At 42.6% G+C, this 110,548-nt stretch overlaps 4 protein-coding genes across 9 annotated transcripts; 2 read left to right on the top strand and 2 right to left on the bottom strand.

The window, feature by feature from the left end:
• The first annotated feature begins 7,654 nt into the window (after positions 1–7,654).
• LOC105830200 lies at positions 7,655–18,943 on the top strand. 4 transcript variants are annotated; one of them, XM_028189082.2, is made up of 8 exons: positions 9,277–9,362; positions 11,065–11,267; positions 11,745–11,931; positions 14,515–14,831; positions 14,966–16,500; positions 16,567–16,965; positions 17,552–17,937; positions 18,028–18,943. In XM_028189082.2, the coding sequence occupies exons 2-8, from the start codon at positions 11,155–11,157 to the stop codon at positions 18,382–18,384; spliced, it is 3,294 nt and encodes a 1,097-aa protein (XP_028044883.1). In that variant the 5' UTR covers positions 9,277–9,362; positions 11,065–11,154; the 3' UTR covers positions 18,385–18,943. The 4 variants fall into 4 exon arrangements, with proteins under 4 accessions (XP_036141309.1, XP_036141310.1, XP_028044883.1 ...); XM_036285416.1 differs by lacking the exon at positions 9,277–9,362 and adding an exon at positions 7,655–7,743 and having other exon boundaries at positions 14,966–16,965; XM_036285417.1 differs by lacking the exon at positions 9,277–9,362 and adding an exon at positions 7,655–7,739 and having other exon boundaries at positions 14,966–16,965.
• LOC105830201 (protein HGH1 homolog) lies at positions 18,780–21,459 on the bottom strand. Of its 2 annotated transcripts, XM_028189084.2 has the most exons (7): positions 20,800–21,459; positions 20,333–20,539; positions 19,996–20,047; positions 19,690–19,923; positions 19,333–19,617; positions 19,098–19,259; positions 18,780–19,014 (listed from the first exon to the last, which is right to left on the bottom strand). In XM_028189084.2, the coding sequence occupies exons 1-7, from the start codon at positions 21,020–21,022 to the stop codon at positions 18,909–18,911; spliced, it is 1,269 nt and encodes a 422-aa protein (XP_028044885.2). In that variant the 5' UTR covers positions 21,023–21,459; the 3' UTR covers positions 18,780–18,908. The 2 variants fall into 2 exon arrangements, with proteins under 2 accessions (XP_028044885.2, XP_028044886.2); XM_028189085.2 differs by lacking the exon at positions 19,098–19,259.
• Positions 21,460–21,573: 114 nt separating this feature from the next.
• Positions 21,574–22,936, top strand: LOC105830199 (coiled-coil domain-containing protein 86). The gene is made up of 3 exons (XM_012669384.3): positions 21,574–21,844; positions 22,334–22,538; positions 22,756–22,936. Exons 1-3 carry the CDS (start codon positions 21,678–21,680, stop codon positions 22,834–22,836), a joined length of 453 nt encoding a protein of 150 aa, XP_012524838.1. The 5' UTR covers positions 21,574–21,677; the 3' UTR covers positions 22,837–22,936.
• LOC105830198 (Fanconi anemia group J protein) lies at positions 22,533–69,328 on the bottom strand. Of its 2 annotated transcripts, none has more exons than XM_012669380.3 (15): positions 68,952–69,328; positions 68,219–68,771; positions 68,021–68,132; positions 32,255–32,293; positions 25,897–25,993; positions 25,727–25,825; positions 25,568–25,661; positions 25,289–25,489; positions 24,863–25,096; positions 24,388–24,687; positions 23,995–24,303; positions 23,578–23,910; positions 23,279–23,475; positions 23,154–23,205; positions 22,533–23,069 (listed from the first exon to the last, which is right to left on the bottom strand). In XM_012669380.3, exons 1-15 carry the CDS (start codon positions 69,044–69,046, stop codon positions 22,959–22,961), a joined length of 2,826 nt encoding a protein of 941 aa, XP_012524834.1. In that variant the 5' UTR covers positions 69,047–69,328; the 3' UTR covers positions 22,533–22,958. The 2 variants fall into 2 exon arrangements, with proteins under 2 accessions (XP_012524834.1, XP_012524836.1); XM_012669382.3 differs by lacking the exon at positions 68,952–69,328 and adding an exon at positions 68,862–68,940.
• Positions 69,329–110,548: the final 41,220 nt, after the last annotated feature.

Here is a 110,548-nt window from a genome sequence, read left to right on the forward strand (position 1 = left end):
CTAATGGCATCCGGATGCCGGTGCACTTACTCCGCGACCTTGCTGCTTTCCGCAGTGAAATTGAGAGAAACTGCACAGCCGCCTCGCGAAGGCGGCGAAGGCACACGGGTCGTCACTTCGCTGTACGAACAATCAATAATACCATAATTAATGTATACATGGATGCGAATGCATGTGCGTGCGTGTGTGTGTGTGTGTGTGTGTGTGTGTATGTGCGCATGCGATTGGACGCGATAGTTTATTTAAGGACGATTGCGTCGTGCATCGTGAGACGCCTACTGTCATTAATCATTAACCCTCGCGTCTGAGACGAGCACTGATAGGAATGTGCCATCGAGAATGCGAAAGAAGACTCATTACGTTTATAACTGCATATATATGTAAAATTATATACATACAGAGAGAGAGATAACATATGTATGGTACGCACACGCGGAACGCGGCGAATGGCGCGAGAAACGAGGATGGAGCCTTTTATCCTCCGCCGAGGAGAAAATGCAGAGATACGGGACGTTGCGCAAACCCGCGCTTTTCCTTCGCGCGACGAAAGTGCCGATCGAACTTCCGCGTGTGCTTACGCACGTAAGCTAATGTCATAAATAGAGAAATAATGTGAATATAATGTACACGCGTTTTGTCGCAACAAATAAATATCATTAACTGAAGACTTAATTAAATATCCTTGATTACTGAATTCCTTTCCTCTCGGTCTGGTGATCCAAGTCGCTCGTCCCGAGAAACGACGAGTAAAATTGTCTGATTCAATAAAAAAAAATTATAGCCCAGAAGTACAGTACACCGTATATTTTTCTTATTTCGACGAGAAATAATAAATAAATTCCTACAGTTTATTTGTGAGTTGAATTAAAAAGCGATATCGGTGTAACGATGCTAAGAATGCAGCGTTTCGTTCCAACCGCGGAATTTCGCAATTCGGTTTAAGTCTTCGCGTACTTTTAATATCGAGCGGCGCGCTGCAACCGATGGCCTTCACGGATCGTCGATTTGGCGGAGTTCGGCCTTAACATTCTCAAATTCCTGCGATAACGTAACGTGGCTGCGCGAACTAAAAGCTCGAATTACAGTTAGATGTGGTGGTTTCCGCGATTTACAGTTAGCCGCGCGCGCGGGCGCAAAGAAATCGGGTCAGAGACGAAATTAGTTTTTAATAATCCGTCCAGAGAGACAGCGTCGGCGCGCGACTCGTCCAACCCCCGCCGACCGATTATTCCACTCTAATATCTCGTGCAAAATTAATTCCTAACGGTGCGGATGGCGATGTAACGGACGGTCGCTTCGGACGCGCAGCACGGTCGGCGTAATACTTGGGTATGCATGTCAATTACGACAACCGATTACTATACACTTCTAATAACATCTGCCGAGTCGCGTAATATACTCCACGTATACGGTTTTTTTAAATTTTAATTTATGACACGAGAAATGTTAACGAGCGCATAGTAATGTCCTCGGCAATCGGTGAGCTCTGCAAAGTCCGCCATTAAGGAACGAACCGTTGGCAATAACTCGTACGTATAGAAAAGAAATTAATTTTAAATGTACAATCATTGGCTTCATACATAAACAAGAATGTAAAATCTTTGAAGAATTTGTTAGTCTTGAACAGACTAACTCTCTTGCTCACATAAAGGATTTCGTATATTAGCTCCATCAAGAAAAATATTTTCTCATTCAATAATAATTTTCATGGAATTGTTTTCAAACAAGGAATTAGAACTTTTAATATTTTTATTATCAAAATAATCATAATGCGTTCTTCAGATGACTAATATCTTAATATTGAAATTAAAATGAAATATTTTTCTGAAAATTAAAATAATCAAACTCTTTAAAAAAGATTTTATATTCTTGCTTATGTATAAGATAACGAATGTTAAATTAATACTAATTTTTTCCGGTGTAATCTTTTCATTCCATTCGCCTGGAATTCGTGCAAAGTCCAATTGCTATTCGAGCGTCCGTATTTATTTTCGCGAAGACTCACTATTCTTCGTTTCTCCTTGTCTCGGACAATGACAATGGGTCCATCGGACGTTCCTTTTCGAAGGAAGCAGACTGTGTAATTGCATCACGCACATTACGGCGACTGTGGCCACGAATCTGGAGTATGAGCGACGCGTAAACAGGGTCGCGTCGGGGTGTATCGAGGAAGACGCGGTAGAGGGGAGAGATCCGGTCGAGGTAAGTACGGGGAGATCGAGAATAAATAATTAACGGATAAAGGAGACTATGGGCAAATCGTCGATCATCGAGGCGGTGCCATAATGACATTTATTTTTTCATGAATTAATATCCCAGCCGCGTTTCATGTCCGAAATAATATTTGGTGGTCCTGTTCGAGTAGCCGGAGACCTGATTTACTTTCTACGAAGAAGAGATACTTGGTTATACTCGCCGGTAGATGTCGACGGCTACGCCGCTCGGAGATGGGTATATTTGGCGATTTTAATGAGCGGTACCGCGAGCAACTTCGGTCGGCCATCTTGACAGATGCGATTGCAACTTTCCAACTTCGGAAGCAATAAATTGACAATACAAAAGATTTTATCCGAGTTTCTCTTTTATAATATTTCTCGATTAAATATTATTGTTTATTTTTCACATTTAAAGCTTTGATAGAATCTTGTACAATTTGTATATGAAAACATTATTTTATTTTAAAACAATGCCCCGTGAGCTAACGCATTTCAAACGCGCACGTTTTCATCTGATTGCCGACAGATGGAAAAGAGTTACTTCCTGCGTAGGTGTGTTTTTAAATGCAGTTTCGCGGTGGTTATGAAGTAGTAACGAATAATTATAGGAGGATTTCGCAATTAGCTAATGGAGAAACGGTATTTAAACACGGAACTCCACGTCCAGAGGAGACGGAGGTAACAGCTGTGAAGCCTTGCCTGCGTGACAAATCGATAGTTGCCAATACTTCCGCCCGGGACGAATCCCCCCTAAGCGCAGCCTTACGCAATCACATATCGCGAAGACTTCCGCTGACGTTTTGTACATTGCACGTCGCGATATCAAAAGTAAGCGGGTATCGTGATACCGTGACAATCACGTGTGCGATTTATTAATCGGCAATAGTTATCCGAGGAAAAGTAAGTACACGTTGCTAATAAAAATTACACACGCCATTAAAACAATCCCGTTTCTTATCGACACGGAAATCACAAAACTGTGTCCAAAACAAACGCTTCATTAGACATTTAACCGGTCGGACGCGTGCCGGTCCGTGCGTATGTGTAACGAAGAGAAAGACAAGACGCAGTTCGACAGGCAGATATGGAACGAATCAACAAACTGGACTGATGAACCCAACGGAGTAGCGGTGCATGCTGCGGCATATTGCAGCAGCATGCCGTTTAATCGGAGGTATCCGGCTTAGGTAGCAGCATTCGCGTGATTTTCAAAGGATGCACACAACAGATGCGGGATTGCCTTCGCGAGGAATTGGCAGTCGCTACATAGTCTCCCCCCCGCTGAGGCAAAATTACGTCTTCTATCGCTACGAGGCATATGCCACCTGCCGCTGACCGTTGAACGATACCCGCGTGAGACGTAAGGCCATAATCGCGCTATGCATAAACCGACGATTATTATGCTAAGTTTATCTATAACGGGTCTCCGTCGATCCTGAACGGAAACGAACATCTCGCGGCGCTTATTTCATATACCTATTTTGTTTTCCGAAAGATGCGCCGCCGCGCGCGGCTCTCTTTAGACTGACGTGCGGACAGCTACGTACAATTGTTAAATATATAACACCGTTAACAGTTACTACTATGTTTTATTAATGATATTTGTACAATTAACCCACAAAGCGGAGATCTGTGCTGCGATGTTGATTTATAATACGTAGCACGGAAAAGTACCCATACAGCACAAAGCTCCGATTAAGCTCCCAGGGAGTTCATTTTGCTGAGCTCCCGAGAAGCTTACAAAATTCGACAAAACAAGCTCCCAGGGAGTTCATTTTGCTGAGCTCCCGAGAAGCTTACAAAATTCGACAAAACAAGCTCCCAAGGAGTTCATTTTGCTGAGCTCCCGAGAAGCTTACAAAATTTGACAGAACAAGCTCCCAGGGAGTTCATTTTGCTGAGCTCCCGGGGAGCTTACAAAATTCGACAAAACAAGCTCCCAAGGAGTTCATTTTGCTGAGCTCCCGAGAAGCTTACAAAATTTGACAGAACAAGCTCCCAGGGAGTTCGTTTTCCTGAGTTTTTAAGAAGTTTACAAAATTTGACAAAACAAACTCCCAGAGATTGAACATATCGGGTAAATTAATGTACTGCATGTATAGTCATAAGCCGCGAGTAGTTCGCAAGATCGCCACTAGGCGAAGGCACGGCGCTCTTCCTTCTCGTGAGAAAATTTACTCCAAAAGGCTTATAAAAGAAAACCATCACTCACGGCTTACCTAGCAGTTAGTACTTCACTAGCAGCAAAGTGTAATATATTGTTTTTGTTACACGAAGAGAGTTCGTGGGCCTTCGCAACTCAGAGAGAGCTTCCGAAAATTGAGAAAATATAAAAATAAAATTTTTTCCGGCAGCTCCAATGTCCGCTTTTAAGAACTCCCTGAGAGCTTTATTTAAGCTCGCAGGGAGTTCAGAAATAATGTTTTAAGAACTCCCTGCGAGCTTCAAAATAATTCCCGTGAAGCTTTTATATAAGCTCCCTGATAGTTTCATCTAAGCTCTCAGGGAGCTCCCAAAAGCGGACATAAGAGCTCCCGGAAAGCTTATATAGAAATTTCCCGGGAATTACTTTGAAGCTCGCAGGGAACTCTTAAAACATGATTTATAAACTCCCTGCGAGCTCAAATAAAGCTCTTAAGAAGCTCTCAAAAGCGGACATAGCAGCTGCGTGCGAATCTTTTGGAAGCTTAAATGAAGCTTATGAAAAATTTTGTGAGCTCCTCGGGAGCTCCCCGGGAGCTCCCCGTGCTGTATGGGTATCGCCTGTATTGTTAAATAAGAGCGTCGCGATTGTTGATGCACAAGAGCGCTTTAATAAGCCTGCAATTCTTGTAATGCGGGGTAAACCGTACGTAACGTAACGAGCTTAAGTGATACATCTTTGAAGCTTGACTTTCTCCGTTCGGTTAAAAAAGTTAATGTCAACGGTGCTGCGTCCTCCACGGGCGTCGTAGCGGCTAACAATACGTATACCACGCAAATGAAAGTAAATTGCGAGAGAAATTACGCTGGGCACGGCCACTTTACCCGACTCGAGCAATTGTTGTCAATTATTCCTCTCCACGTGGAAGTTCGCTGCTAATCAACGAACAAACTCGCCGCTTTCGCATTCCGTATTTTGGCACTTAATACCGTTACATTTCCTGACTAATTTTGAAAGTAACGTATGCAAATCAGATTGCGACACGCGAGGGATGAATTTCGTTAGATAATAGTGAATCATAAAATTTGCCTCAGTTATCGTTGGTGACAGTTTCAAATCTGTCGCCGGAAAAGGAAAGAAACCGGATCGATGGACGTGAACGGTAACACCGAGCCGGACGTGTCGCGGAGCGGTAAAGAAAAAGGCAGAGAGAAAGAGAGAGAGAGAGAGAGAGAGAGAGAGAGAGAGAGAGAGAGAGAGAGAGAGAGAGAAAGGACGGAGATAATGAGGGAGCGATGAGATAGCCGCGTCGGAATAGACGAGGAGGGAATCCGCACACAGGGAGCCCGCATAGTTGGAATAACAGTACTCTTGCATTGGTGCGGCCATCCGGTGAACACCGTCGAAGCCGTTGGTACCGTTACCGGTTACGACGTTACCGCGGCGAGCGACGGCTTCCAATGCCGGCGGTAATCGGAAGATCGGGACGACGACGCTGTGCTGTACGTACGGTCCACCCATGGCTGCTCATCAATTGCAACTCTCTTTCTCTCTCTCTCTCTCTCTCTCTCTCTCTCTCTCTCTCTCTCTGTTGCTCTTCCGCTCTCCTTGGCGGAACCATCACTCGCGCGTCCCGCCTCATCTTACCTGTCCTCTTGGCATCATTCGAGATACATAACCCACCTCCGAAACCTGTCGGATATCGGTCAGCCGAAGTACACGTGCGATATGTAGCGTAGTACGCATAAGGTCGCCGATAAAAATCTCTTGTCTTAGGATTTCTTATCACTTAATATTAAAAAAGGGGGAAACATATGTATACAGAGAAACATTTAAAATTAGTTGCGAGTAAAGAAAAAGAATAAAATTAAGTAGCACTTGTGATTGAAAAGCGTGTAGTCGATTACTTGAATTCACTAGTGTCAAATTATACTCATTATTAACTATTCCATAAGTCGCCACTGCTCCTAATCAATACATCATTAATTTTGAATAGTTAAATGAACAAAAACAAGTTAAATTAAATAAAGCAACGACATATTGAGTACTTACACTGACAGAAAAATGTATTGTATTTGTAACCATAATTGCATAGTAAAATGCAATAATTATAGTTAAGAATATCGTTTCTATAATAATTATTATTATAATATTGGTAATAATAACTATATATTTCTAGCAAATGCTTATAATGATCATTTTATGGTACTAACTATATTAAAATCTCCATTTTGGTTGTACCATAAGTTGCATAAACCAATATTATGATTATGAGAACTATAATATAAATAAAATTTAAATCAACTATAATTTACATTGTTGAATAATTATAAAAATATGATTGAGTCCAAAATAACTATAAATTATAGTGATGTTATGGTTACTGCAACTATTTTTTTCTATCAGTGTATTCAATATTGGTAGATCTTATTCACTATATCGTAAATTATATTTAGTCGGAGTAACCAAATATTGAGGAACAATGACTTGAAAAAATTTACAGTGATTAAAATAAAATTTTAATAACGTTTGGAAAATTGCAAACGGATGAGAAGATCGAAGGGAAAGATATATCTTCTCGACAAGGTCATATTACATTCTTATTAGCCATTTCTATTAATTACATGATACATGATCAAGGATACCTAGAGGTAAATACCTAGATACCTCATCAAAAGTTTCTCCCGCGGTGAAGCCTCACCTCTTTAGATAATACCGGATGTAATAGCGAGGGAAGAAAGCGTCTTATCCAGCAAAAGTGCAGCATATATCGTGGGCGTGCCAGTCCAGTTTATCAGCGTGGTATACTGGTATTGTTAGCGCGAGGTTTCCGGACGTCCAACGAGAGAGTAGCCAACGTGGTGTTCCTGACGGCCGAGAGCGTATCGGGAGAAGGCCCCTCTCGCCTCACTCATTCTCTTGCTCTCTCTTTCTCTCTCTCTCTCTTTCTCCGTCGATCTTCGGCCCTCTCCTCCTCGTTCGTTCCGCGGCGCGGAGGCGCCGACTCTGGCTGGCTAGAGGAACTCGGGCTTCTCCTGCGGAACATCCCCGGCAGTTTCACGTCGACGGTCATCCGGATCGACTCGCCGCGGCCAAGGTCGGCGCAGACTCAGGAAGAAGGATCCTCGTCGAAGGTCACCAAAGGGAGATGGATTGACGGGGCCGATCGCGAGTGAGACTCGTCCTGGCGCGGCATGTTCTCGTGAATGACCCCGGCTCGCCAATTCTCGTGATAGATCTCTTACCTGTACCTGACCAGTGATATAACAGTGCGAGTTGATTGAACGATTGAGGAACCTGTGCCAGGTGAGCCTGAGGCTGAGATCGGACGGGCGAATCCCATTCCGGAGCACACGTGGCGATTGACAGGCAGCAAACAAGTAGGTAGGTTGCGGCTCGGATGACATTAGTCTTAATGACGTCGCGGCATAAATCACACCCCGAGTTCTTCATAGAAAACAAGAGAGCTCTTGTTGTCACTATAAATATCTGAATGGAGTGACGCGTGACAGAACTTCGTAAATCTTAAATACATTAATTAATTAATCAATTAGATTAGCTTCGATAATTTTAACGAGGCCACTGAGACAATCGGATCATCATCCGTGACGAACAAGACCGAGGAATTCGCCGCTCAATTAAACTGAATTATCGACGTTTTATTATGCATCAAGATATACCGCTATGTATGCGGGAATAAATCTCGAATAAATGAAATCCCCGGCCGTGCTCGATAATTGCCGAGTTTCTAAAATTCCCGGAACCGACCGGCGTCTCTTAAAAGCCGCTAAGAAAATTGATTCCCGGCCGACTCGAGGCGGCGGCGGCGGCGGCGACGACGCGATCGAGATATGTATGTCCCGCGCATGTGATTATCGGTCGGTTCGACAGCCATTAAAGCAGATGCAGCCGGGGAAACGAGCCGTGAACTCGGTAATTGCGAGCGCCGGACGACGCGCACGCATCAAAATCGAACGCGCATAAACCGACACCAACTCTCGTCTGCAACACATGGCGCCGTGCAAGTCTATTCCGCCGACCTTAATACCGTTGCCTTAAACACGCCGCGGTCGCGTCGACAGTTATGAAAATAGGGAGCCGCTCTCGAGGGAGGGCGGACTGGCTCGTTCGATCGATCGTTTCCGTATCCCGTCCGCACCCCGCGAACGCTCGCTCCGGTGGCCACCCGCTCGCGGATCCCTTCGCGTCGGCGAGGTTTGCAATTTTTGTCAATTTTTCAAACGTCATCCTCGACGCGCAGACTGGTTAATAACGTCGATCAAGTGGATTCGCGCTGCTGCGGTGATTACGGTGGCGTGCGAGAGACGGAACTGGGTCACCGACAAACAAGAAGCTCACCGGCGATGATTATTCAGGGCCGGCTTCAGGCGATGAGCAAGGAGGCAGTCGCCTCGCGAGCGATCTCACGACATAATGAGTGGCATCACACACCGTTTTACCGTATAAAGCGAAAATTGAGTGTCAGAAGCCATTTGCGATGAGTAGAGCGCGAAGAGAAAACTTCCGTTTTGATTATAATATGAGGCGTGCGGCGCAAGCCGGCTGGCAGGCGGCCCTGCTTAATTACTCTACGTCGCCGATGATTATCGTGACCGCAGCCTCCACTCTTTTTTGAAAGAAGAAAGAAAAAACCCCGTAGAACGCTGTCGTTACCCCGATCAATCGAGTAACGAGCCGTAATTGCTGCCCGCCAATCGGCCCCCGTGATGTAACAATCGCGAACAATCGGTCAACATCGCCTCGGTCGACACGCAATCGGATTCGCGAGAGAGGTACGCATTGACAGTTATTTCTGATTGCGTGTCCGGACCCCGGACTCGACATTGACACCTTTCGGCTACCGGCCGGACCGGGCCGCCGCCGCCGCCGTCACAACCAGCTGGCCCATAACTGTAAAGCCTATAACTGCACAGTCGTACAGACGTCTTAAAGCGCGGCAGCTAGCTCGTACCGGAGATTGACGTTGACTCTTCGTCGCTACTGTACGTCTTCCTGGTAGTATGAAAGTAGCACCTCGTAAATTGAAGTTTTGGCATGCTTATATAAAATATTAATAATTCAATGTAACAAAATTATTTCATTTATAGAGTTAAAGATTATTAAAATTTGCTCTCTAGATTTTTTGGACTGAAAATACTGCACGGAAAAAAAAAATTACTCTCAAATTGAAACCTATGTATTCAAATTAACGCGATCCTTGTTTCATATATAAGCAGCAATATATAATATTCTTAGAAGAATTTGAGAATCTTGAATTTCAAGATATTATAGTCTTATTTTAATACTATAAGTATTGTTTTAAAAATATGATATAATTGTTTTGATAATTTTATTCTAAGAAAATTATAATCTTCGATTTAAACATGTAGTGTTTTCTATCCAATATTTTTTTCTTTTCTATTCAAGAAAATTATTCTTAAAATATTATTTTCTTGGTTGTACTATATATTTGAAATAAATCTTCATTCAAGTAAATTTTTTTGATTTGACGAGATATAATTTTATTTCAAGATTTCCATTTTGAAACTGGAGATGTCAAAACAAGAATATTCTTTTTTTCTGTGTGCCACTACAATTTTTCGAGTGATTTTCCACTCCAATAAAAGATAGAAATTCATTCTATTAGAGTAAATTTTAATTCTAGTAGTGGCAGTATTTTCACTTTAAAAAATTTAGAAAGTAGTTCAGTATAAAAATGTAGTTTTATAATTATAAGATTTCAGAAAATATAACCGCGTATCGCGTCCTTTCTGATTAAAAAGAAAACCGCATTAACGCGTTAAAACTGGCTTCGCACTTGGACGACACAGCGCCGTTTTCTCGAGAGTTATTAAAAGAGCAGCGCGCGTATCGGCTTAATAAAGAAAAACGCGTGCAGTTTCAATTGCCGGTGAAATCCGCAGCAGCGGATAAACACGCAATTTTTCTATAATATATATTCCCGTGAATAACAGTTTTTACGATTTCTAGTTTGCGGGACAATGACCTTGATATCGATTCAAGGCAATGGAGGCAAGGCACTCTTTATTAGTTCGCAATTTACGCTTTTATGCGTAATATCGGGGAAAAAAAACAAAAAAAAAACTTTCGTCATCTAATGTGACGGCAGGTATAAGCCGGTCTACCGTTTGCATAATCGCGACATCATGTGCGAGGAAATTCAAATCGCCGCTGCCGCGGTCAACCGTTTTATATCCGTCACGCATCGACGAGCGCGAGCTCATTGTTCGCATTTTCCTTTTGTCCCGATCGCTGATCACTCTTACCGTTGTCCGCGCGTATCTCGCGTGTGTAGAAATACCCAGAGGCTGACCCGGTCCCGTCTACGCGATTTTAATTATTCACGCACCGACGCACCGGCGCTCGCATAAATTTAACGCGTCGCGACGTTGGTAATGAACAGATACCAGCCGCGAAAGCTGAAGGACCCGATTGTGCGTGCGTATGGTCCTATAAGAGAACTTTTCCTCCCGATATCGTTAATATCGCATTCGGGTCACTCGGGAGCCTTGACTAACCTGCACAAGGTTGTTAGAACAAGTTAGATACGAATAATTACCGTGTGCGAGTTCTTTTAGTGATCGATGGAAAAATAACGTCAATTATGTTATCAGCTATACAATAATTCTTTTCTAATTGAGGACACCGCGGTAATAATGTGAAAAAAAATTTTTTTTTTTTCAGAACGAATGACGTCAACGAGCAGCACAATAGAAAATCAATTTGCCAGCACACGCATCTCGAACGACGAGTTGCGTAACATTCGGATGAAACATGTCGACCTTAGGGATCCCTACTTACGAGGATGGATTTCGATTGGGTGGGCCACCATCGGAATGCTCCCTCAGGAGCAAGGCGCAGATCGACGCGCTGTTCGAAGACTCCAGGTCTGAATGATGTTCATTAAATTATCCTTTAATTATATCCGACCAGTCAGAGCGTAGAGGGATTAGCATTGATCTTGCGCCACTTCCTTTCTATCTTTTTTTTTTTATTTAAAAAATTCATTAATTGCTTTTATTAAATTGCTTTAATTACGTTTAACCAGTCGGATTAGCATTGGCCTTGCACCACGCGGAAAGAACAATTTTACTGGTGTATCTAGAAATTTATAACTATAGATACAGATCAGAAAGTTTATATCGGATCGTGAAAACGTAATTATGTGAGACGCTCAAGCATAATAATAAGCTGCTGCAAAAAGTTTGGACATTCTACCAACCAACGCTTAAGCCGTCCAACAGTCTAATTTTTTCGACGGTTCGACAACATAATCATTTTCGGACCTGTTTTTTTTTCCAGCAAAATCGTTCTTTCCCCTGTATATCTCCTTTTCCCGTTAAACGAAACTCGTATCACTTCAGATCGATATGCAGCTCGACCGGAGGATGGTACGCCGGATTGTCGGTGGTGATCCCGAGCAACCCCGGCGACGCGAACGAGGAGCAGAAGAGGGTAAACAGCGCCGTCCAGGCGCGCATCGAGGCGATGTTCGCCTCGGTGGAGGCCGAAAGTGGAACGCCCGGTGAATGTGCCGCCGCAATCCTGCCGGTAACGACACAAATAATTACGCACGTGGAGCATATATACTCGCGAAGAAATGCCGCATGCACGTCTCAGTCCACCGTTGAAGGATTCAGATCTCCAGAGATCTCGTTTGAAACTGTACATAGCCGAAACGCGCGCGCGCATGCGCTTGCATTTTCACTTATGTTAATCCCATTGTTCAGCCACACACGCGCGTCCCCTCTTGCTCGAAAAATCTCGCGAATCAACGTGGCCAAACGTGATCTCTCCGGTCCCGTGAATTCTTTGAGGAACTACGGGTACCTCGCCTTACTTCGTCAGAGAATGATCCCGCGGGCGCGCTTGGTCGTCTCGCTTTAGTTTTAGTGTCGAAATTTAAAACAACTGCGGAATCCCGCGAAAGAGAGACTGTCGAGACGCCTAATGAGAAAATGATGCGAGAACGTAAAGTGCGGAAATCGTTAGACACGAAAAATAATTATATCTAAATTCCTCTCAGCAGAAATATGATCAGATATCGTCTCTTTTTCGCGACCACAATTAATCAAGCTCATTAATCGATTAATTCACTTTTCTCATTTCATATCATAAATCCAAGTCGTCTAATGTTTCGTTTCTCATCGGAGATGAGATCGGAGATTTGAGATCGGTGAAAAGCTTTGTGAACAGAAGCACGTCGGATGGTATCCATTTTTCCGCCTCAGAAATCGCGCGCGGTTCACCTCCGTCTGAATCCGTGGCGATTCCGTGTCAGAAATAAAATTGAGACCGACGTATAATTGCTCGCGAGCTGGTTGCTCGTTAGAAAAGAAATAATCATTTAGTGATCTTTTAAGGAGCAACTATATATGGGCAGAATTGTAAAAATCAGAAGAGAAAGCAAAGTATATATCTAAGATCTTTTATATCTTGGGGAGAGATGGTATCAAAACCTTTGAGGCTTAATCGGTCTTGCACGTCAGAAATAAATTTTTTAACGCGTTTAATTTTTATATCGGTACACGTAGCCGATGATATCGCTTTAATCGACATTATAACGGATTGTAACGCGCGATATGAGAGAACTTTCAATAAGCGAAGAAAATCGCTTTGATACTGCATATCAATTGTAAACAGGATCAGAAGCAAAATCTTGTCGTACAAATACGTTCGATTAATATGCAATATAATATACAATATACGTATTCTCCGAGGAATCCTGGACGCTTTGATATCAGAAAAATTCGACGTTCTGATTTACATTCGGTGTGCGTACAGCGCGTCGGAATATTGCAATCGCCATCCTCGCGAAACGTGTGCCGATTCGCGAAAAAGGGTCGCGAAAAGTCCTTCGACTTTCCTCGGGGGCGTCGATCCGGAATTTTTAATCGTCACTTTCATTCCGCTCACGACCCGCGATGCGTGACGGACTTCCATAAACTATTCGGAGCGCTGAAAAATTCTCCTTCAGTCGTTACACCGGTATGCGAATTCTTTATCGCCGCCGACACGGTATCCTGTTTTATGGGCCCCGCCGCATTGTTTCGCCTCTTCGTGCACTTTGATTGGCGCTCACGAAAGAAGCTGCTGATCGATCGCTAGAGAGTTACGTCAGAAACAACCCGACGAGAGAACCCGCTTAGGCGTGACAATCGATCATAATGACACGGCGGCCGCATGCTTTGCTACATTCAAGAGCATTGACTCTTTCCTACCTTCTTTGCAATTGGAGTCACGCCTCTCTCTGATTCGAATCGTTGAATTTTGCAGATAATTATATGATGAAAACGAGTACCGTTATTTTTTATCAGAAGAACGAAATTCCATATAAAACATACAATTCGAGTTTTATATATTGCAATTAAAATATTTAACATTATTTGTGGAATACACTGAAAAAAAGTTTGGTAATATGAATTTCGGTGAAATAACTTCAATTAAATGTTTAATTATTCAAATAATTAGTAATAGCAAGCAAATATAATAATAATAAATAATCAATTATTAAATCGTCACCTAACAATTAATAAATTATTAAAAATATAATTTACTAATTATTAAGTTATTAACTAAATATTTCATTTTAACTAATTTATTTTTCAAAGCTCAGTATCAGTATAATATATTATCATTTAGCCTTGATTATTATTACCAAACTTTTCTCGTTATAAGGCGGCGAATAAATTAGCGGCACCGTAATAAAATTTCTCATTTAAAGAGACTAGTTTTAGAACTTTATCGCATTCAAAATGTGTGCAATAAAGTTCCCGCTTAACGACTGTTTTTCTCCGATATTGTCCAACGCGCAAAACAGGTTCCCGCTGCTTTCGGACACGTAAAACTGATGCACCTTTGTCGAGCGCTATTTTTACATGAACACGTCAGTCTCTCACAATGTCGTCGACTAAACAAAAGGTTTTGTGTTATCTGAAACTCTATTGTTTGACATCTTATTCTCGGTTGCATATTATTGAAATGTTATATTTCAGACGGTAAAAAGCAGATATGTCGGGTTGACTTATTTCAAATGATTTTTGTCTTTGCCTTATTTTCTATTGTCTTCAATTAAATATAATTTTTTCGTTATTTATATCGACATATTTGCAAATATTTTGCATGTTTATGTAGGTAAAATACATGGGAGCTGCCCCAGTCGGCGGGCGTGTGGCGAGCGTGCGGGGCCTTCAGGAACCTCTTCGTCAATTATTGGAACGCATGGCAGGATGCGTAAGGGCTGAGCTGGAGGTCTCCAGGCGCGGACTGACGTTCCGCACGAGCGAAGTCTGCGAGAAGAATAATCCTTTTCGCAGAATAGCGGTATGGAGTGCCCTGCGGCTGCGCTGTAAGAGAACACCGTCGGGCGACGTGCACCACGCCTTCCTGCCCTTGGTCGGCGATCAGGAGCAGGGACAGACGATGGAAGACAAGCACGCCGATCTCTACAGGTGGCGACGCACAATGTGTCACTATAATCAAAGAATAGAAATAAAGATTATTTTTTCTACTAATGTTTAGAGCGCTTGTACACATATTCAAAAATTAATTCTCACAGAGTTCTAAATTTTGGTTTCAATTGTAGGACAATGCGCGGTTTGAAATGTGAGGCGGAATTCTATCCTCCGATCTTCGCCGTGATTATGCGACGGCCCGGGGCCGCCAGGCTCTTGGAGTGCCACGCGTTTGCCTGCGAATGCGAGGAGGATGCGGTGGCAGCCGCGGCCACGTTGTATCGCGCCCTCCTCGCCGATTTAGACGCGAACCGACGACGACCCCGCCACGCGAATGGCGTCGGCTGCATCAGCCTGGCCTCCGTTGTTTCCAGCATTCGGGAGCCCAGTCTTAGCAGCAGGATCAGTTGCTTGCTACCTCCGCCACCAAGACCTAGTGCGCCGCATCCCGTAAGACCACCTAGAACCAAAAAGACTTCCGTGAGCAGCTCCGTCACTGAGGATGAAGGCGGAAAGCCGAGCTTGCAGAAGGTGCCGCGTAGAAAGAAGAAGAATTCCGACGTGAAAGCCGAGGACATCCTTGAGGCGCGCGGAAGAAGACGGGACAACGCTAAGATCGAGAAGAGCAATCGAGACATCGTGTTGTCCAGAAACGAGGAACTGCAAAATACAAAGAATAAAATGTTTTCTGCCAAGGATCAGAATTCCTTGAGAATTCAGGTAGAGTCCAATAAACCTGATAATAAAATTTATAGCGCTCGTGACAACGATATAAACGGGATCTACGAGAGGCAGTTAAACAAGTACGAGAAGCTGTACAAACGGAACAACCCGAAGAGGGAGCCAGCGGACGTAAAAGATAACATTTACGAAAGAAATTACGGATCGTACGATTTAAATCGAGCGGACACCGGGAATCGCGAATTGTACTCCTCCGGAACTGACAGCGTTTTGATGTACGACAAGGTCAACAAGACCGGAAGAAACGAGATGAACTGTATGTACGAGCAAGCTGGTAGGAAGAAGGAAAAGATATACAGCCAGCGCATTGAAGACGCCGATAAGATCTACAGTCTTGGGGAGGAAGACATTTACACGAACAACAAAAATAGCAAGAATAACAAAAACAACAGCCAGATGAAAAACTGTCAGGGGGACATCTTCGCAAAGAACATGAAGAATAACAGACACTATCAATCGCATCACGAACATTCGGACGGTACGACAAATCAGCAGAGACGCTCAAGAGACCCGGAGAGAGTCTACTCCGGCAAGAGAGTCAGCCGAGTCGTCACCATGGACAAACCGTTGAGGAAAGAGCAATCGGATCCCGATTATTTGCCGAGCATGGCAGAGTACAGTCATCCACGGGCGAGAAGAAGAAGCAGAGCGGGCAGCGAGCCGCCCGTCAGCCATTCGGAGAACGCTAACAGAATGCTGCAGGAGAACGCGCTGAAGAGATCGCAGAGCGACGTGGACGTAGACAGAGGAGATCTGATGACGAGGGTCGAGCTGCCTAGAAGGGGTAGCTTCCTGACCTCCGGAAACAGGCGGAGAACCAATAACGTCAAAGGCGGCACCCCGCTCGGGTTCACGGAGCTATTTGACGAATTCAGAAATCAGGAAGGCTTAACCAGCGTGGACGATATTTTGGCAGCCATCATAGGTAATAATTTATTGCAAAATAACAGTGTAATTGGAAAAAAATTTAAATTTAATTATTTTCTCCCAGATCCGGAAGGTATGTCGTTCAACGACCTGAAGCCGCTCTACAAGGAGTTCTTACTGAAACTGGCCGCGACCCTGACGCAAGACGAACTCTATCAGAGATCCGCCAGTATTATGAGAAGGCGACGGAGACCACAGAGGCGAAGATCGAGCCGTCGATCTTGCTTACTGGGCAGAGCCATAAAGAGGTCGGTCTCGAGGCTGAAAGGTGGTCCCACGGAATTCACCTCCGTGATATTTCCGGCCAGAAGATTGAACGACAGCTTCGGCAGTAGTTCGTCGTGCGACGTCCGGAACAATCATCGGAATCGAGTGCTGGCGAGTAGACTCGGTAGGAGGAAATCCTCGCGGAGGACGAGCAAGAACGGGATGTGCCACACAACGTCGGAGGACAGCGATACGTGTGTGTATAAGTAAAATTAAATGCAATTAAAGTCCAAGTTAATTCTTAAATACGTCTAGATGCTAGATGGTCTAGACTCTAGACCTTTTGTAAAAATTAACTTTAAGATTCAAAATTCTAGAATGTTATAGTATACTATATAGATCTCTGATAATACACTTTTACTCCCCATACCGGAGGCCATTACTCAGCCGTTACGGAATCATTTAGTTTAGCTACAAAGGAGTATTTTCATTGGGTTTAAAAATTATCACGTAAACATTTACTGAATATAATCTTAGAAATATCACGAGTAAAGTCGTAAAAATAAAAAATGCACGTAAATTGATATTTATTTTAATTGCTATAAAAATATTAATAAATTGTCCTCTAATATTGTGTATATTTATTATACAGGCCGGTAAATTTAGAATCTTAAAGTTAATTTTTAAATACGTCTAGACCTTTTGTAACCTTCTTTACTAATCCTTCCTCTTTTCAAATCAAATAAAATATAAAATAAACTATGTAATAATATAATAAAATATCTCTGAATCTCAATACATTTTATATTTGTCGATGCATAATAATTTTTCAAATTATGCAGGCAGACGATTGAGTCGTAATATGGCTGCCACCGCGAACAGGAGCAGCAGCGGATACGTGAGCTGCAGCGAATGCAGCTACGACTCCGAGTCGTGTACGTGCGTTTCAGCGGACAAGTGTTACTGCTCGTTGTCAAGAAGGGTACCGGCTACGCCTCCTGTACCAGGAAACACGGTTGTTTGCGCTTGTGACACCGACAGTTGCTCCGAAAGCAACAAGTGTTACTGCGCGAGGAAGCCGATACAGCCGACTATACTGGAGCAACTCAGGCAGAAGGGAATTGTGCCGTCGGAGAGCACGCTCAGCAGAGGGGACAGTTCCGAGAGGATTCGAGGCTCCAGACTGACCGGTAGTCACAGTTCATCGCGCAACACCGATTTCCTCAAGGTAATCGAGGGGAACGTTACACATTAATTATTAATTTTAGTTTAATTTTGCAGATATATTATAAAATCTGTTTGACATTCTATTGCGCAGAGTCGATCGTCGCCGGTTTGCGGTAGTTCAGATAACTTGGCCTTAGATTACGATCTCTTCAGCCCGGGAAGAAGATCTCAGCAGTCGTCCGGCAGCGAGAAGGTCCTCGTGGTTAGCGCCAGAGATACTCAGGGTCGTTTGGTTTATGTCGGTGGCGCGGAGCGGGACAAGAAGCATTCCTCCCGCGGTAGCGGCAGATCCGGGGCGCATCATGAAGCACTCTCCATAAAGAAAAGTGCGGAAATCGCCGCAATTTTCGGTGCGGGCGAGAATAACAGAATCTCAAGAAGGGCTAGTAACGCGTCGAGTATAAGAAGTTCAATCAGTCTCGAAGCTGGATTAGGCTACTTACCCTAATGGAAGTATTCTAATATATTTCCGATAGTACTCTCACATATTTAATATTTAATATTATGATGTGCGTGTTCGTGTTCAACACCTTGCCATTCGCGTTATGATCGAAGAAGAATCGTTCACGAACATATCGTGATTCAATTAGTCGTTTCTCAATAAATAATATACACACCTCTACTTACTCGTACCTGTTTCATCTTGAGAAAGATTTTAGTGCGTAAGTTACAGGAAATAAAAATTATTTATATGCTTTATTCCAATTTTAAAGATCGGCGCTTATTTCTAAGCGTTAAAAATCAAGTTATGAATCTTTTTTTGCTACGCTGGACCTGATAGCTTATTATTAACGATAAAACGGGGCAGTGCAATACGAGAAATGAGATGCAAAGAGTCAAATGTATTATAAATTACCTTTTTTTATGTTTGTTTCTTCATTAGATAAGTATTATGTACACTGTGTATGTGCAATACTTATAGAATAATATTATAAATATTATACATATTTATAATACAAATTTTTGCACTATCTATGTATTGTTAATAAAGTCTTCATCCATTTTATGAAATGTCTTCGTGTACTCAGACGGCACCTCTACCTCTTTCAAGTTATCTAAACCGATTTCTTCTTCAGTTCTGTAAAACAAAACAAAAAGATAGAACTTTCTTTTACATAAATATTCACAATTGATTAGAAAAAAAGCTTTATTCAAATTTACTTTATCAAGATATCCACGATATTTTCACATGCTAGTAAACAGCTCTTGTTCTTTTCCCATTTGTGAAACTCTCTAAGTATGACATATGTATTTTTTTCTCTCAATATTTCTCTCGCTACTTTTGTTGCACAAAGTTGATTTAACGCTTCTAAAAGCATAAGTCTAAAAAAAATTTAAATAAATAAGTATATAACATCTCTTTACATTGGATTTTTTAAAGTATCATTTTATTTACCTAATATCTGGATCAGATTCTCGAGTTTTTGTTTCAGGAAGATATTGTAAATTAATTGGCAATTTATCGTTATCATCGTCGTCAAACTCTTCTGGGCCAGCAAGTGGCAACAATAGATGTGATAATAAATCTACTTCCGGGCTCAGCAACCATTCGTGATTTTCTATGTCAAAAGTGCAATTTTTCAAAGTCCCAATGACACCACCTCGTCTAATTAGGCTAGCAGAATATTCTGTAAACGGAAGGAGCCGTTGAATGACGCAACGATCTCGATCCATCAAATACCTATAATAAAACACATGTATCTACGAGATATATAGGATTTATTGAAATACAAAAATAATTAGCTGAGAATACCTTCTAACATGTGGCGACTGACTGAGATTGCTAAAGACAGGCCCAAGGTAGTGCAATTTGTCGCCTGTAGTATTGTACTGCTTTGCAGTAAATGCAGCCACTATTTCATCCCAGGAGTAACCTGTTTGTTCGATAAGTGTTATCACTCTGTCTACTAGATGAAATGGTCTAGTCATATTAGAAAGTATCATGCAACAGAGATCTGCCAGAGTGCTGGATTTATCCATTATTGAACTACAAAAGTAACTTACATAAGATATTCAAAATAAACATAACAGAACAGCAATAGATATATGCAATATTTACCTCAGACAAACTTTTATTAAATTCTGATTGGGTTCTTGGGCAGTCAAAACGGCTGTTGAAAACAGATTATATAAGTAAAGTATCTGTTGTAAGTTTTGTTTGCAGAACGTTACTTAAAAAACCAAGAAGAATATGTGATTTTGTAACTATTTAAAACATTCTATTTATGAAAGATCCAGATAAAACATTCTATTTATAAAGATCCAGATCTGCTTGTCTTTTTATTATCAATTCGTTATTAGATTACTAAAAGTTCTACTGAGAGAACAGAAACTTAAAATGAATACACTTGATATTGATTTGATCTCCACTAGCATATCCCTAACATTTTGCTTACCAGACTTGTTTTTTTCTGTTGAGTTACTCGACTCTGAAATAATCAGCATTGCATTGGTTCCTGATTCATCTCCGGTAATATTTACCAATGTCTGTGCAGCACATTTGCTAATAGGAGCGCAAGAATCTTGCACAAGAATAACAAGTTGCTTCAATGTTTCTGGTAACTTCAACAGGAGTTCTCGGCCATCGGTAGTCGCCGTTACATCTGCATTTTTAATAATCTGTTGAGACTTTTACAAAGTAAACAAACGTAATAGAACGCAAAATACTTATGCAAGGTCTACAATGTCAGCGGGAGTAATGGAGTAAGGAGTAAGAGTAACAATTGACCAATTAAAAACCGAGAGTAAATAAAAATGGGCAAATCTCAGTTCATACTTCTTACTTCTTACTCCTACTCTATTACTCCTGCTGACATTGTAGACCTTGCATTATATATGTAGTAAAAAAAATGAGAATACGTACGGAGAACTTGGTTCAGTGCGCAAAGTCTCAGGTCAAATCGGTTGTTGGGGCTTAGATATTTAGAAATTTCTTGCAGAGATTCCATTATTTCTAATACATATGTATTTAATTCTGCAACTGCCAATTTATTATATGAAAGTTCCGATAATCTAAACTCTAAACCCACTAAACCAACGGAGTTTTTACGCGGTGAAAATAGCGCGTACTGTAGGCAAACGCACATGCACGAACATGAAGATGAATGAAACGAACGTAGTGGCTATTGTGTAGCCCTCTATATAGTATACTACACGCGTATAGTAGTTTAGTGGTTTGAAGTATCACCTGACAGTATCATGTATACGATACATATATATGTATCATCTGACAATAAAAAGTAGTTTACTTCTGTTGATATACAAGGTGTTCGAGAAGCTTAATATACACACAACACTAAAAAATCGAGAACTATAAAATATAGCAATAGAACAATAATTATTTTCAAAGAAAGAAAATTGATCTTAAAATCTCAAAAAAGACATATTATTAAGAGAAATACATTCTCCTTACATACAGCATCGAAGAATAAATATTAAGATCAACTTTGAACTACTGTGAATTAAATAGATCATCTAACAAACGTGCTGTCAAATAAAAAATAAATTAGAGAACAGAAATGAGAAAAAAAATGTCTCCTACTTACGTAGGAGTTTTATTCCGTTGCGGAATATACATATTTTCAGATGCTGCAGCTGGTAATGCAGTTTGCGTGGTGATTGCACTTCACTTGTCGTCCGCTTGTTCGCGACTTTCGCCACGTGACGAGTTAACCTCCGAGAGGATTGTTTACATGTCGGAGCATTTTAAAAGAACGCACGTTTTGTTGAAATTTTCAAATAATGGCGAGCAGCGAAAAAGTGACGCGTATGGAAGATATATTGAATGCGATACCAAAGCAGAATGAAGATGCATTGGAGTCATTGCCTACTACCGAGAAGCGCGAGAGGCTACATGTTCCACGAGGCAAACCAAAATCCGGTAGGATATGGAAGGAAGAAAAAACGAGGTAAGTACAGTAAATCTTAATAGTAATAATGTAATTATTTGCAACATAATTCTTTTCCTTCTTTTTGAATAATGTTACGTTTCAAATTAAGCCATGATCTCCTGGAGAGAAGTAGCCCTAAGCAGACCTAAGTCTGCTTCTACTTAGTTTTGTTGTATAAAAGTTACAATTTTTATGAAAAGAGATTATAAGTTCAAACAATCACTTTCGAACTTTGTTTGAACCAAGTTTAGTCATTGTTTGAAGGTTTTTGTTTTCTAAAAATTTTTTGATTGACAATCATTTTAGCATTGAATTATTTAACACACATTTTATTTTCATAATTATAGATTCTAATTTCAGCAAATAAAGCTTAAAAATTTTTACTTTAAATTTTATTTGAATGATTTTTAATTGTATGTTCTAGTATTTTTTACGTGAATATAAATGAATAAACAAGCGTAAAGACAATATGAATCACTGCATATATCAAGTGCATATCGTTTGTAGATTTTCTTCTATAATTAAAACACGTGGGCTTCGACTGTCGTTAGCTAAGAAACAAAAATTGAGAGAAGATATGAAACGTGTTAAGGAGATGTCAAGAGCAATTAAGGCACGAAAACAGGAAGAAAAGGAGGCTAAAAAACAACGAAGAAGAGAAAATTTGAAGAGAGCGGAAGAGAATAGAAAAAAGAGCGAAATTGTACAAGTTGTAAGTAAATGTTGCTGTTATTTATATAATAATATTATACATTGTTGAATATATCATGAAACTCTTAGGCCCATTTGCATCAAAGCTAAACTTTAAATTCTGCATGCTCTATTTCTAAAAATTTGAAAAATAGAAACTAAGTTAAAGTTGTGCTATTGGTGCAGATGGACATTAATAAATCTCTTTAAATAATTCTATAAAATTGTATTACTTTCAGATTAAGAATACTGCGAAAATAAAGAGAATGAAGAAAAAACAATTGAGAATGATTGAAAAACGAGACACAATTAATATGTAACATTAAAAATCGTGTAAATAGAATACTTAATTAAGTATATAACATTATAATAATTGTTGAACATCATAATCATTTCTAATAAAAAGTTCTTCATTTGGCGTGCATGAACTTTTTTATATCCTCTAAAAGTCTTTTTTTAAATTTGCTATACATTTTCTTCCTCTTTCACGTGCAACTTGTATAGCTACAAAATCTTGAAGGTCTATTTCTAGATCCTTATTATCGGATTTTATCTGCGACATAAGTAAATTATAAGTATAGTATAGATAGTAAATATGTAAAGTTTACAATAGCTTAACACGATAACTGAAACTTACATTTGTTTTAATCCATTTTGGTAGATAGTCGGTGTACTTTGATTGCATAAATCTATAAATCATGCATACATATAATAATAATTTTATCTATTAATTTTTATTGCAAATATTCTATCCATACATACCTTTCATCTACTAACAGCACAGCACCCCAATCGTTTATATGTCTGACACAACGGCCTATTCCCTGATTTAGCGCCCTAAATGCGTTTACAGTATACCACTCTCTACCAGATAGCAAACCTTTGGTTTTGATATTCGCGGTATTATAATCCATTTTCATGTTTATATCGTTGTTTTTACAAAGATATGGTATTCCAATCTAATAAACATAAAAATATATATTATAAATTCCTATAATGTATGTAATATAGTGCAGACATGCGAAAATATACAAAGTCAATTTGACATTAAGACTATTTACTGCTAAAACGCAACGCGCTTCATTGTCGCTGAAATCGATTCCTTCTGCCATCTTTCCTCTGAAAACTGCAAACATGATAGCTCCGCATGCTACGCGAAATGATTCAGACGACGATTCCTTAATTACACTGCGATATTCCCTCATGACTTCGTGCATATTTTTATTATTTTGAGGCTCTATAAAAATTTGCTTCAATTCACAGAGTTTGTCCCATATGTCGGTATTCATCCATCTATTGTGTATGGTGTTCATTGTATTGTAAGACGAAAAGAAACATAGTACCCCATATGGTACTGTGTTACATATTTCAAGAACCAAATTACCGAGGTTATCCTGTTAACATAAAAAATGATTACCTAACTGATTCTTGCGTCAATGTATTATCTAAAGTAAAATTATTAACTCGTTTCTCCTTACCTGAGTGTCCCATTTGTTTATGTTCTCATATGTGGTCCTTAAAGGTTCGCCATTTCGTGCCTGTGATATGCATCTTACATATACTTGATCCTTTGGTACAATATGATTAGGATTGACTATACGGAATTGTGCGCCAAGCTCGCTTTGAAACGATGCGGTCGGCGTCAAAGTACCGGAAGCGAGTATCACAGACCGGGCGTTGTGGGCCAGAGGCGCAAATATTATAGCAGGATTCATACATAGCATCTTCATGGTCCGTACTTTGCCCTTCTTGACATCTTTTGACATCCAGCCATCTTTGGTGATTACCTGATACGTTAAATGATATACGTGATGTTTGATATAATTATGCAGATCGTAATTACATCAAATTTCTCAGACATACAGACTTACAGGCTTCAAAATTTCCACCGTTTCTGCGATGTACATCCTATAATCATTAACAAAAATATCAGATTCAATCATCTGCATAGCAAAGCATAATTTCTCGAGAATGTTTTTAGTCTCTCGCGAAATAGTGGGCATTATTGTCTTCGATTTCTCTTCCCTCGTATTTTCAATGAAATCGTTTATAACTTTCGTACTGGCATTACGAAAATCGATAAATCTAGGACAACCGACGTTATTTATGTCGAGCAATACTCGAAATTCGTTACCAAGCCAACATTTACTGACCATTCCGTTATTAAAACTCTGAAACATACAAATTCTATGATAATAAGAAAATATAACGATTATATATAAAATATTTATAAAAGGATAATAAATATGTGAGATACGAAATAAAAATGTAAGTAAATCATACTGATACACAAAAGTAATATAAAAACAAAAATTTATTTGTAATTTGTTAAATATGTCTGCTCACACTTTGTTCGACGTCAACATTTTGAAGAAATTTTATCATATCCGTAAGATATATTTGTATGGGCTCAAACATGGCGCCGTCATGGTTTCTTTTTTTTGAAAGATCTTCGCAGTTCTTAGCAGCATTTTTGATCTCGTCATCTCTGAGAATCACATTGGCAGCTTCCCGACATATATCTTCAATATTGTGAGCCTCGTCAAGAATCACGATACTGCCTTTCAGATTGATTTGCATCTGTATTTTAATTGAATATTCTATTATTTGACGTTCGACATTGTAGAAAAGAGTGTAAAGATACTCATACTGTCTTACGATAAAAATACTTAACTAATAAATTCAATTAATAAGGTCTTTTTGCTACAATGCACAGTGTTTCCTAGTACCAGATATTTTATTTATTTAATAACAATTATTTATTATGCTTACGCTGTCGCGAATCCCTGGATCCAGGATATAATTGTAAGGACAAAAGATGATATTCGCGTTGGCCATCAAAGCTCTCGCGCCGAAATATGGACAGGACTTTAAGTTTCTGCCTAACGAGACCAAGTCCTCGATATCCCAAGGCGATTGCATATGGTCAAAATGTTTCTTATTGTTCTCACTGTGGTATTGGCATTTTTTACCCTGCGCGCAGAAGTAATGTTGTCACGTTATTAATTAACTTTTACGAGTACAATATGGGTACATAACGCTCGTAAAAACCTTTAGCGGATCGAGTAGCTCGTAGCACAATTCGGTTTTGTTCCTCTCGGTATCCTGAATGCACGTGTTATCCCGGCTGCTCAATATAGTCATCCTAAAGAAAACATTCATTCAATAAGAGAATCATTTAGTAGGACAAGTGTTGCACGAGTTCTTTACCTCTTATGCCTGTACGCGGTCTTCTTCAATTCTCTTATTACCTGCTCTATTTGCTTGTGCGTTCGTGTTCCGTAATATATCTTTGGCACTTTTCTTGCTCTGCAGTAAACGAGCATTCAATTTTATTATTTGCTTTCACAGAGCATTTGAAATATCAACAATGTACTTACTTGTCCGAAATTTTATCGTGCGTTTCTTCGTCAAAGTACTGCGACGCGTTTAGGAAGAAATTGTTCTCTACTGAATCATCGTAGCAGCATGAGCTCTCTATCGAATAGATACCACGTAACAATTATTAATCTGTCACATGTAGAGGATTTATGGAAGCTGTTATAAATAGAATTGAAAAGTTAATACTTTTGGAAGAAATGACTTTTTTTCTGCGTACATTTCGCCGAGGGAAGAAAATTTTATTATCGAATATCGAATTAGAGGCATGGAGATGCGTTTCCAGTGTCGAGGCAGCAAGCGAGAGGTGAAGAGACGAGCGCAAAGGATGTCAAAACATTACGAATGCTGGCACGTGAAAGGGCACGAATCCATTGAACGGGATCAATAGCAAAGGTTTAATCCTCTCGTAGCGCGCTGTGCCGTCTCGACAACAAGCCGGCTACTCGAAGAAGGCATTGAAAAGGAAGCCAATAGAATCGCTCTTAATCCTTTCGTACAATTTACGGAGCCGTAAAAATAGAAATGACTCTCAATGACATCGGGAGCCGACGAAACGGCGGTTTACTCGTAATCGGATTTAGAACGGATGAATCTACGGCAAATAAGATTCCAGTATCTCATCCCGCGAAACTAGTTCCAAGTTTTCAGCCGAAGTCCTATCTGAAGAGATACACCCTCCGGCTTTCTGCTTTGGCATTAAAAGAAACGTACGGCTGAGATGTGCATTATTGGAGGGGGGGGGGATTAAACGGTCATAAAAAGTCAGGTTTGAATCACTTCTCTTCGGTAATTGTACGAAAATGCGAGAGCAACGAGAAAGATTCGTGTTATTTGTATCCGAGATAATACATTACGTCGCTTCGTCGTATGTATGTATCGCACGTATTGACGTTGCGCCTTTGCGCCCTAATTCATCCTTGTTCTGTTCGTGCAGACGCGTTGCAACGTGTACCTTCTTTTTCTCTTTTTGTGTGCACTTCGCCCCGACGAGGACGACGACGACGACGACGACGACGAGACGACGGCGGCGGTTTCCATCGGTGAGAGCACAGGACGGGTGGTACGGTAGCACGAGGATGGGCGAGGGGGTCTGATTGGCGACGGGGTGAGAAGAGAGGCTAAGACAGGAAAAGCGAGACGGGGCCAATCAGAGCGCGGACTTCGAGGGTGTCGTTGCCAGGCAACGAAACACACCCCAACACCCAAGGGGAGAAAACCCCCGGGGGATACATCATCCAGCGATACAGTCGGTGCTGAAAGTTATCGCACCCTTGAGAGATAGGAGAGGTGCCCTTTTAACCTTGCTCGCGAGTCTGGATTTTAACGCGGATCGTCGAACGGCAAATTCGCCCGCGGGATTCGATCGCAAGAATTAATTCTAATTCACGCGAGGGGATATTAAAAATTCGCAATTTTTATTATGGCCCTCCGATCTCGAATTGCACATCGTAACGCGAAAATCGGCGTTTGGCGCCATTAAACGGCCGAGGGAAACCGCGCTGATTACATTTAGATCAAATGGGAGAGACCTCGTGCCGGAAGTTCAGAATTTACGTCACTCTTACATACAAAATCCACCCGCGTGTGACATTTAAAAAAAGAAAAAGATTTATTAAGTCAGTCCAATCTAATCGCGCAGTTTCGATCCATTCTACGTCCATTCAGGATTACAACATCCAAGCATGAATGAACTCGTTTCACGTCGATCACTCGCGCTTGCTGTTGCATTCCCTCCTCTCCCCCCCCCCGGTTCCCTCCCGCCGCACTCTCGTTCCGTCTCTTTCTCCTCTTTCACTCGTTTTCGCTATATGCTGAATAAACAGTTGATTCAAGTACATAAAGGCCGCGATTCTTCCCCCCTTTTTTTTTTGTACCCGCTCGGCGCATGCTTCCGGTCCTATCCGGCCGCGCACGAACTCGGCGCTCGCACCGGCATTAATTAATCGAATCGTTGTCACTCCGCGATCACCCACATTCCACGGTATGTGTGTATTTAAAAACCGCAGCTGCAGGCCGCGGCGACGCCGTGAATGGAACGTCACCGTTGCACGATTTACAGAATCCGCGTACCGACGCGTCTTCTACGGATCGTCGTCCCCGACGACAGGCGTCTTCTGTCTTCGCCGCGACGCAGCTGGGCACAGCGAACACGGTTCGGCCGGATCGCCGAGATTTATTCGAACGCCCCGTCACGTCTCGGAACCCCGAGAGTGCTTAAGCTATTTCAACGCTATATCGAAACATCAATACTTGGTTCTCAATATATCGAGTGTTTACGCCGAATGTTTTTACGCGAAAATGCAACACGAACACTAAAAAGTCTATCCCGCACAGAAGTCTCTTTACGCTGCTATCGTATTAAAGATCTTCTCATTAATTTTTTAAGAGAGATATTTCGATATAAAAAAAAATATGCGCGAATGACATCTTCGCTGAAGAAACGGTTTTCCTGAAAAAATACATCCGAAATTTTAACTAAATCCAGATCTAAAAGTTTTGTTGGGCTATCAATTATTAGAACGTTTAAACGTAATGGTGCCAAAAATTTTGACATTTTTATAACCAATCTGAGTGTCCTACATCACTATTATTATTGCAGCCTAACAAAATTATTTTCAGATTTGTATCCAGCTACATTTTTACGTACTTTAACCAGTCACTTTTCCCGTGTATATTCGTAGCGACTGCAGCTTTAAACAGAGATGTGCCTCATTTCTAAGATAATAAAAAAAATGCAGCAGACAAAGCACTGGAATAAAAAAAAAAATATTCTTGAAGGCAATGAGGACTCTTTTTAATTAAGGCATACAATTAACTGAAGATTTATCATCGATAATTGTAGTTTAAGAGTTTCTCACGACAAACGAGGGAGTGAGTTGAATGTCAAGTGCCAATTAGCTTGCGGTTACGGCTTGATTTTAGGAAATCGTTGCTAATTGGTTGGGATTGTGGTGCTTCGCGAAACTTTGTGGCCAAACGAGACAAAAGCCGCGACGAAGTCCTTCCTAATATCCGCCAATTCCGCGGGGTTGAGGGAAGGACAACTTTGTACCTTCGAGAACGTTTGATAAAAGGTCTCTCCCCAACAAAAGGAAGATCGTGCGCAGTTTGCCCAAGATCGGCTCTTCGATATAATTAGCGGAATTAAAGCCGCCACCAGCTAACCAGTTCCAAATACCGCCAGACATTTTTTTATCGACGCAGGCCATTAAATTCGCGTAACATCGAAACCGCAACTCGCATTTTGAGCATAACGCCGATGTTCTTTTTAATCATAATATAGAAAAGTGTTGTTAACCATTAATTATAACGACTATCAATATCGGATGCTGAATTTTTATCGGTATTGATGTTGCAGTGGAAGCAATTTGAAATATAGAGAATGATATGCATCTAAGATTTTGAAATCTGAATTCTTACCTGACTATAAAGTTTTATAGTCAGAAAAAAAATACACACGACACTCTTTTAAAACATTATACACTTTTCGAAAAACATACGTATAAATAAAATTAAGTATATTTGTTATGTGCAAAACATAAAGGTACAAATAATAAAGATAAACGATTGTAATCTTTTTTTAAAATATATTAAATGTGTTACAACAATATGATAATCAAAAACAAAAAAATAACCATAAAAGATTATATTGTGTTAAAATAGATTTGATTATAATTAAGATTAAAAAGGCACTAAGAAAACAAAAATTCGAAGATACTCAAGGGGAAAAAGATATCGGTAAGAATTAACTATATGACGGAGGAAAAAAAGGAGGAACAACACAAATTCTAAAAAACGAAGATTGGCATTTAGCTGTCAAACAAAGAGGATGAAGAAATGGTAGAGGAAGGGAAAAAAGGGAGACAAAAGAAGCACGAGAAAAAGTGGAGGATCGTCAAAGAGAGAGAGAGAGACGCACGAGGATATCGAAAGATTCTCTTTGGCGACGAGGACGGCAGCGCGAACGACGCGCGCTACGAGGAAGGGGTGGCGGAAGAGGGTAGCGAAGTGCCGAGGGATAGGGAATCGGCGTTTGGTTGAGGGGGTTGGGCGAGGGTTCGGTCGCCATGGCGACAAGCAGCCCCCGGGACCCTCGCAGCTCGTTGCCGGGGTTGGTCGAAAAGGGTGGCCCAGGGCGTCCGCCGGGCAGGTTAGGCTGGGCACGCAGCCCGAATGTCACTCGGTACAAGGGAACACAAGGATGTCCTTTGGACGCGACGGGGAGTAGAGCGAATGCGACGAAGAGGGTGGCGGCGGCGGCGGTGGGAGGTAGAGGAGAACGTGGAGGAGGACGAGGAGGTGGCGGTGACGGCGGCGGGGAGACCGCGGCGGCCCAAGATGGCCGACGACGCGACACCCACCATGTCAATAACACCCTTCTTCAGCGCACAAACCGACCCCTTCCCGACCCGCTCCCACTTCCTGCTGCCCTCCCCCTCCCCCGCTGCCCTCGCACACCTCGGCACCCCCTCGTCGTCCTTCATCGCCCGCCCCCATAGCCGACTTTCGTAACCATCGACGCTCCGCGTCGAGGACGAAATATCTTGCCACCGTTTCCCCGGCTTCTTGCCTCCGTCGGTAATTAACGCGACCTTCCTGTCGCCGGAAAAGTGTAAAGGGACGCTTGGGGTTTGGGGCGGATGGGGCTTGGAAGGCGCGCGCGGGGGTGGACGACGGGAACCATTGCGAGCGAAAGCGTAATTCCGTTAAGTGTCTTCGTAAACTTCGTTAGCTGCATTTCCCGACATTACTCACCCTACCGCGCTGCCACGCAACCCCCGACACGAACGACTACGACTACGGCGATGACGACGACGACGACGACGACGACGACGACGACGAGGGCGAGGACGACGGCGACGGCGACGGAGATGGCAGCGGCCGTCACATGGTCGGTAATGTTACCGCCGACAGGTTGCGTCGATGGTTTTTCGGAGTTGCGTAATGGACGGGAATCGAGCGGAAATACATTCCATCACGCGCTTCAACGCCAGCCACTAAACCAGGCAGCATCAAGACACTCGTCGCAACGCGCAGATATCAATAACGTCTCTCGCACAAAATCATAAGCTCCTCCGAATTAAATCCGTTTTCTCTAACTTTTTACAAAGAACAACAAAGAGAGAAGAGAGACAACAAAGAGGAAGAGAGAAATAACGTTATCGATTCCCTATATATATTTTTTTTATTTCTCTCGTTAAAAAATATGTCGAGATGTAACCGGCGAAAAAAATTCGAGCGCGTCGACAACATTCGCGCTAATCAAAAGATTAAATGATTCCGTTATTGAATTGTATATCAGTACGATGCACACTCGATCGCGTCGAGATGTGCGGGCACGCTGATATTATTTTGAGTGCTCATGAATAATGGACGGCGTCGTGTATTAGTGTTGCAAATGTAACATTAGTTACATTCGAATCGAAGATAATGATAATCATTAACCGTAATTTACAAATAATATATGAGTTGATTATGCCAGAATGCATAGTAATTTTCACCGGAGCAAATCCGCATGCGGTCTCGCGATCATTAACGAACCGAAAACTATAGTCCGCATTGTGATGCACTATTAAAATCACCTTTTGCAACCTATTATGCGTCCGTTAATAGCTAAAGAGTGAATAATCGTCTCTTTCTTCGTTTTTATATTGAGTATTCACTTTTTATTTGTTCGTGCCATCGATAAAATAAATAGAGAAAAATTCGAATTTTTGAAATGTTGAATAAACATGTCATCTAAAAAAAAAAATCCCTTGCAAAGTGTAATTAATTCTTAATGATTAAAATCAGATTAAAAGTTGGCTTAGAATTTAGAAGCCAAATATTTTGATGCATAGTATCTTTTTAAAAAAGCATAGATCTTTTTAACGGTAAAATGTATTGATTACACAAATAAATTCGTCACGCCGTTACACGTTAAATTCTTCTCGTTCTCGTGATAAAGAAGCGCGCCGCGGGCAGATGCTGGCAGATCGGGATGCTGCATTAAATATAATAACTGTGGCGGGTCTTCGCGCTTGAACTGTTCGAATTATGTTACATCATATTCGCTTTGTGCTTTTCGAGTATCGCCCGGTACAATAGAAGCAGACACCTGGAACGCTCGCGTAACGTTTCGTTTCGTGTCCGAGAATACAATGTATTCACTAAACTACGTAAAACTGACGAAAAAATCTTACTCTTTCTCTCTCTTTCGGCCAACCGGTAACATTTTCATTAACAAACGCGCCATCGCATCCGTCCGTGTTTTAAATGTAACAGGTGAAACAGGTAAATTTCAAGCGAGCGACATTTTTGGCTGATCGGTTGTACTAACGAGGAATAATAGAAAACAAAATCTTTCTTTAGACTCACCTACCATTCCATCGCTCTGTGCTTCTCGGCATATTTTCTCTGAAACAGAAAAATATTAAATATTATCAAGAAATAACAGCAATTTTTAATTAAAAAAACATACTTCTTTGAATTAAATTTTAAAATTTCAAATCACTTGACATGATCAAAAAATAAAATAAATGCATATATAAATATAATGTATATATATATGTGTGTGTGTGTGTGTGTGTGTGTGATAAATAAGTTATGTTTAATATAGCTATATAATCAACCGTTAACTTTATTAATATATTTTTCCCTCTCTAATAAACGATTCATTTTGACAAGAAAAAATTGTTTTCTGGCTCATTTTACCATCAGTTAAACTGTCGATGCGATGAGATTTAAATGCAAAACGCGTGGAAAGAAAGGAATGAAAATTGCGACGCGCGAATCAACGCGCGGCCGATGCAGGGAAAAGAGAAATAAAGGCGAAAAAAAAAATCCCGAGGGCAACACGAGCCGCGCTGAAAAGATCCTCGCTAATAGGCATTATATTTTTCGTTCTGTATATTACGAGAGGCAGTCGGATTATACGGGGCCTGTCAGCGCGGTCTAATAACTGGTCTAAGGCCCGCCCCGCATCTGATGCGGGAAAAGGACCCTTTCCTACACATTGTATGGATTAAATACTAATCGCTACGCGCGGGAGCGTGATCGCGATATAATGGCATCGAGGTGGGCGATATACGTACGACAGCTTCAAAGGATGCCGACGTAAAAAAAAAAGAAAAAAAATACAAATACACAAAAAAATAATCTTGCAATTTTAAAAAAAATTATATGTGCGTAAAAATTAGCTCAAATAAATAATTAACAAATACTGTGATATGTATATGTATTGCACCTAATCAATCTAGCTGATAGAAGCAGAATTTTCGAATTCTATACGCAATGACAGCCAAAATTCTGGCTGAAATTAGCGATAAATTTTGGCTGTGATATCAAGAAATCTGTCTATATCAGCAAACATTTTTTGAAAAGTGTACGTTTCATAAGCATCAATATGCGATCATTTTCGCAAGACGATTCTTCATTTTTATTTAATTTCAATAATTCTATAAATCAAATATGATATAAATTTAAAATATAATATAAAACAAAATAATATAAAAATAAAACTAGCATATTTGCCCTATCTGCAACTTAAAAAATCTCATCTGTCGAGGAACAAAAGAGAATGAAGTTGGAAACGGATAACAGCAGCCGTTGTGTTACTGAATTCGCCGCGTATCGTTCTTTTTATAGCTTCGAAAGAGAATAGGCATGCCAGAAACGATGCAACCCGCTCCAGCTGTATCGTCATTATTAAAATATCCTTCGTATTTGCAATCACCACGAGGCCATCGGCCATTTTCTGTCGCCGCATGGCGATCCCTTGCCCCAAGTGTGGTCGGCTGCTGCAATTTCCTCCCTTGCTCGCTTCGAACGCGTTCTGCTTCCAAAGGGGTTGCTCAGGCTGATGCTCCTCTAGCATGGGGGAGGGGGGATTGCCGCACAGAGGGTTCATCTCTCATGCGAGGTGGGTTGATGGCACGGAATTTCACCCCCGTCGACCGCGGAGAGATATCTCGGGATATTATCCCTCGGGAAGCCGTGTAATGAAACCGTTCCGGCACCCCCGTGGCATTATTCCCTCACTGTTATAGCTTACCACCCTCCACAAGGATATAGGTGCATGATATGGGACACAGCTGCACGACGGTACCGATACGCCCCCTCCTTTATCACGTGTGCCGTCCCTTAACGGAGGATAAACATAGCAGAACCGGCGTCAGCAGCGACAGCATCATTAAGAAATCCCCGAGCTCCATTACACGAGCCCTTCACCCTTTTCAGGATCGTCCGGTCGCCATTTTCTACCGATTTCTCGCGAGGGGTGCATAAAATGAATACCCGATAGAATATCGCGCGTTCACAGAGGGCTTCTCTGACCTTTAAAGCGTACGAATTATTGCGCGCATTATAAAGATAGAAATTTACCTTTTTAGATAATGTTATAATCGCACGATGATGTAATTGTATACGTGAATTTAATTCCTACTAGGAGAGAGAATGGTGGAAAATTTTTAGTAATTTTGATAACGCTTATATTATGAAAGATGCAGTTTTATAGTTGTTAGAATAGATAACGAAAAATCATTGTTCTGGTTTACATTTAACGAGGACGGATTAGAGCGAAGAGGGAGAACAGAGCATAGTACGGGCATCGTTATTAGTGAATCCACGTATAATTGCTTTATCCCCCTCATGTACCATCATACCAGCATTTTTCGATTCTTCTCCATGTTCACGGGGACCAGATAACGAGATATCGTGTGTCGAAAGATGGTAGTTTTTAAAAATGACAGCGCGCCGTGCACGAAAGTTACGGGGGACGTATGTCGCACGCGCGACGAGGAAAACAATACGAATTGCAGTCATTTTTCCCACCATCATCCAAACCCTCCCCCGTCTTTAATTTTTCATTAAAAATAGTAGAAAAAAAACTAGGTACACATATTTCCGGTATTTTTGCACGTTGGTTAACAATATGAATAAAGGATATTTAGACGTAACATGATAACGGTTCACCACGCGCACGAAAAAGAGATTTTCGTACACGAATGCGTTCTCTTTGAGCGCGCAAAGCATAGATACCGTAACGTCATATCTTTTTGTGCCTTTTATACGTTAACATACGTTATATGAAAAACTTCTCATTTATGTGCAATTTTTCTGCGATTCACTCGAGTCGCATCTTGCGTTTCGTCTGCGCTTCATTTTCTTTTATCTATTCCGCTCGTATCGTTTTCCGTTCGCTACTAATACTAATTAATATAGACGCGCTACATTAATCAATAATTAATATCTACATGTATAATTATCGCAGATCGCACATGATAAAGCGCCTATGCTGAGCTTCAAAATTTCCACGAAACGTCATCAAAGCTTCCTCTCTGAAAACGTTATCAAACATTTTCCCTTTCAACGTCTCCTAACATTTGTGAATTTTTTTTTTTCGGAATACAAAAATATTGAAATTGGCCCATTCAAATTTCTCCATTGAGATTATTAATAGCTTTGGCAAATTTATTATCTCTCAATCGAAAGACGAGACTTATTTTTCTTCATTTTCGTCGTTTACATGAAAACGTTACCTTTAACTCGAAATACGACGAATGATAATTTCACAAAGAAAGAGAAAGAGACCCGATTTCATGAAATAAGATTTTTCAATATATTCATTACACATTGGCGCACTTTGTCGCACACATTACTTCTTACTACACGATAATTTCATAATCTCAGTTTCGAATCTGACCACAGAAGCTACCACGGAAGCGTCGCCATGTCGGCACGTTTCCTCAGATCGTTGACTTTGTCCATTCAACGAAACCTACGCCCTACGCAGCAATAGCTCCGCGTGCATACAGAAGCGGGATCCGTTTTTCGAGGGCCTCACGAGAGCGAGATAGAAAGAGAGAGAGAGAGAGAGAGAGAGAGAGAGAGAGAGAAAGAGAGAGAAAGAGAGAGAGCAATTTCCGATTCGCCGTACAATAATATGACGGAAATGTCAGTCAATTAATAAGCATAACGAACCTGACTAATTTCCGCCTTTGTTCCGCTACGCGGCCCTGGATGGATGAATGAGTGGCCATTATGCGCGTGTATATGTGCAGGCTTTATGATTGGTCAGATCCGTATCACGACAGCCGGTTCCGCTTTTACCGTGGCCGACGACGCGGCGAAGCCTCGTGAACCTTTTTAACCGCGTGCACGTGCCGACGGGATATCGTTTTCGTTCCTGGTCTCTCATCTTGCGTCGCCCACCCCACCTCCTCTCTCTTCCGTCAACTCCGCTCTTTTTTTTCCTTACGCCTGCATCTTTCGTCATGCCGCGGTCCACCGAGCGGCGCAATGGCGAGAAGAGAGAATAAAAGAGAAACTCGCGGCAATGCGACAATCCGAAATCATCGTAGTAGATATTTTTACATACACGTGCAGGTGCACGTGTGTTTATATACGTTTAATTTAATAAATATAACAATTAGAGTAGAAGTCACCTATTTAATTATTCATAAGTAACAATTAAGATAATATAGAACAGGTCAGAAAATATAATTCTATAAATAAGAAGAAAAGCTTCTGAGATGATGTATCCTTAAAAACGAGTTCAAGTGAAACGATCGACAGATGTGTAATCGAGAAATTTCGTAGTCGCGAAATATATTTTTCCATCAAAATATTCGAGGCTGCAGAAAATTGAGAAAAAATTGCAGTTTCAAAATGAGTATTTCATGCGAATACGAATTGCGTTTTTATATTCATGGAAATATCCAAACACGCTAGGTGAGAAACCAATGGTTATGCGCCGAACGCGCGTCGTTAGTCTTTCTCTGTGCTTTCATTGTACGATTGGAAAATATTTGCGTACATTTTCGAGCACGATTACGCATTTTTTGGCCGCGCATCTTTTCTCGTACATTTTTGACGAGTTTACAATTTCACATACATTTCATCACGTACATATGTATGTATGTATGTATGTATGTATGTATGTATGTATGTATATGTAGTAAAAAACAGTAAAACAAAATGTAAAATTAACTTTTCATTTAAATCAAACATTAAGCGTTCCACTAGAAACAACAAATATTTCCTTAAGTGACGAATAAGTAAACTTAATTTAGCATATTACGAATACAAGTAACAGTAGTTATTGGAATCCATTTCGCGCATAGACCGCGGGCGAAGATTAAATAATAAACGTTAATCGATTTTATGGAAGCGTTTCGTTTCGCACATTCGGAAGAATATTACTTTTATTATTTTCAACGATAACAACCGTCACTGTTGAACCGAGTAGAAATCACTTTTAGGTTTCGACCGATTACTTGACAATTTTTCCAAGGGGCTGCGAGCAATGGTGGCGGAAGGGGTTGGGAGATTTCGCTGAAGGATCATCGCGCTTTAAGCGTTTTCATTTCGTGGCGTTTCTCCGAACGCCGAAGGGTCGTAGGAAGAAAAAAAAAAGGCAGAAGGGGAAAGGTTCGCGATGGCGTCGTGGGATTCGTTGCTGATTGGACGATGGCAAGGGTACGCATTTTTAGCCACCCTTCGGATCTGCCCTCATTGTCATTTTAATTTCGATCCCCTCGGGGGCCAACGGGAGGATGGGGCGTAACAGGGGGAACGCTATAGGAGCTACGCACCCTTGGAAAGATTGGCTCCACGACGCAGAAACTGGTTACAACGGAAATACGGTGAGATTATACCGGGTGTCGTAAAATAGAGTTAATAAAAGAATTTTGTAGATAATTTTTTTTGTAGTTATAACGCGAGATTTTATTCATTTTAATTCAGAGATTTTCCGTGGAAAAACACGCTTATGTTACTTTCTTGATTATTTTTTTGGAAATTTATGTGGCTTCCTTCTCTTTTTAACTTCATAATTTATAAAAATTATCAATTTAAATATAAAACTGTCTCGCTCTACGAGTTACTCTTTTCTGATTTTCTTAACGTAACTATATATTTAACTTCTACGACTTCGTGTCTCGTTAACTAACGCCCGGATATAAATTTATCCATAGCCGATAGCTGCCGCAAACGATCGAATATTGGTGTCGATCAAACAGCGGACGACAGGCCGTCTTGAAAACGAGAGAAAGAGAGAGAAAGAGAGAGAAAGAGAGAGAGAGAGGGAGAGAGAGAGATACCGATAGGAGCAGAAACGGATTAAAAAAGAGGAAGACAGACAGCCAGCGGGAAAGAGAGAATAAGGTAACAAAAAAATGTCGGAAAAGTAGGAAGAGGGTGGTTAAAGGGTGGCAAGCGGCAGCGTAGGGAGGGGGAGGATGGGTGCCTTCCATCCTCTTTCTCCTCCTGGTTCTCTTGCTTTTCCTCCTCCTCCTCCTCTCACCGAGGTTTTCCGCAGGAAGAGCACAACCCCCGGCTGCGTGTGACAGCCATTTTAATTCCGAGCCCCGAGGGGGCCCCTGATTTTCATTCCCCATGATGGAACATCACCCGTCTGCCCTCCCTCGCCGCTGCCTCATCCCTCTTCCATCTCTTCCCTCTTCCTCCTCCTCCTCCTCCTCCTCCTCTTATGCGGCGAAAAAGCTTTCAGACCGCATCCGTGAGCATGAGGGAGCTCGGATGAGCACCATGCTCGGCGCCACGTCGGCTATCTTGGCTGTCGCATAGCGAATCAAATAAAAGCTCCGGCTGTGGGGTTGCAGGGATGAACCGCCGTCGTTTAATTTCGGAAATAAGAACTTCGCTGGCGCGCTCGAGGGCTGCTCACTTTCCACAGGCACCATTATCGACTAGTCGATGAAATCTAGCTTGATACCAGTTGCTTTATTTTCCTGTGCAAGAAAGGGAAATGAAGGAATTCGCGAAATATCGAAAGAATTTCATATACGACAGCTCATTCGATGCGTCTTGATATCTCTAATACACGGAGAGAATTTTCTCTTAAAAATTACCCTGAAAATCGTGATAATTGTGAGACAACGTAAACCTTGAAGAATTTTACTATATTTTTAATAAAATTTACTAAAATTTAGTAAAATTTTAATAAAATTTGGCAAAATTTTAATCAATTTTGTTAGAAGTATAATAAAATTAAAAAATTAATCTGAATTATTTAATTTTATATATATTTCGAAGTCACGTGCAATCCACAAATAACATAGAGATAGGAAGATATTAATAATAATATTAGAATTATTGTAAGAATTTTTTATGTGCGTACACGGAAAGAATTTTCTCTTAAAAATTACCCTAAAAATTGTGGTAATTGTAGGACAACCTCGAAGTAGTAAACCTTGAAGAATTTTACTATACTTTTGACAAAATTTACTAAAATTGTAATAAAATTACCTACAATTGCCAAATTACCTAAAATTGCCTACAATTTCCACGATTTTTAGGGTAATTTTTAAGAGAAAATTCTCTCAAACGTGACTTCGAAATATATATAAAATTAAATAATTCAGATTCATTTTTAATGAAAAAGACAAAAAATTTAATAAAAGCACGTATGTGTGTATATCTGAATCTCCATTTAATCACTGTGCTCTGAGAATATCATTCATTTTTCGACGTTTAAACCCTCTGAATGATGGAGCGGTACTTCTTTTTTTTTTTTCACCACAAGCTAAGCTAATACTCCGGCGGAGATAGACGCACGCGAAAATTGCGTCTTTCTTCGCGCAGACAGGTGCCTTTTCCGCGGCGTAGAACGACGACGGCCGCGCGATATCTCGCTACAGCATCTCCGTACACCCTGTCTTTTTTCCTCATTATCCTCCAACCAACCCCGCGGCACCGCCACCGTCGACGTCGACGTTGTCGTCGTCGTTGTCGTCCGCCTCCATCCTCACCGCTGTTCGCTGACTCACCGGGGGCGTCTAATAATGTCGCCAGTCAGCCGTTCCAACCTCCCCTCCCCCTCGGCTGAACTATCTATCCCTCCTTGTCACCTCGGCGCACCCCACATCACCGGATGTGCGGCTGTGGAAGGCGGCTGGGGCGTTGGGGGTGGCGGGCCGCGCCATATCTGCCGCCGACAAAATGAGCCTCGCTTAGCCGGTCACCCCCGCGTGCCACCCCCGTACGCCATCCTGCCGCCAACCCCTGCGGCCATGGGTGAAGCAGCGAGAAAACGATTCGCGCCACCGGCTAGATATCCCAGCGACGAAGTTTTGCGCGGGGACCATTATCCCGGCTGGGCCATTGTCTCGTCTGGAGAACGAAATGGCAGTATTGGAGCCTCTGTTCGTCTTTTCCGATAGTTCTTCAAATTATCCGAGTAATTTTTATATTTTTATTTTTCTTTCCTCTTCGCTCCCTTTCACGTTTTGTCACCGGTCTCCCCTCTAATCATTCGAATGGATAATTCAGATCAAAAGTTATTCTTAATGACGAAACGATCGGAGAATGCAGTCATTGATTCGCCGTCGTATTTACAAGCCGTAAAATTGAAATCTTTTCAAAGTTCAGAATTACGGTTGACTTGAAAGAAATCATTTTATTGCCAAACCGATCGAGTTTCGCGATCGAGCAAATAGATTTTTTGAGCGATAGGAGACGCGGCTTAGATTCGGGGAGGATTATTTGAAAATCGAAACTGGGTTATTGAAACTTCGTTTTGCCGCTCGCAGATCCGCCAGTAAAACGATACCCTTTTCCATAGATACATTCAATTGAATATCGAAATACGTTACAACAGAAATACGCAACGTAGAGATAGATTATATTCCTGGTTAGAGATTGTTATGGTTACTCGTCTCTTTTGTGCATTAATTTATAACCTTTTTAAATTAATTACGTTTGAATGTTACTTGATAAATTTCATTTATTGGGCGCTTACGTTTTACATCGCGAGTAACAATAACAGTTTTAACCATGGTTTAAAAATGACATTTTCCAGAACGATCGGTACACGAGATTGTAGCATCCAATTGTGGCTTTGTATCAGCGCGACGCGATATGAACGCAGAATGTGAAATTAATTAATTTCATAATTCATAAGCAATTGTATGCAATAATGCATAAGGTTGACGTAATATGCCCTAGCCGTTACGTTGCGATCTCGAAATGGCATAATTACACGCGCGATAATTTTATTATTTGTAATTACGAATGCACTGACGTTCCGTTACCCGTACCTCAATTAAAAAGCCCCATTAAAAGTACAAATCGCGATCGTCGCTGTGATAGGTACAGCAGCGGCGCGATACGGAAGAAAGAAAATAGAAACAAAACAATATATCCCGTATATAATTGCGACGTTAATTTTACAGTAGGTTATAACGGTGATTGTGAGACGCTCGATTTTCTGATTCTCGCGTGTAAACAAAAAACTTTTCCCCCGTACTGTATTTTGACTTCCGAATCGCTGGTTCTCGCCCTGCAAAATGCACGACCGGCCGTCGAACGCAACTATCAAGTAGCAATATCCTGGAGCAGACACGTGCAACCGCGAACAAAGCATTCCGATTTCAGAGAGATAGTGATCAAAGTAACTTCGGGCTCGTGGCCCGCGGAGCAGATCTCACGCTGTGAATGCAATTTATTGTTTCTCACTCGTGAACGCGGGCGCAACCGGCAGCCATCGAGCGACTTGTAATCGCCGATGATCAAGTAGCAATTAGTGCGGCCCGGAGTATGAATTCTCCCCCGTTTCGAAAATGGAGGCCACATCACGTGGGGAGTCTGTGTCTCTCCCCGAATGAATCATCCTGTGGCCCGCTTGACTTTATGACGCGCGGAATCCCGCGTGCAAATATGGCGCCGTCGAACGCCGTTAAATCCGCGCGACGGATCATCGCGCTGAAAATTTGATGAAGTGCCTGCGCGCCGAAGGTGCATAATTGCATCCGCCGAGAATACGGCGTGGATCGCGAGTTTCGGGGGGAAAAAAAAAAATCGATTCTAAGCAGCATCGAATGCCGCCAATTCGTACCGTACGCAAACCTTCAACTTTAGTTTTTCAATGTATTTTTCTACGTGTTAATTGCGTATTGGTTAATGTATGGAGTTAATTACAGATTCTTCACAAGGCTCGGTTAATATTTTGTAGGATATTGCTCTCGAAATGTCAGATTTATTTTGTACAAATTCTTCTCAATATTGCAATTTATTCCTCTATAATTTACGAATGTTTTTTTTACATTGTTATTTTTTAAATTGAACGATAAATTGAATCAATATGATGCGCACATTACATAAAGAGCATTTTACAAATTAATCTAATGTAGATGTATCTGAAGTGCATGCCTCTAAGAATTATATGTATATTTATTCAACTGGATCACATCCATTATAATTTTAATTTTAGTATAAATTCTGGGAGAGACGTCTATTTGAGATTACCATCATAACTATTGAGGCATAGCGCAAAAGCGGGGACATGTCACAACCAACGTGCGAATGTTCAATATCTGCGAAACGAAAGTGTAGCTGGCCGGGCGCGAGTTAGACAGGGAGTCTCTCAGATTGGATCACTCGGTAGATTATTTGGCTTTATGGTGCGGGGAATATACTATGCCAATATGACGTAGAGGGCTTGTTCACAGCGAGGGTGGTGGTAGCCATGGTAACGGCGGCACCCGCGAGTGTCGGCTCCAACGCCACCAGAATCCCTCATCTCCCTCCTTGCCCACCCTCTGTGCTGCCACCCCCCCTTTCCCCTCCGCCGTCCGATAGCCCTCTAACCCTCCCTCCGCCAGCAAAGCCGCCTCTCGCCCACCCTCGTGCCAGCGTCAGCACCCTTCACTCGTCCCCCTCCGCCCCGCTTTCTACCCTCTTCGAGGGTGAAAACCACCCCTAAAACCGTCCTGTTACAGATGTACATATACAGATGTACATACATACATATATGTATATGATACACGCTCATATATATATATAATATATATATATAATATATATATAAAGAGAGGTGTGTGGGTGTGTATGTGTATATATATATATATTTTCTCTTTCATATATATATGTAACACATACGCACACACACGCGCGCGCGCGCTTCTATGCACTCATACACGCGCGTACATATAGGCAAGCAGAGTATCTACCGCCTCCACGATCAATATGGTGGACAGACGCACCGACACCCTCCAGGGGAAGACCAACTCGATTTACGAAATTTCGTCCTTCCCTCGATTCTACCTCTTTTTTTTTCCAACAGACGCGGCGCCGCCGCGGAGAATGGCGTCGAGCGACGGCTCAACTCAATTTCGGGGGGAATGGAGTCCAACGCACGACGGAGACGTATTAATTGCAAATTTTTTTGCCCTCTACGAGATGGCGCACACTCGAGAACCCCAATCGCTCGGAAGGGCGGCGTAAGTCGAGAACAATGGAGTGACGTTCCGGCCTCTTGCCTCTTTCGGGAATTTCTTTTCACGCACACGTAAAGATCGAAAAGCCCGCCGTTGAACTCGTCGCGAATTTGTGCGAAAAAAAACGGCGCTACGAATGGCGCTTGAAATAAAAATTTGGATTGAGCACGATATTTCAAACTATCGCATTAAGTCGATCGCGCGATGGTGAACGAAACGATTGATGGAAGTTGGAAGAGAGCTAAACGTATCGGCGTATGAAAACGGACAGATCGCGATTGATGGGATCTAAAGAACCCCCGGGGTACTTTTGCGAAGCGTTTAGTTATATTCGCTTCCTCTTTTTCCGCGGGAGTAACTACTCTATAAAAACAAACCGGCAACCGGCCGTCCGCCGATCGCTCCGGGCCGATCGGGATGCCGGCTACGTCGAATTGATGTCATCGCGCACAAACGGAATTACGAGTTTACTTGTTACTTGCAATCTTTTCGAAAAGCATTGACGCTGTTTGTTATGACGCGCAACGTTTCTACCTCGGTCGTTTCCGGGCGTATCGCAAAATGGCAATCTTACACAACCGATTCCACATCCATTCGCTGTTACCGTTGAACGCAGTCCGGCAAACGATCAATCTTACAATGTCATATACAGTGATGGAAACATCAAGAAGCGATACAGACAAAAATCTCGAGTAGACAGAAAAGTTCTGGACTCTCCTTTCCAAAAAGAAAAATTAATGAAAGTATGACACAATCGTAATCCAGAACTTCTGAAGTTTGTAAAATAGTTTGAATCTATAATAAAGATATTTGCGTAGAGAGAGAGAGAGGGGAGGAAAGGAGAAGCATGCATATAAAATGTTATAAGACTCACAAAAATACACATGCTTCTCTAATAATAAATAATCGTATCTTTTGAAAAGATAGTTAATTGCAAAATATCTCTGCAGTAATCTCGTAGAGGCATTAAAAATTAATTTCGGAATTTAATATAGCCTCATTCAACGTACGCGTAAACTTAACAAATTGATTTCAAATAGCTTCGCACGAAACAGAAACTGGATCGCACTGGGTTATTCCCGCAGCCGCGAGAATTATTGTCCCGGGTTAATTACCGTGGGAACATTACGCGGTACGCGGAAGTTAATAAAAACTTTCGGAGCGCGAATATAAACGCAGGTTGCCACGCGAAAGTATGACGCGTAAATACATTACAATTTTCCGCGTTTCGCATCCAATTTATTTATTATTGACCGGTGCCGGTATTAATGTCCGCGTTATGTTTATTCATCAGTAAATTATCGGGCGAGCGTCCAATTTATTTTTCGTGCAATATATATATATATCTCTCTCCCTGCAATATATCCTTATTTAATCACCGCAACTCCCATATCTCTCTCTACTCAATAAAATATCAAGTCATTGGAAAAAAAAAAAAAAAAAATCCTTTCAACGTTTGACGGTCGTTTGTATTCGTTGATCAGTTAACACTGTAATCCAATATTAATCTATGAAATAATTATGAATCACGATTCCGTCGCATGAACGTAACACGAGGAAAATCTAGAGGAAGCTTCGCGTTTAGTGCGACGCGGAGCGACGCTGGGAGCATTGAAGATCCTTGTGGTTCGGGAGCGTAGACGACCGTACGGAAAAGCCATTATTAGTGGCGCGCTTAAATTATATATCGGAGAAGAGTTCAGGTGTGCAAACAAGCCCGCGGCTAAAGTTGCCAAAAGCTTGGGTGCAGCGCTGCAGGATTTAATCCTTCGCCCGTCGGCGATTTCGTTGATTTTCAAAACGCGAAACGACACGTCGCCCCTCGGGGCGAGGCACGCCCATGAGAAGTAAGATGGATCTGTCGATACATCGCCTGAAAGCGCGCAGCTTTCGATTTTCAGTTACGACGATTGCGTTTTTAAACGTCGGCCCGGCTGACAGTATTTGCGTCGCCGTGAGCGAGAAGAATTTTATTTGCGCTACCATTTCCATCCTCTTCTCCGCCTCCAAAATAGAAACCACCACGGAGAGGTATCGGCGATACAAAAGTGAGCGGTTTAACGCGTGTGTCCGATTTTAAAAATAAAAGGGAAGCGCGCTTCATTCCCCGTTTCGTTCGCCCGAATAGATCTGGCCGTGGCACATAAGAACGGCAAGAATGGCATGTGGAGCCACGGCGGGCAGGTATAACGTGATGCGAAATAGTATGGTAAAATATGGGCGCGTCATCGATACATTTGACGCATAAAAGAAAAAGGAAACTGTTAAAATTAAAAGCGCACGCTCTCGCGAGAGCGGGATTTCCTTTGCGGAACGAAGTCAGGCGAGGGGGTGACAGTTGGCCTTTTGAAATTCGCATTGTTCATCAACGGCGGCGAGTGGGCAAGCGTTTCGTCGGCTTCTCCGGTTTCAATCGTCTAGCCGCTTTCAACGTACGTTTCGCCCCCGCACTCCCGGGGCGGCAATAAAACTCATAAAAACATATGAAAAAATAGATCTTCACAAGGGATCGCCTTCTGTAGGTATGGACCGACTGATTCTTTCCGGAGACGCTTTGAATACGTCGATACTAAACAATTAAGTTTGAACTAATCGAAATAACAATAGATAAATCAGAGTGTTAATTCATATTTTTTTTATATAGCTTACACATAAATTACGAAATTTCAGCCATAGCCACAAAGAAAAAAAAGGCACATTTTGTATTCGGGATTGAGAATACAATTTTTGAAGTGCGTAAAAACTATTGCAATCCTCATCGCAAAGGTGAAACATCGGTGCCGATCGCGCACAATTAAAAACCGGAGGACCCCGCCACATCGTCCACCGGCAAATTATACCGCGATCATGGTAACGATTATCGTCCGGTAATTGACTGTTTCACGCACGCGGAATGAATTATTATCCGGCGGTGAAGCACACCACATTGCCATATTTATATTCCAACCGCAAAAGCTGTACAATTAATAGGGGCTATTAAAATTCAATCACGCATGGCGAGACAGAATGAATAAAACACGTTGTAAGCACTAACGCTCCCCGCTGGCCCGGAAGCCTGCGCCGTGCTCATACATCGCACCTTCCTCCGGCTCGTGACGATATCATTATGCAGCTTGCAATTAGACAAGGATTACATTAATCGGTCACGGAAGAGCGGGAAGGGGGAAAAGGGGGAGGGGGGAGAAGGGACGGGTCGTTCACCGATCGCGCGAGAGCTCATCGCGATTAAGCTTAAGCTTCGCCGGCCCTCATCGATATTTCACGGAGCAACGATTTGTTTAAAATGTCCGGCGCATTGATTACCCGCCGTGTGCTCACCCACACTTTCGCCCGTTCTATAATTAATTCTTACGAACTGCGCGCGGCGACAACGCTGCGCTGTCGTATTTAAATTATAAACCGCCGGCGTCGCGCAGTTAATCGCCAGCATTAAAATTCAATTGAGTGTGGGAAGGGACGACGAAGTTAATGGGACGCCCTATGTATGGCGTGTAACAACGTGCACACATGCTCCTACACACGCGCGTGTGCGCGCGCGGGCACGGGCATAATCGGACGCCCTCGCACGTAACGAGAGAGCCTCTAGGAAACATAAGGGATCTGATAGGCTTCATAGAGTGCCGCGAGGCTTTGATTGGTCAGCCGGCACGTGCACGCGCGCGTAAAGCAGTATGTACGGCTGGTTGCATTACTAATTCTCCCGGCTTTGGGTTTATCTATCTCCTGTACTCTGTCTTTCTCTCTCTCTCTCTCTCTCTTTCTCTCTGTTCACCGCTCACCGTCCGCCTACCCGCCCAACACGGAGTCCATCTCAATTCATGGTCTGCGTCCATCTGGGGCAAATTCGACCATAGCCTCATCGCGTTAAACCCATTACACGCATTCGCTGCGACGAACCGCGCGCGCGCCCGCGTCACGTAATTAATTCCGCTAGTAATTTACACGCCGAAACGTTTATACGTATAAGTCTGTAAATGTTAATCGCTTCAAAAAGTCACGGGGTTGTCAGCAGCGAGCGGATATATCGATAGTGATAGATTTTTAAAAATCCGGTCTTACTCCCGGGAGAAATTCGCTTCTCGATTTCTCGAGCGGACAATCCCGGAGCAATATGATTACGGAAGATCGTCAACGTCATTACGTCAATGAAACTTGAAGGTTGAGAGTTTAAATTTCAACGATCAAGCCGACGATTCTGTTTTCTCGCGCTCCTGGCACTTTTTCTCACAAATTATTCTCGCTGCAAAGGTTGCAATTTTTATTTTGTCTCCATAAACATTAATCATTACATAAAGGGAAGAGTACAAAGCTAGGTTTCAAAGTACCTACAACTCTTTTAACGTATCTCTCGACGTTCCACTTCCTTTGTCGGGATTCTTTCCTGCCGCCGGTATAATCACCATTGTGCCCACTTCGGACAATTTTTATCCACTTTTTCGTCATTCGCTAACGGTCTGTTTGCGCTAACTACCGTAGCATATAATGCGCGGCCTTATTATCGCGATGGCGCAAGAACGGCTGCTTGTTTTCCTCGCTCGCGCTACCCTCGAGGAAAAGAAAGGATGAGGTACGGAGAGAAAGGAGCAGCGTAAGAAATGCGCGGCTTGTTAGCAGTAACTTGTTAGGCATGTGCCACTCCAATAGAAACTAGGAGAAGCCTCCTCGCGCATCTCCTCCCTTTTCTTCAACATGCTTGAAGCGCGGAAGTCGCGTGAAAAAAAAAAGATCTTATATGTTTTGCTTACTCTCTTGAAAAAGGAGGAGAATTTTTCAGAGGAAGAAATTCAAAGTTGACGAAGAGAGAAGCATCACGCCGAAAACGAAAGAGGAATTTTTATTCGAGTTACCGTCTCTTTTGAGTATCGGCGATTGCCGTTTCAGGACGATTGATCAAACCATTAAATTAAATAAAACATGTTTATCAAATGAAATGTGTTTGAATGAAAAGTGTTTCTACGTTAACCAATTCATTTTTCAAATCAATTCCTCGTGCGCCAATTTTCAAACTCGCAAAAGCAACGTGATTTACTAAGGAAGAGGAAAGGAAGAGAGATCTGGAAAAATATTTATGATTCACCAGTTAGTTAGGCTTGTAGCAATTAGTGCTAAATTATTCCTCAGAGAGAATATGTCGGACAAAATATGTGCTATCCTTAGAAAATTATTTCACCGTTAAATAATATCAATAACGTGCACAATGCAAAGCATATACGAATTTCGATAACTATCGAAATCCGCATTAATTATAAAATATACCCTGATATGTACCACCGGTATGACGGTACATTATATACTTTTGATGGCGTCTGTACGCCACTTACGTGGTGGGTATGGACACCGCCAGTATACAGACCCCCTACGAGGCTGACGATCAGGGTAAATATGGCCACTGTAATGGCGCCCGAGCGACATTTCACTCTTGAACGCGTTAAACGCGCTGCTGCTGGATATCCTTTTTCATTTTAGGTCAAGAATAGGAAAATCCCTGGATGGCTCTTTACAGACTTAATACTGATTTCACGTACATTATACGCAAAAAGTCCACAGACGGCAAGAATAAATATTACCCCCATAAAGATAATCCATTTCTGAAGGGCCTCTACGTATACGCAAATAATAGCAACGTTGCATAAAAAATTTCAAAACTTTTCCAGTTAATGACTGATTATTTTAATACTCTCGTTCAGGCCATTGTCGAAATCAAATAGAAGCGAATTTCAGTTTTTGCGTTGAAAATGCATGTAATATAGGCGCGAGCGTGACGAGCAGTCGACAGTTTAAATACAATTTGTTGACAGATAAATCTGGCAACTGGGCTTTTGCAAACAGGCATTGCATGCTATTTATTTTCATTGTTAACACCGCGGTGCGAACTGTTTTCATTTTCACGGTCGACAATCCAACTATTTTCTCTCGATTGCAAATAATAATCCGTAAAATACCAAGGGATAATTCAGGACTGCAAAATTATATACAATATAAAACGCCGGAAGATGTTTCGCGTATTTTCTCATCTTTCTTTATACATGAATAGCAATAAACGATTAATATTAGCACTTTATATTAGCAGATCATGATGAATAATATAAAAACCTGCTTTTCATATATAGAAAAATATTTGAAGTAATGAGTGAATATGAATTTCTCTCCCCCCACCCTCTCTCTCTCTCTCTCTCGACGTTATGCACGTTTGTGTACTTCAGACTCGAACTCTGATGAGAAATAGGCTCACCTCTCGACGTTCTCGCAACCATCGACCTTGCTTCGACAAACCGCGCGTCCATCCAATTAGAAACAAACTCTGGCTTCAACAGCATCCAGAATCTCAAAATCGATTTTGGCGTCTGCCTGTGTCCTCGTTGTCTCTAAGAGGAGCCAGTCCCGGTAACCTGTCCCGGTAGTTCTCCTCGAAGAGCGAAGGGTGCATCCCGAGATATCGAAAACCCTCTCCGGAGGAGTAGGAGCGAGAATGGGAGAGAGAATCGGGAAGATAGATGAAAAGGTCCTGCAAAATCCCGCCAGGATCCTCCTATCCCCTTCCACCCCGCTCGCTCTCCTTACCGTGGAAACGAAAACCTCCGCAGCGGACAAAGAACAAAAGAGGGAACGAGGCTCGGGCGAGCTTCTCTCATAAAGGCACAAAAGTACATCTTCGAGCTTGGAGAGCCCGCCGACGGGGAAAAGAGAGAGAGAGAGAGAGAGAGAAAGAGAGAGAGAGAGAGAGAGAAAAGCGAGACAGAGACGAAGAGACGAGAGGAAAGGAGGATGAGAAAACAGGGTCTTCTATCCTGCCACTCGCGGATATCTATTCGGTAAACAGACAGACAGATGGACAGACAATGATGCTCATCGCTCGATGGACAAAAGCGTCTATTGCGTAAACACTCGAACAGGACCTGACCCGGAGGCTGCCTCGCGCACGTACGAGATCGGGGCTACAAGGCGAGAAGAGCGGTGGAGGAGAGAGGGAGGGGGCGAAACGTGAAATTCGTGAGGCACATCCTTCGCTCTAGATCACCAGGGATAAACCGAACCGCGAGAGAGCGCTCCTCTTACCGACTTCTTTATTCCAGCGTATTGTCAACGGCGGAGAGATCTCACGATGGCGATAGGATTTACGTGAATCGGAAATTCAATCGTAGAAAAGTAGCGAGAAACGTCCCGAAATGAGAGGGGCCACCCGGCTCGCTTGTTTCTCTTAGGATCTGATTTCGATCGAACTGATTTCGATCTGTACACCAAGCATGTTTTTTTTTTTCCACAATCTATAGAACTTGTAAAAAAATATAGATTGTGAAATTCACGGGCAAAACGAAGAATATATTATTGTAAATATCCGATATCCGCAGAAGTTATTAAAAAGGTTTCTATCGCAAAATTTGTGATAATAAAATTATCAATATATTATTTTAATAAATATATAAATTTTAATAAATATAAATATATTTATTAAAATTTTTTATCTTAATAGAATTTGAAAAATGTCTTTACTTATAAACTTTAAATTAATAATGCCTCCAAATTTTACTTTCCCTCGAACGTTAACGGAAAACACTGCAGATTTGCTCCAATTTATTTTCAAAACTGTACGTTCTTTTGGAGACAGAAAACATTGACAAGTACGACGAGCGCAACGTGTTTTGATGACCTTTTCCGAGCGATCGAATGTGCCTGAATTATTTCCTTTCTGGGACGCATGGAGCTCAACATTTTCACATTACGATTTTACGAGTCGCGAAGCGTAGCCCGTCCCAGATCGCCTACACTCTCTATCTCGCTCCACCGCCTATATTTAATTAAAGGAATTAGAAACGATATTACACGATGCGGCAGCTCGGTCGCCGGATTTACGCCATTCCCCCTTTCTGCCGCGCGTACGATGTGTACATCTATCTATCCCACGAGACTTTTTGCTCGCCCAGATTTCCCATCGAGATCATAGGCCACGGACTACTTCCCGAGGCAGCTCCCGCGGGAAAATATAAGTCGGCGAAATAAATTCGCGCGGGACTTTACCCGCGGGAGCAAATTGAGAGCGACGCGACTTGCGCACGAAACGACGCGTTGAATATTATACCGTACGTGAAATTCTCCCCAGTCAAATGCGATCGATATTATTTTGAATATCAGTACGTAGTCAAGTTTCAACTTCTCGATTATCAGTCAGTAACTTTTAATTCCCAGCTCGCAATGCATCTCTAAATTCTTGTTTCTGGCTGGGATACCGCGAATTACAGCAGCTCTGATAACACATATATCTATTCTTAGAAAATAATACAGACAATCGCGCAGATTGCGATAAGTACGATTAATTAGACTATTTAAAATCTGAAAGAGAAAATAATTTTATTTTTTTTTTCCGCTCGTGTATTTAAACAGTCTGTTTGCCCGAAAATTTGTCATATTAAAAAAAAAATTATTTTGTCTTCAAGATAAAATCAACGGGAGATCCAAACAGTTTAAAGTTGTATATCTTTTAATTAGTACACTCGTTTAGATTATAATACGAAATTTTGAATACTGCACTCAAAATTGTGGTTCTTAATAAAATTTTTACGCAAAATATACAAATAAAGTTCGTTTCAATATGCTTTATTATTTCTTCTCAAATTGCTGTATTTCGCCACATACAAATATTTTGTGCACCTACGTTTTTCGTTATTACAGAAGATTTATTATGCTACATTATGTAAACTTTTTTTTCATCTTTTAAATGAATAATACAATATTTTTGTTACATCCCGTTTTAACGAAACTGTTCTTGTCGCCTCAACTCGATCCTTTATTAGTATTCTTCAAGCTCCAAGTTAATTTTCTTGATAATATCCTTTCGAAGTATTCAGATGAGGAGCGAACCTCGATTGATCTCCCCTGTCTACGTTCATTTACGCGGCCTAACGAGTTCAAAGCCACGCCGCCGGCTTCTTAATGACTCGACTTTTTTTTCGCATATTTCACGTTTTGCACGGCGCGTGTACAAGCGACGCGTGCGCGGGAGGCCTCGTTATCTCAAGAAGATCCTTTATCCCGGATTACAAACGACAAAGGAATAAATTGTTTTCGAGAAATCTGCCGGGCACAGGCAGATCGGAGCTAATAGCGCTTTCTACTCCGTCGACTACTCTTCCTTGTTCTTCCCTTCGTTCTTCTCGGAAGGGTAGCGCAAGCAAGTAGTATTCTCCGTTAGAGGTAACTCACCCTCTTCTTCGAGAACAACCTTCCCTTCCCTTCACTCTCTCTCTCTCTCTCTTTCTTTTTTTCTTCATCTCTGTCTTTGTTTATTTCTCTTCTTCGGAAAACAGAAGCGAATAAGAGACCATAGTGAAGCGGCAAGAGCAAGTGTGCAAGCTAAAGGAGGGAAGAGAACTGCATGAAAGGTAAAGAGAAAGAGGAAGGGAAGGAGAGAGAGAGAAAGTTGAAGTGCAACGAATCGTGCATGTATATTCGTGGTGCGCGCAGATTCTCTCTCGTGGACGCGTGTCTGTCGACACGTATGTATGTATACATCGACGGAAGCGTACAGAAGCTTCGTCTCTTCAGAACGACGAGAGACATGGAGTAAAGGAGAGAGAGAGAGAGAGAGAGAAAGAGAGAGAGAGAAAGAGATAAAGGGAGGAAGGAGCTGGAAAGAGAGAGAAACAGAGAGAGAAAGAGAGAAAGAGGGAAGTAGAGAGAGAGAGAATCTCTTCGAAGACTCATGGGTATAGGTGAGTCTCTATAGAAGGTCCGATGGGCGTGGTGCCTGTGACGGTTTTCACCCAATGGGAATTCAGAATCCTCCTGGCTAGGAGCACAATGTACATGGGCACTTTGTGTGCGATGGAGACCATCCACCTCCTCGACAAAGAACGCGAAGTCGAATCCGAATGCCGTGTCCCCGAGAAACCGATTGCCAGGAGAGCGCAGCCTCTTCCTGGACCTCTACCATCGGCGGCGGAGAGCGGCGGTGAATCTCCGATTGCGAGCCGATCTAGCGTTCGATACGCGTATTCTGAAGTTTGTTGAATGCACAACATTCAAACAGTCGACATACCGCGACAAAGACACTTATTTACTTATTGTTGAAATGTTTTAAAATTACGAAATATCAATTTTAATTTAATTAATAATTCTCTGCACCTGTGATATTCTTATCGTGACACTGATTTGACTTCCATTGTTGATTTCGAATCAGGATAAAATTATATAAGAGATAATAAAGTCTTACTACTGTGTATAAATCGCTTTTTTGTATTAATTTACATGATCAAATGAGATAATTGCAGAACCAATTATCAATGTTTTGTATCGTGAGGCATGAAGTTACAGTTTTTGTGTTCTAAATTGCGTATCGCTCTTAACAATTCCATTGTGTGAATAAAAGTTGGAGAAGAAAATAAAACGCAAAGCGGAAAGGGAAAGCGACTAAACTGTTTCGCAAAGTACGTGACAGTGAAAGTTTCGGGAACTCTCACGATTGCATTCAGTCGTCGTTAATTATTTAGTACAGTAAATTAAGCGCGAAATTGAACGACTCATTCATAATTACAATATATATATATGTATAATATGATGTGCCACAACACACACACACATACACCCCCCCCCCCACACACACACACACAAAGAAAGAGAGACAGAGAAATATATTTTTAATCTAAGAAAAGCAGTTTTTCATTATTTAGTTTTCTTCTTTTCTAATGCTATCTTTGCTAAGAATACCTCTTTAATAAATAGTCTTAAAACACCTTAATCATTTACTTGAAGTAAGAGTTACTTAAAATAAACTTCTATGTATATTTAGAAAAATATGTACTAAAATTTAAAAAATATTACTTATTTTAAATATTTCATAAGTTTAATCCGCAAAAACTATCATAAGTTGCAAGTAACAAATTTATTCAAAATATATTCTAAATCCTAATAGTATAATATATATTTTAATTATTATAAGAATAAGTTAAAATAAAAAATCTATTCACTCATCACTTTGATTCTTCTTCGATACAATTTTATATTTTTCAAAACAAAAAAAAAAAAAAAAAAAAATTTCAAGTCTAGGATAAGTTTTTCTAAAATTTATGATAAGTATATATTTCAAGCTATTGTAAAAAACTATTCCTTATTCAAGATAAGCGTCGCTTTTTTTAGCAGTAGAATATTTTTCTGTGTGTGCATGTATGTCTATGTTGTGGCAAATCGCCAACACACATCAAGAGATCGCGACCGCGCGTATTAACATTCGTTGAAATCGGTCCGTACGATTGACGATGCATAATACGCCCGGGGCCTTGATAAAGGACTCGTTCCGACTCGCGAGATCGATACCGGGTGCTCGCGATAAATTCTCTCCGTCGCGAAGGCACGCGTTTCTCCCACATTGGTTTGCTGCTTCCTCTCGCATAAAAAAATCCATCACCACCCACGACGGAAGCCGACTGTCTCGTCGCGGCATAACGCGGCGGCCAAACGAGATGTGGACCGCGAGAAAGAGAGAGAAAAGAGAGAGAGAGAGAGAGAGAGAGAGAGAGGGGGGGGGAGAGAGGAAGAGAGAGACTGGAGAGCGATGCGCCGCAGCCGAAAGGGAAGGAGATAGTTAAGAGAAGGCAGGAAGGCAGAAGGAAAGCCATACGACGTACCGGTGGTCTCATTAAACGCAGCCTCGTATAACGCGACTACGTAATGAGAATCGGTTAATTAGAGCCGCGACGCGGGGCGGTTTCGTCTGGTACACACGGATCGCAACACCGTATGCGGATACGCCCGCCTTACATTTCCACGCGGCAGGGGAGAGAGGAATATGCGCGCATAAAGTGTCAAGGAACGAAGAACCGTCGAGGGGCGAAAAGGGGAGACGAGAAGCGGCGAAGTCGACGAAAAGGTAATGCGAGCAGCAGCCATTAAAAAAACTGTCGTAATTGAGGAATAATGTCATTTTTTTTAAATCGCATTTATCACATTGTTATATTTTGCCTTGAGAACGGCATCTGCTGAAATCGTTAGCCCACGAACACCGCGCTCAAAAATCTGCACGCCTTGAAAATTGAGAACTTGTTTCCTAAAGAGTATACCTCATAAATTTCTAACTCTATAGATATTAAAAACACGTCTGACGTACATCTTCCTAAATAGCGACTGTTTGAAAAATAAATTGAAGACAAATTAAAATAATTATTTCCTCCAACAGATCAGATAACAACGTTTCGAATAAAGTACTTTAATTCTTCTAAAAACTTTATCAACACTCGCATCTCTTCTCATAAAGAAATAAACATTTGATAAAAACGCGATCGCTCTCGATAAAAATTCGATGAATGCGCCAGGTACCATGGTAAACAGGTACCGATTTCGACGGGGCTAAGGGGGAATAGGGGGAAACGGCATAAGCGTTACAAGGAAATCCTTGTCATTGTCATCGTCGTTGTCGTCGTCGTCGATGAAATGCCGCTGAAGAGAGCATTGACGCAAATTCCCGGCATTGTTTTCCCTGTCGGCATCGTCGGGAATATAGCGGACCCGCGAATGGAAGCTCAGGCACGAAAACTCAAGCCCGCTCCACACCTCCTTTCGTTTCCCAGTCGCTTCTAGATGCATTTTTAATTTTGCATTGTCGACGTCGTCGTCATCCTAATATCTCTTTCTACAAGGGTCGCATTACCACCCACAACGAGAAGTCACTTCAGGCCGCTTGTGTCTCGTCTTTACATTCCTAACTGTGATATTATGAACATTTCTGTTGTATGTAACGAACACATCACAACATTTACGTACTGCAATCGTGTTGTCGCTGTTATGTTTTATTTCCTTCTCTCTTTTCACTTATCTGATTGTATGATTTGAATATGCAATGAAGATAATTAATTTAAAATATTCTGGATCTGCTCACAATAATTTTGCAGGTTTTCCCTATTTGCTATATCAAAAGAAAAAAATAGTTGCTGTAACCGTAATATTACTATAATATATATTCATAGTCATTTTAGATTCTCCCCATCATATTTTTATAATTATGTACAGCAATATAAATTATAGTTTGTTTAAATTGCACACTGATAGGAAAATATACTAGATTCAAATAAATAGTTATTTGAATAGTATAACAATAACAAATTTTATTTAAAAAATGATATTTATTTCAGATAAGTAATATTTTCTACAATTAAAAAATGTTAATTCTTTGAAATAAATATTATTTATTTTTTATAAAATAATTTTATGATATGGTTGCTATAATAAAAATGGAGATTTTAATATAATAATTTAATATAATAATAATAAATAATTTTAATATAATAATAAAAATATCCACTATTAAATAATCACCGTAAGAATATAATTATTATTATCAATATTATAGTAATAATTACTGTAAAAATGATATCTAACTATTACTTTATTATGCAATTATAGTCGCAAATATCACTTTTCTAGTATAAATAAGAACTATTTTTTAATAAACTATTCATATTTGGATAATAAAAGTAATTGTTCAATTATGCATATATGTATATGTAAAATAAAAAGATTCTACAGTTATTGTGCAATTCATGTTTCTCAATATCTAACATTATCCATTAATAAAAAAAATTTGCGACTATAATTGCATAGTAAAATAATTATAATAAAAAATATTATTTTATAGTAACTATTGCAATAATTTAGTAATAATAACTATATACTTATAATGTATATACTAATAATCAACTATCAAAAAATTGTATTATAGATTATACAGCTTTAAAATATAATTATTAATATTATACTAATAATTACTATAAAAATGATAGTCTTTACTATAACTATTTTATAATGCAATTATTCTAATAAATAATTATTTATTATTATTATTAATAATAAAACACATTTTTCTATCAGTTCATAATAAATTTCATATAAGTATATTAAAAAAACACATTCCTGTTCGCCTTATGTAATATGGAAACATGCATGCAATAATTTTGCTTCGATATGTAAAAATGAGATGCAGAATGAAAACTCTTTGATGGATAAGAGCTCTCTTTCAGGTTGAATAACACCGATGAATAATAAAGAACGAAAGAAGTTTTTACAGATGCGGCAGCAGTTCATTAATAAATTCTGCGACAGGTAGAAGAATATGTCAAGATAAAATAAATACAAGAGAGAAGAAAGAGAGGCATTGTCATTCAAGCATAAGTGACATTCATTATTCCGTCTAATAAATCAACGAGTAGATTTGACTCACTGTGTACGTTTCTTTCTCAGTATATAGTGAATATATAAATACAAAGAAATAACAAACTGCGAGGTTTTAACTTGTTATGACATTTTGATTTTTTCCGCAATTAAAATAAAATATAACAAATAAAAATGTAGCAAACAACAATAAGTGCATCATAAATAAATTACATAAAAAGAATTTTTCGACATCATAAAAAATAATTTTTCTTCTTTCACGCGATTACTCTTTCCATTCTTTTTTTTTTTGTAACCCACCCGGTATGTCGGGTTCGCGTCTCCGCTAGCTCTCTCGCCCCAGACATTTCCGATGTTCGTTCGCAGATGGAGCCACGAGGTCCATTGCTTTCCGCCTTAATATCAATTGGAGATTGTCGTCTCTTTTTTTCCCAATTAATCGCATACCGGATGGGTCGAGTTTACTTCGCAAAGATGCTCGCGAAGATGCGCGCTGTGGGAAACAGAGGCCCGATTATTCCGAGGGAGCCTCTACAAACAACAACAACGATCGACAAGTAGCTACGGGCCCAGTGTGTATATACTGCGCCGCGCGGACGATCGGCGGCGTTTGTAACGACCAATTAAGAGAATTAAGAGTCATTAATTAGCATTCACTTCCTTCCCGGTCCGCTGACGTGCGCGCAACGAGGAATTCTTTGCGCTGTGGGCGAATTATTGGCTGAATGCCTTCTCGGTACTCATTTAGAGGCCGCGGCCGCCGATTCGAACACCGCCTTCGGACTTCCGCTTCAGGCTTCAATAAATCCGGTCTTTTTGCTTAAACGCTCGGCCGGGAATACTCTCACCTCGTTTATATGCGATTTTACGCGTCGGTTGGCGCGCGCCGTTGACACAAAAAAAAAATTCACCCCGGCACGAGTGAAGACCGTGCGAACCGGAATTGCCGCGAAATTAACGTCGAGAGTTAGTTGATTTAATTTTTCCGAGAGTCGTGTAGCGAGCGCGGCAATGTTGGTTAACGCCGAACGAGAATATTTCTCCGCCCAACTGGAGTTGGTAACTCTCCGCGTGTTTAGCTTAACAAAATTGTGCAAAGTGCACGTAACATTCCATCGGAATGATAATTTCGCAAAACTTTGCGTCCGTCACAAAAATTTATATTTAGATTAAAACTTCGGTCTGCCTATAAAACAAATCATCGAAAACATACATGTAATAAATCATCGCTGAACTCGACAAATTATCGTGCTTCGCCAAACTTATTTATTATTGACCCTACCAATTACGGAGTGCATTATCACCCCGAACAAAATTCAAACTACGCTTACTTTCGCACGTTTTTCGTATTTCTTTAGTTCTGGATTTTTCAATATTTTCTCTGACAAAAAACTTAATTTTTATATATATCATCATTTTCTTCATTAAAAAAAAAATACTATTTAATTATTAATTTACTGCTGATATTTCTGCTAGGATTGGAACATCCGAGAAGTTTGGCGGTGACGTTTCATCCCGCTTTTGTCTTTAAAGGTAGGCAAATTCTGTTTTGTCTTCTAGGGTTAACACTAGAACAGCCGGCACTAAATGTACACCTGTTTTCATCAATTTTTGTTTTTATTTTTAACGTCTTTATCTGTTATTATTTTTAATTTCTTTAATTTTTAAATAATCAATCCGACAATTTAAAACACGACAGAAATCACCTTAATAGCTTATGTAATTTAATCTAGACATCTGAAATCCGTCAAAATGACGGATTTGACTGTTCTATTGTTAACGTACGTCAAAAAACTGCACGGTGGTCTCCCACTCCCGTAATATCGCATCGCGTAAAATACATTCCGAAAAGTACGTCATTAATACAGCGGCGACGATTACTGTCGCATTCGCAGATAAACGTTACGCACACTCGCTATAAGAAAAGAGAAGGTGGAGGGTGCAAGACGAAGGACACGGTCGCATAATCTACGTATGCAGGACTAAAGAGAGACAAGAGAAAAAAGGAGGAACGAATGAGAGAAAAAGAGGGGAGAGAGAAAGAGAGAAGGGGAAGGAAAATGCACATGTGTGCGACAGAGGGGGATGAAGAGAGAACGGGAGGTAGGCGGCATTCTTTGATCTCGCACGCACACACGAGTTTCACGCGGGGCAAAAAGGACACGTACGTATCTTCCGCAAGAAGATCCATACATATTCATGATCGGCACACGCACGTACGCACACACACACACACACACACATACACACACACACAAACGGCTTTTGTTTAACGCCATGTGCACGCATATTGTGCGTATGCACGCCATAAATTTGTATACTCAGGTTAGAGAAGTGCATGGCGGTGCAGAATGCGCGGGAGAAGTTCCTGCACTTAACTAAGCGTTCGCGAGTGTACTTTTCTTTCCCGTCTCACCCGTTTTCCCCTCGCCTTTCCTCCCCCCCCCTCCCCCTTCCGTTCCACCTACGTTTCATTCCACTGCCGCATTCTCTCTTTCCGCATTTAAGGGCGACGAGAAGAGGGAAGTATCGATAATGAAAGAACGCAATGTATGGATGTTATCGAAATTGTATGCATTGCCGATAGTAGTCTGCTCTTATTTAATACAATGCTCAAACGACGGTAAAATATACATAGAGAGCGTTCGGACATACATAGACATTCCGATATACAATATCGCGTAAATTTCTCTTCTCTGATAATGATTATCTGATAATAAAACGATTAAGAGAGAGAGAGAGAGAGACACGTTAAAAAATTTTTGCGGGGGATATGAATTCGTTTCGATACAAAATGCACGGTTGATATTATTTTTGAGCGATTTTATCAATTTTTATTTACTTAAATCGTTTTATTTATTTAAATGCGCGTGCATATATGGCGAAAGGAAAAAAAAATGGTGATCCGACCATAGACATTATTTTAAGAGATGATGACAAGTATGTTGGCGTCAATTTGCAAAACGGTGGCCGGCGATTCCCGACACGCCCGGGGGGCGCCTGGCGCCCGCGATTTACCTGCGAGAAACATTTCCGCCCGAACGAAAAGCGCCCATACCGAGGTTCTACACAATCGATTCCACGTGAATTACATTGGGGAATGCGCGGCCGAATTCGTCCAACGAACATGTTTCGCCAGTTCGCACTCGCTGTAAATTATCTTGGCGCTGAAGGACCAACATAATTTATTTCAACGCGTTTTTTTTTTTTTCATTATTTGTTAACATTAGAAGAGAGTCGCGAAAGTTCTACGTAAAATTCATTTAAGTCACGAGAATTATTTATTATTGGTAACAATACATTATTGGTAACATAAATATTGTAAAGTGCAATATGCCACAGAGTAGAAAACATTTTGTATTTATGTTACAGCCAGTCTATGTTAAAATTTGTGCTAAATGTTTAACGTACACATAAAATTTAACTTAGTACACATAATGCTTATGTTATTATTTTAACAACATAAGCATTATATGTATAATATGTATATAATTTTGTGATAAACTAATATTCAATATTACTTAAAATAATACAGTTTATCGACGAATAAATAACACAAAAATAATACAATTTTGAAACGTAAATTCTAAGGTAAATGAATAAAATGTGTCAGCATTATAAATGTTAATTTTACTGAAGAAATATGCTTTTATAACTTTGTTTTAAAATTGTGTCAAAATATTACATTAAAAAACTTTTTATATATGTGTTAACTTCTAACATTTATCTTAATACAAAAATTTGAGTAAACGTTTTGAATATATGTTAAAATTTACACTAAATCGTCCAATTACGTTGATGTTTTAAAAGTTCAAATGAAGAGAGTTTAGATTGTAAGCGTTAATAAAGATTCAAATTATATCATTAAATATATAAAGAAAAGAAAAAAATACGAGGCAAATACCAACGAGACGAATTAAGAAATGTTCCTTCCTAATCCGTCCGATTTAGAAAATCCGCACGTTAGAAAATTGAGTAAGTAAGCGGACGAAATTCTGAAAGCCGAGAACCGAAGACTCAGATTGTCCATTCTGCAGTCGGAATATCCGGAATCGTTAGCGGGATCCTGGAAATTCTGAAAGGGACGATTCCAAGACGCCGGGCGGTCTTGCCGGGCATGTGGAATTATGTAAGATCGCGGGTCGTTTGGAATTCGCAACGGCGGCGCTTTTTGAATCGCGGATCCTTTCTCGGAAGGAGGTGGATCGTCATGGCTTCTATCGACTGACCGCCGATCGGGCGACCGTTGCAATCGCGACTATTCGATCGCGAAGCCCACGCTACCGAATTAATACTCGAAAAACGTGTATCTTCGTAATTTTTTAATTTGTTTAAAAAATTGCGACCGTTGCATAATCTTATTTGAATATTATGCTCTTCCTTCTCTTCTTTCCCTTTCTATTTTTAACGTTCCAAGCAATTTAAGTATCTCGGCGACGCCAGTTTAATATTTTGATTGCGATCGATAATGATATTCGCGCAGAGCAATTTTCTGCAATCGATTGGCAGTCATGAATCGTAAAATGTAACCGGAAGCAACCGGGACGCCGCGCCGTCGCGAAACAATCCGCGAGCAGAAGCGGGATACAGAAGAGACGGAGCGCGAGGAAGGAAGAAAGGGGGGCCAATATAAAAGAAGAAGCGCGGAGGGGGCAGAGGGACTCCGTTGGACCACCCGAGAGAGAGGTTCAGGACTGGTTGGGAACCGGCGGCGCACGCCGTATTCCTTTGGGGGGTCCCTTATCTTATTCGCTTACCCGGGGATCGTCCGGAACCGGTGAGGTCTGTCCTCGCGGACTTTTCGTTCTCGCGAGAGAACTCCCTCTCCTATTATCGGTCGGCAGCCATATTTGTGCACGAGGTCAATCATAGACGCATACAAGAGACTTGGCCATCCTTGCCGTGAAGCTTTAAAGTTCCAAGTATCGATCGAACGAGAAACTAAGACGCGAGATTTTCTCTCTAAAAAAAAAGGGGGGGAAAACAACCCGTCGTCGCAGGCGCGCGATGGTTCGTAAATAACTGGGACTCATTAGCCGCGGGATTAATTTCGCCGAACGCCGCGGGTTTATTATCGCCCGCGCGGATAACGCGCCGAATGTTTTACGACTTGTTGTCGGGTATCTTGGTCGCGCGTCGGCGCTTCGATAATCCCTTTACCCTGGAATTCGGGGCCGAAGTGCATAGCCGTCGAAGAAAAAAGAACTCCACGGCGAACGGATGAAAAAAAAAAAAAGCGCGCGGCGACAAGGGAGGGAGTGGGAGAGCCTCATTGTGAGAAGGGTATACGTGTACACGGGAGACGTGAGATCCGTTGGACCCGCATGCGGACCTTATTGTGTCCCGAAAGGGCATATACAGTAGGTACCTTAATGTCGGCACGGATGAAAGCGTGGGCCCTCCTTTGTCTTTTGCTCGCGAAGCTGCCACAGCAAGTAGCGTGCTCTGCGGGTAGCCCTGCACCATTCCACAGGACTACCGTTCCAGGTTTCTATCTTTCCCTCTCCATTCCCTCCCCCTACCTTCCCCTCTCGCGTATCTCGCGAGTCGCAAAGAAGCGTCTAGCAGAATGAACGGTAAAGAGTTTCAGCACTCGATTCCAGAATCAGATGCGAAAAGTTTTTTCACCCGTACGTGACGTGTCGCTACTTCGCACTCCGACGGACACCTAAGAAATGCGAGAGAGAGAGAGAGAAAAGAAAAAAGAACATTAGAAAATAGAAAACTGTTAGAAATAACTTCATATCGCAGTAAAAAATTGCTTTTATGACCGTTAATCGTTATAGTTGGTTGTAGTAAAATTTATATTATATAGGTATTTGCGATAATTGCGTAATTAAGTAGAGTCTATGTTAAACCAATATAAGATATCCTACGACAATAGTTGCTTGAAAGCCATCCAGATATCCAGAGAGAACATAGATCGAGCGAAACGGCACGATCGACGAGCTCCTTCTGGGAAGATTCCTCGGCGATGGTACCATGCTTGGTACCTTCGGCATAAAAGGCGGATCCCCGGCGCATTATTAATGTCAGGACGTCACAGGGCATGTAGTTGCATATTCCGTTGCATGCTGAGGCGCAAAGACAATTCGCGGCGACGGCGACGACGACGACGACGACGAAGACGAAGACGATGACACGACGACAGGCTGCCACAGGGATACAATATATAATTCCACGTTCGCCGATAATTATTATGACTTCCCAAGTTTCCTGCCGCACAATGGGTCTCGTCGCTGCCGGTTATTTCGAACTTATCCTTCCTTCGCGGCCTCCTCCCCGAACCCCCGGACGGAGGCGAGCCTGTCTCTTCGCGTCGCCGTCGTCTTCCACTGGTAATAAAGTGACATTAGCCAGCATGCGATTCCGCGATAAACTTTCGAAATTTATTCGTCCAACCCTCTCGATGTCCCTCTTCCCCTCCCTCCCCCCTTTCCTGCTCCGACTCTCGGAGCGGAGCGCATCACGCTCCTCCTTTCTACGAACGATTTAAGTTTTTCGAATTCCCCGGTAAATGTTACGTCAAGCTAATCGGGCGCTATGGCTGGCACGTAAAACATGCGGCTCGCAAGTCGCATGCGGCCCGCCGCAAACAAAGTGGCTGCGAGCTGACTCCTCAAGTTTCGCATTTTCTTGCCATCAACACCTCCCCCTTTTACAGCGGATACATAAAATCCCAAGATTTGTGACTGTTTCCTCTCTCTCTATTTCTCGGGCTTTTACACGGTTTTGCTTAAATGTCTAAAAATTTAACTGGATACAGATTAGAAAATAATTTTGTTAGGCCATCAGAGTAATTATGCCGCAAGTTGGTTGCTTTAAAACGTTAAAATCTTTTTGCAGCGCTGCTCATCATAGCTTGAAAGTCCTACGTAATTATAATTCAGATCTGTATCTCTCGCTAAATTTTCAAATACTTGGACAAAACCATTATTTCCGTGTAGAAATAGACTATTTTACTGTAGTGACGCAGATTACGTGTCTATTCAACCTCGTGCACATTTCCAAGTAGATTAATTACAATTTTTGAAAGAAAGCCAACTGTCGAAGCGAGCCGCCATCGGGCGAATCGACGGCAACGGTATGGTATCGATTAAACCGCGACGCTAGAAAAATTCTCTATTCCCTTTCGAGGACCTAATTTATGCGGCTCTCCAACGAGCTAAGTTTACAGTTTGGCGGCTAGCAGTACCACTCGACCTCCGGCGGAGCGTGACAGCGCCGGGTTTAAAGCATAAAGCAAATTATAACTGGGAAAAGCAGGATGTCGTGCACACCTACGCACGTATCCCTACACTTATACGAAAATCGGTATCATGACTAATCCCCATCGAGCCGCTCTATCCCGATTTGCCTAATTAGGGATGCGCATTGGCGAACTAAAAACGAACCGTAAATAACACATAATTGCCTACGAGATATTTCGTCAGAAACATAATTCATTTTGTGCGACGCATAAAGTGCGACACTTTTATTTTCAAACGCGGCTCTTTAGTAATGCAAAAACTATAATCTGAATTTCATAAAGCAAATTAAAGAATTAAATTTAAATTTAAATTTAAAAATTATCTGCGTGTTTCCTTTGTCTACAATTAAATGTATATAAATACATATTTATTTACTTATTAGAAATAAGAATCGAATTCTATTGCATTGCATAAAGCGCATGTTCAGTTAACATTGTTTAGTGACAATAAAAAGTGATGATACGTTCAATGAGGGTATTCTTGAATACTGGAATTGTGTGCTCTGATCGTCTCTTCTTGTCAAGGCATCGTTAAAAAAAGGAAGAAGGAAACCTTCGCGTGTCTGGTAATTTTCGATTTGTGACGCGGATGTCAGGAGGAAGAGACGAGGGAGAACGCGTCCAGAAAGCGACGACGGTTCGTGCTGTCCTTCCCGGTATTCCTGGAGACGTCCTGTCCGTCCTACGTCGTCCTCGCCGATCTGACGTTGCTCACGCAAATTTGACGTTAACATCGCGGAACATTTAATTCGCCTGCCCGTGCAGTTCGAAATGGCACGCGATCGCCGAATACTTCGCGACGTTCCAGCCTCATTGTCGCGATGTGCACTTGAATCGATGGTATAACTGCTCAGAACACAGCTCGGTATCAGATTACAGGCAAATCTGACGAATAACTTTCGCAAAATACAGTCACGTGACATGAAGCAGAAGAATTTTTATTTCAATAAAATTAAATCAGTATTATTAACATATCGATGAAGAAAATATTTAAAAAGTATATTGATAAAATTTGAAAATTTGAAATTCGGATTGTCTCTCAACTGTTTTCAAAACTCGACATTCGCAATGGAGGAACGATCGATGTGCCGCATTAAGATACCATTGTACGATAAACCACTGAGTTTGCGAACGATTTAGCTCTTTCGGAAGAAAACTCCGAAGATTAGCCGTGGAAAATGCGTCGTCAAACTTCCCGACGGGATAAGCAGCGTCATCGATTGCTGATGGGCAATAGATCCAGCATCGCGAGCGACAATACGACCCTAGATAAGGCAGCGTTAAGAAAACTACATTTCAGGGAAACGATTTCATCCGTTTTTTTACGACCGTGAGCGTACGACGAGGAATATCAAACTCAATTAACAGAGTGTGAAATCTTGAATCGGGCTATAAAGTGTTACGTTTGCTTTTTATTCAACCGCCAGAAAATTTTACGAAAACTCGAACCCCAAATTTCAATATGCATCGCCTATCACGTGACGCAATGAAGTTGCGTGTACCGACTATAAATTAGTGAAACGGCGTTTGTTAAGAATTTATAGGAAGCCAATATCTCATCGACTGAATATAACAAATACGTATAATGAAAGCGAAACGTCGGAATGCCCGACATTGAACGAAATTACATTCCCGTCGTATTACGCTAACGAAAGGTGATTATGTGTTTCGGCCGTCCCGCTATTTTTCGCAGGCTGGTACGGCCGAGGACGGTACGGGACACGCCGCGCATTGCGAAGGCAAATCTAATTGTTTAGAAATTGCACGGATTATCGCGAACAATTAGCTGCATGCACCGCGCGTGCGGAGCCGAAATTATCCGACGACTCCCCGCGATCGTAAGGGTTATTACGGGCGGTGCGCATAAACGGTTGAATAATTTAAATTAATATCATAGCCAAGAAAACCGCTAACAATCGGAATGGCCTTCTGAAGGTCTGTTTTCCGCCTACAGTTAAATACGCACGCAGCCACCCCCGCTTCCGGGGTGCAACCCGATGCCGTTTTACACGTGAGAATTGACCGCGCAATATTTACGATTCGCGATTAATTCTGATGTTCTCTCGTTGGAAAAAAAAAAAAAAGTCACATAAATTAACGTTTGCAAAGCGATATTTAATTTCGGCCGCGTTAAACGCGAGAGTCAAACGTGAAATGCCGGTGGATAAAATCAGCCGTTTAAAACAAAAATCCTCTTTCGATACACGCACTCTCCGACCGCCTGCATGCAAATTATTTACAAAGATTTATTCAAATCGATCCATTTTCGCATTCTTCCTAAAAAGAGATAACATTAATGTAAAATAAGGAATCGCGATTAACGAGCTGACAATCCGACAAATCGCATAAGCGTCGCGAAATGCGTGACATGCGTTGAGAAATTATCCGGGAAAACTTTTAAAGTTCTGACGAGAGATAAGTAAAACCGTCAACGAGTACTTCGGGAAACTTTAATAAGAACGGAGCTACGCCCGCGAGGCGAAGGGGAGACAAGCGCGCGACGGGAGATGACGGCTCGATCTCTCTAATTTCCAAAATTCGGACGACAGCCCAAAATTGGCGACGGGAGCAACCGCGGTGGACGGGGGAGCGGGTGTGCGCGTGTTGTAGCGAGACAAGAGTCACTAGGACGACGTTGACGTTAACGACCGACCGTCACGAGACGCCGCACGACGACGAAACGAGATTTTCGCGGAGCCCCGCGATAAATCCTTTGAAAGGAGGGGAAGGGGGGACAGACATAATCGCGGCCGCGGAAAGCTCACTGCACGAGCACGATCGGTAGGAAATTAATGAATATCGTATGATGGATCGTGGGAGAGCATGCATCATTTCAACTCTAAGCGAGCACGCGGATTTTTAACATAACATCCAGTGCGCGAACTGATTGAGAGTCCGTCTATCTAATTTTATCTCTATTTTATCTCATTTAATCACGAAAGGCTTGGAATGATCTCGTTAATGACAAGAAACATTACGCCAATTTTTCGATGCTCTTTTTAGAAGTCTTTTTTAGATCTACATAGAAAAAAATTAGTCTCACATTGACAATCATTCTCCCAGATATAAGCAAGAATGTGAAATCTTTAAAGAAATTGATTATCTTGAATAGATATATAATGATAAATTTGATAATAATATTGTAAAATTTGGTTTCTTTGTTAAAAAAAATGTCACTTTTTATTTAATTTTTTCTTCTCAATAAAAATTCTTATTGAATAATAAGAATATATTTTTCTCCATAAAATTATAAAAAATCCTTCGTATAAACTTATAGCTTCAAGATAATAATATAATCATGTAAGTTTATTTATTTAAGATTACAATATATATATATATTATTTAAATAACTACATAATATTAACATAAAAATATTTCCCTAAAATTTAAGATTATATCAAATTCTTTAAACAAGATTTTATATTCTTGTTTATGAGATAATAATTGTTGAATTACTACTAATTGTTTTTCTATGTTGCGACAATACATGTGTTACAAGCTCACCACTGTATTGCTCCTGCCACGCCAGAGCTCCGCAGAGAAGCGCCAGAGTTTTACCGCTACCAGTAGGACTTTCCAAGAGACAGTTCTCCTCCTTGGTACATCCTGTAATGAGCTGCACCCACAATTGTCAATGTAATTAATAAAATTGTGACAAAAGAGCAAGAGACACCGATTAAATCACATTATTATGATACTTACACTACCTACTAGTGATTTCTGGCATGAATATGGCTTGACAGGAAATTTAACTTTGGTTCCAGCAATCAGTAATTCGTACTGTATTCCCACTTGAGATGGTAAATTGTCTTTTTCGCGAATATCTAAAATGCTTATCTCATCATCATCGTCTGTCCAATCATTCATTACTTTTTGTTTTTTATTAGGTGTCTCTGTGGGCATCACTTGTCTCGAGCTGTGCGAGTCACTGCTTTCTGGAAAATTGCTTTGACATGGCAACGTATCAGCAGCAAAATTCATTTTAATTCCATTCCAGAACATATCATTCGTTTTATTCCAATTAAACAACGATGGACTCTTGTTAAAAGTAGATGGAACATCGTCAACTGTAACATCCTCATCGCTGCTCGAGTCCTCTAACACATAATGCCTTGAATTAGACTTGGAAGCGACTGTCATGCTACTTGAAACGCTAGTTGCTTCACAAATCGTCACGTCATCATCTGATATTTCCACTACATTACTGCTCTCGTTGAAGGGCCTCCTGCCCAGCGATAACCTTCCTCTCTTCATGCTGAAAATAATAAACAATATAAAGAAAAGAGAAATACAACTTTGATATCCGGCGAAAAATCATCGAAGCATTAAATCTTTATACACACACATAACAATCGAAATAAGAGACTCCTTACGCTCGGATCAAAAAGCTAACCTACAAAACGCTCGAATGACACCGGCATAGGATGCCACCTACCTTAAATCTCCGAGCCGCTCGTCGATCTCGGCCTTGAGCAGCGCGCATAAAAGTCCGATTATAGCGACGATAATCAAGTAAATCACGTGAATCATCAATCGATACCGATCGACACCGTCGCACGCAGATAGCCTCACTATCACATGCCTTGTTGACACGCACGCTTTCCCGCCGTTCGCCACCTAACCTTCCAAACTTCGCGCAGCGATCCGCGCCGTTCCGGCACCTGCGCCAACTTTAAACCGGTGATTCTCGATTCGACGTCCCTCGCCCTCGTCTGCCGCGTGAATTACACCGCGCGTTAATCCCTCGCACGAGCGCTCCTCCGTTTATCAAAAACATCGCGAACGCGGAGAACAAAAAATTGATATACGGCCTCGGCGCGACCGGCGAGATCACGTGACTCGCGTTCAAACGCGCACCTGACTCGAGGCGCGCATCATTTTATAAATATTTGCACGACGCTCGCGCATAGAAAAATGTTTAAATAGCATCGGACGATGTTTTAACGATATTTACGGATTACGCCCGTGTTGCGTACGGCGCGTCGTCCACGGGTTTCTTTTATTCTATTCGGGCTCGCGACTTTCTTTCTTTCTTTTTTTTTTTGAAATATCGCTTTCCCGGGGAAAATTCGAGAGGGGTCCGAAACAGTGAGAGCACGGACGCTGTCGTGAATGCTCGGTTATGCGTCGCGATAATGGCGGTGGTAATGAAGGCGCGCGACGAAGCGGAACGATTTATCGTTTACTTATCGCCCGCGCTTTCTCGGAATACGCGGACGCGAGTCGTGCGCGAGTATCATACGCTCCCGTGAATTACTTTCCGCGGCCCGATAGCGTGCGAATCCTTCTGGCTTGCGAGATGAATGGACGTCTGGCTGCGGATGCCGCGCGCGGGGGGAGAAGAAAAAACCCGGGAGCGGAAGAAGGTAGGTGAGATTGGCGATTGCCAGCAAGAAAACGATGATAAAACAATCGAAGGATATTGCATGCGTGCGGACTTCCTATCGTCCGTCGTGTGCGTCGTAGATTTTCAACGTACATAACGTACAGTTGCGAAAAGGATGAGATAACCTCCTCTCCCGCGATCTTTGTTTTTTCGATCGGCGCGAGAGATTAATTCTTCGCTCTATGTCTCGGATTTTACTGTAACTTTGTGTATTTTTGTGCATAGAATCTTTCCCGAGAAGGAAAATCATCGTTTAAGTGCCTTTTTTGAATTTTATTTTAAAGTTTTTTTTTCTTACGTCGGTAAGTAGGAGCACGATAAATTTATGGCTGTAAAGATGTCACGGATATTCTTTAATGTTGTTTTTCATACGGCAATTTATAAATTAAGTGTAGAACAAGTTATTCGGTGAAACAATTTAATAACAATCGCTGGGTTCTTGTTCAAGACGTTGTTGGTAACGTTAAATTGTGTAATCCAAATTTATACATATGTTTATTTTTATATTGCGAGCAACAACAAACTATTCTCTGTTGTGATTAAGTTATATTTTAAAAAATAATTTTACTTTTTAATTAAAGCACAGAATTTTGGGTAATTATGTGAATTAACAAGGTTTAAATCTTCAATTGCAAATTAATATTCTATGCTATAATTTAATTAAAATTATTTTTGAAAAAAATTTTATTTTTAATGAAAGTAGAAAATACTTGCTGATTCGAATTAATAAAGTATAAATTTTTAACCACAAACAATTCTAATATGCAAAACTGATTATTACATTATAATTTGTTAAATGATTTTAATTACATGAAATGTTTTGGATTTCAGGATATTGATCGTATAAAAAATCACAGTTTGCAGTCCTCAACATCTTAAAGAAGCCAAATGTTATTATTAGGATATTTAAATAACTCATTTTACACTTAATTTATAAATTGCAATATTACAAAATATGACAACAGAGCATGCGCAATATCTTTACAATTATAAAATTATCCTACTTATGTTCCTACTTATCCGATATCGATATCAAAATACATTAAAATTAAATTTGAAAAAGAGGCGATTTGAATGTTGATTTTTCTTCTCAGGAAAGATTTTACACATGAAAATACATAATTTACAAAGTTCGAAGAAAATCGAAGATGAAAGCGTTATGCATATTTACCCTTCATAAAAGCTAGTTTTATTATTAATTTCACCGTTGCGCTCTACATTGTTGCGAATATATTTCCGCGCAAGTATAACACACACATGTGTGTGTTGGTTTTATACATTTTGTACATTTTTTTAACGATCAGAAAATATTAGAATTATTTAGAAAGCATATTGCACTCCTCGTAAAAGAGTAAACCAGGCAGCACACAATATTTGTAATAAATATTTATTACTATTTACTTTTTAAATTTTTATATAAATATTTTATATATTTTTTTTAAGTAAATAAAAGAAAAATTATAAAATCTTTCTTAAACATATTATTAAGATGACTACAAATTTTATACAATTGTTTATGGTAAATATTTGATATATAACTGATAAATAACTGAATAAATATTTATAATATTTTATACATATTTTATAAATTTATAATATTTATTATAAACGATCTTTGATTTATCTAATCTAATATTTGTTTATTATCTAATTTATAAAAATATTTATGAAACATTTCTGTAAATGTTTATAAAATGTTTAAATAATTGTTATAAATATTTTGTGAGTCTTTTATAAATATGGTTAATATTTGAGAACATACGTAAATCAATAAAACATTGTTCAAGCGAGAGTAAAGAAAATTGCGTATTTTAAAATGAATTAATTATTTATTTACAGCAATACATTTAACTGAGTTAACTTAGAGCACATCTTAAATTGCAATTGTTCCAAAACTTTTAAACTTTAAAACTAAGTGAATATCAATTTCATTACAGTGTTATGTTTTTGTTTTTTAAATTCAACTTGTATCACTTTTCTGACTGAAGGCCGATGTGCTTCACACAATAAACAAAATTTCAATTTGTGGCATGTTTCTTACGAAAGTATGACATATAGTATATATGTATAATGTACACGAACGAATACATGTTGTACTCGGGTTTCTACCTAGAGAAAACTCGCGTTCTCGATAATTATTCGCTCAAAACTCCGAAGGGGCATTCGTGGCCGAGTCGGAATTTTGTTCTCGAAAGCATTAAACTCCGATTTACATGTCTCTCGGGTTTTGAGAGCCGGCGCCTCGGTTCAAAGCCGGCGACGCCGCCGCCGTCCGCCGCGCCGGTCGGAATCAGGACTCACGCGCGCGGAATACAGAAGGTATAACTGCGCTGCCCTCAAACGCGCAGCGCTCGTGAATCCTTATCAAATCATATTCGAAATTCCCACGCGCGCGCTCACGCACACGCGCCACGCGCGCGCGTATCGGGAGCGCGTGAACCGGGTATCATCACCGGGATTTCCCGTGTCACGTGTGCGCGTCGGACATACGAAATTGCTCGCACGTACCTCACTTTCAGCTCACGTGCCGTACCAAACAGTTCCACCGGCTTCTTGCACTTTCACACGGCTACGATGGAGATCTTAACGGCGTCTCGTCGGCCGTAGGATCAGGAATATTCGCCGAGCAGACGCAGCATCAAGTTTCCTTCGCCGTTAATGACGGTGCGAGATGCCTCGAGACACTTTTCTCACGTTCTGTAAACGCGGACGGAGTAAACGTAATGATTCGGCGCGATACGTATGAATCGTCACAACGTAAACGTAAATCGTTGCCGAATCTCGCGCTTTGTTATCCCAACGAATGGTTTTAGTCCTAGAGAAAGGCTCGCTCCGTTCGCGGAAGTTTTACCCGCTGGACCGTGAGTTATGCATACTCAGTGCGATACCCATAAAACATTCGAAGGGTTCGTTCGGCCGAGTTTATTATGGCGAAACGTGGCAAATTGCGTGTAACACCCTTCGTCTCAATCAGACGACGCTGAATTAAATTTGGGCGCTAAAAGCAAAGTCGATTTCTCTCTCTTGAATATCTTCCCCGCTTCCGTCTCTCTTCTCGTAGTATGGCTTTTAATAATTGAATTATCGATTGTATTTCTTTTTACTCGTCGTGCTTTTTTCTTTTTTTTCTTCTTCCCGCAATTTATTCGCGAAGCTTACGAACGATAAAGTGTGTACATTCGAAAAAAGTACCGCTCATTTGCATTGTAAGGACGGCGCACGCAATTCCATTAATGCGGCATTTCAATAAAGCCACGCGAAGGAGTAGATCCGAGGCGAACATAAATACTCCTCGCGGAAACGTTGCCAAAATATTTTCACCCTGCTGGAAGCGGCCCCCGATCCCTTCGAAAATAGGGGTGCTATAAGGGAAAACTGTACGGCGAAGCACCAGTTACGCCGAGTTACACCGCCGGGATTTCTTCTGCGCGCGCGGAGGGGGAATCCCGTATCTCTCGACTTCATATTTCGTGGTCACCCCCCCGTGTGAATCCACAACAGTGGACCGCGTCCGTTTCTGACCGCGGATTACGAGGCACAGCATAGAAAAGGAGAAAGAGAACGAGAGAAAGGAAAATATGAAATATAAATAAAACATATTCTTACCGGCGGCAAGTGCAATAAAAATGCGGGGAGATCAAGAGGGATGCCCGAGGAATACGAAATGGGGTCTCTTCCTCCTCGGGTTTCCCCCCCTCCCCACCTTACTCGTCCACCCGCTCGCTCCTTTTCGCTCGGATCCGTCGTCCGTTCCTCGTCCTTTCCACGTCTCCCTTCTCCCCCCCCCCTCTCCCCCGGTTCCTCTCGCCCTTTCGCCGTTCTCGCTACTACCGCGCCCATATTCGTAGCTGCACGACCGTGAAGCCACGGAGCAGCGGTGATTGCCGGACAGAAGCTGAAATATGCCCTTATTTCGGGACGGGCCGCTTCTCCCTGTATTTACGATGGCACAATGGGCCCATCTCTCATCCGCGGCGCGGCTTCCGTGCCGACATTTCATCCCCCGTGCCCGCCGTGCCCTTCGCGCTGTTCTTTCGGGGACACTTTTCGTAATGCGCATAATTTGTCCTCGCTATAACGCCAGCTCAAATTTGTGGAGGAGATCCGTCACAGTCGGCGGCGGACGGCAAAACTGCCGTGATATCAATCCGAGAGTCTGCCACGCGAATTCTGATTTTTAACATTAAATTTTTAGCATTTACATAGGAGAGAGTTGCCGAGTTATTTGAATTATTTTTTAAAAATTATATTTCCAATTAGTACTAACGTGCAAATAAATGTTGGAAAGATGTACACCGTTTCAGGCACCTATTTATAATCTTTCACCGATAACAAATTTATTATAATCCTTTTTTCAACATGTTGCAAAAGAAATGTCAACCGGTCATCTAAATCATAATATCTATGAATCTTTTGAATCGTATTGTTTACGAAAGTATCAAATTTATGTCTTGAAATAATTGAAAATATAAATAAAATATTGATAAGGTATTATTTTTTATGCAGATAAGATACCATTTAAACCGGTATGTCTTTTTAGCAATATTTCTCCATATCAATTTTCTTTATTTGTATTTTTTTACCAAAATCGAAGATATAAGAAATTGCTGCATGACTCAATAACGAATAGAACTGAAACTTCCACGTAATTAGTAAATTTACTCGCTTTTATGTAAAATAATTTCTCAGCCAGATTTAATACCGCTGCTGTCCTCCTCGCTTAAAATTGTTTCCTCGAATACTTTGAGTCTCTTGTTGAGAATCACGAGAGGAATAAGTCCGCTTCTTAAGGAGCGTGTTGTCAAAGTACGGGAGCGTCGACAACGCGTTTTCTGTCACGATGACGCTGCATCCGCCGACACGGACGGGTGTAATCACAGAGGGAACGTCCCGGGGGTACGGCAAACAAGACAATAAACCGAATAAACGGCTGTCCGAACTTAATTAAGGAGTGGCTGGTGCATCCACGCGAATCGCGCCGTCATTTCTTCGCCGAGCTTTATCGGCGAGCGCGCTTATCTATCAGCGGCGCGAGATAAGATAAGACGAGCTGCCCGAAGGGAGTCATCTCTTGGACGAACACCAAACTTCTGCAATCCCACGTTTTCCGCGTGGCGGGGTGGACGAATCGCGTGTAGCGATGGGGAGAAACCGATATCCCTTGTCCGATCGCCCACAGAACTTGCACGCATTATTACGAGGGTTCATTGGATTTCCACAATTCTGTCATGGTATCATCTGTCTATATAAATAACTTTTGATATACAAATCGTACAAATACTTTTCTGTAACACTTTTTGACGCGGCCGTGTCTGACAAAACAAAAAATTTATTACACCGTGACCCGAGATTTATGTATTCGTAAAGGAATTTTCAAAGAAATTTTCTTGAAGGTATCGCTGTATATAATATATGGCTTGAATATATAGCGTACGTGTTTTTGTATCCCGTGCGAGGGTATCGAGCCCATCGCTAGCCATATGCGACCGCCTCGTCCACTCCTGGAGTAGTAACTCTTCCACTTTCCCTACTTCGCTCTAGCCGTTTCTCTGTCCACCCTCTGTCTGGTCCCTCCGCCGGGACCCCTCCGCCAAGAGCTCTCTTTCCTTCGCTATTTCTCTTTTCTTCGTCTCCTTGCCTCGTCCACCGTATGAAACGGGTGAAAATAGACGCTAGGAGGGCGGCGGAGATGGAGGGTCAAATTGAGTACGCCCGTGTCCAGGAACAAGACCGAAACTAAAATAAAAGAATCATGCTGGCTGGGGCACGGCGACGACGAAACTGTCCGCTCGCGCGGGAACAGCGAGGATATTTTGTCCGTAGCGCCGGGGACGCGATTCCGCAAGACTCGGAAGAGTCCAGAGGTGGCTTCAAAAGTTCTGACATATTTTTTTATTGCTCTGAGATTTTATTGGCCGCATAATCTATTGTGATATTTGTTGGAAATTGAAATAAAACTGCGAATAAAAATCATTTTAGGGAAACTCTCTGTGTGGCTTTCAATCCTAAAAAATTTAATTTTAAGGTAGACAATACAGTCTTTAATTAGAATTTTGATCACATGTGATATATTTTTGTTTTTACACTGAAAGAATGTTATTATTAAATAAATATATTTATTTTAGCATTATTTTGTTGATTAAAAGAAATATTTTATAAAATAAAGAAATTGTAACTTACCAATGTTTACTTAAACATAGAAAATGATAGTAAAATAAATACATTTTTACTCAATAATAAAAAACATATGTACATAATGTAAAGAAATATTTTCTTGGGTGAACTCAATAAACAGTATCGAGCAAATAATTTATGAATAAAATTTATAAACTTTTTTTGTAAATTAGGTGCTCTATACGTAACATTATCAAAAGTTATCGTGTAAAAGTTACGTTTGATGAACCGCGAAGGACAATAATTTTTCGACGAGGGCAAGCGAGGGACATCGATCAGATGTGATCACGGTGGAATTAGCCGTCCCTTGCAGGATTCTAGAATTCCTTCGCCCTCTCCCGCTTCTGTGCTATCGTCGCCGAGCCACCCTTCCCTCCCGCCCCCTCCTCCCCCTCGTTTCTATCCCTTTGCCGAGACGTTCGAGACGATCAACAATCACCCTGTTACTGTCGGATATACAATAAACGATGGACGGGGCAAAGAAAAATAATTACTTAACAGAATCAGCAAATAGTATTATTTCTGGCGCGGATTTATACGCCACACAAAAGACACATTTCAATTTCCGTAATAAATTGAAATTGTCGTTTTGCTCGTGCTTTTCTTTACTGCTACGCGGAATCACTTCTCTTCATCTCTTCGACGCAATTTGCTGTTATCTGTCGCTCTGTACATACCTATAAATTATTCCTTTGTTATTCTTTTGTGTAAATCAATTACGAACAAAAATATCTCGCTCAATTAAATTGGTATCTCATTTAAACTCAATGTCGCGTTTCGAGATCCGGCTAATAATATCTCCGAGAGTCGGTAACAAATGTCTTTCTGATATCGTGGTATCTTCTACCGAAGGCGAAAATAGAATGCTCGTTGTTCCAGAGGGTATACGCCGTTAATATAAATATTTTCTGGCTGTCACTTTGAGGTAACAGATTCACAGACACTTGACGTTCAGGCTCAGACACACGTCTCCGGACTTGGATGCTTCCGTCTACGTCGAACGCGTGTAACATTCGTCACTCGCGGGGTGAACGTGAAAATAGAAAGGGTCTCGTCGTGCGGGGATGCGTCTCCGCCGGCATGAAATATGGATGGTCCGCATACAACTCTCTCTCTCTCTCTCTCTCTCTCTCTCTCTCTCTCTCTCTCTCTCTCTTTCTCTTTTTCGGCTTGGCTCGGCGCCACAAAAGAAAGCGTCACGGCAAATTAATCGGGCGACGACGAGCACGCGAGATGTGTGATTTAATAAAAAAGCCGCCCCCTCACGCACGCAGGGGGGCGAATGATGCGGACGCGGCGATACGGTGCGACCCCCGCGGCGTAATAAGTTTAGTTTCTACGACGAAAAAGGTCATAAAACGCGGCGCGCGGCGCAGCGTGGGGCCTTGTTTCGCGACACTCGAATTTCAGAGATCGGGAAGAAACATGAACTCGGGTGGTATCGCTTCGCGGCGGCGGGATGTCAAAACACGCAATCATAGATGTTGCGACCTAATGCGAAGCAATAAAATATCGCGAGCCGCGGTGGAGCAACGAATCTCTTTCTTTAGAATTCCTGGCAATAATTAAATTGATATTCCCTACCTTAGCAATGTTACAAACTGTAATTGAAAACAATGGAACAGGGACTCTTAACTAAAAACGGAGAATACGATGTCGCGTTAGCGTCTTACGTAAAGCTAGACAAACTTGCGGACTTTTTGTCGGGCGTTGATGGTATCCCATTCCGGTTGTTACACTATCCTCTTCTCTGATGTACGTTCGCACTGTTGCAAACGTACAGCGTATGCGTGCGTGCACCACTAACCGAACACTAACGAGAAATAAAAGCGCGACGAAAAGAGAGGCGCACTTTCTCACTCGCTTCGTGTGTCATATCAACACGCGATCGCTCGCCCGTTCACGTGTCGGCCGCTGTTAATTTTTTACACTTTCTCTTTTTGCCTCTACTGAAATTCGCGACGCTATCATTAGCCGTTCATTGATGGTTAACGCGATGGTCAACAATCATGAAATACACCTAGGACTTTGTACAGGCTTTGTTACTTATCATTTTATTGCCATCACATTGTTTGTAACATGACATATCTATTTTTTTATTATGTCATTTGCAAAGAAAAATATTTACAATAGAACTCAATGAAGCATCAACGATTAACGAGTGTCCATACTTTTTTCTTTTGTATTTCGATAAATTTAACTTTTATTGTAAGAAAAATTCTTTTAGACGATAATAATTTGTCAACTGAAATGTGCAAAAATACAAGCTGACCCATTGCCGAAAAGACGACTCGCATTTAGAGAGAGGATCCCAGAAGTGGAAGTTATTAGGGTGTGATTTCATTTCCGAATTTCTCGCCGGGGATCGCTGCCGGCTTTCCCTCGACTTCCCCCTGCGTCCTTCCCTCGCCGGCCAGGTTAAATGGCCGATGCAAAAAAGTCATAAAATAAGTTATAATTTGACGCAGTCGGCGTCGCGTTGCTCAATGTCCTGTGTGATCACCGTGTTCTCACTCGAATGAACTTCGGCACCCCCCTGCTTCCATGAGAGAATTGAGACTATTCCTGTCTCCCTTTCTCTCTTGTCTCTCCTTTTCTCTCTATCTCTCTTCCCTATCGATTTGTCCTTTCTCTTCCTTTCTTCCCGTGACTCTGTCCTTTCGACGTGCCTCGTTTAGGATGCCGCGTGTTATCACAGTTTGACTAAAGTTAGGGTTGCCTACATCGTTTGAAAGTATTCTGTCCTCGCCTTTAAATTTAAGTGAGTACAATGAAAGACTAGAGGCATATACTGAACCATGAACTGAAAAGCACCCAGTTCTGACTCACTATTCTTACAGAAGCGTTAATCTAACACACATATCTTAAAGCGTAAGATCGAAACTCCACAAAGGACTCGTAAGGGACTCGTTTTTTTCCATTTTTACTAATAAGAAGTACAACGTATTGGCTTCACACAGCAAACATAATCTCGCTCGAGAAAATTCTACCTTTTACTTTATGCTTTTGCGAGAAAATTGGAGTGATTCTGTCCTCTTGGTCTATCTTCTACTTCCTAAAGTACGCTACGTTCTTGTCCCTTGATATGCCTTACTCGGAGCATCGGATGCTACACTCAAACGGAGTGGCAAAAAGACTACGGGGTGTCCTATCCAATTCCAGATTAATTGCAAGATCGAGCGGGAGGTCAAGGGTCAGTAAGAACCGACGTTCTTCGGGGATGGAGGAACGGCGGGCGAAAAAAAAAAGACATGAACGCGAGACGATGCTGCAACAACGGAAAAAGTTGATGCGTCATCATGCTACTACAACAATTTGGGTACCTAATGAAGCGCGCAAGTAATCCAATTTTGTTCTTTTTGCTTGCAACGATGTTCTCTACGTTCTATACTTTTAGGTTTTTTTTTAATTTTGTTAGCGGAAAAATAATTTATTTACCATTGTCCTTTGTAATACTTATTAAACTCAATTTGTACATAATTCGCGAAGAAAAGTTTCGTTTAGGTGACAAAACAACAACAAACGTTTATAACAATTGCAAAACGTCTTTTAGAAGAAAGATATAATATTGTACTAGCAATTACTGACTGGCACATATGTGCTCAATATTGAATGAGTATTGAACGGGTCGATTAGTCATCCAATAAAATAGATAAGCTTAATTACCGTAATCGACATCTCGGTCGACTTCCACGCGGTGACCGAGCGAGGGGGCCAAATGACGTTACGTATGGTGGACCGTAATGAATAGCGGGGGGAAAAAAATGTCACAAGTCGTCTACGCCCTTCAGTGCAACACATTTTACCTCCATGGGGTCTTACAGATTAAAGGTCGCCATGCGGCCGAAACCGTAATCCTGGCGTGCGAAAGTACAAGCCGTGCAAAAGTTGCAAACGTCTTGCTCCGGGAAGGGAGATTTAAAATAACGTTTTCCAGAGCAAACAGGGGCCGTACCGAGTTCGAAGTTTTGTTTAAAGCGTGTATGTATGAATATCCAATACGAACGATCCTCCGCAGATGTCCGACCGCGGACCGGGAACATTGCGCCAACGGAAACGCTAAATTTCAGCGATTCGCCTTGTGGGAAGCGGTGCCGAGTACGTAGACACGGCAACAAAAGACCGCAAACTCGTTCACCTTTGTCGTCGCGTAATGGACACCTATAAGCACCGGAAAGGCGTAATAACTCGCGCATAGCCGTCTTATTATTCACGCTACGCGACGGCACATGTTATGCGTGCACGGGTCCGCGATCGAACCGCAGCAGGACGGACCGAAAGGGAGGAGCGTGGCCGAGAGTGCATAAGGTGCAGAATGATAGATATGCACTTTCAGCGACACGCATCGGCGAAACGGGATAACGGAACATTGGTCGAGCTGTCGCGCCACTTTTTATTGTACCCGATGGCGTCGGTATTTCGTAATAGTGGAAGGGCTTTTGTATCGGTTACGATTCCACGTTTGACATATGTGACATTTCCTCCCTTCGTAGGGCAGCCTAGAAGCTCCATTACATAAGAAGAGCGCATTACATAAGAAGCGGAAAGATCCGTGACACTTTATCGGTTCCTGCAGATGTGATGGAACGAATGTGATTGCGAAAGCCAAGGCACAAATAGAATCTTTGTTTCACAGAAATTTCCATATAACTTTGTAAATACACGTGTCTATTTTTTTTTTACTTTTTTTCCGCATACAATAAAGTCGTATTAATGCTTTATAACATGTTACTTTGGCCCTACATTCTAAGCGATCGCCTCTACTATAAATTGTATATAGGTATATATACGTTTGCTGTCTGCGTCTAAGTTGCTAATCCTGTCGTCGAACGGAATCGAGCGTTGCAGCGACATTGCAGTAACGACCGATCCGGTAGTTACAAGCCAAACTGCCGATCGGAATTGGTAACAAGGCGACCGAGGGGGACGAAGGGAAGCTCGCGCTAGCGGGGCGGGAGGAGCGGGGACACCCATAAATCTTGGCACAATCGAGGGTGTGGTCAAACGCAGTGTCGAATGACCGTGGTCTCGTCTACAAATCTATAAAGGCCCTCCAACCACCCCCGTCCCCTTCCACCCGCCCACACGAGGTGCACGGACACGCGCGTGTGCCTGCCGGTAGGGATGTGCGTGTGCCAGTATGCGTGCGCGGAACGCTTTTCCACACCGTACGCGGACAAACGATCCTGCGGGACCACTGGTCAAACACACGGCACACCTCTCGTCGGCCCATAATATGTTCGCGTCACTAGCAACGCTGTTGCTGTTGCCGATGGCACCGTTCGCGACGCATTTTCCCCTTTCGCGGAAATCGCCGTTTTTCGGTGATTTATCGGCCCGGGCATGGCCGCACTCGCTCGGCCGGAAAGGAGCACGGACAAGAAATTTCCTGCTTTTATGCATTAAATAAAAATGGGGGAGAAAGGAGAGAAGAGAAAGAGAGAGAGAGAGAGATGAAGTGTAGTCGTTACCGTGCGAATCATGGACACCGGCCACCGATGAGTTTTGATCGTCGGGGTGCGGTCGGACGTGGACACAGAAGAATGGAAAGGGTTGTTACCGGATAAATTTCACCAAAAGCATTAATTCGTTCGTGGGAAAGCAATAGCCTATGTAAATGTGTATAAAAATACGCATTCTACTCTTGTACATTATAGGAGATATTTATAGGGAAAAAGATTTTTTTTTTTAATAGAAAATTTTGCTCATATAAGAAATCCGTATTCTTTGAATTACAGCCGAGTACATTCTGAACTGTCTGGAAATATATCGCAGTTATGTTCTGTAAAATATTTTCGCTGGGTTAACGTTACATAATTTTTTAGTTTTATCATGTTGTTTAACGATTCAATTCTTCGTACTGCGCATAAATTTTTGTTATATACTCAAAGATTTCGGTCCAACACTGACGAGTGAGTGTCGTTCGATTTCTGGGAAGCAGATTGTCATCGGGACTCGGTGGCTATTTCAATGGTTATTGGGATCATTTAATTTTCTGTCGGCGCTCGCTAATCGTGGGTCTCCCCCTTCGAGGAAATAGCCGATCCATTTGTCAGCGGCTCACCGGAAGCAGGGAGGGATCCATCCGATGGATGAGCGCGCAAAGGATTTCCTGGATATTGCAACGAACCGTCCTGGGAGTATGACTCGGGACCAGAATAAACACTCGTTGTATAGAACATTCATTTAGAAATTGGTTTCGGAGCGGAAGCGATAAGACTTAAAAGCGCATGCATTGTAGTGGTCTCTAGATATTGGTGTATGATGCTGATTTTTCACGAAAAAAAATCTTTTAAATGACACTTGATTTTGATTAGTACTGAAAAATTGTTGCTTTATATGCGATTATTGATATTCCAATAAAGATCCGAAGGATTTTCGAAGATCGAGACGAAATTCAAGATTATCACCTGGGAACTAAACTGATGTCGCAGCTGAACGTAATTCTCGCTGACGACAGTTGTCATTCGTGGAATCTCGTTGGGTAGCGGTAAGACAAAAGTATAAAAGACGTAGCCTCGGTGTGTGAGAAATATGAAACGCGACAATAAAAAAAAAAGGCGTAGCGACGGTGCGTCCCGCAACATGCAATCAAACGAGCGAGCGGCGTATCAGCCTCTTTCCACTTTGTTTCTTTCCGCAAGGCCAGCCTGCGGTTCGTCTTCGGACGCTCCCACCTCTTAATCTCTCTCTCTCTCTCTCTCTTTCTCTCGCGTGTGTGTGAGCACGCGTATTTTCCGAAGGCCGCGTCATGCCGTACCGCCGCGATCGGGGGATAATAACAGGCGAAATTTCTACCGTCTCGCGATTCGCAGGAAGTCGCTTCCTCCGCGGCGCGGTGCGGCGTTTCTTGACGAGGAACCTGCCTGCACCCGCTGTTTTCCAGGTGTCTCTTCCTGCCGCTGGCTGGCGCAGTCACGGTGAGAAATTTTCGCCGCAGTGTCGCGCGTGCCGGCGGCACTTTCCGAGAACTCGGGAAAACGAACGACTGGTTATTATACTGAAGAATATGCTGCGAAGAATTGTCTCTCTTTTTCTCTGTCTCTCTCTCCTCCTTTTCCTCCCTGTCCCTAATAGATTGTCATTAACATCCTTAACTTGACATTTTTATACGTTTTTTCGTACGATTACTTTAAAAGTTGTCGATTGATATAGAACTTAGGAAAATAGTATGTATAATATATTTGGGAAAGATAAGTTGATCAGTAAACAAACAAAGAGAGAAAAGACATTGCCCAAATTGAATTTAATTTATCCATCAACAAAATCTGGTAGAAATTAAATCTTATGTAAAGGGTAATAGAAAATGTATTAATTTTGCCCGAAATGGTCTGGCAGGCCTTAGCATATCTAAAGTCATTGAAAAGTTGGAGAATGGCAAAAAGATGGATTATTTTGGTATTGACAATAATGTTCTAAAATCACCTACACTATATGGAGTGATGGTGTTATACAGTTTCTAGCTATTGTATCAGGTACTGCAAGAGGTCTGTCAGTAGTCAAAATCAATGAGTAGCTCACGTGATAAAAAGATTACCCTGCAAAACACTCTATCAAAGTATCAGTGTATTATCACTGATTTGCAGTGATACACTGCAATCTTAGGACCGTTTGTTCCAACTTTTTGATAAACTTACTTACCAGATAAGCATGTGTCTATCTTCATTTCTTTTCTTAAATAAATAAAGACAAACATATATTTACCTGAGAGGTAAATTTACCAAGAAGTTGGAACAATCGATCCTTATAGCTATGGTAATTAATGAATATTTGCTGTATTTTAGTAATTTCCACTCCAGACCTTAATGTGTTATCACTAAAAAATCAGTGCATTTATTTCATTGATTGACAAGTATATCATTAAAAATTAATGTATTTTCACTGATTGCATTAGTTTTTTACTGTGATTTAGAGAGTATTTCGAGCAATGCATTTTCCATTACCCATCATGTGAGATCTAATTTCCAGCAGACTTCATTGATGAACAAACCGGACCCACACCTTATGTATTTTTGGGCAACGACTTTTACGTGATTCCTTAATTCCTTGATACGTCATATGGTTACGCCTCGTGCGTAACCAGCGGGGTTAACAACACCGCGCAACATTACGAGCGCTGTTATCGTTCGTACGCTGAAATCGAGACCTCAGGCAGGCAGGCAGGCAGGCAGGATGACGACGCACCTCCGGGTGCGATACGAAAGAACGGCCTGTGTAACCGATCCGGCGCATTAAAGTGACAGAAATTGGCCGCGCCTGAGGTGTGCGCTGCCCAATGGACGGACGGCGGCGGGGCCCCCGTCATTTCCATATTGTAATGTCCCGTATCCTGTCGCCCGGGTACCGGCTGATATTATGCGCTAACAAACCATTTAGGCCAGGTGTTAAATTGTCTGTGACGCCCGAACGGTCGCCCACTCGTTCGTACGTTCGTTCTCTCTGTTGACGTTGCCCGGCGTCGTCGTCGTCGTCGTCATCATCATCATTGCCGCCGTCGCTTAATACGAGTGACGGGGGTCCCGTCTGCCGTCGTAATGCCACGAAAGGAGAAAGGACATCGGGGAAACGCCGCAGACACGTGTGGAAAAGATCGGGACTCGAACGAGCGTTAATGGCTGCAAATTGGTCAGAAAAACGACCGAGGCGCGAGCCAGATCGGGGTATATAAAAAAAAAAGAAGAGTCCCAACGCGAGTGATACGACCGTTTCCTGTTTACAACCATGCCGGAGAAAAAGGGAAGGAGGTGGCACCGTGTGTGTGTGTGTGTGTGTGTGTTATGCCGCGCCGCTTCTTTATTTCGAATGGCCTCGTGACTGGTTATAATCGATTCGATCGACCAATTCGTCAGGTCGTCGGGAAAAGGCGGGGTGTGAAATTTAATCTCTCGCACGTTCGTCGGTGTGTCGTGTGCTCTTTTCGTCATGAGACCGGTGTTTATGGTAATGAAAAGATCGGTGATAGCCGGCATTCGGATAATAATTGATTTCCCTCCTTTTCTCCCGTTTCTTTCTCCTCGGCCTCGCGAGAGTTTCCGAATACTGCACGGGCGATCAATTTTCTCGGACATATCGGAAATTAATGTGAATTGTCTTTTTACGCCTGGCAATCAACCTTTCTTAACGATGCAGCCGCGCGTACGTTTGAAAAAAATGCCGGGAAAAGCACGGCGCACACAAAGTACGGAAATGATGGTTATTAAACTCTCAGCGTGGCTGACACTCGAAATAATTATAGCGCCGGCACTCGCGGTAAATGAACGAAAAGAGAGTTCTAGGTAGAGAGTATATTCCTCGTCGTATACTGTAATCAAGCTTCGAAAAGGTAGCGAGGTATAGCGGGGGGGACGAGTAGACAGGCTAAATTGGCGGTCGACATTATGCTGCGCGTAATCATCCTAGATTGGCCGGAAAAGAGCGAGCAGCTCAATGTGACGAAATGCGACTCCCACAAGAGAGAAAGATAGCGCACTCCTTCGTCTCTTAACGTTAATATTGTGAATCGTCCTAACAATTGGCAACGTACAAAACAAGATCTTTTCGAAAGGGAGAAAAAAATGTTTTAAAGGTGACGACATCTCTACTCAATTTCTATAAATGGGCGCAAGTGTTCGCGGGCGATCGCGTGATCGAAATCGACCGTGGCTCGTTTTACAAAAAAGGTGCAAGTAACAAAGAAGATCGGTATCTAAAAGACAAACAGGCACGCGAGTCCGGGGGAAGAAGGAAAAAAAAAAGCGATATTCGGCGCTCACCAACACGCTCCCGAACTGCTCCCTTTGCTATCCCATCTGTTCGGGCGAGCACCAATTATTTAAATGCCAAACTCTAGCGATAATTCGTCCCATTTCGAATGCGACGAGCGATGAGCCGGAGCGATTACGCCGCCACCGAGTTCACGGTATCGAGGCTTAATCTCGGTTTGGGAAAGCGACATACTGCACATTTTCACGTTAACACGTCCGAACGATTCCCACTTACCTTTTTTTTTTGCGTGTCTCTCCTGATAACTTGAAATTCTACGTAGCAAGAATCACTCTTTATGCTTGTAATATTCCGTAGGGTAGTGGATTATATCACTAATTCTTCTAACGATTATAGATACCGGATAACACGTGAGGCTTATCTCTCACAATCGCTGCGATACATTCACATAAATTAATACTAATTTATTGGGGGTTTTTTTTAATCTCTCTTTTGCTTAATTTAATAATTTACTTAATTTGAGCCTCGGCAATTTTTAAGTGTTTCCTTTTTTACTGCCTCCGTTGTACGCGTTCGAGAGGAACTCAAAGACGGTCGCTATTCGCGTGGTTGGTCAGAACGAGCGAGCATACCTCGTAGCGATAATTTCTTCGTGGAGAACGCAAAAACACCGTCAAATAAATGCGTGGCCCCACGTACTCGGACACACACACATGCGCGCGCGTGAAAAGAGGGGGAAAGCGCGCTAGAAACGTAGAGAGGTGGAGAAAACGAGTGCGAGAGTGACAGAAAGGAAGCGACAGGTAGAGATGGCAGGAAAGAGAGAGAGAGAGAGAGAGAGAGAGCCGCGAGCCGCTCCTGTGTGGGCCTTAAACGGGGCCCGGAGTGACTTAAGTGCGGTGGGGAGCCTTATCTCGCTTCGTTACTTCGTTTTAACGGCGGCGAATACTTGAAATATCGGCGCGGCCGGCTTCCGTAATTCCGTATAGAAACGCCACTTAATTCGGCCATTAGTACAACGTCGGTAATTCAAAACGAACGCGAATACTCGGCCAGCGGGAAGTCTTCACTGAACGCTCACCTGCCGTATTTCCTCTTCACGCGCGTCCCGCTTAATTCGCCTAATCGCGTCCACCGTGTCTCGTCGTAAAGCCGCCAGGAACCGAAACGACCACGATTAACCTCTCCCGGCTGTTGTGTGTATGTGTGTGTGTGTGTGTGTATCGGTGACATTAACGTCATACGCAGGCAAGAAACCTTTTCCTCTTAACCGACAAATCCACTCGACTCGATATGGCACCACACCGGTGTGCCTTGATATTTTGATATTTATCTAATGACCTAATTAAATAAGCATCGTGCGTCAAATAAGCGCGGTACAACATTATTATAGTGCCTCGGTATACACAGTTTTTGTATACGTCTCTTACACACGCTAAAAGGAAATGTAGTAAAAATAATAACGTGCCGTCCTTGAGATAAGGTATCTTATCGGACCTTAGGCCACTCCTTTTGCCGGGCGCTGCTCGCTTTTATACAAATGCGGATAAAAGCGAGCCGCGAAATCCTTCAATTGGCGAGAGACACCCCGTCGACTCGAAAGTCAAATCGAGACGCTCGTTCTCTCCTCGTTGATCGGGGGGAGGTTCGATGATGGAGGAACCGGTTCGAACACGAACGACGACGCCTCCTTCTTTGGGGACAGCGAATTTGCTCAAGCCTTGGTCGTTGTCGTCGCCGTCGTCGTCGTCGTCGTCGTCGTCGTCGTTGTCGTCGTTGCGCTTTCGCAATATCGGAAATTGCATGAGACACGCCAGCCACGGGGTGTACCAGGACGTTCGGAACCGACCATTACGAATCAATAAGCTAGGACGAGAACGGCAGGCCTTCCGTGGGACGTTTAATTTGCGACAAGATCGTGGGTGGGTTAACGACGGGCTGAAAACTACGAAAAGACGCCTCGAGGACGACGACAACGACGAGGGAAGTCTGGTCCCGTGGTACCAGCTGTCACGAGAGAAGACCGGTGAGCGGTGAACGGACAGGGAGAGAAGTCATGAGGACAACGCGAGAGACGTCGACAGAACAATTAGATCCTAAATGCATTTTGCTACCGTTCGCCGGCGAGATGTGACGGCGTTCTATTTTTCGTTTTAGCAATGTTCCCTTACTGAAGCACTGAAATAAAACACTTCGACAAAGGAGGATGATCAAATAAGGTCGTTATTGAACCCTCTCGTGATATCCGTTAAGTTTTTTCACTTTCTGGTAGCTTTAACAAATGAAATATATAATATAATTATAATTATGAAATAGAATATAAAATATATACCATTTATAACTATAAAAATTTTTAGTGAATCGATATGAATTGCTGATTGAAAAAATTAGTTTTTAATAATTTCTTGAAACAATATTAAAAATTTGCCATTTATTTCAGTTTGTTATAATATATAAAATTAAATATCTACGATATATCTTGTTTATGTCATGTAACAAATGCCGATTGTAAACAATTATTTTGTAGTATTTTATTAGTAAAATGTTTTTAGATTTGTATCTTTTTATTTGATTCACATTAGTTACTAATAGGCTCAAGTCTACAATTAAGGATTATTATAAAGATTCTTTTATATTTTTGAAATGTTTTTTTCTTATTTTCTGTCAATTTTTTAAATACAATTAAAATTATTATTAAATATCGCTTGTATCTTTTATTTCATGATAATTAAAGGAAATTCGATCAATAATTCGTTTTATAATCAGCAAAAATGATTTTGATCCTTAATAATCTTTCTCAAATCTTGTAATAGATAACAATTGATATTAGAATTGTACTACTATAATGATCTAAATATCCCTCATAAAATATTTGAAACGTTTAGTATTTCAAAAAATTTATTAAAACATTTTAAAAATCAATGGCTTATATTAATCAATTAAAAATAATTATAAAAGGAGTTTTATTCGAATATTAGTTTTTTTGTTTATTAAGGCTATTAGAAAATGAAAAAATTATTTAATGGAAATGGAGAAGGCGAACCTTTTAATTTAACCATCTAATTTCTCTTTCCGCACAATTTCTCTATAAAGAAACAAATTTATTCTAAATTTACGCTATCTACTGCGAAGATTCTATATTATTATTAATAAATTATTTCGTATCGCAATCAGATTAAGTTGCTAAAATTTTTCAATATTTCCGCAGCTCTCACAGCACGATTGTATTTTCACGACAAAAAGGTTCCTTGGTCATTAACAAATTTTCTCGACACGAGATCGTTCTTTCGTGTGGATAGCTCGCGGTACCGGCTGTCACGGTCCCCGGGATGGGACGAAGTAAAAAACGAATGGGCCGCGCGTGAAAAGAGCGCGGAAGGTAAGAACGGGGTGGACGACAGGATAACAAGACGCTGACGGCCCAATTAGATCCTAAACGCGGCAATAATTTCCTATGTTATACCTGGACGCGTTAGGGGATGATATATTTCGTCGCTGAAGGTTTCGAAGAACGGATGCTTGTAATTGGTCGGATAAACCTTTAATTTTCTCCCCTGATCGATGGTGCCTGCTATCACCATGGCGAATCGGTTGCAAAGACGTATTGGATCGATTACGTGTCAACCTGTGAGGTATCATGTGCCTGGTGTCGATTAAATCGCGATCAATCATGCGAGGTGCATTTAACGGTATAAAAAGTATGTTAAATTGCTGCTTTAACACACGACACTTTTTTCACTTTTGATTTTGTTTACTTTAATACGAAATAGCTGGGCACACTGTAACTAAAGCGAGACTCGACATTAATTATTTATATAATTAATTCTGTGTTAACACATAATCAGCTTTAAAATGCTAAACTGGTGTTATTGGCAAGCTAAATGCGATTTCATACGTGCGCCATGAATTATTATCATTGTGCACTAGCTATTCTTCAGTAACAGTTGCAAATAAGGGTTACATCAGCCACTAATAATAATTAATTCTGCTTAATATATTCCATTGTGTTATATTTTACGTTTGTGCTTTGAAACGTACCGTGCATTAGCTTTTTGTAAAACTAAACATTGGTAAACCGTATACATGTCAGCGAGATCGTCATAATTCTTCTACGAAATCGCATTCTTATCCTATCAAAGTGTATCTCGGTGAACTAGCTCGTCGAAGAGAAAAAAAATCCCTTTAGAGTCCGCCGCTTCGGAATTTGGCACTTAACAGGCAGGTAGTCTAGATTCCTGCAGTTGAGACTGTTACGTCCCCGCGAGACTGCACCTGCACCACAGTCGGCTTTTGCGCGACTTGCATACGCGAGTCGCATACCAGGACGACGACGATTTTATGGCCCGGGCCTTAAAGCCCTGAGATTCGTGGTTGAATTCTTCTCCGATCGGTGTGAGAAGGACGAGCGCGAGGGAAGGAGCGGGTGGTGGGCAACGCGACCAGGGCGTGGAAGGAGGAGGATCAAGAAGAAGGCCCGTCGGATTTTTCCATGGGCATGTCGTCGGTTTCACACCCTAAGTGGCGCGGTGCCTCTGCCCGACGACACTCACACATCCGGCCTCACGCTCCGGGCCCGGGGCCCGGCCGAGGGGGCCCCGGCTCGAACGTGGAGGTGGACGCACACCACGATCGTACGGCTGAATAAAAGATGAGATTCACACCGAGTCTTGTTCGCGGCACTCCTTTGGTTTTTCTGTCGTTTCTCCGCCAGCACTGGCTGCCGACCGTGGTTCCTACACTTCCCTCCGCCGCTACTGCGCTTAATAAAATGACTCCGGGATCGGCGCAAAAGGTGCTCCCGGCACGATCCTCGCGTCTCGGCTGATACCGCGAGACCGGTCTCCCGCGTCTCTCCGAGAACCGAGGGACTTTGAGCAGCTCTTGTCGTCCTCGATGCTTCTCCTCGACCGTTATCCATTCGAGATGCGACGGGGATCCAATTTCATGAGAGATCGATCACTTCGTATGAAAATTTTGTGCGTGGGAACACGCGGGAAGTAGATGTAATAAATACGAAGCGCTATTTCCATACATATTAATCTTTCTTATTTCTATACATATTCTATACATATCGCTAACACGAATGCAATAATTCCGTACGTTTCGTAATTTGAAGAAAACTAATAGTTACAAAATATCGAATTGAATTAATCAATAATAGTGAATTGAAAATTTTCAACACGAGCGACTGACACGTGCTCCAATTGATTCACGCAGCTTTTATTATTTATTATTCGTAATGACATCCTGACAACCGTAAACTGCAGTCGTTTTATGAATATTTGTACAAGAGACGTTTCAAAGTTACAAGTTTCTTCACCATACGTATTCCACCGCTTGCGCCAATTTTTTCCTGTTCACGTGCAATCTGTCCGTTTTTCTGCTGTCCTTTTGCCGCTATGTTTAATTAAGTAATTTCACAATCGACGTAAATATGGCTGTCGACCGCAAGTTTTTGTACAGCTTGCTCTTTTTTTTTTCTTCGTCTTCAAGAACTTGGTCGTTCTTCCTTCCTATTGAAGACCGAAATGATCACGCCAACCTTCGGACCACCGACCGGTTTTGCCGCGAGTTAAGTTCTTAATGGATACACGCGGTTCTCTTCGATCGTAATTATCGAAGATCCGTCGATACTTTCGCTTTTCACTTCTCTCTTCTAGGCCTTCGTTTAAATCACGAATCGCGGTCATTATCACCAATTCAAATGACAAAAATTGAATTCAAACCTCACCATCTCTCTAATTTGCGATTAAAGATCGTACTAATTTTATCTGAATACTTCGACGAATTTTCCATGAACCTTATGCAATTTTTTTTAACGATACCGCTTATATCGATAATCCTATCATTAAAAGTAGGAAGTTGTGTATAGACTCTTTTTGCCATCGAATCGGCTGGAAAAGCTTCGAGCTTCTTAATCAAATTCAAGAGTCCTGCTTTCAAACAGCAGCATACAGGGGCTGTTTGTGGTTCTCTGAAGTTGCTCATACCTGTTCCGTATTGAACGAAGACATTGACGGATTTGTACGTCCCCTTTAACGTCAAGACTCCAATCTTAATTGAAGTGAAACCGAGCGAGCGCCCAGTTTTTCTGTATACCGCACTTTTCTTCAACGAACTATCTATATGTGAGAATTTGAACCATTAAAATTGCTCGGCCATTTTCGCTCGGCTGCCTTTCCGCGGGGATACAAAATGCGAAAAAAAAAAGGAAGAAACGCGCGCGCACGTAAGGCCGCGATTTACGATCGAACGCGCAAGAAGCGTTTTTCTCACCGATTTCTTGCGGTCCCGTATATACGAAGAAGTAGACGTGCGAGTTCTTTCACTGTTGTGTTCATCCACCCGATATCGATCTCACTCTGTTTTCAATATCTTTGTTTTTCTGCCACGCGGAACATCGAAAGGCTTCTCCAAACTCGTTGAGGTTCTACGGGTTCTGACAGGTTACTTCAGACCGGTTCTACTTCAACTTAAAGTGTAGACGGATCTCCGCCCATACACGAAGTCAAATATTTTCGCCGCATCTCTATAAAGACGGACCGACGGCGACGACGACGGCGTATCCGTCGTATTCGGGCGCATTCTCTCTTCCCAGGTAATTGAGACGGTAATTAACACCTTATAAATACAATATACATTTTTTTTTTTCGCAAAATATAGCTTTGCGAAAGGGCTTGCATTAATTGCGAGAAGCTTACGATGTAGCTTATCACAAATTGTAGTTTTATAGTAGTCACGCATTCATTCTCCTTGGCATAAGTGTTATGCCAACGTGTAATTATTATTGAGTCGCTGTCAATAGTAAGAACACAGAGGGTAAGTTGCCCGTATTAATGCCAGAAGCAGGCAACACGACACTCTTATCTACTAACAAGTTCCGACCTAACGCTGGTATAATCATGTATGTGGGATATTAAATTGCTCTTGACTTTCTTGCGATATGTCTGCTATATCTAAAACTTTAATCGCGCGACAAGATAATAAACGAACCGGTGCGTTACGCTCCTGTATGCCCCTATATTAATATTTCTTGAAACAATTCTAATATGCTCTTCTTTGAGCGTGATGATCGAAATTGCAACGGTAAATTGCAATTCATCGGGAGCTTACTTTTTATTAAAAGTTAATTTACTCCAGCAAAGAGGAAATTTACTTTTAACCTTTTCGTCAACTTAAAAAAAAAACTTACATCACCGGTAGCTTCGATCTGTCGAATCGAAACTCTTTGAACGCTTTTTATATCAAATAATTACGGGAAAAAGTAAAATTATTAGGGAGAAAATTTTTTTTCGCCGATTAAATGAAAATTTCCATGAAATATCGGCAGATCTCCAAAGATCTTCAGGCTAATGATAACAGTGTCGCAAAACCGTTGACTCCGTTGACGCTTATATTACGACATGCGAACCTCGGTGTATGTTTAGCCACGTCGCGCGCTGCGCCTCTATATCCGTGATACGTGTCGGTTGCGTGCGTTCTCGCGCCCGAGTGCGTATACGCAGGCCGGCGGAGTGCCGTGAAATGTACAGCTGTTAACCCGCAGCTAAAAAGCATACTAAATAACCGCCGTTAAAGGCCGCATAATGATTGTGCTGGATGCGCGGAGCGTCGTTACTCGCGCCACATCCGACACGCATAGTCCGTCCGAGAAATTGACAGCGCGCGCGCTCCGCAGGTAAGCGCGCCTGATCTCTGATTAATATTACGAGACCGACCCGAAAACGCGATGTTCGACGTTAACGAACACCGACGGGAATCCCGGCAGTTGCGCGATCTCTCTTTCCGCAAGCGGCAATTGCCCGGACGCGAACCATCTATCTGCTTGCGTCTGTGAAAAAAAAGAAAAAAAAAGGGGATAAAGGGAAGGAGAGTAACTTCCTTCCATCCTCCGTCGGTATAGATAATGTTCCGCTTCCATTTGCAATGCAAAGTGATTGCGCATTGCGCGCGATGGAAGAAGAGTGCATTTCGCGTTAGACGGGGCGACGCTTCGCTGAGTAAGCTTCACGTGCGAAACGAGAAATCCTTCGCGAGTTCCTGTCTCCCGCGTGCACTCTGAGCTGTAACCGGCCGTGGAGGCAACCTCGCTTGGTTCAGTGACACACGGGAAGCCCCTTAAAACTATTTGCGTGTCAACGACGCGACGACGGTCACCCGCCACCCGCGGATATGCGGAAACAACGTGCTACGTGTTATCTCGAGATACACGTTCTCCCCTCCCCCACCCCCCGTTCTTCGTTAGCCAGTTATCGGTTAGTCGGTTACAGGAACGAGGCCGAGTGAGAAGTTTCGATCGCCAATTCGATCAATTTGCCCGACGTCTACGCGTCGATAGGTTATTACGCTTCTTGGCCCTGAAATGTAAGAAATCGAGCAATCGATCATACAGTTATTATATCTTTGCAGAAGATGACATCTTTTTATACACCTTGCGTTTACTTTTCTACGGCACTGTTTATTTATTTAGAAACTGGATTGCATATAGTTTCGCCGTTCTCGTGACGAAATTCCATCGCATCGTTCGCAAGTGCGAAGACACAATTTAATGGAGCGCATTAAAACGGACTCTCCTATTAAACACACCTCCCTTACTTTAGATTGTTGCGAGTGCAATCGTAAACGAATTAAAGATTTCCACGCGAGTTGTAAACCGATACAATTAAGCCGACGACGGAGGGCCTGTAAGGGATTGTAAAAGGCAATTAACGCGTGGCGTGTGACTAGGATTATAAGTCACTCGGGCTGTTACAGCTGTCGCTGTAAAAACTGCGTCCTGGTGCGCGCCCGATTACCTTTCTCTTCGCCAGAACTCTTCAATTTTTATCGCGGCGATCCGCGGCGAGATAGCAACTTTTATTAATTCTCTCGGCTCTGGACACAGGGTGTCTTTAATTTAGCTATAACTCTGCCGTTCTGACGTTCGTTTTATGTAGAGAGAGAGAGAGAGAGAGACGCGGTATATACGAGGACCAATGGGATGCGTGGATCTCGACAGGACACATTGTATTTTATAAGGCAAGGGGTGTCTCTGATGCGTCAGATAAGATCGACGGCGTAATTTAGAGGGTTTCTGTACAGTTATTTCTTCGCACGACCGAGGAATTATAATGACGTCGGATTTAACGTGCGCGTCTGACTCCGCAGCGTTCTATGTGCGCCTATGAAATTTTTAATTGCATTGCGATATGAGAAATACGGAGAACAATTCCTACTTCGACGCTGTACAGCAAGCGATCATGTTAAAACAGTTACTTAAGAAAAAAAACCATATTTGAGACTTTTCCCGTGTTCGTGTCGACAGAATTTAAAAAAACGTTAAAGAGATAACTTGCGACAATTTATAAATATGTAATGTTTTTGTAATCGATAATGCGAACCGATCGACCGCGGCACCGCAGTTAACGTAAAAGCCACGCGATCGTTCGGGAAGAAAATTGTGAAAGGATTAAAATGCAAGAACTACTTCGTGGAAACTACCTGTTCTTTGGACGATCACAAATCACTCAATGTCTGGCGTTAATCGCGCACACAGCACACGATATTATTGAGCAATGCTACCGGTGCGGAAGGATCTCATTATCTGATATTAACCGTTTGCCACGTCAATGAGTAACAAAGAGACAACAATAATCCCGCAAGGCATCTTCAAGAAAAAATAACGTTGAGGAAGACCAGATTAAGTGCTAAAAAGTGACATTTTATTCTATCGAACGAAAGACAAGGATAATAGAGGCTTGTAAATATCTTTCGCTAATAAACTTTACACATTTATAAACGCGATTTCGGAAATTGAGTTCTACTGACCGAAAACAAATTATCTCCGTACGAAGAGAAGGGGACGTGTCACAAATGTGTCGCCCGATGCAGTTTCGGATCTCCATGATCGAAGAAGCGTAGAAAGAAGAGCACGAATAACAGTGGGAAGGAAGGGAGAGGGGGAGGAAGAACCCAGGGAAGTTGACGAAAGGGAGAGAGAGAGAGAGAGAGAGAGACAGAGCGGGGAATGTGCGCCCGGTCGCTCGCCTGGAATTAAGGCTCAGTAGGAATGAAGGATGGAGGACGGAGAATGAGGATAGGAATGGTCCAACTGGGAAGGACGAGAGGTAAGAGGGGTACCGGTAGGGAATGCCAGAAGACGACGAGACGACCGTTCGCCGTCTGATGGATGGAACCGTGCGTCCCCAATGGCGTCGATACCCGTCGATGCGCTCTGTCCGTCGTTACGACGACGTCCCGCGTCGCGGGCTGTTCGTCGCGATGGGCGGAATCGTCGGTACCACCGACATCGCCGCCAATGACATACGCGGGGTAGGAACGTGTCCAGTTTTTCACGACGAGACAAGTGTCGCCCGACACCATTGCCCCCTCGCGAAAACCACATTCACGAGTGCTACCTGCGCTAAAGGAGTCTTCTGATTGCTGACGTGCTTCCGAGGACGCTGGACGAGAAGACTGACTCTCGATGATACGCGCGTCTCTCGCGTATCATAGTCCTGTTGCTTACTGGATCGCCTCCGACGATAACACCGAGCCGAGTCTAGCCTGGTGATCACGAGGAACATAGTCATTAATTCGAAATCATGAAAATACCCCGCCCGCCCCACCAACGCACGACGGACGGTCTCATCAGCGCCGGCGAGCATTAAGATGGCAAGGCTTCAGATTCTGATTACGTTACGATTGTCGGTTATTAGTTATTAAAGCGTACGGCGAGCGTTATGACCGGCGGCTTCCAGGAAGCCTCTGTACCGAAACTCTCGCTACAGTCGAGTCGCGCCGCCTTTTGCGCCTTCGTCAGAGCTTAATAGAGTTTATTGTTTTACGACCCAATTATAGATTACTTTTACGAGGCGACTGCCCCGACCGCATATACAGACTAATCGTACGTTTCTAATGAATCTAACAAAAAAGCCTCACAAATTTCCTGCCGCGTTTTTACCTTTCCTTCGCACCCCCTCCCCTCCCTCTTTCCTTCACCATTTTACCGCCATTAACTTCTTTCTCGATCCTTTCTCGCTACAAATTTTGTCTTCCCTCTTTCGCGCCTCTCTCCCCCTTTTCTTTTATTTCATCTCTTTCTCTCCTTAATCCGCGATCCTCATATAATCCTGTAGTTCCTTAAATTATTTATTTTCTTCGCGCCTCTGTATCTCGTCTGCATTTGTATTCGGATTTCACACATCAATTATGTTCCGTCTATGCCTATGGACTCTATGTGTTTGCGGCGGTGTGAAAATCTCAACTGCTACCAGAGGACTTCTTTCGAGGCTCTTCTAAAGGGACAACGCTCAGCTCCATCAGCGCATCTGTTCCCGAAAGAAACCGAGACGGCGCGCAGCGATGTTATCGGCGAAGGAGTTGAGGGAGAGAGAGGAAGATTTCGTAGTTTCACCACGTTTTCGGTTTTCGTGCGGTTGAAAGCAAAGGGAAAGGGGATCCTTATGCGGCCGGTCCTCTATTCGTCTCCTTCTCTCCGGGTACCGTCGTCGGGACGTGTACCGGAAACCCTGCACGGGCCACGGAGTTTTATCTCGAATGCATCTGACACCCGCGCCTTGTTCTCCACTTGCATGCGGCGTATCCACCAAAATGTGCGCGCATCTCGCACGTACGCGCGTACGTCTCTCATCTAGACTCTTCATGGCGGACAGGTCGGGGTCACGGGAGAACTGCTCTCTGACCGGTTTTCTGAAAGACAAAAGTGCGACTAGCTTGCCAGAAATTGAAGTTTGCTGCAGCGAGATTAATCCGGCTTTAAAACTGCGCACACTTTCTGATGTGAAATAAAAATGAAAAAATGAAAAAAAAAAAAAAAACATATGTAAAATTTATAATTCAAAATATTTGTAATTTAGCGACAATGATCTGACATGTTCTTTAACACACGCACATTACGTTAAATTAGAGAAAAATTACATCGTACTTTATAAATAACGTTCGCAAACGCCAAGTCCCTATGGGACGCGGAGATGGGGAAAAATAGAGAGATTGGTTGGCGGTCGGCGGTGAACGTCGGTTTTATCAGCAAGAGTGTCGAGAAGATAAACATCGCCAGGGAATACGGTAACCCAAGCGAGATCACCGCCACTGGTCGAGATAAGATCTTACCAGCTCCGGCAATACAGATCGTTTACCAGTTGATCGAAGATTGTTGCGGATACCTTTTGCGCTGTCCCTCCGGTATCGTTCTGCGTAGACGCAATTAGATCCGCCGGCAGTCGGCACGAACAAAAAAGGAATCGGACGATTTTGGGTCAAACCGCACGAAGAAAGGGACAATTTCGAAGGATCGAACTGATCCTCGTGTGGATCTATCCACAGTTCGATGTACTTGCGAAATATTTGACAAGGACCGAAACACTCCGAAGAATTATAAAAGTAAAGACGCATGTCTGAAGCGTAAAAATTAAAACATATTTAAAGAGTTCCACGACGATTATGATGACGTTTCGATCATTCGTTGTTTATGAATAATACGATGATCCCATGTTTTATTTGTGTATATTAATGCCAACAAAACCGCATCCATTAATGACCCTCGCACACTGAGCAACACCGATGATCGACGAGCGATATCCAATGAGACTTCTGCTTTTTTCAACACATGAAGGTGTAATGCACGAAAATGCAGAGTTCCCATTGGATGTCGCGTTCAGTGTGCGAGAACTGTAAGTCGGTGCCTGGTTTCGCGCGCAGAAACAGAAAACGCGGCGCGTAAAATACCACCAAGTTGGTCCTCCTGCGCGCGTTTAATAACAGAGATCGACGCACGGACATGCAGCGGCGCGTTCAAAGGGGCAGACATTCGTGAGCGAGACGAGATTGTCGAGGAGGGAAGGCGTGCAAGAAGAGGAAGAAAAACAAAAGGAAAGAGGAAAAAGTCGAACTAGAGAGAGAGGGGGAGGAGGGAGGAGAGAAAGAAAGAAGGAGACAAAATGTGAGGAAAAGACGTAAGCCAGAAAGTCCTTAGCCGGTACAGAGATCGGCCTTAATTAACTCCAAGTCGACGAGGAGGAGAGCTCGTTTGCGAGCGCCGATTGCCGGCGATCCACGAAGACGACGACAACGACTTGGTCGATGACGAGGCCGAGTACGAAGACGGAGACGAGGAGAGGAGAAGCGGCTGCGGAAAGGGGGGGGAGGGGCAGCGGGATGGCGGGTTCTGGGTGGCCCTTGGGTGGCCAGAGATTCCAGTTTCTCGATAATTGGTCGAGCTGTTTCGACACCCAACCACACCAAGCCACGAGTATGAGGAATAAATCGAATACGCGCGCGCGAGCTCCTCTTATGGTCCTCCCTGCCTACGGCTACCTACGGTAGGGTTCCGGAGGCAAGGGCGAATGGCCGGGGGCAGATGCGCTCGTATGATACCAGAACGGACGACACTCGGAACGACGCCTACCTACGACTGTTATAGCGCCAGCCCGTTCAAAAGAGTGACACAATTAATTTGGGACACCGCCGCCGCGAAGAGACGTATGCGATCCGTCTGGATCACCGGCTTTATCGCGAAGGAAACGATATCCTCGGATAGATAGAGGCTGAAAGTCAATTTCGCACGGCTTAGATTTATCTGCGTTCTGGAAACAACGGGAGATATATTTATATATTGTATATTGTATCGTCTATTTTTAAAATTATTCATCTGTCCCCCGTTACACCAGAAAAAGAAAGGCAATTAATAGAGAGAAATTAACAATGTTCGCGAATTTAAGTGAGTTGAGGAAAGGGAGCGATTTCATTGGCAATCAGATTTAGAAGATCTTTCCGGTGACTTCACGTCGCATTCGTCATGAGGATCGCGTTCCGATCGAGCCGGCTAGTCGACGGAATCGCTCGATAGGGCGTCTCCAGCCGCTGTTAGGGGTAAATTGTTCGAGGGTGCCTCTTCTCAGTGCACCGGCAGCACAGCTGACTCATCTCTGTCTCGTATACTCGGAGCTGTATCGGTATCACCCCATGCGTTATCGCGTCTCAGGCACCCCACGGTCACCCTCTCCTTCCGCAACGACCCCATCGTATGTCTGTAGCATCCAGCAGAAGCACGCAAAACTTCGTACGTCCTCCGTTCCCCGCCCCTCGCCTGTCGAGCCTGTCGAGGGCGAGTAATGCGTATTCTGCCCACCCCACGGATTCAGCGGGGTGACCCGTGCCACGTTTATTCGTTTGTGAAATTAGTGCTGGTTTTGTCATGTTTAGGTGACCGTTGGCGAGAAGGGATCCTTCCGCTTCTCGGACACAAGAAACGATTCCTCCCCGTCTTATTATACGATCGATAATACACTAAGAAAAAAATGTTAATTTGACTAAATTTTCCAACTTAATTAAATTTTGTCTATTTAAGTATTTATATATTTCAATTAATTATTAAATATATTTAAATTGAAATTTGTATATTTAAGTTAAAGGCATAAATTCTTGAACTGACAAAATTTTTAATTTAGTTGGAAAATTTTGTCAAATCAACAATATTTTTTTCTCAGACAGTAATTGGACCTAAAGTAAAAAATCGTTTGCAATACGTGTTTTATTGCGGAAAGGATTGTTTCGTGTAAACAAATGTTCGCAATCCTGTCAGAAAATTGACGTAACGATAATTTCAATAAAACATTTAATTTACATTTGCATATTTAACTTTACGTATGCTCCCTTTTCACCACTGAAATCAATAAATTCGTTAAAAACTGCATCGACGTCGCGCCCCCGATGAAAGGGACGTTCCGCCGGAGTTGTGGCATCTCTTTTTTTTCTTTTCGCGTGTTGGGGTCTTCGCAAATTTCACGGACCGATGTCGTTCCCGTTGAGATCGGCGATTGTGCTGATGACGTGAGTCAATTGTCACGCGAGCCGTGGCTTAATCCAATCGACCGGCGACGCCTTTAATGCCGGATTTTGTCGGGCTCTCCTATCCCTTCAACGCTCTCGCTCCTACTCTCTCGGAGTCGCCGTCGAGCGTGTCGTCAAAAAGTGCGAAAGCTTAATTGGTAGAATTGGATCTTTCACTCGGCTGCTCGCAATCAGATGATCCCCGCAGTTTAGATCGTCGAATCGACCATGCGGGGCGCGGTCCGACTTAGCCGACCAAGTGTCTCTCAGCCGTAACGGGCTTCCCAGCTTCTGGATTATACAGAGAGCAACTACAGATAACTTTATACGAGAAAGAGACTGGCCGCCGGTCGCTCTGATCTCTCTTAAGGCAAGTCTCACATCAATGTCATCCAACAAACGCTCAAATCTCATTACAGAAACGTAATAGTCTTCTATAACTCTGTATAAGTTGTCAAAATTAGGCTAATGATAAAGACAACAATCTTTATTTTTTGCAATATTTTATTAATTACGTTTTTAATCTTATTTCTTTAATATTTGAAAGATGAAAAAACGCACAAAGTTACACTGGAAAATTATAATAATGAATCACATATTAACATTAAAACATATCATTGTTACATTGACTGCTGAAATGGCATATTAATAATGGCATTAACATTTATGAAATATATATATATATATATATATATATCTTTCTCGCTCACTGTTAAACAAAAAAATTTACTTAGATCGTGGAATTTTCAGTCGAGCATCCGAAAACGCGCCAAGTTTTTGCCCTGTATGTATTTCTTCGCTCGGTACTCAAACTGAAGAGAACCAGCCAGGCCAGGCTATACAGGAGCTAACGATTACACGCGTTTTTGCTTCCGGTCAGGCAACTACTCGTAGGATGTTTCACTCGACTGTGCGTTATCTTCCCTTTCAGAAAACACCGAGCATCAGCACGTGTGTCCATTCGTATTCGCAGTCTCGCAAGTGCTGCGTCTAGTTTTCTATCATCGATCAAAGCTTACAAGAATTTCATTTCAATCATTTTATTCTTAAGCTTTTTTTTATCTAATCAAATTAACTATACAAAAAAATATTACACTGTTCGATCACGTAAAGTAAGATCGCGTAAGGCAAGTTTGAGAAAGTGCCATCTTTGCCTCAAGATATTGTTGACAAAGTTCGATTCGATGCGAGACTCGATGCAACCGCGATTCGTTTTAATTGCAACGGATCGCTTTCGCAGGTTGCCAACGACGAAATTCATTATCCTCCGTTATCTCGACTCATCGTCGAGAAACATCGACGTTGTAAACACCGTTTCTTTAACTACTCGCATTAGGGGTTTCGACAGCGTATTCTTTTCCCGGTTCCGTGCAATTAAATAAGTGCAGAATCGTGTTGGTAACGAGCGAAACCACGCATTTGCGCAAAATATAACGTACAATCATTAAAACTCTCACGACGAAATCAAAATATAATCGATTTCGACGCAAAAGTTTCCTATTCTTAAACAGAGAAGTCGCAACGAAAGAGCTTTTACCGTAAACAAATCCAATCGTCAAATCAAACTAAAAAATTGTCAAAACCGTTTATCCGCGTGTGTGTCCAATAAATCCTGTTTTTATTTAATCTTATATTATCCTACCATCTCATTAGTCGATTAATCTGGATTTTATAATACATATATAAATATACATATATATATATATGACTATGTAATTCAGTTTAATTTCGAAACATGTATATCGTATGTTCAGGTGGATCGAAGTCCCTCTCTTACTGGTTTAATAACAGAGTAAAAGAACCTTCTCGAAGACGCGACCGCTCGCTCGTGCGTTTTATAGCTCGCGAGCAGAAATTTTCCTTCTTGACATTCGACTTGGGACGATCCTGTTGAGAGATACGATCGGTCTAAAGGTAGTGTCGATGCCAGGACGTTAGGGCAGGAGAGAAGGCGCGGAGCAGCTGTGTCAGTCTCACCTGTTGTTTCTCGCCCTAATTATGGCCTGGTACCTGGCTATAAAGTGACGATATATGTATAGATACACGTACGCTCGTAGCCCGAGTGTACACGTACCGTTGATGGACAAGATTTATCGACTCGTTTAGCCCTTTTCGCGGGACCACACAAGAAATTAGCCAGGACTAAAGAGACACTCCGTTAACATCGTTAGCACCTTCCGTCTTTCGTCGCCGTGCGCCATGTTTTCTACGAATTTTAATGAGCCCCTCCCTTCTAATCAACGTTCTGAGGAATTTCTTCAAATTACGTGACATCTTAGATCATTATGCGCACCTAATGCACGTACAGTCGGCGCGATTAAATCGGTTTACAATAAGTCGGTAACGTAACCTTACGTCTAGTGAAATTCGTACTTTGTACCCGGCTATCACTTCGACGTTTATTTTTTGGACGTTTACGATGTATGCGCGCTTCGAACCGTGACATTTCTTACATATTCCCAGTTCCAATTAGAAGCCCCGAAGAGTTTTGCAAGGTGCAATGTGTCATTAACGACTGTCTTAAGACGGATATAGGTGATTATCTGCGCATTAAAATGCAGTAGCGACGGTGGATAATTCATTGCTTATCGTCTCTCTTTTTTTTTCTTTTTTCACGTGAAACGCCAAAGGTAGCGCTTTATTATGTATACGCGATCGGCAAAAACAAGAAAGGAATAAAATGCCCGTCCAAGAGTCCAAGTGTGATGTAGAGCCTCGCGTCGGGCGAGCAACATTGTAGATCATCCATCGATTAGTATCTCACTTTCGTACCGAGAAAACGATGCGGTAGGCGATCTTATCCGTAGCCGATCTTTACACAGAGCGCTTAGCGCGGATAACGACTGCGCGTCATCAAAGTGCAGCGATTCTAATTATATTCCTAAAAACTCTTTATCTCCGTTTCTATTATCTACCGACGCATTGGTAATGACACACTTTGCAACACGTGCGCTAATAAATGCGACTGCTTACGGGTAATATATTCGATTCGCCGTTGCGGCGCACGGATCCCGCGCACCCCTCTTACCGCTTCGTCAATTACGTAAAAGCACACCGCAGAAACTTTTCCGGCGTGCAGAGAGAAAAAAAAATACTCTCCAAGAGAAGATGAAGATGCCTTAAGTCTCTCTGAATCTCTCGCGAGTTCTCTCAGCTTATACTGTAACCTACCGTGAACTATGAAAAAACGTTCTTTTTTCCTTTTTCGCGTACATGTGTCGTTGATACGTTGCGTACTGATATCGCTGCGTACAACCGCGATAAGAGATTACGGCGACGTATCGATATTCAGGTGTCCGTCGCCCGACCTTTTCGTCCAATTTATTCGCCATCCATCACGCGGTCGCACGAACGCGCATAATTACGACGACGGGCGGGCGACTCGGGAGGAGTTAAACGGTCGAGTTCATAACTCACCGCTTATCGTTCTTCTTTTTTTCTCGCGGCGAAGCTAACGAGCGATTTTATTACACACGGCCGACGATAAGGGAAGAAGAGAGAACCAGCCTCGCTGCCGTCGTCATCGTCGTACCGTGTCATCGAATAAGTATCGAGGTGTCCGTCGCGGCTGTTCGATAAGCGCAGATGGTCGCGCGCACTATCGTGCGACTCCTCGATGTCGCGCCGCATCGTTTTCAAGGTTCTCGCACCCGCATATCCTTCGGCAGAAATAAAAGGATAAGAGAGAGAAAGAGAGGACTCTAATCGTTCGCGCGCTGCGCGAGACCGATGACGCGCGCGCGCGCGCGCGCGCGCAAGCGTACTACCTGAATAAATACGTACCCGTACCCGCGTGTGCTGCGTACCACGCCTGGCGTGGAGCTCTTAAAGATATTAATCGTGCATGTCGGTGCTTTGCATAATTTTGTAATGCATCCCGTCAACGGTCACGATAACATCTTTCGCACGGCGCGACGCGGACTCGCCGCTGCAGGAAAACGCACGTGGGCACTTTGTGTGTATGCGAAATCGTTTTCAGCCACGTACAACCTCGGACGACAAGCCACCAGCTCGTGAGTCTCTCGCTGGAACTGCGAACCGAGGCTGCGAATTAGAGAGGGGATTTTTTTTTTTTTTTTTTTTTGTTGTAAAGATAAAGCGCAAAATCCCATCACTGCGCGAATTCACGAGCGTCCGCGAGACTTTTCGAATATTCAAAGTAAAAGATGAAGAACGAGAGCAGATCTAGGACCCAGGATACGTCAATCGACGATCCATTTCCTCCGACGACGAGGCGCTGAGATGACCTCATCTCCGCCTGCCAATAGCCGGCCCGCTGAAAAAAAAAACCGGCGTCGCCTTTCGCGGTTGAGCATCCTTTTTCAGTCGGCTTCTTAATTGCCCCGCTTCTAAAGATCAGATCCCGCATCCACGAGTCGCACGCGCGTCGCCGATAATAAAGTGCTCGCGGGAATAATCGACCGCACAAAGGATCCATTATTCAGACGACGGGGGGAGGAGTGGGGAGAGAGGAGGTGCGGGGGGGAGGAGGAGGAGGAGGAGGAGGACGCGCACACGACACGACGCTGTCGATAATCGATGCCGCCATATTCAGCAAACAAGTTGCTTCGATCGCGGGCGCACCGGCAAAAATTACTCCGGGGCGAATTTATCGGCCGGGACACGGCGCATTTGCCGCGCGTCGTGTGGGGTTCGTGGGGAATCGCGAGGATCGGCCTCGTGATCGGCGGCGGCGTGGGCCCGGGGCCCGATGACAGCTCACGGCGGACTGGTCTTATTAGGCCCGCGCGCGACTTCAACCCGATTCACCGACGCGCCGCCCGCTCGTGCGTGTCACCGGGATTGTTACCTCGTTACCTCCCCCCCCTCCCCTCCCCCGTGATATCTCGTTACTTTGGACTTTAATTATCAGGGGGGAAGAAGATGACGGTTTATCAAAACTGCCATCGCGCTTCTCAATCTTATGCAAATTTTATTTCTCGCATTATTATTCTTACGTGAGTTTAACGTTTAATGTTAACAAAAAACGAGGTCCGCATCGTCGGACTATATAGGAGGGGAATGAAAATTGTAGGCGTTTCCGCGAATTAAGTCGTAAATAACACGTCAACGCAGAGGGGCTCTGTGCGTTTCCTGGGACACCTTTGTGCTGTCTCCGCTCGCAACAGACTATCATCGCGTCGTCGCTTCGGAGGACGGGCATGTGCGCGGGCATATCGCGCGTGGTTGACTGAAACGCACCGGTTGAAACTGCCCGGCTAACGCGAGCAAAGCATTCCCGGCGTCGCCTTCTATTTGCCCGATAATTTAACGCAACGTCGGCTCGGGCCGCGCAACATTCGCGTCCCATTTTACATTTTCGATTAGCCGAAACGCGACGCACCCTGTCCGCTCTCTTATTAACGCGTCTCTATATTCCAGTCTAGTGCCGGACAGTTCTCTCTCTCTCTCTCTCTCTCTCTTCTTCCTCCGCATCGCGGCTCTCTCTGTTTCGCCGCCTCGCGTCGCCGACCAGAGCAATAAATTTTCGCGCGCCGACACCGAGCAATATTTCCTTGCCGTTTGTACGCGCCAGCTCCTCTTTTTGTCGAAGGGGGGCTCCGTACACGCGGATAAACGCTCCGCGCGTATTACGGTTAAACGCCGCGAAAAAAAGGGCGCACCCGGTACCATTTCAATTTGCGAAATGGTGCTGCGTCCGCCGTTGCGGCCGCCGCCACCGTCGGCCGCGAGTTAAGGCTTTCGCACACACAAATCTGCATAAGAGCATAAGCGTACCGCAAAATATCTCGACCAATGGAAGGGCTTAACGCAAGTTGTCGCTGTGACTCGGAGCTCACGATGGAAGGGTCATTACTCGAGAGTTTAAATTCCACCGATTCTCATCGTTTGTGGATTATACGCGCGTTCACGGGTAATTTTGCGAATTGTGAGAGAGGCTTTTAAAAAATTGAACGCCGGGAACGCTTAAACGGGAAATATCGCGTGACAACTTACCCGGGCGAAAAGCTTTATTATTCTTATTAGCCCGCACCTGTATGAAACGACTCCGCTGTGCGCCATGCAGGTACTATCAGCTATAAAACTTAATCGCCACATTGAATTACGATCGGCCTTTTTCCCCATTTCTCCACATCGAAAATATACAAAGTACAAAGATAGTAGAATAGAATCGAAATAGGTGCCGAAAGAAGTTGTATGTTGGATGGCTCGTCGGCTCCAGTAACAACTAAAAAAAAAAACGAATTTTTTTTAGTAGTCTTATATTTAAGACTGTTTTAAATACTGTCCTAAGATGTCATTAACCAATCACAGAACAGTATTAGCGTCTTAAGACTTTATTTAAGACAATCTTGAAAGAAGATTCGACTACACGGAGAGAATTTTCTCTTAAAATTTATCCTTAAAATTTACTAAAAGTATAGTAAATTTTACTAAAAAGTATGGTAAAATTCCTTAAGATCACACATTATCCCACAATTACCGTTTTGAAGATGAATTAAAAAAAAAATTCTCTCCGTGTATGAATACCTAAGTTATCAAAATCTTGTAACATAATTTTTAAATGCGATTTTGATGCAGCGACGTTACGACTTATTAGCGTATTGCATTTTTATTGTAATTCTCTTCTTTTTACAAATAATTACAATTTTTAAGCCATGTCGTTAGAAAACGAATGATATATAAATTTACAATTTATTAATTAAGATAATATTAACGCAGAGGATGACAGACAATTTTATATACAATATATATTCTTATATAATAACATAATGTCGAATTTGTAAAAGTATATCTCTCCCGAGATATACGTCTCGCGCGCGCACGCAACATGGCGGTTATATAGCTCGTGGCGTAAAAACGACGTCTCGCTGAGTGGATACCTGTTTCCTGTCTTCCGCCCAGAGAAAGTCTCGGCGAATTTTTTGGCGGTAAGCCCGACGGAGAGATAAAAGGAACGGGGAGGGAGAGGGGTAGGGAGAGTGGAACGAACCCGGAGGAGGAATATCAGCCGCGACGCGACGTGGCACAGAGCGGAGCGGAGCGGCGCCTTGCGCAGAGCGCCGTAAATCCTGTTACACCGTGCCGACGAGGCGAGGAGAGCGGCGCAGGTGTTGCCGAGGTATCCTCGTTATTTATTGATTTACTTAATTCGGCCAAAGAGGACCGTGGGGCCCCTCGGCGTTTGAAGAGAGCCGGCTCATTTCGTGATTAAAAGACGTTACGGACGCCTCGGCGCAGCATGTGTGTGGCGGCGGGATTCTACCTCCCCCTTCGTATATTTTCGTGCTTAACGGCTCTCGCCTTTCTCAGTTTATTGCTATTAGAGACGATGAGGGGGGGGGGGGGGAAGGGGGAACGAGCGAGGGGAGAGCGGAAAAAAGGAAGGAGGTGACCGTGGCGAGGCGCAGACCTGCGACCCGGGGAAGAAGAAATCGACGCGAGAAATCGGCGGCAGGAAATCGAGGAAAAATACATGGCTCTCGTCCTCGGGGACGCGGGTCGTCGTAGCTCCCGCTAATAATGTCCCGCGGGGAGACGTTCCGAGTTTTCGGAATCGTCTCGTTGTTCCGGAATTGCGCAATCGTCGAAAAGCTTACGCGGGGTCTCGCGCGAGCGAGAGATTTTGTTCCTTCGCATCCTCTCGAGGATGAACCCATTCTTTTTCTTAATCCCGGATGTTAATATTAATTAAGACGCGTGGAACAAAATGTCCGCTCTCTCCGTCCGCGTTTGCTTACACATTCGCGAGGGGGGGGGGGGGGGAAGAATCTGTATCGCAACGTGTCATATCGCCATCGAGCGGCCCCGAACGTGCCGGCCAAAATGCGCGCCGTAATGGAATTAAAGCATCGAGAGCAGCGCGATGCCGCAACGATGGTCGATCCGATGAAATTAATTAAGCCAGTTTTTTCCGCCGTCGTAATTACGATTTACAATCCCTAATTTCAATTACCTCCCAATTAAGTCGGCAGCGAGCGCACCGACGACGACGACGACGACGACGTTCGTTCATTCGTTCGTTCGCGAGTGCCGCGCGCTTCGTTATGTTTATTCCTTTCCCCCCCCCCCCCTGAGATCGCGGGTTATACGTTCACCTCGTTCGCGAAAAGTCAAACGAGCGAATTAACGCGCGGCGGACTTGCTCGCGGAATATATTCCCCGCGGCGGTGATTGCCGGCCTTGTCGCCGCCGCCGTCGCTGCTGGTCTACGTCGTAAAAAGGGGCCATCGTCGGGACCGGTAAACGCTCGGATCGGCGTCGCCGTTTTAATACCGCCCCTCCCCCTCCTCCCCTCAAGAGGGGAGAGACACTTTTCATACTCCGCTGCTCCGCGGCGCGCCTGGCAATCGGCATCGTGAGCTGGCTGTAATTAGCGGGTTCGCGGAGCTGACCGCGCGCCGATTACGATTGCAGGCTTGGAATCCGGAGAGATCCCTTGATCTCGTCCCCTTCCTCTCCCCCCCCCCTCCCTCCACGCGAATGGTACAGTACGGGGAAACTGATCCTCTTCGGATCCTCCTCGCTCCGATCTGGGTCATTCTTAGCGTAATTTGTGTGCGCGCGCGCGCGCCTGCGCGTGGAAGATTACCCGCATCCGTATTTTATCGTTGCGAAAAATCCATTTCCCCTTAGGAAGTTACGAGCGAGATCGAGGCGAGCTAGAGAGAGATTCGAACGGAATTTTACTACTTCAGCGCATTTTATGCCCGCGACGGGATGCATTAGCGCGCTCTCAATTTTATTCTCAGATTACAGATTGAAGATATATACAGGTTTTCAAATAGCTAAATGGAAAAATTGCGGCGAGCACTGGCGCACAGGGGGATTCCCACATACGTTTCTATATTCGCATTATTCTTTCTTTTCCCCTCCCCCCCCCCCCCACCTTCCTCCACAACGCCGCCGAGCCTTGAGATATACGAGAGAAGATTGAATATGGAAAGTGACGAGAGAAGTGTCCGGATACAATGGGGGGAGGGATACGACGGTGAGACCAGCGCGACGGCGAAACACGACAAAATAAAAAAAATACCGTCCCGGCCGGCGAGGGGAAGAAGGTAGGGAAGGAAGGGGTGGGGGGGGGGAGAAATAGTAGAGCCCGAGGGGCCCGCGAGTGGAGCCTGTCGGGTCCTTCGCCGCAGGGGGTCTCACACGTACGCGGCAACACACTCGGCCGAAAAACCAACATCGGCGCCGACAAATAACTACCCATATTATCCGATCTTGTAGGCTACCATCTCACCACGAGTCCTTTGTGAGAGGTCTCAGCGTTATGTATGACGCTGCGTCGTAGGAGCGTCGGGCCCCGTGCGGCGGACGCGCCATGGTGAAATACCACGACGGTCGACATGTTTGACGAGTCAGTCTCTTTCCCCTCTCTGTCTCTCGTCCTTTATTTCCTTCCCTCCGCGCCGCCGTCGCCGTCGCCGCCGTCTGCACCGCGCGCGCGCTATAACCCCAACCGCAGTTCCCGCTAATTACCGCGGCAGGCATTTTCGATGAAATGCCGTATTTGATCTCCGATATTTATTTGATACCTGGGAAGCGGCTCGATATTCGACCGTGGGCAAGAATCGCACGCTCCTTTCGACGCGCGTGATTAACTACAGAAATTTGAAATGCAAAAATTTTGAAAAAATTTATCCCATGTAACATTTGCGTGAGACACATTAATGGTTTTGTCGACATATATATATATATATCCATTTTTCGGTGTAATAGTAATTTTATTAATTTAGGATCTCATGATCTCGTTGTGAATCATTCGTTTAACTTTTGCTCGAAAACGTATAGTCATACAGGATGTTAAAGTTCTTCGAAGAAGCTCGGAGCACAATCGGAATGCCTGTCGAGGCCGGCAACAGGCCTAAATGTTCTCACTCGCGGCACCGATTGTAAATCAGGGCAAATTGATCGCAAATCAGTGACGGGACGCGGAGAGTCCCTCCCACGTGATTCGGCCGAGAATGAAAAGA

Source organism: Monomorium pharaonis, chromosome 4 (genome assembly GCF_013373865.1).
Source record: "Monomorium pharaonis isolate MP-MQ-018 chromosome 4, ASM1337386v2, whole genome shotgun sequence".
In the NCBI taxonomy this organism is placed as follows: Eukaryota; Metazoa; Arthropoda; class Insecta; order Hymenoptera; family Formicidae; genus Monomorium; species Monomorium pharaonis.

Bases quoted from the DNA above. Each gene is read 5' to 3' on its own strand.
- LOC105830200 (XM_036285416.1), top strand. From the start codon at position 11,155: ATGTCGACCTTAGGGATCCCTACTTACGAGGATGGATTTCGATTGGGT. The intron at 11,268-11,744 runs GTCTGAATGATG...GTATCACTTCAG, and splicing joins GCGCTGTTCGAAGACTCCAG to ATCGATATGCAGCTCGACCG. The intron at 14,832-14,965 runs GTGGCGACGCAC...TTTCAATTGTAG, and splicing joins AAGCACGCCGATCTCTACAG to GACAATGCGCGGTTTGAAAT.
- LOC105830201 (XM_028189084.2), bottom strand. From the start codon at position 21,022: ATGTGCGTTTGCCTACAGTACGCGCTATTTTCACCGCGTAAAAACTCC. The intron at 20,540-20,799 runs GTACGTATTCTC...TTAAAAATGCAG, and splicing joins CGCACTGAACCAAGTTCTCC to ATGTAACGGCGACTACCGAT. The intron at 20,048-20,332 runs GTAAGCAAAATG...TGTTTTCAACAG, and splicing joins AACAGAAAAAAACAAGTCTG to CCGTTTTGACTGCCCAAGAA.
- LOC105830199 (XM_012669384.3), top strand. From the start codon at position 21,678: ATGGCGAGCAGCGAAAAAGTGACGCGTATGGAAGATATATTGAATGCG. The intron at 21,845-22,333 runs GTAAGTACAGTA...TATCGTTTGTAG, and splicing joins TGGAAGGAAGAAAAAACGAG to ATTTTCTTCTATAATTAAAA. The intron at 22,539-22,755 runs GTAAGTAAATGT...TATTACTTTCAG, and splicing joins AGAGCGAAATTGTACAAGTT to ATTAAGAATACTGCGAAAAT.
- LOC105830198 (XM_012669380.3), bottom strand. From the start codon at position 69,046: ATGATTCACGTGATTTACTTGATTATCGTCGCTATAATCGGACTTTTA. The intron at 25,490-25,567 runs GTTTTTACGAGC...TTCTGCGCGCAG, and splicing joins AGCTACTCGATCCGCTAAAG to GGTAAAAAATGCCAATACCA. The intron at 24,688-24,862 runs GTGAGCAGACAT...TGTATGTTTCAG, and splicing joins ATGTTGACGTCGAACAAAGT to AGTTTTAATAACGGAATGGT.